We start from the raw sequence: 144,179 nt of genomic DNA on the forward strand, positions 1-144,179 counted from the left end.
AAAACACAACATTAATCCCTTACAAAATTCCCTAAGGTCTAGGAGTACCTATGTCAACGTTGTAGGGGGTATTACTGTAATCGAATCCAAAAACCGAATTAAGTAACAACTTATTTTAAAGAAATCGTTTTTTTTAATTCGATCACTCATGTCTAATTATCAGTCATGACATGGTTGAATGATACGATCTATTTCACATCTACCCATTGCCATTTTCTCACCATAAATAGCTCTTCAAACTTAGTTTTATCATTTAAATGTAACTTCCTTTTAAACAAATAATGCACTTGAGAATACGCCTAAATTCACGCAATACGCATAGCATCAGAGTGTAGGTGTTTGTGTTGAATTTTTCATATCAATCTTCCTTAATCTTTACTATCCTTATTATATTAGTATTATTATCAATAATGGGTAGAATTGGTGAATGTTAAACGTGTGTAAAGTGATCACTTAAACCAGCCCATGACGGTCGTCAGCCCCGTAAATGCCCAGACTTCCATATTCTTCTTCATCTTTGATGAGATGTCAAAAAAATAATCCTTATTATCCTACCAGCTTAAAAGACTTTGAGGATTTACTTAATAAAAAAACTAAAACATAGTTTCAAAGTAAACTTTTTTCAGATTCATCAAATTTAAACATTCATTTTTAATTTATCTTTTACGGAGTAAATAAGACGACTATTTATTTAAATCTATTGTGACACGTGTTTCGATGCATTCCGCATAATTTTCAAACACCTTGTGAAAATAATGCGGAATGCATCGAAACAAGTGTCACAATAGATTTTAATCAATAGTGGTATTTACCAAGTAAAACTTAAATTAAAAATTGATAAATATTACCGCAAAGTGACTGCCGAATCAATTAATGAAATTAAACAAATTCATCAAATGATAATTTACGGTCATTTGCTAACCAATTATTATTTTATTTTAGCCCTCCGCTTCAGGTACTTACTTACTACCTGGACCGCTCCCTGAAGCGCAGGAGTCTTGCCTTCATATAATTAACGATCAAGATAACATTGCCTCAATACGATGCAGTGCCCTATGCACCATTGTGTGCGGATAAGGGCTAGAAGAAGTAGAAGTCTTCTAACCCTTATCCAGACACAATGGTGCATAGGGCACTGCATCGTATGTATGCGGTTAGTATCTTGATCATTAACACACGAAGGAAAGGTGATCAGCCCTCCGCTTCAGGTACTAGTCCAGGGTCATATTGAATAAATATTAGAGTGAAAAAAATCACTTATATTCATTTGATCCTCCCCTGGGAATCGAACCCGGGACCTCCAGAACGGTAGCCGAGCGTGCTGACCATTACACTACGGAGGCGGACAAAAATGTAGAATCTAGAAAAATAAAATGAAAAATAAAAACACGTTTTCCTTGTTTTTTAATATCGTTTATGGACTAAAATAAAAATTATTTTAAAATAAATAAATAAATAATACAAATATTAACATAATCATTGTTTCCTGTCAGCAACAATGGCTTAATCTTATTATAGTCACAATTTTGTTATTTATTATTATCGGACCATTGTAATAACAATTTTTTAATTAAATAACAATAATACATATCGATTAAAACTTAAAATATAAATAACAAAACAGGTAATATAAACAAAACTAATTCCAAATTTGAAAATACAAGCAGTTTTACTGTGAACATTAATTTGTTTTTTTTTTCATACTATTAAAGATTTTTGTAATTTCATGAATTACAGTTAATCCTGTTCTGTATAAAACAAATGATTTTTATCTGAAGTGATTTTATCTGAAACATTTCCGTTTTACAGGTTATTTTTTGTTACAGCTGTTTCCACTTCATTTTTGCAGGAAATGTGTTGAATATCCATGCTTTTTTATGTCAAAACAACTTTTACAAGAAATCTGTTTTATAACTATTATTTTTTAAAGGCACGTTTACATTATTAGCATATTAGCAGTATTATTAGCTCTAGCTCGGCTATACACCAAACAGATATTTATAAGCTTTAGTAGCTTTTGTCCGCCTCCTTAGTGTAATGGTCAGCATGCTCGCCTACCGTTCTGGAGGTCCCGGGTTCGATTCCCAGGGGGGTTTAATAAATATAAGTGATTTTTTCACTCTAATATTTATTCAATATTACACTGGACTGGTACCTGAAGTGGAAGGCTGATCACCTTTCCTTCATGTGTAATCGATCGAGATAATACTGCGTTTATATGAAGCAGTGCCCTATGCACCATTGGGTGTGGTAAGGGATTTATTATTATTATTATTAGTATATTTATTAGCTCTAGCTTGCAACGTCTGATTAATACTTTTTCCAACCATATAGCTTCTTATTTCAACTATATATTCAAGCTGTTTTTGGGTGGCCATTTGTAATTGCATTTTTTAAGTTTCCAAAATGAACCACTTTTCCAACTATACAGCTTCTTAATACAACTATATAGCTGTTTTTCGGTGCTACTTTAGAGAACTTTTACATGGATATATGACGTATTATTCATGTTCTCAATGAGCACCACTTTTCCAAATATTTAGCATCTTTATTCGACTATATGGTTGGGATATATAGCTGTTTTTGGGTGACACTTTCAAGAACTTTTACAGGGATATATGTTGTATTTTTCAAGTTCCCGATAAGCGCCACTTTTTTAACTATATAGTTTCTTAATACAACTATATAGTCGGGATATAAAGCTGTTTTTATGTGTCACTTTTAATACCATATGGCAGAACTACATATATGTAGCATTCGGTACATTACAGATATTTTTATGAATACAGCAAATAATGAAAACGTGCTTTATAATTTAAATATTATTTCATAAGGCGAGTTGGATTATAAATTATTTTTACCCAACCTGATGTCAAATAAATAATTCTCAAAAAACATAAAAAAATTAATGTTTTTTTTTTTGAAAATGATTCACGTACATTTTTTATTCTATTTGAGCAATATTCTTAATTTGAAATTATTGTACATTCGAAAATAAAAATTTATACACGATAAGTAGGATTACAAAAAAAAATTATGTGCATATATTTTTTATAACAAAATTTAAAAAAAAAATAAAACATGGTTGATAATAATAATCGTAGAATAAAACACAAGAATTAAATAATGTTAAATATTTTTCAATAATTTTTTTTATTATATTGCTTAGGGTAATAGTAGGTAGTTATTCTAACTGAATTAAAAATATATATTATTTCTTTATTTCTGCATTTTGAAAATCTACGTTATTTAGAGCGTTATCAATATTTTTAATATTTTTTCTGAGACTTTTCAAATGACTGTTTTATTATGTTAGTATTTAGCTGAAAAAACGTCTGAAAAATAATTTTTAATATAATGACAATTTTTTTTATCATACACACTTTTTGAGCGACATTTTTTTTTTAACTTTTAAATTATTAAAATTATGACATATTTTACCACAGATTACCAAACTTTTTTGATTTAGTAACACATTGTCGAAAAAAACGTTGATTGGCAGAAATGTCCCCTTATAGCGAAATATATGTATAATTTCCGCCGTGATGTGATTTTATTTTAACCATAATTTTGGGTAACACAAATGCCCAAATCATAAATAAATTATTCCTTTTTTACCCATATAATATTAAAATTTTGACAGATTAAAAAAAATGGTTCCTAAACTTTTTTGGCTAGTAAAACGTTGTCTAACAAATTCGTCGATTGGCATTTTAGAAAAATAAAAGCATAATTTCCGTTTTGATGTCATTATTATTTTTTTAAACAGTGAATTTATACTTAAATCATATATAAATAATCATTATATATTCTCACATCGGTTGTGGTCCCGTGGTTAAAGTCGCGGAGTCTAGAGTCAGAGTTTCTGGGTTTGAACTCTACCACAATTTGATACCTATTTTTAACATAAAGCCGCTTAGGCTCACAAAAAAGTATGAAATTCTAGTATTTTTGTAAATAATAATAATAATAGATAAAACCCTTATCCGCACCCCAATGGTGCATAGGGCACTGCGTCATATAAACGCAGTGTTATCTTGATGGTTAACACATGAAGGAAAGGTGATCAGCCCTCCGCTTCAGGTACCAGTCCAGGGTAATATTGAATAAATATGACTGTGAAAAAATCACTTATATTTATTTTACCCCCCTTGGGAGTCGAACCCGGGACCTCCAGAACGGTAGCCGAGCGTGCTGACCATTACACTACGGAGGCGGACAATGTAAATAATAAAAACACAAATATTTATCTTTAAATATTACATTTCATTTGAAAAGTCTCAGTGGTTATTGACTTGTTTCATGTCGGCCTATTTTTAGTATTTTTTAATAACAATCTACTCAAACTTAACGAAAAAGACGCACCAGAGTCGGTGTCAATTTTCTTTCAAGGTGTTTCAATATAAGTTTATTTTGTAAATATTTAATTGGTATATGTTTCAATAACTATGTATGTAGGCTACAGTTGACTAGCAATTACTATAATTTCAATCTAAAATTATTTCAATCTTTTCAATTAGGCTTTGGAAAATGATCTGTGCCTGAAACGTAAGAGAGAAAAGTAAAAATAATTAAATAATTGACTGTTCCAAGCGCAGGTTCTCACACATTCGTTGGTTTGCCCCTCCGTCAAAATTTAACTTAGACTGACAGAAATCGATTTTTATATTTAAAAAAAATAAATATCGATAACACATACTAATATAAGAGTTTCTGCTTAATAAAAAGCTTCTTTACATCTCACCAATAGATGTGTCTAGTGAAGTTCTAGTGATTCATGAACAAGGTTTCTAAATTGGTTCATATATATAGAACTTCCAAGAATTTGAGTAGTGTGGTTGTCAATAATGGGTAGAATTGGTGAATGTTACACGTGTGTAAAGTGATCACTTAAACCAGCCTATGACGGTCGTGAGCCCCGTAAATGCCCAGACTTCCATATTCTTCTTCATCTTTGATGAGATGTCAAAAAATAATATGAAAATATCGATAATTCTATTTCTTTTACAGAGAAAATGTTCAAACAACAAAAAGTCGGTTATTTATATTAAAAATGTTCAAACATTCGAAAACCGTTTTATTTTAAATTTTTATTTTAAATTTAAAATGTATTTACATTAAATATCATCGATTTAATGAAGTTTAATAGAAATCATTGATTTGATCCAGATATTCATAAAATATCATCGAATATCTGCACCCAATGGTTAACAGGGCACTGCATCAGAGCGAGGTTATTGTTTTAACCGTTTATTTTTAATTATAATAGCAAAACGCAAAGTTATCAGTCAATTTTTAAAGTTTATTTAAAAAGATGATTAAAAAACTTTTTATAATACATAAAATCGCTAACGTTTAAAACATTTATACTCTAAATTAAATTAAATCAAATTGAGTATAATTTTTTTGGAAGCACAATAGAACACATGATCATTTTCCATGTTTTTTTCTATGGATAGCTAATTCGAATATATATTATTTCTGGCATACAAATATAGTACATAAATTGGTTACCATATTTCGATATAACTAAACTTTTCTCGCCTAAGGAGCTCAAATACTTTATTTTCTGTATAAATAATTCCATTATAAACATTATCGTGTTCGCTTTATAACGTGTAGCATATATATTATCAGTAACATACTCGACTAATCGGGGTTTAACCTTTAGATATCTAAATGGAAGCTAGAGGATACATTGGAGTACAAAGCATTTCAGAACCAAAGTAGTGTAACTCTGTTTTTGTAAAGCTTAAAATAACTGAGTGTTAAATTTAATAAATTAAAAATGGGATACAACATTTTGAGATAATCCAGATTTTGTGAACAAGTATTTGGACACACTCAAAGTGTTGTAAATAAATTATCTGGTCAAAGTATAAGCTTAAATAATAAAAATGAAAATGGTATTTTCTGGCGTTTCTCATGTGTGTGATTATAATCCAGGATTCGGACCTCACATACTAATATAAGAGTTTCTGCTTAGTAAAAAGCTTCTTTACATCTCACCAATAGATGTCTCTAGTGAAGTTCTAGTGATTTAAGAACAACGTTTCTAAATTGGTTCATATATACAGAACTTCCAAGAATTTGAGTAGTGTGGTTGTCAATAATGGGTAGAATTGGTGAACGTTACACGTGTGTAAAGTGATCACTTAAACCAGCCTATGACGGTCGTCAGCCCCGTAAATGCCCAGACTTCTATATTCTTCTTCATCTTTGATGAGATGTCAAAGAATAATATGAAAATAACTCCTGTAATTGGAGATAATCCAGATTTTGTGAACAAGTATTTGGACACACTCAAAATGTTGTAAAAAATGGGATATTCAATCGCTCTGTGGTGTAATTGTCAATGGTTTGCCTTTTTGCGCGAAATAATCACCCTATCGGAATATATTATAATTTTTGCAATTGGCGTTGTACGTCAATTATATTTGACATTTGTGAACAAAACGGCTTCTGTATAACTATGTTTTTAATTGTTCTTCTTATCTTAAGGCCCAGTAATCAAAAGCCCGCAACTTAGTTTTCTCCAAACGCAGGTAACATTTAGTGTGATTTATATTTTTTTCTTCAAGTACTGTTTATGTATTTTTTAAAAAATCCTACGAAATAAATATATATTTTTTAAGAAAAATGAATTATTGAAAGTAATGACTTTAAAAAAACTATTGTGGCCAATAGTTATAATCGTATTTAAACAAACTTTTAAGAATAGCACCATTAAATAATTAAAAAATTAAAAAACTAAATGTCCATTAATTGACGAAATTATTTTCAATAATAATAAAAAAATTAACTCATTAAAAATATGCCTCTAAAAATTTATAAACTTTTTAAAAAATTAGTAAGATTTGTTTTTAATTACTCGATATTTTAAGCTTTACAAAATAAATCATTTTACATTATCTTGTAAATTACAAGGTAAAAATACAACGGATTTTTTAAATACTATTTCAATGCAATTTACTTACGAATTCTTCAAAATCAGTCTTTAAATGACTTTGGTGACCTATTGCTCTTTTTTACTAAAACAAATCAATACACTTCTTTTAAATCAGAAAATTCAAGAGAAATGAAGTTTAACAAATAATTTATTTTTAATTTAACTTTGACTTTTAATATATTATTACTCGTGTTCCGACGCATTTTACTTCATTATAAATATTTTATAATGATAAAAAATTCATCGAAACACGTGTCATAAAATATTGTAATAAAAAGTTATAATGAAAATAATATTATAAAACAAATACGTGAAAAAATCATTCTATAAATTTACAAAAAAATGTACATCTTTTAACCGTCAAAAAAGTCGAGAACAATTATTTTTTCAGTAATAAATAATTTGAAATTAAATCCTATCTTTAAAAAATGTCACCAATTGAAATTATATGGAAAACAATATTTTTCAAGTTTTTCATTTTTTACATTCTTTCATTCTAATATTTATATCATAGAATGGTATTACATTTTTTATTGTAAAATAATAAAAAAAATCTTTCAAGAAATATTAAAATGTTTTTTTTTTGAGGAAAAATAATGAGTCATGTCCATACGAAAGGAAGATTTTTTTAAATATATTATTTTTAAACATTTTTAAAATTATAAGCTGTGTCGGAACTACAACGCATGTTAAATGTTATAACATTTAAAAAATGCTATTGTATTTCATTGCGTTTTAGCAAAATTTTATATTATTATTTTTAATAAAAAAAACATTAAAAAATAACTGTAATAATAAAAAAAAATATCTGTGTTTTGTCATGGTTGATGATTTAAATTTAAAAATCAAACTCTTTTATAAGACCACTGTTTTTTTTAAATTTCTTAATGTAATGTATTTTTAATTCCAATGTAACTTTGTTTCAAAATCACCTTAAATATTTTATTATAACTTAAGTATAATGTCTACCGGTTTCGAAGCTAACCGCTTCTTTATCAAGACTGATTAATACTGTCTTGATAAAAAGCGGTTAGCTTCGAAACCGGTACACATTATAATTAAGTTAAAATATTTATAGTGATTTTAAAACAATGTTACATTTTAATTATAAAATGGAAAATCACAATGTTACAGCTTCAAATATAAATTATGTAATGCATTTGAAACATACATCATTCTTCCTTTTTTATACGTAAAAAGATGGAAGTCTGAACATCTCAGAGCTTACATTGGATTTTTACATTAATAAACGTTAATAGTGGTCATAAACTATTTTTTTTAAATAATTATAAAATAACAAAAACAAGGTTTTTCCTGGCAATATTTTCATATGGACTTGGCTCACTATTTTTAAAATACATACATAAAAATTGAAATAATATTTGAATAATGTTACAATATTTCAATACTTTATTTCACTTTTTCAGAAATGATAATTTTTGCATTTTTTTCTAAGTTATTTAGTACATATTTAGCAAGATCTATTTAATTTCAAGTTATAATTCTTATCAAGTAATGTATAAATTATGGTTATATATATTGTTATTTTCTAAGGCACATTATGTTAGGCAATTTTTACAATTTATATCCATGAATAATACATTGTAAATGCTAGTTTTTATTAAATAATATTATAGATGTCAAGCCCACCTTCTCAGAGCAAGCTTTAAATAAAACATCAGGATACGAATCAAAACTATTATAACTAAACACTCTCCTTATCATTCATCGTTCACTGTGTGTAATACCAATCAAAAATTTGTATTAATTTTAATTTTTTAATGGTATTACACAAAGTGAACAAGTAATCATAAGAAAAGTGTTGTTTTACCATACCGCAAAGCTAATAATGCTTTTTGTTGTATTTTTATCATTTGAGTGGTATAACACAAAGTGAACGATGAATGATAAAGAAAGTATTGTATATTACAAAGTAAATAATACTTTGTGTTTTTTTTTTGAGTTTTATAACACATTATGTTTTACCACTCAAACAAATGATAAAGAGAGTGTTATATTACCAAACCACAATGCGATTGATTTTGTCGTATTTTTGTCTTTTGAGTGGTATTTCACAAAGTAAACTATGAATGATAAAAAGAGTGAAATTAATAATAAATTTTAGAAGTAAAAAAATATGTCTCTTACAAGGTATATAAGAGAACAAATATTATATCCTGATATTTTATATCTTGCTCTGAAAATTCGGCTAAATAATGCCAGCTATGTAGTAAGTGTTCAGTTTTCTAAAAATATATGTAGGTATCATATTATAATGTATAGTTAGTAGTAGAAACGAGGGTTTTTTTATTTAATATACTCATTTACTTGTAAAATTATATCGTGGCTAAATTTTATTGAATTTTTACAATTTTAGGACCGGTTGCTATAGTTTAATAGGGATATTTGCAAGGACAGAAAAATGGAGAAATTGACAAAAGCTGGTTCAACACTATTTAGTTTTTTAATCTTAATTTGTCTTAAAATGAATTTTGAAGACAATTGGATTTTATCTCTAGTGAAATTCTAGTGAATTTAAGACATATGTTTCGAATTTTAACAATATATAATTAAAAGTTCCAAGAATTTGAGTAGTACGGTTGTCAATCGTGGATAGAATTGGTGAATGTTACACGTGTGTAAAATGATCACTTAGACCAGCCTGTCGAAAGCCACGTAAATGTCCAGACTCATCTGTGTTGAAATGTCAAAAAAATTGACAATAGGATATATTTTAGATTTAAAAATTATGATAGTGTAAAACCAGCTTGTCTTCAAAGAAAGGTACTTTAAATATTACGGGAAAATTCAATTGTTTGGCAAAGTTTGATCGAGACTTTAATTCAATCGAAAAGGGTTTCAAGTAAAATGTTCAACGTAAAAAGCTCAAATCATTCGGCCTGTGGATTTATCAACGTAATTCGACTTGTTTTCTACCAATTTAAACCCTTAAATTCGTGTATTATGTTGGTTCAAATACTTTTTTACTAATTCGTAGTTATACATTGCTAGTAATTTCTTCTACTATATCTGAAGGCACGCAAATATACCACTACATTTAGAAACATTGAACAAAAAAACTCAAAAACGACATTTAAAGTGTCTAAAGTAATATCAATATCAATTTAAAAGATTGGATAATGATTTGAAGAATTTGGTGACATTCAATACATCTTTGAGATATTTTCTTGACTTAATATTTTCTTATAATTTATTAATTTTATTTATTTTTGTCCGCCTTTGCAGTTTAATGGTCAGCACTCTTAGCTACCATGCTGGAAGTCCCGGGTTCGATTCCCAGGGAGGGGTGAAAATAAATATTGGTGGTTTTACACTCTTTATTATTTTATTTTACTCTGGACTGTTCTCTGAGGCGCAGGAGTGATAGAATTGCCTCTATGTAAGTAACGATCAAGATAACCACTGCGGCAATACGATGCAGTGCCCTTTTGCACCATTGGGTGCGGATAAGGGTTAGAAGATTTATTTTCTTTTAATTTAGACCATTCTGCAACACATCGATTCAATTATATAAGCATTGGATATTTTTTTCACTGGCTTTAATTTATTTAATTATTTTACTACGGAAAAAATAACCGTTTTAAAGAGAGCATTTTTAAAAACTTTGATAAATTTCCAACGATTTTACAATCTGTCGATTGAATGTCACCAAGCAAAAAGGAAATAAAACCATATCTAGAGTGGTATATTTTTAAATCTACGTATAGAAAACTACGTTTCTGCCTTCGTCAAAAATGTAACAATTTGAATACATTTCAAAAGCATACTGCAGCAATCAGCGAGATCCATTTTTCCCTTTTTAATGAAGAAATATATATTGATCTTTTCAATTATGGTCTTTACGTTTTAATTAACAAAATGGAGAACAGTTTTTTTTTTGGATAAAAAAAAAATATTTATATATATATATATATATATATATATATATATATATATATATATATATATATATATATATATATAATATATATATATATATATATATATATATATATATATATATATATATATATATATATATAAATATATATATATATATATATATATATATATATATATATATAATATATATATATATATATATAAATATATATATAAACTTGACCAAGTACAACCCGAATGCCTTAGCTATTTGTGCATATTTTACTTTTCCTATATACTTTTCTTCCCATAGTTTTATCCCAGTAATATCTTTTACTTTTCATTAAATTTTAATTTAATTTATCATTTTGCTTTTAAACATGTTTCACAAAAGTTTTTTTTTTAATTCCTTTAGCGTTTAATAAATGCAATTCCAGCAATTTATAGACAGCGAGTGTAAGGCTGACTGACAGAGACAAGTGGCTGACACTACAAGGCGCTGCCTTTAGAAGATGATGATGTAAGGCTATACTTAGTCAGATATACTTCATAATGTAAAAGTGACTCGTTTTTTAAATGTTTTTTTTTTAATTGATGTGCGTTAAATATTAAAAAATACTGTCAATATTTCAAGTACTAAACTGTTATTTTGATCTGAAAGAACAGTTTTTAAATAGGTTAAAATTATATTGTTAAAAAAATGTTAAAAATACACTTTTGATAAAGTTAAGTTCAGCCTCCAATAAAAGTCTGTCCTCCATTTTTTTCTTGCAATTTCAAGCCTCTTCAGTTACCAAATCCTTTCAATACTAATTTTATTATATAATATTATATTATTCAATGGCACAATTTATGGGACACCCTACTGGTTTTCTAATTTACATTTAAACACGTTTTTCGGAAGTCAATGTCTGCTTCCTCGAAAAGAAAAGGATAATCGTATTTGAACTGAATACATCTAAAAGTTTGGCGTTCGGATTTGTCGTTTTATATAATTTTCCGAACTTTAATTCCTATACTAATTATTATGCGTACTTGTTTAAATTTGTACAAAGCTTTTCCAGAATTGGAGTATAGTTCGTTGCCTTTTCACCTAATTTGCGAACAATTGCTGATTTTAAAAGAAAAAAGGAGTAAAAATCATTGCTCTTTTCACCTAATTTGAAAATTATTGGTGATTTACAAAAAAATCTAATGTAATTCTTTGCGTTTTTACTCAATTTGAGAATTATTGTTGATTCTTAAAGAACGTTTATTGCTTTTTTCACATAATTTGAAAATCATTGCTGATTGAAATGGAAAATAGATATGTAAAAAAAGGAAGGCTTCAAATTATAAAAGAAAATTCACATATGATACAAAAAATATCTGGGTTTTTTAAAGCTTGAATCAACTCCGATTTTACAATATTTTGACTGTTGACAAATATTTATTCATAAATTCTTGATTTCCCCCACTCCGAATTTATTTATATTGATATCTCAACATAGATGAAGAAGACCATTTGATATAGAAACATGAAAATCTAAGCATTTAATAACTTTATTACTAAAAAAACTGGTCCGAAAAACAAGTTAAATGAAAATTTCAAATGATATTTTCAGGCATCTCCTAGTATGTCAACTAATTCGTAAATGAAACTTAAATACATTTCACGAATGTTTCATGTATAAAAATCTTATTCCATACATAGATGTCGCTGACAAAGCAAAATATATTTGATCTTTTTTATTAAAACATAAATACAACTTCCGAATTTTGAGAAACGTGGTTATTCATCGTAAAGATGATAGAATGCTAAAGTGATCATTTAAACCAGCCAAAGATAGGTCGTAATCTTTGTAAATATTCAGACTTCTATATTTCTTCCTCAAATAAACTTCTCCTTTACAATCTATGTTGAGATATCACTAAAAAATCAATTCAAATTCAGTCGTTCAAAGTAGGAATTTACAAAACAAGTTCTAAATATTTTAATTGTAAGCCACCATTTGCGTTAGATAGATTCGTCACCAGGTAAACATTCTTTAATTCCAATTTCAAAGTAGGAATTTACAAAACAAATTCTAAATATTGTTATTGTAATTGTAAGCCACCATTTGCGTTAGATAGATTCGTCAACAGGTAAACATTCTTTAATTCCAATTTCAAAGTTGAAATTTACAAAACAAATTCTAAATATTGTAATTGTAAGCCACCATTTGCGTTAGATAGATTCGTCAACAGGTAAACATTCTTTAATTCCAATTTCAAAGTTGAAATTTACAAAACAAATTCTAAATATTGTAATTGTAAGCCACCATTTGCGTTAGATAGATTCGTCAACAGGTAAACATTCTTTAATTCCAATTTCGAAGTAGGAATTTACAAAACAAATTCGAAATATTGTAATTGTAAGCCACTATTTGCGTTAGATAGATTCGTCAACGGGTAAACATTCTTTAATTCCAATTTCAAAGTTGAAATTTACTTCTGAATATTGTAATTATAAGCCACCATTTGCGTTAGATAGATTCGTCAACAGATAAACATACTTGTAATATAGATATTATTTTCTTTCTTGAGAACAAAACGATCTCTTAATTAATTCGTATTTTTTTCTACTTAAAAATAAATTTAACACGCCAAGCCAAGTTCCTATAATATTTACAACTATAAATCACTAAAAGGAAGGCTAGTTTTTTTCATTTTCTTAATACTAGACTACTTACACAGTATTTTGGCCACAATTTCAGTTTTGTTTTAATTTTTTTAAGAAATACATCTCAGGACCTACATTATACGCGAAAATGCACATAAAAACGCATTTTTCTCAAATATAAAACGAAACGCAGACACTTTTGAAATGAACAATTTTAAAATACCGCATTTTACTGACTATGTCCGCCTCCGTAGTGTAATGGTCAGCACGCTCGGCTACCGTTCTGGAGGTCCCGGGTTCGATTCCCAGGGGGGGGTCAAATAAATATAAGTGATTTTTTTTCACTGCAATATTTATTCAATATTACCCTGGACTGGTACCTGAAGCGGAGGGCTGATCACCTTTCCTTCATGTGTAAACGATCAAGATAACACTGCGTTTATATTAAGCAGTGCCCTATGCACCATTGGGGTGCGGATAAGGGTTTTATTATTATTATTATAAGACGCACTTCATTTTTTTAAGCATTTTTATTTAAATAACATTTTTACCAAAATGGTAACCACGGAATTTTAAGGCTCTCGTGAATGTGGGATATTTGCCTCAGGAAACATGGCAATACACAATTGTAGTGTATTATTGTGTACTACAAATGCACGTGTGGTGCTGTGTGGTGGACTACATTTTTTTTATTGTACGATTCACTTTACTATGATGTAGCCAGATAGATATTGGTTTCAGTGTTATCTTGATCGTTAATACATGGAGGAAAGGTGATCAGCCCTCCGCTTCAGGTACCAGTCCAGGGCAATATTGGATAAATCACTTATATTTATTTCACCCTACCCTGGGAATCGAACCCGGGGCCTCCAGTACGGTAGCCGAGCGTGGTGACCATTACACTATGTAAGCGGATGAATTTCTATACACAGTGGTTCTGAAAGTGCTATGAATAAATCGTAAGATAAAAAAAATCGTTTTGAGATGGTCGATTGAAAAACGAGATAAATGCTCTTTTCATTCCATTTTATATTTGGAAAAAATGCGTTTTTTTTGGGCGCGCTTTCCGTTAGAAATATTCTCACAATGTACAGTACCTATAATTTTTGTATTTCAAAATAGTATTCTTAACAACGAGAAAAACGGATTTTTTTGTAACAATATTTACAAACGAGGATCGGGGAGGTTGGTGACAACGTAACAACTAATTAATATCGTCAAATTTAATTGCACAATCACAGTTTACATATTAGCAAGCACCGATTTTTCGTTTACGTAGTTTTCGAACAATGTCTTTGAAAGATTTTTGCATCTCGCGTCAAAATACTTTCTAACAAGTCATTTTTCTAACGCGTTTCGTTTCAACGCGTCATCTTACTTTTGTTAATCTTATAATGCGTTTTAAACGCTTTTGTTGGAGGAAAATGGTATGAGCCTCGTTGACCCAAATAGTATATTCCAACGCGGAACATAATTCGTGTAATTGACCCTAAATTGACGTTTTTTTCACGACTTAAGTTTAAATCAAGTATTTTTAATTCGTGTCGTAAAACACAACCATTTTCCAGTGTCTTTGAAAACAATTTTTACCTTTTTCGATTTTAAATCCAAGAATTTTCAATTTCCATAAATTTTGTATGATCTGAAAAATCATTGTGTACATCATCCAATTTTTCACTTAGAAATCAAAAAAGTTCTTCAAATTGATTATTTTCTATTTGTTTATTATTTTTAGTTTTGCATTTGAATCAAAGTATCTTGGATTTAAATAAAATAAGGTCTTAAGGATTTTTTTTTCAATACCTAGATCTTGTGAGAGTTCTAGGTACTGAGTATGTATCACGGAGACTTGCTGCCAATCAGCATATCTGAGGGTTGCTTGTCGGAGTCCGGGGAGTCCATGTCGGTGGTCTGGTGATGCTGCATGGCAGACTGCTGGTCTCTGCAGACGAGGTGGCCGCTGGCTTCCAAGGAAACAGCCTCGCTGGTTATCACGGACGACTGGAAGAACCGATCTGCGAAGCAATATCCTGACATATTATTTTGTAATCCGATCTTATTCTTGGACGTATTTTGAGATAGCAAATGATAAGATAATGATTTTGAAATATTAAAAAGTAGAAATTGGACATAGTCATTAAGCATTGAATTCTCAGCCTGAAGCTAAGGCAAAGGTTGATCAAATACTACATATGGTCAGTGATATTATGTTGAGTTGACCTTTGTTTATATTTGTTAGTTTACTTTTTAAAAAAATCCTTGCATTTTATATTATAATCAAGGATTTTTATCATATATCCATTTTTATATCCATCAATCAAGATCCGTCGCATAGCTCATTTATTTGTCTTTTTCGTCCTGTCACATTTTCTAAATAAGGCACCACCAAAAATGTGATTTTTTGGAAACAAAATGTGGAAAAACAAATAAATATGAGAGATTTTTTCACTCATATTTCTAGGAGGGGGGTCAAATAAATATGAGTGATTTTTTTACTCATATTTTCCAGGGAGGGTCAAATAAATAAGGGTGATTTTTTCACTCTAATATATATTCAATATTACTCTGGCCTGTTACCTGAGGCGGAGGGCTGATCACCTCTCCTTCCTAAATAAACGGTCAAAATAACACTGCGTTTATATGATGTAGTGCCCTATGCACCATTGGGGTGCGGATGAGGGTTTGAAGAAGAAGAAGAGGTATATTCGACAATTTGACAGCGGAAAGTTAGGCTGGCTTTAAATCGAGAAAAAGTCCTTATTGGGTAACCGAAAAAGTATAAACTTTATATGACTATTATTTATATCAATTTTTGAGGTTCAAAATGGACACTATTTGTTCAAATTTTGATCACATTTGATCAAATTTGATTTATTTTGTGATACAACTAACTTTTCTTTATGAATTAAGAAATAAAGGGGTACAAAGCAATGATATTAAAAGGTTTTTTAGTCCTTTTTTATGGTTTGATTTTTACCTTCATCCATCAAGACCACGGAATTCGCCTCGGGGTTGTTACTTGATACGGGGTGAGTGATAATATTAAATTCCTCTTCTAGGGTTATATAAGGCGCATTCCATCTGAAAAGACAATCATTAGCTATGAAAACTCAAGTTTAGTTTGTATTTCCACCAGTTGATACGAACATCTGTAGTTCTCGAAACTAGATACAGTAAACCTATAACGTTGAGATAATTAACTCATTATCGGAGGGAATATTGTAGGGGTTAATGTTTTGAAATTGTGTTTTAATTTTAAATAACTCATTTCAGTTATTTCTACCGATTTAAATGAGTGTGTGTGTGTATTTTTTTGTACTTGTTTTATTCTTGAACGATTACTTTAAGGGTGAACTCGCAATCTTCACAATGCAATTTAGAATGCGAAGGGCTGCGCTAGAGGTCGGACGTGTTTTCACTTCCAATTTTTTTTAGAACTTGTATTGCAATTTGATTTTTTTTTAATACAGTTTAAAAAAATATTTTTTTCATTTTTCTAAACTCTTTACGAATCAATAACTCTTTTCTTTTCAAAACCATATATTTATTTCGAAGAAAAAAAAATTTAATACAAAAACGGTATTTTAAGCAAAAAATTATATTACGTCAAATGATACGTGGGTTTAAAGAAAATTAAGATGCAATTAATCGTATATTAGGTCTTAAGAACCCGATGACAAACTCCTTCATCAGCAATTTTTCTGGACTTTTTTTGGAAAATATTTTAATTTAAATTTAGTTAAAACTTCAACATCATACGCACCTTGGTACAGCAGTCCTGGTTGCGGTTCTAGGAGTCGTGATGGCCGTGGAGTAGAGACTCAAGCTAGATGGTGAAATTCCCCCCGGAGCTATGCTGCTCATGGAGCTTATAGAAGGATAGTTGAACACCTGAAAATATAACTTTATTTTGAAAAAACTATATGCAAAATATTCCAAAAATCTCAAAAAACCCCATTGAAAAAATATAACTTTATTTTGAAAATATTGATAGTATCGGTATATCCGGATGCCTCAGAAACTCGGTGTGGAAGAACAAACACATGAAAATAGAAAGTAAAATGAAAATATACAAAACATGTGTTCGACCAATGGCCACTTATGGGATTGAGGCAAGAGCAGATACTTTCAGAACAAAATCTCGACTTCGAACCTCCGAGATGGAGACTCTCCGTTCCATAACCGGAAACACATTGCGAGACTGAGTAAGAAATATCTACATCCGAAGCATGTGTAAGACGGAGGATATCGTGAGGTGGAGACGACAATGAAGGCGATACTGGAATGAACATATAAACAGAATGTCAGAAGACAGACTTCCACGTATCGCCCTTCAAGGACGGGCGCCCTGAAGGACGCAGACCCCCAGGCAGACCTCCGAAAAAATGGAAAGACAGCTGGGAGTCAACATCCCAAGAGCGACATGCGGAGGCACAAACAAATCCCTAGGACCAACAAAAAGACGAAGATGAATGTTGTATCGGCTGTTATAAACACGAAACGAGTCTTATACAATCCTTAATAGGTTGAGTGTGTTAAATTAGATATTCCTCCCGAGTAAAAATACCCTATTATCAAAATACCTGAGAAGACTGTGGATGAAAGTGGTTGAACCCTTGCGAGTATTCCCGGGGTGCGTACGCCGGCGGCTGCTGGGGAGGCGAGGCCGGCCCCATGGGGGGCGAGGACCCTCTCCTGCGGGGGCTGCCGGAGGGGGGTGGCGGCGACGGGCTGAGCCCCCGGAGCCGCTCGCCCGGAGACAGTGCGGCCGGGGGGCTCGACGAGCCAGATATTAGGTCGCCTGGAACGCACAGGAAACAGTCTGAAGATGACGGTTAATGGGCGAAAGCGGTAATTGGTCAAATAAAATAATTCTATTTTTAATTTTTTACAAAAATATGAATATATACTATGTTCCACATTGACACTATGGCTCCGAACGTTGGACGATGTATAAAACCTACTCGAGGCAACTAGAAACTGCTGAAATGCGAATGCTTAAGTGGTCAACTGGAGTGTCCCTTAGAGACGAAATAAAGAGTTTAAGCATTCGTGGAAGCTGGGTGTAACAGGCATAAATAAGGTAGAAAAAAGGCAATTGAGATGGTATGGTATGGTACATAGGATGCAGAGAACCTGATCATATTGTGAACCAGGCAATCGCCATGGATCTTCCTCGAATAAAATTTAATTAATATATTTTTTTAAATTATAATCTTTTCACCTGTTGATCTGATGATGGCCACAGGTCTCGCCATGGGTGGTAGTGGTGGAGGTGGCAACATACTACTCGTGAAATAGTGCGGCTTCGGGCTTCTAGACATTCCCCCATGGACCTACAATTTAAAAAGGTTTAGACATTCTCAAAATATTGAACGCTATGGTTGATTTGTAAAATCTACATTTCTCTTCTTTGCGTGTCATGTACGGTCCCACTGACGTCGACTATCACTTGAGAGTAATTGTCCTTGTCTTGGGCAGCTCTAAACAGAGCCTTGACGGTCCTGATCGCCATACAATCTCGTATATTCCGGAGCCAGGAGATCTGCCTTCTGCCCACACCTCGTCGATCTTCTATTTTACCTTTTATAATAAGTGCAATAGCTTGTACTTGTCTCCTCTAAGCACATGCCGCAGATAGGACACCTTTGATATCAGTCAGCAACTTTTTTCCTAATCTTGCTCTTTGGAGCACATTCATATTGCTGACGGCTGACTCATCGGTAAACTCTACACACTAGATGTCAATGAAAATATACATCACTAAATTTCATATGGGAAAAGACAAAGGTAACATATGTGGCTCAAAGAATCGCGGAACAAAACATGGACTTTGAAGCAGTTTGAACCAATTAGAGGCATTCCAAATGTGGTATGCCTCTAACTGTGTTGTACGTCGTAGAATGCTACGCATTCCATGGACCAATATGGTCAGCAACGCAAATGTGCTCCAAATAGCAAAAGTAGAAGACAGTTGCTGACTGATATCAAGGTCCGGAAGCTGTTCTATCTGGAGCATGTGCTTAGAAGAGACAAGTACAAGCTATTACACCTAATCATAAAAGGCATAATAGAAGGTGGGCGGATGTTGGCAGAAAGTAGGAATTGGGGAGGTCATGTGGCACGTATGACTGAGGATAGATGGACGAAAAAGTCCTTGACTAGAGGCCTAGAAGCGTTGGAGGCCCAGACAAGATAGTCCAATGACATTAAGAAAGTGACGGACCTGCACTGGAAGAAAGTCACGTCCAACAGACAACTGTGGAAGTCCAAGAGGGAGGTCTTTGTTCAATACTGGACACAAGAAGAAGGCTGAAGTAAGGAAGTAATGTAAATTCGATAAGTATTTCACAAAAGGCTAAAATTGTATTCCTTGATTTACCTGTAACGTCTGAGGACCATCCCCTGCGTCTTGGCAGACGAAGGTCACGAAGTCAGAGAGGGTGTCAGGGTTGGAGCCTCCGGGGGCCCCATGACTCTCCCCTCCGTACTTGCCTCCCAGACCTGAATGGTGCACCACTGATTGGGGTAGGACTTCGCCTGAAAATTCAAACACCATTTACTCCATTAAAACCGTCTGGTTGGACCATGGAGAACGCAAGATTTTATTCCACGATGATGTAACTGGATTTTATTGTTTGGTACAATTTAAAAACTGCTGTCGCTCAATCTGGCAGGCTCCCTGCGTCATCAATAAAGAATGACAGTATTAACTTTATACCACTTCATAACTACGATCAGACATATGTGCGGCAAAATTGTGGTGGTTTAAGTGATCACTTTACACGCGTGTAACGTTCACCAATTCTACCCATTATTAACAACCACACTACTCAATTTCTTGGAAGTTCTACATATATGAACCAATTTTGAAACATTGTTCTTGAATTACCAGAACTTCACTATAGACATATATTGGTGAGATGAGTTAGTTTGTTAGTCAATTAAAAATAAATGTACTAAAAATGTACGCAAACCTTTAAAAAAAATTATAACTGTGTGTGTGTGTGTGTGTGTGTGTGCGTGAGTGTGTATAGGTGAGAATGAAATGGGAATTGTTGCATATCTGACTTTTTTAGCTATACAAAATATTTATTAGAAAAAATATTGAACAATTGTGAAAATTAAAATGTAAAAAAATCTGTATCATTCTCCTCTACTTTTAGAGGCTTGTCTGCAGGTAGGATAGTGAGAATAGGCAAAGCGATGTGAAAATTTTATCACAAGCACCCATACCAATTAAAAATAAGTCTGACTCACCATTTGAATAAATTCCGGCGTGATGGTCCGCAGTTCCGCCGTGTGGCTGGTAGAAAATTGTGTTAGGTCCTACTAATGTTCCTCCAGCTTGTCCTGACGAAGTGACAAGGCTATTTGGCGTGTTGTGTGGAAGGGTGGAAACTGTATGGGAGAAAGTAATATATGTAGGGCTCAAAACTACAAAAAATGTTCGAATCGTAAAATTCTTTCTTGAACAGAAAAATAACCCCAATTAAACACATCACTCAATAAATCCCCAGTCTGACAAATTTATGGCAATCCTGTTGATTCGTGTGATTTCTAGGTAGTACCAACCCTCGAACTTTAAGTGCCATCATCGTTCATCAATTTCAATCAATCGTGGATTACTTTTTTATCTTTGTTTTTTTACTGTTGTATCAAATTAAAAATACTTCACTCAGTTTCAATGAGTACAGACAATTTTTTCTTTTTCTTTTAATTCTTTTCGCACTAAACAGTGCAAAAGGCAATGTATCATATCAATTCGGTGTTATATTGATCATGTTATTAAGTTATATTGGAGTATGATCAGTCCCGCTTGATATTAAATAATCGTTAGAGTAAAAAAATATTGTATTTATCTTAACCCCCCCTGGGAATCGAATTCAAGACATCTAGCATGGTAGCCAAATACTCTAACCATTACGCTGTGGAGGCCAAGTGCAGACTAGACTAGAAATTTATGGATATTGCTCCAAGTCATCCGACTCTTGAATTGGTGACTTGAATAAACATTCAGATTATACTTTTATTTTGTCCACCCTCATATTGTAGTAGTTATAGCGTAAGGCTACCTTGCTGGGGGTCTCGGGTTCGATTCCCAGAAGGGTTAATATAAATATTAGTGATTATTTACTCTTATTTTTTGACATCTCATCAAAGATGAAGAAGAATATGGAAGTCTGGGCATTTACGGAGCTAACGACCGTCATAGACTGGTTAAAGTGATCACTTTACATACGTGTAACATTCACCAATTCTACCCATTATTGACAACCACACTTCTCAAATTCTTGGAAGTTCTATATATATGTGAACCAATTTTGAAACATTGTTCTTGAATCACTAGAACTTCACTAGAGACATCTATTGGATACATACATCTGATTTGAAAAATCCTCCTATAATTGGAGATAATCCAGATTTGTGAACAAGTATTTGGACACACTCAAAATGTTGTAAATTGTTTACTCTAGTATCTAATATATTATATATAAATAGTCCAGGGTGTAATCCTTGGAATGACACCTGAAATTTAGGGCTGATCACGTTTCCTTCATGTATTTGACGATCATTATAAAAACTACTTCCATACGATACATTGCCCTTCGCACTTGGGTACGGGATAAGGATAACAAGAAGAAAAAAGAAACACATAATTTATTTAACCTGACTGAGATGTGGAGTTTTCAATGATAAAATAACTCAACTAAAGCGGTCGATTGTTACCTGTGGTGTTCCGCAGGGTTTTCTCTGGGTCTTTTGCTTTTTCTCAATTTTTCGTTTTATACACTTGTTGCAGCAGTTTTTTTTTAAAAGTCATATTCGAACAATGCAATAAAGCACACGACATGCATGTTACAGCGATGCAAACATTGAAACGACGGTCAGAAAACCATTTAAGAATACTTTATCACGCAAGATTCGATGCAAGTAATGAACAAGCACATAAATAAATACTAATCGAATACGGATAATGTAATAAGCTAATAACACCTAATTTAGAAAAGATATGGTATGAAATCGAACGGTACAATAGATTGATTCAACCTTCAAGTATTCGTGTGTAGTCACATTGACCACATTGTCACTCTCAGATAAGTCTAAAGTTGGTTGGTTCCTTTGAACTATTGTCCAATATAACCAAAGTAACATCATTTTCATGATAGATAGGTAGGTTGTTATAAAGCAAAATTATTCTAGTGCTCGAGTGATCAAGTTCAATACTAACACTCTCCTTATCATTCATCGTTCACTTTGTGTAATACCACTTTTATAAATATTTGACAAATAAGTGAATATTCGTTTATAAAAGTGATATTAGACAAGGTGAACGATGAATGATAAGGAGAGTGTTATATTACCATACCACAAAGTAAACAATGCTTTTAATATACAAAATATATATTAAAATTGTCTAAGAATGATTATGAGCAACAACAAAAAATGGACATTTGATATGACTGAAGAATTCAACAGCCTTAAAAGGTATAATTGTTTGGTTTTGCCTCGAGAATGGTCACGCGAATCTATGAAGGTTAAATAAAACTCAATGGAGTTCGAACTACATGGTGTTTCTAATAAAAAGGCTTTAAGATAGTAAGAAAAGTAATTGTAGATACCGCAATACTCACTGAAGCAGCCTCCAACCAGCATCGTCTGAGGGGTTGCTCTGTCTGCAGCAGAGTCGAACCCTGAGGGCGGAGCGGTTGGCTGGGGAGCTGGACTTCCATACCCCCCGCAGTAGTACCCTCCTTGCTCCAACTTGATGGAGCCCGATCCTCCACCGCTTCCACCGCCATCGTCTGCAGTCTCCTGGAGTATAGACGCTGCTGGGATACAGGCACAAGGTCAACATATTGATCCAAAAGAACATCTCAACACGGATGATGAAGAATATAAAAATCTGGGTATCTATTTAAAAGGCCTATAATATATTAATTGTAACTGCAGACAGTTGGTAGAATTCCATATTGAATTGTTGGGTAATATATCCAAAATAAAACAAGGTTTTTGTTGGATTGAATTCTACATTTATTTATGTTTATCTTAATACGTGTCGCGTTTCGTCCTCTTAGGACATTATCAAACACTGACTAATATTATTTATAAAATGTCCTTATATACTAACAATAATTGCTATTATTAGGGATGTACTCCTAGACGCGTCACGTATTAAGATATACATAAATAAATGTAGAATTCAATCCAATAAAAAATTTGTTTTATTTAGGATATATTACCCAACAAGCCCATATGATATATCACGGCTGTCCAAACTCAAAACACAGCAAAGGACATTTTTTTTGCATTTTTGGACTAAGTAGATTCTACTTAATGATAGATTTTACTTTCTGGTTAATTATTAAGATTTCAATAAAAATAACTCCTATATGACAAACCCAGATTTGCGAACTAACTCAAAATATTGCCAGTAAAATAAATTTAATAAGAATTGAAAATCATGTTTTCAGGCGTCTTCTAGTATGTAAAATATTTCGGTAAGAATCTTACATATATTTCGTAAGGGTCTCTGCTGAATAAAAAGCTTACCCAACTCAACCATAGATGGTGTCGAGAACTCACACGTGAAAGAACGTGCCAATTAAAAAATAAAAATAATAATGGAACTTCCGAAATTAAGAAGTGTGGTTGTCAATCATGAGTAGAATAGTGAATAATAATAATAATAAATTTGGATAATTTATATGTAAAATACTGGATACACGTGTATAAAGTGATCACTTAATCCAGCCTAAGATAGGTCATAACCCCTGTAAATACCCAGACGTTCATGTTCTTCTTTATCTCAAATGAGATGTCAATATAAATAATTCCTAAGGGAACAAACCCAGATTTGTTAGCAAAGATTTGGACACACTCAAAATATTGTAAACAATTTTTACTACCATTTTTGATTGGCTAAGGATGATGTTTATCTAATTTTCATAATTGCTTGCTAACATTAATTTCCGACAAGGAAAATTCGAATGAAAACTCTTAAAATCAAAAAGTGTGCGCCATACTAGAAAGAAGAGTAATGAAAAATGATGGATGTCATTTTTAGCTGATTCCTTAGTATGTCCGCCTCCTTAGTGTAATGGTCAGCACGCTCGGCTACCGTTCAGGAGGTCCCGGGTTCGATTCCCAAAGGGGGTAAAATAAATTTAAGTGATTTTTTCACTGTAATATTTATTCAGTATTACCATGGACTGGTACCTGAAGCGGAGGGCTGATCACCTTTCCTTCATGTGTAAACGATCAAGATAACACTGCGTTAATATGACACAGTGCCTTATGCACCATTGGGGTGCGGATAAGGGTTTTATTATATTTTTTTTTAGTATCTACATATATGACCCAAAAACCTTAAAAGTTTACGAAATTGTGATTCAAATCAAACGCTTTTTTTCAATAAATATGAATGTCATTTTTACTGCAGAAAAAAGTAAGAAAAAAAACGCTCCAAATTAAAATAGGTTGGTAATGAATTAATAATCAGTTAAAATTAGAAGCTAGAAGCTAGGAAAAGGATATTTTTTAGAATATAAGTGATAAAAAAATAAAGAAATGAAGAAAGTGGAAGGATATGGATTTAAATACAAGGAGAGGATTCCAGAATTTAATTTTTAAGGATTTAAAAGAATCGCTCACTCCTTTCGACAACGTCATATATCAAAAATCGACAATTTTCAGTTGTGCACGTTTTCAGAATGCCCAGAAAATGTACTATATCCCAACAAAAGCGGCATATTTTTAACTTAATATTTACCCGCTACAGAGCAGAAAGTGTTGTTTTTGCATTTTGAGGAAAAGGTATTGTTTAATTATTTGTTTGAATATACTAAATATTTTTCAAATGGAGAAAAAACCTTAAGGTTTTACCTTAAAAGATCTGTTACACTCTAAATAGTTAAATAAGTGGCTGGATATTTATTTTTAATACATTTTATTTTATTCTTTAACTTTGAAAACGATCTCCTGAAAAATCAAGTTTTTTTACAAGGCCGACTAGAGACAGGCCTGGGCGCACAAGGGTTTTTGAAATGTCACGTGATCAAATCGGTGTTCTAAAATTTGCAGTTCGAGCCAAGCGGAGTGCGTCGGTGCGTCCAGTGTTTACAAATGGCCGCGATTGTTTATGTTGATGTTCGTTGTTGCTTTATTTGTGTGTTGTTTTGATATTGAATTAAAAGCATATAAACTTCAAAGTGAGTGATTAGACAGTGAAGTGTATTTGAAAATTGAATTGGTAAGTAATTTTCGTATTTATAACACAATTTCGATGTTTATACGAGTTTAAATCTCATTTGACGTTTCAATAAATCGTTGCTACTTTTTAGCTTATATAACAATGCATACTTATTTGTATTTCATTTTTAAGTGTTTATGTAACGTGAATATTGACACGTGTTTTATTTATAACAATACTTAATATTTTCAACAAAATCATTATTTCACATTTGAGGTTATATTTCGCTTACGAATCCATGAGCTTACTCACGAGAGATGATGTCGACTCAAATTTCTGTTCGTTTTCGTTATCATATTAAATTATTGTATTAAACATACACTATTCATGTTGAGTTTATCCAAGATAACCAAACGATAACCTCGGATGACCAAACTTAGCATTCTTAAATTCCTACGCTTAATTTCTTTGTTTCATTACAGGTGGTTTACAAAACAAAATGGGGAGATGTTGCAGCGTTTTTGGATGTAAATCCAACTACCGCTCTCAAAAAGAAAATGTATCCACATTTGCTCTTCCAAAAAACGATGCTCTACGGAAAAAAATGGCTTTGTCGGATTCCTACGGATTTTTCTGGAATAAAAAATCCATATGTTTGCATCAAGCATTTCGAAGAATCCATGATTATACGAAGCGACAGATGCACAGTACGCGAGGAAGCTATAGATGTGCCTCGCAAAATTCCCAAGCTTCGTGAGGGAGCAATTCCTACAATATTTCCGAGTGCTCCCAAATATCTATCCACCGCACCCCAATCAACTAGAAGACTCGCTGATGTGGAGACATCCCGGATGGAGATCGCTCTTCAAAACAGCCTCGATGACCTAAGGAAGCTGAATGAAGCAAAATCCATAAACAGTTTAGACGATTTAACTAAGACCAATCAAATTAAACCAGAATGGGTTTTAACGGAGACAGCGTTACAAAGAGTTTTGTGTTTAATTGACTTAAATGATGCGCCTTGTGTTTTGGGCGCTATTAAAGTAGTGAGTGATTTAAAAATACATTTATATTTAGGTAATAAGTTAGTAAGTAAAAGTCGTCATCCAAGAAATGTGAGTATAATCAAAAACGTAGATGATTTAAGTGACGTGATAAATTTTATTGAATCCTCTATCCATGCATTACCATCCCCGCCATTGATTTAAATGATGTTCTAATTATGTTGCAATCACACTTCCCAGATAGTGATCAGAGAATTATGTTCATTATAGAACAAATTAAGTATGCCGCTACCCTAAAAAATCTCCGTCGATACAGCGGGAATACTTTGATATTTGCAGCGTCAATGTTTGTACACTCCTCGGCTACGTATCATATGTTATTTAATACTAATTATTTGTGCATTCCTCTTGCTACAGCATTGGTATGGTTTAGTTTGCAAACAATTTTAGATTATTGTCCTGATGTTTTTATTAGTGGCCAGAATCAACTCTATATTTTAAATAAGATAAGTGTTTCTAAATTAAATTATTATTTCTTGAATCAAGGTGATTTTTTAAATGAATGTATTTGTAATAAGACTTTGCAAATAATATTAGAAAATATTTGCCATAGAACCTGTAAAATCCTTTTAAGTAACTTAGCAAAAATCAAAAATGATGAACTTGCTGCACAAAGTTGTTCGGGATCAAGTAGAAAAGTACTAAAATTTTATTAGTTTTTTCTCATCCATAACCATCAACTATCAAACCTAATGTGTAAACTGTTTGAGTAAATTAATGTAACATGTCTTTAAATTAAATCCTTCACATAACATAAATCACATATTCTCAATTGTCAATTTAACAAAATTGAAGTATTTTGTTAAATTGAGTAGTACAAGATTAAATGCAAATGTTGTAATTGAATCTACTTATATGGTCACCAATATTAAGAAATTTACTTACATAATTATAAGCTTCTTTTCATGTCCAATTATTTTTCCATTTGATATCTTATGCTTAAAATATTTGAGTTGAATAGATTTTTTTCAATTACTGTTATATTACATGTTTTTAATGTTAAATGTGTATATGTATATACATATATATATATATATATATATATATATATATATATATATATATATATATATATATATATATATATATATATATATATATATATATATATATATATATATATATATATATATATATATATATATATATATATATATATATATATATATATATATATATATATATATATATATATATATATATATATATATATATATATATATATATATATATATATATATATATATATATATATATATATATATATATATATATATATATATATATATATACATATTTATATATATATATATATATATATATATATATATATATATATATATATATATATATATAAATATACATATTAGAAATAATTATATTCCTGATGCATGTCTTTTATGGTGAGATTATAGCTTTGTGGTAATTTCTGTCCATTTTAAATTTTAATTTTACTTGGTAAATGCAACATTTTCTTGATGTCATTATTATAATTTACTTGTATAATTTACTGTAGGTTCCATTACTATTTTTGTGTTTTTGAGTATGATATAGTATATTTTATATATATATATATATATATATATATATATATATATATATATATATATATATATATATATATATATATATATATATATATATATATATATATATATATATATATATATATATATAAATATATATATATATACATGTATATGTGTATGTGTGTGTATATAAGAAAATAAATAATGCCTTTTTATGTAATATTAATTCGTTTTATTTTTACCTTTCCTTTTTTGTATAAACTGTTATCATTTAAACATCTGGATTTTCGAAAATTGTAGGTTTAAAACTTTAAAAAATAATCCGAAATTCCACTCGCATATCGCACGCGGACAATAGCACTGACTTCGTAATTCGGCGTTTGCGCGCCCAGGCCTGTCTCTAGTAGGCCTTGTTTTTTTAGATATGACGTTGTTGAAAGGAGTAAGCGAAATATGCTTCTATTTTTTTTAACTAGTGTTCTGTCGATAAAACAGTGTGCGACATAGAATAACCAAGATGGCGACTTAACGTTAGTTTTGAAATGAACTTGATAAACTTAAGTGACGTTTCTTTGTTTTACAGAGCAACACGACTCTATTTTGAGTCTATTTTATACAACTTTTTTGATAATTTGAACATTAAAATATCTATTTTGTTATTTCAACATATAACTTGAAAATAAAAGTAAAGTATATGATAAAAAATTTTGACTAAATTTCTAAACTGCGTTCCACTTCTATAGTGTAGTGGCTACCACGGTTAGCTATTATGCTGGAGGTACCGTGTTCGATTCCTAGGTGAAGTTAAAATAAATATAAGTGTTTTTACACTGTAATATTTGTTTAATATTACCCCGGTCTGGTTCATGAAGCGCAAGACTGATCACCTTACCTTCGTACAATAAACGATCAACTTAACATTGCATCAGTTTGATGCAGTGCCCTATGCAGCATTAGGTGCGGATGAGTGAAATTTTTGAACCTGTGGTTTACGAAGATATTTTGTAACTTACGGATGTAAAATTGTTTCGGTGTGTTTTTTTACGACAAGAGTATACGTTTTGTGCATTTAAGTGCGATTATTTACGCAAAAAAGTAATATATCGAATTAGATAAAAAAGATGTTATAGGGTGTGAAAAAGAGAATTTTTTTGTTATGACTTTTTGAAAGTAACTCATCATCAGGCCTGATATTTATTCACTTTTAATTTCTTTGTGGTTTTTCGGTTGAAAATCGGGTTTAGCGTGTAATTTGAGTCTAAGAAATAAGTAAAAGTTGCCATATCGATCACCTTTAGATATTTTCCACAGCTCCCTTGAAGAAAAGACACCAGTTGCCATGATGATGTCGTTACAGATGACGCCATTGTACGGATTGTGGCTGAAACCTGCAACAAGTTACGAGAAACTTCTAAAAAATATTAACACGCCGTGTTTACGGGTTGGACGGGGAGAAGAGGAAGAGGAGGGACCATTAATCAGCCGAAAAAACGGTATCGATACTCGATAAACGAAAACTGAACACATAGTTAAAAGACACAAAGACGATAAACACTTCTAAACACGGTCTGTGTGGTGAATTTCTAAACACAATTTGTGTGATGTCTCTACACAATGGTGGTCAGAAAAAGCTAGATAACGGACAGCTAGGTTTATAAAAGCGTCTGAATTTTAAAATAAAGCAAGTGTTTACAGGTTTTTCACATCAAATTGGATGCATTTCAAGTCAAATCGGACATTTGACTGAACAAATTGGATGTTTTACAAAACAAATTTGACAATATATTGTATTTAATACAAAAGCTGGTAAGGTTTTTCTAAAAATATATTCATTTTTGCACTACATATACCGTCAGTGTATATGTAGTACTATACTGTAGTCATACCTGTCCACATCTTTTATCCTTAAGACTAGCGAGTGCGTTAGTCGTCAAGTTGTCAAACCTGCGCGGCGCGCTGTCATAGTCTGTGCGCGCGACGTGTACTCAAGTTTTCAGACAAGATTTTCAATACTGCTTTGAATCATGAGTACACGGCTGTCCGAACTCAAAACACAGTAAGAGACATTTTTTTGTAGTAGGTTTTTTTTGCATTTTTGGAGTAAGTAGATTCTACTTAAAAGCGTACTACAAAAAAATGTCCCTTCCTGTGTTTTAAGTTTGGACAGCCTTTGAATGTATTTTTAAAACTTCATTTTTTTTATAAAATACAATATGACGTCCAATTTTTTGTAGGGCATCCAATTTGGTTTGTAAAATGTCGAATTTGAAGGGAAAAACCTGTATCAACAATTATTTACCACCTATTATTTCAAATGGACAAAGGGGTATTCTGACTTTGTACAATGTGAAAGTTTTTTTTTTAAATGGATGATTACAAAATGAAAACTGGTCGTATTGTTTTCTAGCCACGTCTCGCGGGGTGTATGATTGCCTTAAACCTAGTGAACAACAAAACAACAAAAAAACACATTTAGATATAAAAACACAAACAAAATGAACAACACAGCGAGTCGTGCAAACAACAACATCGATCACATCAAAACACAAACATGCTCCAAGACTAAACACAGTTGATGCTGGTATACTTTGAGAAGGTGCAAAATAGTTAGAATGAGTCGTAAAGATTAACACCAAGAAACACTCAAATATCTCCATGCCACGATAGCTGTTTACCTTTGTTCTTGCCATCATTATCGTGGTCTTTGTTTTTAGACTGTGACTGGTAGTTAGTCCCACTAAGGATATCTGAAAACAACGCATTTCAAAATGAAAACTTTTCCGTCCAGTTTATCACATCTCTCTGTATGCAAAAGATGAACCGAAAATTAGAGTTCTGCCTTATTTTATACTGACACGATTATACTCTTCTAAAATGTGTCCCTCATTTTTTAATTATTCTTAATAATAATATTATAATTATAAAGAGGCCTTCAAAATATAATAAATGAGTAGTCCACTTGCAAAACACGTTATGTTAAAAAAAATTAAACGGCTCCAATCGGTAGAAAATAAAAAATATTAACGTCCACATTTAACATAATACGGTGTTTGAAAATAATGCAAAATGCATCGAAACACGTGTCACAATAGATTTTTTAAAAATTGGTATTTACCCAGTGAAATTTAAATTTAAAATGGAGATAAAGTGGCTGCAAAATCAGGGAAATTTTAAAAAATCTGTACGTTTTACAGAACCCAGCTGAGATTAACTGAGATTGACTGCGCTTAGATAAGATAATGAATTTATAGAGTAGAACAAATTTTGGCTTTCAATTGTTGGATTTATGCTACATAAATGATCTGATATGATAGTAAACTGAGAGTAGAACAATTTTTAGCTAGTGATTGTTGGGTTTATGCTACATCTGATATGATAGTGAACTGAGAGAGTAGAGCAAGGTTTTTGGCTGTTGATTGTCGTATTTATGCTACATCTGATATGATAGTAAACTGAAAGAGTAGAGAAAAGTTCTTAGCTGGTGGTTGTTGGGTTTATGCTGCATCTGATATGATAGGAAACTGAGAGAGTAGAGCAAATTTTTTGCCGACAATTATTGGGTTTATGCTACATCTGATATGATAGTGAACTGAGAGAGTAGAGCAAGGTTTTTGGATGACAATTGTTTGGTTTATGCTACATCTACTCATTTCTAGGCAAAATATCAAAAGGGATCGACCGATGGGTATGCGATAGTCTTCACCATAGCTGTTGATGAAGTTGGCAAGGTAGAGGTCCAGCTCTCGCACGGAGACGTTGATGTGATAGGGGTTGACACACAGCCCTGGCTGGGTGCATTCGGGGTTTTTCTCCAGGCGTTCTCCGTCTGTACTTTCAAGGGGAATCGCTTTGAAGAGAATCACCATCACCAAATCCAACCGCCAGACCTAAAAGCAAATACAGCCGCATGAATAAGGATCTAAGGATGTAATAGTAATTTGGGGAGTATGGAAGATTGATAAAGATATTGAAAGGAGAGTGAATGCTGGGAACAGAGTGAATGTCAATCAATTAAATCTGTTAAAGCAAAAAAAACCCTAATAGCGAGAAAATTTGCCTACATTCGCCCTATTTGTTTTACTGTTTTTTTTTCACTTATTCGTTGTTACACTTGCCCAAACCATCTCAACATACCATTCTTAAGTATTTGGAATGCTTGTTCTTGCCAAGTTTTCTCGGTCTTCCCCTTTTTTTCATTACATATCGCTCACTCCTTTCAAGAACGTCATAAATCAAAAATCGTCAATTTTCAGTTGTGCATGTTTTCGGAATGCCCAGAAAGTGTACTATATCCCAGAAATACAGGCATATTTTTAACTTGATATTTACCCGCTACAGGGCAGAAAGTGTTGTTTTTGCATTTTGAAGAAAAGGTATTGTTTAATTATTTTTTTAAATAAACTAAATATTTTTCAAATGGAGAATAAATCTTCAGGTTTTACCTAAAAAGATCTGTTGCGTAGTAAAAAGTTCAATAAATGGCTAGATATTTATTTTTAAAACATTGTATTATATTTTTAAACTTTAAAAACGGTCTCCTGAAAAATCAAGTTTTCTGATTTATGACGTTCTTGAAAGGAGTGGGCGATATGTGATATGATGTTACATATCACATTCGCCATATAAATTTCTTTTATGGTTCTTTTTTCATTAGTTTGTTACACATGCCCAAACCACCTCAACACACTTTTTCTTACAACATTTTGAGTGTCCAAATACTTGTTCACAAATCTGGATTATCTCCGATTATAGGAGTTAATTTTCAAAATATTTTTTGTCATCTCATCAAAGATGATGAAGAATATGGAAGTCTGGGCATTTACATTTATACCTTTTCTTATTTTATCGACCTTATTTACCACTATTTTACACCCAGATCTACATTCATTTCTTTAACAACCATGACCTTGGATTTGTCAACATTCATCAACACAAAATTCATTTTTTTCATACATTATACACCTCTATTACTACAAGTCTTGTCATATATCAGCAAAAAGCACAGCATCGCCAGCATACAAAAGGCAATAGACAGTCAAATTGATTATTTCCATTAATTCCAATTTGAAACATTTCAGTTCTTTCATTCAATTATCTTTATATGGATAACAAAGCCACGGTGCCATTACACATCCCTGTTTAACACCTTTAAACATACTAAACTATGATGAAAATAAACCCCTTACCCTTATGCATGCAGAGCTAACACAACGCATTTAAATAATATATTAACCTTGTGGTGTTTTCTTTATGTTATAAAAATACAAAAACTGATTTTTACAACTGCTTATTATAATATACTTCAATTTCCCGACGAAGCTTATAAAAGAGCTATATCGTTACCTGCGGTAAAATAATAATAAAACAAAATTTGAACAATATGCCCCGTTTCTAAAATATCAAGGTAGGTACCAATTTTTATTAGATTGGCAATTATTTCATATAATAGAACACGCATGCGCAGTATACGTAATAACTACGGCGCGTGCGCAATTCATATTTAAAATTTGACAGCCTAACCAGTGCTGCCATTTTTACAGATTTATCTGTATTGATACAGATTTTAGGCTTTTATTACTTTTAGGTAGTACTTTTTAGAAACAAGTAAAGGATGAAGAATATGCATACTGTGAGTTCTGTTCAACAGATCGTGCTATTTGTATAAAAATTTCAAAGCAGTGGCAAATAGGCACCTATACAGATTTTGGGTTATTGATTCTATACAGATTTTATACAGATTTCTAGACTGTTTGATTCAGATTTTTTGGTTAGACATATGACAACACTGGGCCTAACCTCGTACAAGGCTACGATACCTATCACACGTCCCTGTTTAGCACCAAATTATTTTATATTGTGGGTTTACCTTGTCTGCTTGTCTGAGACAGTCTATCCTTCTCATCTTTCCCTTTTGGTCGGGATTAGAGAGTACACACACTGCTGGCCTCTTCCCGGTTATAGACAATACAAAATCCTCCCTACAATCTTGTGTTATGTCTTTTCTTAGCTTGCCCAACAGACGAGAGGCCCATTTTTGTTTCACTTCCGCTTTTTCATTCTGAAAACACAGAAAATAATCAAAACCATCCATTATACATATCGTAGTCCTACAGGATAAAGTGACCAACTATCAAAACGTAAAATGTTCAGGAGGGCCATTTCGCCAAGTCACCTTTGCTTGGCAAGAAAATAAACACCAATGCAGTTAGTCATTTTTAACAAGTCAATATATTAAACTTCCAAGTTTAAAATCCTTTGGGATTTTTTCAGGGCAATATTAAGCTAGTAAGATATCAAATAGTCAATCATCACGTTTTTGTAAAACAATGCACTTGGTCACTTTCTCCTGTATGACTACGATATATGGAGATCAATTCCAAACCAAACGTCAACCCTCTCTTACATTTTTTCATTAAAAAAATAAAATTTAATTATTCATTGACAAAAATTTTACGAGTCATGGAGCATTTCGAGAATACCTCTTCCGTTTTAAGATAAGACAAAACTATACTTTTGTGAATGTGATGAGACGTCATCACAAGATGTCCCTGTGTGGACCATATGAAATCCACGAACTGTCTCCAGGCTCTTCTGTCGGCCGCTAGCCCCCTTGCATCATCCCAAATCTGTTCCACGTCCCGAAGTTCAGACGAGAACTGCCAACGAATTGTCAGCAGTGCGAACCTGATGCCTTGTAAAAGAGGCAAGCTTGATGGCAGCTCTCGGGAGGCATGCGGAGTACATGGCCAAGCCAACTGAATCGCCTTTTCTTGACGACAGTTGTGACCAAGATTTACTGCGTTCTACGCTTTATCTCTTCATCCTCACAAAGTCAAACCACAGTATACCTAAAATTCTTCGCAGACACCTGTTCTCAAAGCTGCCTGGGCCCTTGTAAGGTGCCATGTTTCACAACCATACAAGAGAACAGAAGCAATGTTGACTTTGTATGTATTAATAAATCAATAAATAAAAGTTATACCTGTAGTTCATATTTAGTGTGGCGCTCCTCCTCGAGTGACATTCGTTTCTCATGTTTTTTGAAGTATTTTCTCTTGGCTGCTTGTAAGTTGAACCAAGTATATGAGAAGGACTTAACAAAGGGCATCAAAGCCTCGATGAATGGATGGAATTCATCCTGAAAGCAAAAACCCAATCCCTTCGTCTTAATAGAACACCACAGTGGTTAGACCAACCAAAAATAAGCTGGTTCGATCGGCACCCACACCACACTTCAACCAAGCATAGCAAGCAGCTTGAAATTAAGTACAAATAGCCCCTTTTCCAACCAGAACCCAACAAAGCCGTATTCCAACTGGCCCGTTACGTGCTTGAAATGTTGTAAAATATTGTGATTTATGGTGGAACACTTATAGTGCCCTACACCACATTTCATCACATGTTATTTTCAACTAAGAATCACAAATAAAGCTTTCAGAATTATATTTTGTCTTGGGTTCATTCAACCAGAACCCAACAAAATAGTATTGTAACTGGTAAGATAGTAACATCTTCCTGTATTGAATTATTGTACGTGTGTTTATAATATTGGAATACTCACAATACCTTATTTCAATCTTATTTCTGACCAAGAAACCAGAAATAAAACTTTAAATTTCTGAGTAAAATATTTTGCCTTGAGTTCAAAATATTAAACTTGTTTTATTAATATTGGAATACTTACAACGCTTTTCAACATATATCGATTTTATTTCCCACCAATAAGCCAAAAATAAAGCTTTCAATTTCAGAGCACGATTGGGTTCAACCAGAACTCAACAAAAATTGTTTCCCAACCAGTAGCTTGTGAAATATGTACGTACAAGCATTGCTATACTTTTGGTTGACAGTGGGTGCTTACAATGGTCCAACCAGAACCCAACAAAACACTGATACATCCATTATATACACCAAAATATAATAAATCAACATTCAAACATCGATACTAACATCAAACTACGTTTCTAAAAGATGCAACATCCATAAAATATGTGCTGTATTGTCATAAACTTGTTATTTCAAATTTATCTTAGTGTAAATTTTCATTGTTTTAATTTATACGTATTCAAAATTATTTCATCGTTTACCTAATACATACTTGTATTTCCTATTTTAATATTTCTGTCATATCGCTCACTCCTTTCAACAACGTCATATATCAAAAAACTTGATTGATTTTTCAGGATATCGTTTTTAATGTTTAAGAATGTAATAAAATGTATTAAAAATAAATATCAAGTCACTTATTGAACTTTTACTGTACAACAGATCTTTTTAGGTAAAACCTGAAGGTTTTTCTCAATTTGAAAAATATTAAGTATATTTTTAAAAAATAATCAAACAATACCTTTTCTTCAAAATGCAAAAACCAACGGGCCCTGCCCTGTAGCGGGTAAATATTACGTTAAAAATATGCCGCTTTTGCTGGGATATAGTACATTTTCTGGGCATTCTGAAAACATGCACAACTGAAAATTGACGATTTTTGATATATGACGTTGTTGAAAGGAGTGAGCGATATGTTCAACCTCTATTTCAAATTTATCTCAGTTAATTTTAATTTTTATTGTCACAAACCTAATTTTTCGAATTTATCTTACTATACATATTCCTATTCTACGTATTATTTCGACGGCCTCTACATAAAGTACTCTATCTGCAAATCTGTTACTTTACAGGAGAGAGCTTGGAAGATTTTTTCAACGTATTTTTTTTATTTTTTAACAGTTTTATCTGAAATTCTAAACTAGTATAATACATTAAAAAACACTATGAAATAATGTATTAAATCGTTTCAAACTTTATGCTTTGTCAAAATTAAGTTGTAAGCGTTTTAGGAGTTCAGTTCATTTCGAAAATTCGATGCAGATAGCGTTTTATATGCCTGAAAACTAGGCGTAATTTATTTAATATATATTTTTCGTTTGTTTATATTTTTGTTTGTCAGCCTCCGTAGTATAATGGTCAGCACGCTCGGCTACCGTTCTGGAGGACCCGGGTTCGATTCCCAGGGGGGGGTAAGAATAAATATGAGTGATTTTTCACTGTAATATTTATTCAATACTACCCTGGACTGGTACTTGAAGCGGAGGGCTTATCACCTTTCCTTCATGTGTAAACGATCAAGATAACACTGCGTTAACACAAGATGACGCAGTGCCCTATGCACCATTGGGGTGCGTATAAGAGTTTTATTATATTATTATTTTTATATTTGTAGATAACGGTCAGTTGATAACGTACACCAAATATCTCAAAATTGACAAAAATGTAGTTAGAGCACTTTACGTAAGACACGTCGATTTTTCTTTGTGTAATACATACATACTTGTATTTACTTTTTGAATTTTTCTGTGATGGGTGAATCTTTTTTTCAAATTTATCCTATTGTACGTATCTCTTCCTTACAACATTTTGAGTGTGTCCAAATAGTTGTTCACAAAATCTGGATTATCTCCAATTACAGGAGTTATTTTCATATTATTTTTTGACATCTCGTCAAAGATGAAGAAGAATATGGAAGTCTGGGCATTTACGGGGCTGACGACCGTCATCGGCTGGTTTAAGTGGCCACTTAAGAATTTGAGTAGTGTGGTTGTCAATAATGGGTAGAATCGGTGAATGTTACACGTGTGTAAAGTGGCCACTTAAACCAGCCGATGACGGTCGTCAGCCCCGTAAATGCCCAGACTTCCATATTCTTCTTCATCTTTGATGAGATGTCAAAAAATAATATCTCTTACTTTATTTTTCATCGTCTTTAACCAATTTTATTTCATTTACCTCATCGTACATGTTCCTTATTTTAATTTTTACTGCCATTAACCTATTTTTTAAATTTATCTTACTGAGCGTATTTCTTCTTTTTAATTTTACTGTCACATACCTATTTTTTCAATTTATCGCATTGTACGCTTCCGTAGTGTAATGGTCAGCACGCTCGGCTACCGTTCTGGAGGTCCCGGGTTCGATTCCCAGGGGGGTCAAATAAATAAAAGTGATTTTTTCACTCTAATATTTATTTAATAATACCCTGGACTGGTACCTGAAGCGGAGGGCTGATCACCTTTCCTTCATATGTAAACGATCAAGATAACACTGCGTTTATATGAAGCAGTGCCCTTTGCACCATTGGGGTGCGGATAAGGGTTTATTTATATTATTATTATATTAATTTTTACTGTCGTAAACCTATTTTTATCAAATTTATCTCATTGTAGGTATTATCTCAAGTGATCAATTAAACCAGCCTATGACGGTCGTAAGCCCCGTAAATGCCCAGACTCCCATATTATTTTTTAAATAAATGTTTTACTTAGAAAATACCACTTTTTCTTAAATTCTACCGTGACACGTGTTTTGATGCATTCCGCATCATTTTCAAACACTGTATGATGCGGAATACATCAAAACACGTGTCACAGTAGATTTTAAGAAATAGTGGTATTTACTTAGTAAAACTTTTATTAAAAATGGGTAGATTTTACCACAAAGTGACTGCCGAATCACTAATGAAATTATGAAATATCTGTTTCAAATTGTTTTTTTTTTACTTGGTAAATACCACGATTCCTTAAATTCTATTGTGACACGTGTTTCGATGATTATGGTGTGTTGCATCTTACGGTATTTGAAAATGATGTGGAATACATCGAAACGCGTGTCAAAATAGATTTTAAGAAATAGTGGTATTTACGATGTAAAACATTAATTAAAAAAGGATAGATTTTACCACAAAGTGACTGCCGAATCAATTAATTCCATATTCTTCTTCGTCTATGTTGAGATGTCAACAAAAATATAGATTATTTACTTTGTCTAATATATTTCTTGTCATTTCAATGGCCGCGAATTGTGACTCGAAGATTATTTTATTTTAAATATCTTTTTATTTACATTCAAAATTAGTCGATGAAAATCGACGAATTTTTGTGATTTTGCCAAAAACATAATGTATGTAGGAATAAAAATAAATTTATTAAGAATTAGGATCGTCTTAATTTAGTTGATCAGTAACTAATCGTGTCGAAATTTTCAAGGTTTACTTTTTGCTTTCACAATATTTTTATATATATTTTTTTTTTCCTTTAGAAAACTTTATGATTATTTTATTTAAATTTTATTTAGTACATACCACTTTTTCTATACTAGTGGTATTTACTAAGTAAAACCACAATGTGACTGCCGAATCAATAAATGAAAACTTTATTATATTGTAATGTCCGCCTCCGTAGTGTAATGGTCAGCACGCTCGGCTACCGTTCTGGAGGTCCCGGGTTCGATTCCCAGGGGGGGGGGGGTCAAATAAATGTAAGTGATTTTTTCACTGTAATATTTATTCAATATTACCCTGGACTGGTACCTGAAGCGGAGGGCTGATCACCTTTCCTTCATGTGTAAACGATCAAGATAACACTGCGTTTATATGAAGCAGTGCCCTATGCACCATTGGGGTACGGATAAGGGTTTTATTATTATTATTATTAATATTTAAATAACAATGGAATAAAGGAAATTTCGAAAACTTTCTATCTTCTATCTTTAAAACACATAAAAATGGTCCATTATGCGGAAATACAATCGATTCTGCAGTATGGAGTTATAGGCTGGGCAGGAGCTTATAGGACAAATTTAAAATCACTCAATTATTTAAAAAAAATCAAATTCAAACGGATCCACGTCATCATTCTATTATATATTCAGCTGATTGGGATAATAACTTATCATACCCATATCGGTGCAACAGGCACTGCATCGTGTAGGATTTGAGAAGTGTGATTGTCAATAATGGGTAGAATTGGTGAATGTTACACGTGTGTGAAGTAATCACTTAAACCAGCCTATGACAGTCGTCAGCCCCGTAAATGCCCAGACTTTCATATCCTTCTTCATCTTTGATGAGATGTCAAAAAATAATATAAGTTAGATAAGGTTAGATACCACCTCAAGTCGAGACACCTATAACGTCTGAAAAATACGTGGGAATTCCCCAACTCAATGCACACCAAAATGACGGTTGGGTTAGATTAGGTTAGACACGAAAATACCACCTCAAGTCGAGACACCTATAACGTCTAAGAAATACGTGGATATTCCCTCAGCTCGGTGGACACCAACATGACAATTAGGTTAGGTTAGGTTAGGTTAGGTTAATTCATGTGTTTGATTTAAAATTAATACATAAATTAAAATGGAGTTCTACAAATTAAACGCCAAATCAATCAATAAATGAATAAATATCGTCCCAGTTTGTCATTTTCTGGTACCTTTAAATGTCAACCCATCGCGCCAGTTGGGATAGAAATGACGTTTTATTTTTGAAATTGATGTCACACGCTGTATCCACGTATTTTTTATCTAACCTGAACCTAACCTAGGTTAGGTTAGATAAGAAATACGTGGATATTCCCCCTGCTCGGTGGACACCAAAATGACGTTTGGGTTAGATTAGGTTAGACATGAAAATACCACCTAATGTTAAGAACACCTATGGCATCTAAGAAATACGTGGGAATTCCACCAACTCGCTGGACACCAAGATGACAGTTAGGTTAGGTTAGGTTAGATACGATAATACCACATCAAGTCGAGACACCTATTACGTCTAAGAAATAGGTTGATATTCCCCCAGCTCGATGGACACCAAGATGACAGTTAGATTAGGTTAGGTTAGATACGATAATACCATATCAAGTTAAGAACACCTATGGCATCTAAGAAATACGTGGGAATCCCCCCAACTCGCTGGACACCAAGATGACGGCTGGCGTTGTTGATTTTCCCCGATATTATGGCATGGGCCGGCGCCCTTGACCCTGCCCGAGCGCTGTCATTCACCCGCCGGATGAGAATAGTCCTGGCAAGACGTCCGCCGGTGACATTGCCAAACTGATATGGTTCCAAAATTTCCCCTCGCTTCCTGGATCTCTGACAATTTTTCCGCCCAGCAACTAGAAGCGCGTGTCCGCGTGGCAGTAGCCACAGGTTGGTCACAGAGTTACACATAATTTACTATTTGACATTAATTTTACTATTTTTTTTCTGTATTTTAAATTCTTTTGCATTTCGCAATATATTTTAATTACAAGTACATAAAAATATATACTATTAAAACAAAAAAAGATCCCACAAAGGCATGGCCTGTGTGTGGGTATACATTTTATTATAGGTTTTAATAAAGAGCACTGGCAAGACTACAATAAATATCCGAAATAAAATTAGATTAAAAATGCTAATATAAACTAACTTTTGTCCGCCTCCGTAGTGTAATGGTCAGCACGCTCGGCTACCGTTCTGGAGGTCCCGGGTTCGATTCCCAAGGGGGGTAAAATAAATATTAGTGATTTTTTCACTGTCATATTAATATTACCCTGGACTGGTACCTGAAGCGGAGGGCTGATCACCTTTCTTTCATGTGTAAACGATCAAGATAACACTGCGTTTATATGACGCAGTGCCCTATGCACCATTGGGGTGCGGATAAGAGTTTTTTAAAATATAAACTAAAACAAATTTATGAGGCGAATGTAAGTGGAAAAAAGAGCAGAGGACGACCGAGAAAAACATGGCACGATCAGGTATGCTAAATACTTGAAAGTGGTCAGGTTAGGAGTCGTAACAATCGGCGGGTATGTATGAGTAGATGCATGAACGTGGAAGAGGCAAAGAATGTTTGCAAAGACAGAGTGGTGTGGCGTTCTATTCTCTCTGCCTACCCCTGCGGGGAAGCGGCGTGATGGTTAGTTAGTTAGTTTTTTATATAAACAACAAATATTTGATTGTAACAGAAAACAAAACGAAAAATTTAAAAGTTAGCAAATATGTAGGTATTATATGAGTTATACGTTTAAAAGGAGAAGAATATTGATTATCTTTATTTCATTTTCCTACTTTAGGATAAAAAATTAACAGCTTTTTTAGTTTACATTTTACATTTAGAGATCTAACAATAAATACTCCGTTACTTTAATGAAATACATTGAATTTTGAAAATGAACAACGTCATAAATAAAAAATCGTCAATTTTCAGGTGTGCATGTTTTCAAAATGCCCAGAAAACGTACTATATCCCAGCGAAAGCGGCATATTTTTAACTTAACTTTTACCCGCTACAGGGCAAAAAGTGTTGTTTTTGCATTTTGAAGAAAAGGTATTGTTTATTTTTTTTAATATACTATATATTTTTCAAATGGAGAAAAAGCCTTCAGGTTTCACCTAAAAAATAAAATTTTGAAGAAAAGGTTTGTTTAATAATTTTTTGAAATATACTAAATAGTTTTCAAATGGAGAAAATACATTCAGGTTTTACCTAAAAAGATCTGTTGCACAGTAAAAAATTCAGTAAGTGGCTTGATATTTATTTTTAATGCATAACATTATATTTTTAAATTTAAAAACGATCTCCTGAAAAATTAAGTTTTTTTTATATATGACGTTGTTGAAAGGAGTAAGCGATATGCGTGTTGGGTGGTAGAATTAAGATTTTTAAGGACTGGGAAATTCTCGCGTGTTACGTCAGGAATTAGCCGGTGTTTGTAATGTCAAGGACGACACGTTTCCCAAAACAATATTCGCTGCCAATATAACGCAGTGCCCAAATCAGTGTGGATTCTGTGGAATTCCCACGTCGATCCCAGAACCACGTGTTTCGAGGAATCCTTCGCCAACGAGGCACAAAATTACTTTTAAAATTCGTGAAATTTAAAAAAAGATAATCAAAGCACCGTCATTAAAATTTGCACAGAAAAAATGATACATCTTACGATATAATTTTTTTTAAATCTTTTACATATATCGCTCACTCCTTTCAATAAAAAATCGACAATTTTCAGTTGTGTATGTTTTCGGAATGCCAAGAAAATGTACTATATCCCAGCAAAATAGGCATATTTTTAACTTAATATTCACCCGCTACAGGGCAGAAAGTGTTGTTTTTGCATTTTGAAGAAAATGTATTGTTTAATTATTTTATGAAATATATTAAGTATTTTTAAAATGGAGAAAAAACCTTCAGGTTTTACCTAAAAAGATCTGTTGCACATTAAAAATTTCAAAAAGTGGCTTGATATTTATTTTTAATACATTGTATTATATTTTTAAACTTTAAAAACGTTCTCCTGAAAAATCAAGTTTTTTGATTTATGACGATTTTGAAAGGAGTGAGCGATATATCTTTTATATTTTAATACAAATACCATATTGCAATATTCAACGAGGTAAAAGCTTCTTAGAATAACATGATTAATTCAATATAATAATAAAACATAATTTATGTTATTAATCAGTCTTGATAAAGAAGCGGTTAGCTTCGAAACCGGTAGACATTATAATTAAGTTATAATTAAATATTTATAGTGATTTTAAAATAAAGTAACATTTAATTATAATAACAAAACACTTGTATTAGACCACTATTGAATTTAACAAAGTAAATACAACCAGTTTCGAGAACATCTGTAGGTCTTGAAACTAGTCGTTTTTATATTAACTTACTCAAAAGTGGACTCACTCAATTTTTATGTTTTAAACATAATATCAGACACACGAAGATTCCCGAGTAAAGTTATGCTTTTAGTTTAGTTCTGACTTATTTTGTAAAACAACAAATATATAGCTTTTTTCTATTTTAATTTGTTTGATCAATTTGTACAAAATTGCAATGTGGTATCCCGCTCAAACGACGTGAAAATGATGCTGGATGCATCGAAACACATGTCACAAGAGATTTCAGAAAATAGTGGTATTTGCTCTGGAAAACATTTATTAAATATGGATACATTCTACCACAAAATGACTGCCGAATCAATTACGGAAACAATAGACTTTGTTTACGTCTATTAACGCGAAGATAAGACGGGTAATAGTTATAAAATTGGCAAGGCTACCGGTCATCGATTAAATTACTATTTTCTCGCATAGTTTTCTCGACGTGGCCGCCATATTGGCATATTTACGCCCGTCACACTATAAACATTGCACTTTTCCCCGTTTTTACGCTTGGCAACACCGAGGCGCAGTCCTGCCAACTGTGACAAGATGGCCGCGCGTGGAGTGCGTGCGGCGGGTGAATGGAAACGGCCGACCACCATTCATCATTGATTGCTGACTCCACGCCAAATATTCCAGAAGGGGGCAGTTTTGGCATGGCCTGCCTATGATTACGATTTTTTATGTGTTTTATTATTTGGCCGATCTGCGGGAAAGTGCAGGATCGCTGGATGTGTCACTTGGCCGAGGTGCCAGACAGGCCGTCTGCGATCGAGAGGAAAATAGATCGATTGGCACGTGCCAATGTTTATTAAATAACCGAATCCGCGGCTGGCACTATTCGATATCTCGCCGTGTTTTTAATCCGGGAAAATTCAATTATCTCGCTACCAACAGGTGAGCGCGGTCGTGTGAGTGGGTTCTGTGCCGAAAATCCATCTTTATTGACACATTCTTTGTGTTTCACATATTTGTGCGTTTCCGAAACTTTATTACGCAGTTATGTGCACATGTTTGTGCGTTTCAGAAACCCTAATATGCAGTTCCGTGCACATTTTTGTGCGTTTCAGAGACCTTATATTACGACGGTTTAAACATACGAGCATTTGTGCGTTTCAGAAACCATATGTTGCCGTGGTGTCGCATATTCGTGCGTTTAAGAAACTTTATTAGAAATCTTATGTTTCGGTGCTGTGCACATATTTGAAGGATTAAGAAACCGCATGTGGCGGCGGTGTGCGCATATTTATGCGTTTCAGAAGCCTTTAATGGCGGCAGTGTGAGCGTGTTTATGTGTTTCAGAAACTTAACCGTGCAGTTCTGTACACATGTTTGTGCGTTTCAGAGACCTTATGTAACAGCGGTGTGCACATTTTTGTGCATTTCAGAAACCTTATTATGCAGTACTGTGCACATATTTGTGCGTTTCAGAAACCTTATATGGCGGTGGTGTGCGCATATTTATGCAATTCAGAAACCTTATTATGTGAAGCTGTGCACATATTTGTGCATTTCAAAAACTTAACTATGCTGAGTTGTGCACATATGTGTGCGTTTCAGAAACTTTATTATGCAGTACTGTGCACATATCTGTGTGTTTCAGAAACCTTAGATTACGGTGGTTCGCACATAATTGTGCATTTCAGAAGCCTTATATGGCGGCGGCGTGCGCATATTTGTGCATTCCAAAAACCTTATGTGGCGGGGGTGTGTACATATTTGTGCATTTCGGAAACCTTATGTAATCGAAACATGGTTTCCAAAAAGCACAAATATGTGGACACCACTACAGCATAAGGTTTCTGCAAAGCACAAATAGTGGTTCATTTTTTTTTAATGTTAAAAAAATACCACCATGTGACACCGAATAAAATTATGTAAAAAAGTAAGTTTTATGTAATTTTAACGTATTTTTTATAGTAATAGCTTAATACGATTACGTCAAATTTGAGTTGCCATACGTTATGTTTATATGGAGCTGTCATCGAATTTCACTGCTTAGTACCGTATTACTATTTGTCTCTTTTACTCCCTTAACTATAAATGAGATAGCGAGCGGCGCCACACATCTTTTAGCCAGTCTCACTATATAATAAAATATGACGAAAAAAATAAAGACTGTGAAATACAATTTATTGTATTCAATTTGATGTTGTATATTTAAAATAAAAATAAACTTTTTGAAGAAAATAAAGAATAATCAGAGGGCATGAAAAATTAAATGTATGAAAGTTTTATTTTTATTTTTTATTATTTGTTTGACAGTCACCCAGTGAAAGGATGTTTCTGACAGTGTCAAGTGTTTTTTTTTATTTACAAAATAATAATAGAAAATAATAATAACAATTAATACAAAATTTCATTGTCCGCCTCCGTAGGTCAGTACGCTCGGCTACCGTTCTGGAAGTCCCGGGTTCGATTCCCAGAGGGGAGGTCGAATAAATAAAAGTGATTTTTTCACTGTGATATTTATTCAATATTACCCTGGACTGGTACCTGAAGCCGAGGGCTGATCACCTTTCCTTCATGTGTAAACGATCAAGATAACACTGCGTTTATATGAAGCAGTGCCCTATGCACCATTGGGGTGCGGATAAGGGTTTTATTAATACAAAATTTCATAGTTTAAATGCGTTTAGCATTATCATTTTAGAAATTATGCCCGCGATTCTAGAATTAGGTTAAAAAAGAAGGGTGAATACTTGGGTGGGGAGTGTATGAAAGTTGAGGAAGCTATAAGTGTCAGTTGTGGCATTCCATCCTCTCAATCTACCCCTGCGGGCTATATTGTGAATTAAAAAAATGATTAAATTATAAGCTACATAAAAAGTTTTTTGGTTCATGTTTTTAGGCGTTTCTCAGTATGTAAAAATAATCCGGAGTTCGTATCTTGTACACGTCTAAATAAAATGGTGTCTGCTAAATAAAAGCTTTTTCAATCCAACATAGATGGTTGCTGTGAACTCATTTGTACTGGGTCATGAGATTATATAATAACAATATATCTGGGAGTTCCCAAAATTTAGTAGTGTGGTTGTCAATCATTGGTATTGTAGAATGGTGAATGTCGCACGTGTGTAAAGTGATCACTTGACCAGCCAATGACCATAAGCTCTGTAAATACAGACTTCTACATTCTTCTTCTAATAATAATAATGTAATAATTTTTGCAAATGACGCCGTACGTCGATCCTATTTGACATTTGTGAACTAGACAGCTGCAGTATATAAACAGATTGATAAAACGGGCACAAATGTTGATCAACATTGGCGGCAGCCACTTGACGTATATCATCTTTTGACTAACTAACTAACCATCACGCCGCTTCCCCGCAGGGGTTGGCAGAGAGAATCGAACGCCACACCACTCTGTCTTTGCAAACATTCTTTGCCTCTTCTACATTCATGCATCTCCTCATACATACCCGACGATTATTACTATTATTATTATTATTATTAGGGATGGAAAGATTGATAAAGACATAGAAAGGAGAATGAATGCTGAGGACAGAGTGAATGGTGCACTAAAATCAGTTTTAGCAAATAAAAATCTATCAGCGGAAGCTAAACTGGCAGTACACAATGGAGTTCTGGTTCCAACCCTTATGTATGGAAACAAAGCATGGAGTTGACAAAAGGATGAAAGCGAACTGAATGCAGTCGAAATGCGATCCCTCAGACGAATGTGTGGCAAAACGATGTTTGATAGATGTTCGAATGATGAAATAAGGAAAGAATGTAAGGCTGAGATAAGCATTATCGATAAAATTAAGAAAGGTGTGTGAGATGGTTTGGACATGTGGAGCGTGTGAGTGAAGAAAGAACGGTTAAACAAATTTATGAGGCGAATGTAGTTGGAAAAAGAAGCAGAGGACGACCGAGGAAAACTTGGCACAATCAGGTATGTCAAATACTTGAAAGCGGCCGGGTCAGGAGTCGTAATAATCGTCGGGTATATCATCTTCTTCTTTTTTAAAAAATAATAAAGGTCCAAATAAAGATTTCTATCCATTTTTAATAATTGTAAAATTTTAATGTTAAAAAAAAACATTTTAAATATAAGTTTATATGAATTATTAACATTTTCATTAATTGATTCGGCAGTCACTTTGTGGTAAAATCTATCCATTTTTAATTAATGTTCTACTTAGTAAATATCACTTTTTCTTAAAACCTACTATGACACGTGTTTCGATGCATTCCGCATCATTTTCATCGAAACACGTGTCGTACTAGATTTTAAGAAATAGTGGTATTTACTAAGTAAAACATTAGTTAATAATTAAAAATGGATAGGTTTTACCACAAAGTGACCGTCGAATCAATTGATGAAAAGATTTCTATTTCTCGAAATAATTATTTTTTTAATTTAGTTATTCATAAACAAAATTGGATAAGTAATTTTGCGCCATCATATACTGCAGCTGTCTAGTCCACCTATTTCAAATATGATAAACGTACATTTGCTAAAAATATAACATCTTCCGAGAGGGTGATTCATTTTGCGCCACCCAGTATATTGAGATGACAAAATGTGAAAATAACTCCTAAGTAAAGAAAGTTCTGTCCGCCTCCGTAGCGTAATGGTCAGCACGCTCGGCTACCGTTCTGGAGGTCCCGGGTTCGATTCCCAGGGGGGTCAAATAAATATAAGTGATCTCTTCACTCTTATATTTATTCAATATTACCCTGGACTGGTACCGGAAGCGGAGGGCTGATCACCTTTCCTTCATGTGTTAACGATCGAGATAACACTGCGTTTATTAGATGAAGTGCCCTATGCACCATTGGGGTGCGGATAAGGGTTTGAATGAAAGTAAAGAAAACTCAAATTTGTGAACATGTATTTGGACACACTCAAATGTTGTGTATAAAATAGTAGCAGTTGCGAGAGCACAATTTCCATTTGAATTTTCGCTCGATTTTCTTGTGAACGATTAATCTGAAGGAAGCTTACGTTTTATTGTTTTATCTGCACTGCAGTTACTCGCTTCCTCGTATGAATTTAGCAGAACGGCGGACTTAGTTGCGACATGACAATTATTTGAGAAAAATATTATTTTGTCACAAAATAATGATATATTAAATGTTTGGAATGATTTTGAGCGTGTCAAAATGTTGTAAATAAATTAACTGGTCAAATTATAAGCCAAAAAATAATTCATTCAAACCCTTATCCCCACCCCAATGGTGCATAGGGCACTGCATCATATAAACGCAGTGTTATCTTGATCGTTAAAACACGAAGGAAAGGTGATCAGCCCTCCGCTTCAGGTACCAGTCCAGGGTAATATTGAATAAATATTAGAGTGAAATAATCACTTATATTTATTGGAACCCCCTCTGGGAATCGAAACCGGGACCTCCAGAATGGTAGCCGAGCGCGCTGACCATTACACTACGGAGGCGGACCATAAGCCAAAAAATAATAAAAATTAAAATGATATTTTCTGGCGTTTCTCATGTATGTGATTAAAATCCAGGATTTGGACCTCAAATACTGATAAAGGAGTTTCTGCACAATAAAAAGCTTATTTTCATCTCTCCAATAGATGTCTCTAGCGAAATTCTAGCGATTCATGAACAATGTTTCGAAATTGGATCATATATATAGAACTTCCAAGAATTTGAGTAGTGTGGTTGTCAATCATGGGTAGAATTGGTTAATGTTACACGTGTGTAAAGTGATCCCTTAAAACAGCCTACGACGGTCATAAGCCGTCGTAGATCGTTTTCTAAGTGAGTTAACAGCTTAGAAAACCTTACGTAGAATACACAATATTGGAAGTGGTTTCGACGAAACAGCCCCAATGCACCTAAATATCTGGCTGAAAATTTTATATACTTCTCAGATCATGGTCTTTCACTTCGTTCTTCCCAAGAAATGACACTTTCCATTCCTCGCCATAACACATCATTCTTCAGTAATTCCTTCTCTGTCCAAGCGGCCAGACTATGGAACGAATTACCTCTCCGCGTAAAAAATGCACCTTCTCTAATAACTTTAAAGAAACGTCTGAGATATTACTATTCATCATTAGAATCCTAACTGTCCATCAAACCTCCTCCCTAAGTTTTTCCCTCTAACTCCTCCCTAAACTGTATTTTTCCTTTGCCCTCCTTATTATCATCTTTTGTTATTTATGTTTTTTAAATGTCAAATTTTAATTTATGTTTTTTTAAATGTTCAGGTACTATCTACCCTCTGATTGCAAATAGCTTTACAGTATATGGTATCAAACGTTACGACCAATATCACTAGTCTGTTTATTGTTTCGGCATTAACTTTGTGGTAAGACATGTCACAATGATTAAAGAAAACACTTCGTTTTAAAATTTAGAAATTCAAAAAAACCTGAATTCTAATAATAATTTATTAAATAATATATTGTTTCAAAATTCTTCACCATTGCTTTCCATTTTTCCTTTTTTTTCAAACTCCGTCCCTTGACTAACCCCTTCCCCTTACTTTCCCCTCTCCTTATTTATAGAACAATTTTATATTTTATATTTTAGTTATTATACAGACCTAAATGATGGAAGTTTAACTTCTGAAACATGTAGTCTATAATAAAACTCAAGTGGTAAAAAACGAAGTGTTTTCTTTAATCATCACTAGTCTGTATTTGGTTGGTTGGAAAATATTACTTTATAAAATGTACTTATTTATTTTCTGTACATGAAGTTTAAGTAAATAAACAGTGGCGACAATTCGACCTTCAATCATTGTGTTTGGAGCCGTTATATGCAAATGCATTTATTTTATTCCCGCTAAGCAAAGAGTGCATTGTACTTAGCAATGCTTTGTTTATGACTGTCGATGCAATCCCATGGCATATTGCACTCCTTTAAATTCCTTCAAAGGTCGTTTGGAATTCATCGACCTGAACACTATTCGAAGATGGTTCTGCATGCTAATCGCTGCACTGCGGTCATCAAAAGCTACTTCTTTATAACACTCACTTCCCTCGTTTACGAGTGATTTTCTCTCTTACAAACAAAATACATTGTAACGATATTTTTATATATTTTTTTAATGTTTTTTGCAGATACTTTGAGGCACATTTTATAAACAACATTTTGAGTGTGTCCAAATACTTGTTTACAAAATCTGGATTATCTCCAATTACAGGAGTTATTTTCATATAATTTTTTGACATCTCATCAAAGATGAAGAATAATATGGAAATCTGGGTATTTACAGGGCTTACGGTCATCCATTGACTTGATTTAGTGATCACTGTACACACGTGTAACATTCACCAATTCGACACATGATTGACAACCACACTACTCAATTTTTTCGAACTTCTTTATATGTATATATGAGGAGATGCATGAATGTGGAAGATGCGAAGATTGCTTAAAACACAGATTGGGGTGGCGTTCTATTTTCTATGCCTACCCCTGCGGAAAGTGACGTGATTGATACTCAAAATATTGTTGACTAAGGGCGTTTGTGCACTACACGGAATAACACGGAATTTTACCGTCCGGCACGTCAGTTAGCATTTTAAAACGATTATTGAGCTTGTGTCCATCTTTCTTCGGATCGGTGCGTAAACACGCGTAGTGCACAAACGCCCTAAGGGCGATTGTCCACTACCCGGAATTTGACCGTCCGGCAGTCCGGTTCTGAAAATGAAAGCGACTACGACAGTTTAGCGTGATCGAATTTACGCGCAACGTGTTCACGCACCGATCCGAAGAAAGATGGACAAAAGCATAAGCCAATCCAAGCCAATCGTAATTTTAAAACGCTAACTGACGTGCCGGACAGTAACATTATACGGAATTCCGGGTAGTGGAGAAGCGCCCTAAGGATATTATTTCGTCCAATAAATCTTTATACCCGAATCTTTAATATTTTCCAATCAATTTTCTTGTTTCACTTAAATTTTATTACCCAGGGGTAAATATTTACAAACCCGGCTAAATCCAGCGTCAATGTTGTTGTTAAATTAACCGCAAGTTAACGCAGCTTTGTATCTGTATGTTTATAGTGAACCTCGTTAGAATTAAATATTTGTGTTAACGAGTGCTTAGTGTTTCCGAATTGTACTATTTTTCGCATTAACGACTTAAGTTTCCTGTATAATATACATAATTTCGAGATATCATGATTCAGAAAGTGGGAATGCTGTCACCAGTTTAATTTTAAAAATGTAACAATTGTTTAAGACGACTTTTTTGAAAACTACAGATTTTCGATATTAATGTAACACGACTAGTTTTGAGAATCACAGATGTTCATATCAACGTGAAAATACAAACTGGTTTGTATTTTCACGTTGATGTGAACTTTTATTTTATGATAATATATATAATATATATATATATATATATATATATATATATATATATATATATATATATATATATATATATATATATATATATATATATATATATATATATATATATATATATATATATATATATATATATATATATATATATATATATATATATATATATATATATATATATATATATATATATATATATATATATATATATATATATACATATGTATATACATATGTATATATATATGTATAAATATATATATATATATATATATATATATATATATATATATATATATATATATATATATATATATATATATATTATATATATATATATATATATATATATATATATATATATATATATATATATATATATATATATATATACATACACAATTAATTCATCATTACACCCATGTTATTTACGATTTGAGGTAATTCTATTATATACATATGTACTGAGAATCATTATTACTTTACTCCATTGATATGCAATAGATGTCTACCATTACACGAATGCATTACTGCAACATAAAATGCAGTGATGCATTTTGCGGTATTCCCAGGAAGGAATTAATATCCGAATCACGTATTCGCAAGTTGAATCTTTACTGAATTGATATATCTGATTCGGAGATATCCGTGGTCCATTGTACGCTCGACCCATCAATCAGTTAGTGCGTAGGATGACAGAAAGTCCACAAAATTGCCGATCGTAAATTCGATTTCAATTCAATTAATTTATTTTCAATTAACATACACATTAAAAATTAGGAAGAGTTCTTTGCGGTGGTATGGACATGTGGAGCGAATGGATAACGAGAGAATGACTAAGAAAATATATGTGGCGAATGTGAGAGACTTGGCACGATCAGATCAATCAGAACCTAAAATCTGGCGGTGTCAAAAGTCTGCATAATCGGAGGGCATGTATGACTAGATGTATTGATGTGAAGGAGGCGAGGAGTGTATGTCAGGACAGAAGAGTGTGGCGTTCCATCCTCTCTGCCTACCCCTTCGGGGAAACGGAGTGATGGTAGTAGTAGTAGTAGTAACGTATACATTACAAACTAAAAAAAATTAATACATTAAAATCGAAAATATGCAAGAACTATTGTTAAAGGTGTAGAAGAACCCCGATTCGGAAAACTCCTTAAGACACACGGAACAGATCAATATCCATTAATATTTTGTTCAACATAGCGGTAGCTCTTCCTACAGGCATAACCATCGGGAGGTTGGTCCTGTGTATAGGAATGTGAAACAATCTATGCCGACGCTGTCTTAGGTAACTATCGGGAACATACGGACCAATGCTCCGGATAATTTCAGGATTATCGATCATACCGCGCAACAATGGATAAAAATGCGTAATCAAATACACATTCCTTCTAGTCTCTAGACTATTGTAGCCAAGCATACCCTGGAGAAACTCAGTCGGGTAGAGTAAATTGAAGTTTCAAAATTTTCCGAAAAACAAAATTTCCTTCCATTATGAAATCTCAGAATTTGCATATATGATTTTTTTGTTGACAAAATTCATGAGGCAATGGGGCATAAGGATCTATCGGTGGTATTTAGTGGTGTCTTATTTGGAAAATGTGACAAGACGAAAAAGACAAATAAATGACCTGTATGACGGATCTTGATTGATGGTCATAAACTAAGTATGATATAAATCCTTGTACATTGTGCAATGATTAAAAACAATAAAAAATGTATGTAAAAATAACTCCACCGACAAGACACACAAGGTGACTTGGTGGGTCTCTGCAATTTTTTTAAAAATATGTTAAAAAAAAATTTGTAATATATGTATACAATTTATATTTTATTTATTGTTTCGGCATTAACTTTGTGGTAAGACATGTTACAATGATTAAAGAAAACATTTCGTTTTTTACCACTTGAGTTGTATTATAGACTACATGTTTTATTATACAGACCTGAATGATGGAAGTTTAACTTCTGAAACATGTAGTCTATAATAAAACTCAAGTGGTAAAAAACGAAGTGTTTTCTTTAATCATTATACAATTTATGTTTATAAAAAATAATAAAAAATATAAAAAAACAAAGCAGTCATAGAAAATACACCTAACAAATAAATTATAATAATACAAAACATACATGATGAAAGTCTTCGTATTAACAAAACTTATGACCCGTCTATAATACGCTGTCCATAGGCTAGTTTAAGTGATCACTTTACACACAAATAAAAACTAAAGTTTTAGTATCATTGAGGCTAAATTTATTTAGAAAAATAGTGTCTCGTTTTTTACAACATTTTGTGTGTCCAAATGGGTTTCTCCACTTACATTTTTGACGTCTCAACATAGGTGAAGAAGAATATAAAAAATCTAGGCATTTACACAGGGTTTACGACCGTCATACGCTTGTTTAAGTGATCACTTTACACACGTGTAACATCTACCAATTGTACCCATTATCATATTGCGTATTTGCGAGTACACTTTCAATGTTTCAATATAAAAATGCATGGTATTTAGATGCAGTTCGCTGCATTTTTAGGAATGTCTCCCGAAGGAGACATTCCTAAAAATGTGCAAGGTTGTAGCTCCTGCATTCGCCTACTTGTTAGGCAAATCATTGCTAGAGGTGCATTCTGCATACGAACGCATTAACACAGATTCGTTGCAATTTACATCTTCCTGACGAGAATAGAGAATCATTTCCGCGTTCATTTAACGAATTTATTGATGTAGATAGTAAAATATAGATGATAAAAAACATGATACTTTTTTTAATGTGACATATTTCACTCACTCCTTTCAACAACGTCATATATCAGAAATCGTCAATTTTCGGTAATGCATGTTTTCAGAATGCCCAGAAAATGTACAATATCCCAGCAAAAGCGACATATTTTTAACTCAATTTTTACCCGCTACAGAGCAGAAAGTGTTGTTTTTTCATTTTGAAGAAAAGTTTAATTATTTTTTTAAATATACTAAATATTTTTCAAATGTAGAAATAACCTTCAGATTTTACCTTAAAAGATCTGTTGCACAGTAAAAAGTTCAATGACCTGCTTGATATTTATTTTTTTTTACATTTTATTATATATTTAAACTTTAAAAACGTTCTCCTGAAAAATCAAGTTTTTTTTTATTTATGACGTTCTTGAAAGGAGTGAGCAAAATGTTCAACCACTAAGTAACATTCTGCCTCCGTGGTGTAATGGTTAGCGTATTTAGCTACCATGATGGAGGTCACGGGTTCGATTCCCAGATGCATTTTTAGGCCTACACCAAGAAGAAGAAGAAGAAGGAGGCATAAAATAAGGAAAAATTTATCGTATACAAGTAAATAAATTTAAACCACGATATTGAGGAAGAATTTCCAAGATATCGGGAGAACTTTGCGTAAAGCTGTATAATTCTTCAGCCATTGACCCGTTTGTGTGAAAAATCTCATGAATTTCGTTAAGGTGGGATAATCGAAAGACCGCAAATTTATTTTCATTAAACCCAGCTAACATTTATCGTAATTGGATATGTAAATATGTAATTAAACTTCCTTGTCTTTGTTCAAATATCAATTTAAAAATCTTCGTATCTAAATAGACTATATATAACGTAATTATATTGATAATTCCTATAAACTTATGATTTTATGTTTTTTTTTAAACATTTTTACATGATAAACCAAGAACTAGTTTAAAAATGCTCTTAAATGATGATATACTCGTATCTGTTTTTAAATTAAGTTTACTTGGTAAATACCACTATTTCTTAAAATCTATTGTGACACGTGTTTCGATGCATTCCGCATCGTACGGAATTTGAAAATAATGTGGAATACATCCAAACGCGTATCACAGTAGATTTTAAGAAATAGTGGTATTTACGATATAAAACATAAATTAAACATAGATAGATATTACCACAGCGTGACTGCCAAATCATTAATAAAATTATGAAAAATCTGTTTCAAATTATTGTTTTTTTTGGTGGAATTGTACTAACGGTTATTTTTTTCGTGTAAATAAGGATTCAAAATAAACACTGTATGCGTGTTTATACATTTTCTAGGCCATGTGCATTTCGTACCAGCTGCACAGTACCAAAAGAGCGCAACTACGCGGTTTTGTATTGGCATCGAACCACAATACGCGAATCCTCGTACGGAGAGAAAGTTTGGCCAATATTTGCGTTAATGAAAGAGATTCAGCGTCACGGCTCTAGAGCGAGACCTGTGCCAGCATTCGGGAGATGGCCAAACAAAAAAAAAACAACAGGAAGGTTGCCAAGCGGTATATTTACACAAAAAATCCACGCACGGCAGCGTGCGTAAGGAAATTTGCCGCTAATCCGGGGGAATTTGACGTTTATCAGCTGTTCCGCGGCGGCCATCTTGTCGAGTGACGAGGCTCGATCGCCGAATGAGCCGAGGTGTTGCCAGAGGGAAAAATTAATATCGCGATGGCAATTTATGGACGCGTTGTGACGTCATGCGTAGGTAATTGGGTACTATAGTTTAGGTAGGCACCTACAGCTTGAGCTGATCATATTTATAGAAAATTATGAGATGCTATTTTGAAGGTTACGCTGTGTTCTAATGACATGTCATCGAAGGAGAAACAAGAACGATAGATTAGCGACTACGTCTTGTAGAGTTTTGTAATAACTGGCGTAATAATAAATAATTCACGAAATAGTATAACTTTTACGACATAACTTGGTGTTTTCAATAAATAATTGTTCCTTTTGAAATATTCTGCGATTTTTTACACGCTTTTTTTAGATGGGAGTTAAATTTGTTTTTTAACCTTGTTTATTATGTACAACGTTTATACAAAGATCAATTTGAGGGATTTTATTTTCTTCTAGCTAAGAACATGTTTTAATTTAATCTGTGTTGGGATACACATAAGATGAAAATAATATATGATATACGCGATTTTTTAAAAACATCCTCTAAGTATTATTTTTAACTGACTAACTAATCGTCATGCCGTTTCCCCAGTTGGTGTAGGCAGATATAATAGAACGCCACACCAATCTGCCTCTGTATAGATCATCGTTTCTTCCACATTCATGCTGCTACTCATAAATCTTCTTTTTCAAACCCTTATCCGAACCCCAATGGTGCATAGGGCACTGCATCATATAAACGCAGTGTTATCTTGATCGTTAACACATGAAGGAAAGGTGATCAACCCTCCGCTTTTAGGTATCAGTCCAGGGTAATATTGAATAAATATTAGAGTGAAAAATCACTTATATTTATTTGACCCCCCCCCCCTGGGAATCGAACTCGGGACCTCCGAGCGCGCTGACCATCGCACTATGGAGGCGGACTCATAAATATTTGCCGATTATTCCGACTCCTGACCACTATTGAATATTATAAAAATACTTAATCGTGACAAATTTTTCTCTGTTTTCCTCTGCTTATATTTCCAACTAGAGAAACTCTTATACTTGTATGTGAGGTCCAAACCTGGATTTTAATCACATACATGAGAAACGCCAGAAAATATCCTTTTTATTTTGTTATTTTAGCTTATAATTTGACCAGATAATTTATTAACAACAGTTTGAGTGTGTCCAAATACTTGTTCACAAATCTGGATATCTCCAACTAAAGATTATTTTTTGAATTATTTTTTGAAATCCCAACATATGTCGCTCACTCCTTTCAAGAACGTCATAAATCAAAAATCTAGACAGGAGAACGTTTTTAAAATTTTAAAATATAATACAATGTATTCAAAATAAATATCAAGCCACTTATTGAACTTTTTACTATGCAACAGAACTTTTTAGGTTAAACCTGAAGGTTTTTTCTCCATTTGAAAAAAATCGAGTTTATTTAAAAAAAATAATTAAACAATACCTTTTCTCCAAAATGCAAAAACAACACTTTCTGTCCTGTAGCGGGTAAATATTAAGTCGAAAATATATATTTGCTGGGATAGTACATTTTCTGGGCATTTCGAAAACATGCACAACTAAAAATTGACGATTTTTGTTTTATAACGTTCTTGAAAGGAGTGAGCGATGTATATAAAGAAGTATATGGATATTCCATATTCTTCTTCATCTATGTTGAGATGTCAAAAAATAATATGAAAAATAGCTCCTATAATTGAAGATCCCATAATTGTTCGCCTCCGTGGTGTAATGGTTAGCGCGTTTAGCTACCGTGCTGGAGGTCCCGGGTTCGATTCCCAGGGGGGGTCGAATAAAAATAAGTGATTTTTTTACTCTAATACTTATTTAATATTTCCTTGGACTGGTACCTAAAGTGGTGGGCTGATCACCTTTCCTTCGTGTGTTAAGGATCAAGATAACACTGCATTTGTGTGATGCAGTGCCCTATGCACCATCGGGTGCGAATGAGGGTTTGAAGAATAATTGAAGATAATAATTGAAGTATTTGGGCTCAAAATATTGTTAAATTAATGTAAATTAAAAATTGGCTCAGTTTCTAAACCGTTTTGCTACTCAAGTTTGGTTCTTTAGGTCCAAGAGGTTGCCGACTCCTGGTCTAGTTGAAAAGCCAGCGGGTTTTCGCAGAGCAGACTTTATTGGTTGTACGTGTCGATATTACACGTGTTATGCAATCAAAACATGAAGCTAGCTATTATATTTCGGGTTTATTTGAGCTGTGCGCGATTTGCAAGTAGGTCGAAAGAGTGCTAGGTCCGCCTGTGAGAGAAGAAGGGCGGTGTGACGTAACGCACGACTTGTCTAAATCCGTCTCAAGACTATACCAGCCTCTCAATCTCTCTCCGAGAACACTATCCAAACTGCAGATAAATATATATCGGTATGTTCATCACGGAAATACGTATCGTCATGTGTGGTATTTTGGGGAAAAATTCAATAAATAGATTTTTTAAATCCTCTTCTTGGTATACAGAATATGATCGTACACTGCATTGGGAGTTTCTAATTCTAAAATTTATTTATTCCATTTAATTTGTTCGGGAATTGTACAGCTTTACATGAAAAAAACAAAATAAAATAAAAAGTTACAGTAACAATAATAAAAAAAAATTAAAAATGTTACGTTAATAATAATAAAGCCAATTTAACAATTCCACATTTCGCTCACTCCTTTCAACAACGTCATATATCAAAAAACTTGATTTTTCAGGAGATCGTTTTTAAAGTTTAAGAATATAATGAAATGTATTAAAAATAAATTTCAAGCCACTTATTGAATTTTTTACTGTGCAACTGATCTTTTTAGGTAAAACCTAAAGGTTTCTTCTCCATTTCAAAAATATTAAGTATATTTAAAAAAAGAATTAAACACTACCTTTTCTTCAAAATGCAAAAACAACATTTTCTGCCCTATAGCGGGTAAATATTAAGTTAAAAAATGCCTCTTTTACTGGGATATAGTACATTTTCTGGGCATTCCGAATACATGCACAACTGAAAATTGACGATCTTTGATTTATGACGTTCTTGAAAGGAGTGAGCGATATGGGATGGATGATGTAAAATTTAACATAAAATTAGTATATCACCCTAATTTGAACCGAAAATTTTAACTATCTTCTTATGATAGTTAAAGTACGTTTTAGGATTGTTGTTTAAGCTTGTTATCACAAATCATACATACGAAAATAGGGTGGGACATGAACATGTAAACTTTCACCTAAAATTAGTCCAGCATCCAATTTTGAACCGAAAACTGTAGCTATCCCCTTATGGTAGTTTAAAGGCGTCATGTGATGTTTACATGAATATAAGGTGGGACATGGTGATATAAAATTTAACCTCGTCTAGTACCTCGATTTGCAACGAAATTTTTTACTATCCTCTTATGATAGTTTATGTATCTCATGTGATGTTTATATGAATATGTTTAATGTTTATATGGTGGGACATGGTGATGTAAAATATAACCTTAACCCTAACTATCTTATGGTACTTTAAATACATCATGTGATGTCTACATGAATATAAGGCGGGACATGGACATGAATGATGTAAAATTTAACTTAAAACTAGTATATGACCCTAATCTAACCGAAAATTGTAACTATCCCCTTATTATAGTTTAAGTACGTCATGTGATGTTTACATGAATATAAGGTGGGACCTTTTGATGTAAAATTTAACCTTAAATTAGTCCATCTCCCAATTTTCAACCGAAAATTGTAACTATCCTCTTATGAAAGCTTAAATACGTCATGTGGTGTTTTTTCCGCTTATTGTCACAAAACATATACAAGAAAATGAGGTGGGACATGGTACGGATGATGTAAATCAATATATAAACATGTCAGCTGTTTTAGCAAACATGGAAAGAAGGAAAAAATATCGAAAATATTATTTTTTCGCTCTGAGGGTGGTTTTTCTCTACCCTATATATTATTTTCGCGTCATAAATTTCCGATTCTCTAGCGATTTCGACAACGGAACTCAAATCGTATATCACTTGATAATATATTAATAATAGTGTAATATACGTTAACGTTATTTGAAGATGTTTCACGTCATCTTAGCATTTGCGAAAAAAACAGTGGCGATCTAATTTATACAGAAAAAAATTCTTACTGGTAAACAAAATGCTTGGCTTAAAAATGATTCTTTAGTTTTTATTTTGTAAGCACGTTTTTTTAAACCTAGTACTTTAAGTATCCGTAATTTTAACGTTTTAAAAATACGTATGTTTTTTTTTTTTTACAAATTAAATCTGTAATTAAAATCTAACTTTTTAAATCACATTATAATTAATAAATCCCTTACCGCACCCCAATGGTGCATAGGGCACTGCTTCATATAAACGCAGTGTTATCTCAATCGATTACACATGAAGAAAAGGTGATCAGCCCTCCACTTCAGGTACCAGTCCAGTCTAATATTAAATAAATATCAGAGTGAAAAAATCACTTATATTTATTAAACCCCCCTAGGAATCTAACCCGGGACCTCCAGAACGGTAGCCGAGCATGATGACTATTACACTACGGAGGCGGACACTTTATAGTGATTTTAAAACAAAGTTACATTTCAATTATAAAATGGAAAATCACATAGTTAGTGCTTCAATTATAAATTATAAATTTAATTTGTTTTAAGCTTATAATTTGACCAAATAATTTATTTACAACATTTTGAGTGTGTCCAAAGACCTAATATAAGAGTTTCTGCTTAATAAAAAGCTTCTTTACATCTCACCAACAGTTGTCTCTAGTGAAGTTCTAGTGATTCAAGAACAAGGTTTCGATAGTGACATTGTGCTATGTTTAATAAACAATTCATTTTAAAGTATTTAAAATAATTCAGTATAATGTGAATTTTGTATATGTATGTATATGTATATATGTATGTATGTATGTATGTATGTATGTATGTATATATATATATATATATATATATATATATATATATATATATATATATATATATATATATATATATATATATATATATATATATATATATATATATATATATATATATATATATATATATATATATATATATATATTGTCCGCCTCCGTAGTGTAATGGTCAGCACGCTCGGCTACCGTTCTGGAGGTCCTGGGTTCGATTCCCAAGGGGGGTAAAATAAATATAAGTGATTTTTTCACTGTAATATTTATTCAATATTACCATGGACTGGTATCTCAAGGGTAGGGCTGATCACCTTTCCTTCATGTGTTAACGATCAAGATAACACTGCGTTTATATGATGCAGTGCCCTATGCACCATTGGAGTTTTGAAAAAGAGAATGGTATGATAATATATAATTCTCTCCTTATCATTCATCGTTCACTTTGTGTAATACCAAAAAATATTTTGAAAGTATGATCGATTGATCTTTTTTTAATTGATTTTTTTTATCAATATTCTATCAAAAATATAATTTTTTCCTCTTAATACAGCGAACATTATCAGCCATCATGGTAATACGAAAATCATACTTTACAGCTGCTGTTAGGTAAATGTCGAATAGCGGAACGAAGATGCGTTTGAAAGAATTTCGTTTTTTTTATATCAAGTTTGAGAAATTACCTAATAATGGGTCAATATTCTTCATAAATAGATTTAAATGGCGACCTGCGTTTACGAGTATTAAAAAATTTATACTATATTATTACGTTTTTAATATTATTTATATTTTAGTATGAACTAATCTTTGATCCCTTATGAGATTCGTTTTTTTTCTTCCTAACAAATAAAAATAACAACCTATTAAAAGAAAACCTATTCCTTAAAAAATAGAAACCGTTTACTTTAAATTATTTAAATTTCTTGTAATTTTCTCTATCAATTTGTGACGTTGCTGAAAACAGTTTAAATTAAGCTAAAAATGACATAAAATTTATTCTAGCCATAGATAATAAATTTATCAAAATATGTTTTATAGTAACTGTTTATATTTTTATGTCAGAATCGATTTAAAGAGTTAGATTATTTTATATGTACATATATTTTTTTATAAATTATCTTTGGCAAAAATTACTCGTAATACGTAAAAAATCATTTTATTACGGCTTCTAAAATAGCTGAAATATGATTTTTAAACATGGATCTTAACAAATACCACACATAGAGAAAAAAAACATACAAACCATAACCAAAAAATAGCATACCATAGACATTAAAAAGTGATTATCATAGACATTTATAAATAAATAGACACTTAGAGGAGACATTCAGTGAAAAGTGCGATGGCAAAAATATTATTTTCAGGCATACGTTAAAATGTAAAAATTAGTGCATTTTTAAAATGCTTTGAAAATTAGTGCATTTTTAAAATGCTCTGAAAATTAGTCCATTTTTAAAATGCTCTGAAAATTAGTGCATTTTTAAAATGCTTTGATAATTAGTGCATTTCATTGATTAAGGAAAAATAACCCATATTTTTAGATTACATAGAATCTATAAATATGTTTTATAAAACCTACAAGAGAGATTAATACTAAATGAATGAGAGTTGGATTTTTTTTTACATAAATTTAAAATGTGTTTCAACATATTTTGAGTGTGTTCAAAACCTTGCTCACAAAATTGTGTTTCTCCACTTTGGAGTAATGTTTATATTTACATCTTAATATCGATGAAGAATATTATAAAAATCTGGGTATTTGCAGGGCCTGCAATCTATCGTAGGCTGGTTTAAGTGATAAACTTAAATTGTATCAATCATAAGTAAAACGGTGAATGTTGCACGTATAACGTGAACAATCAAACCGGCCTATGACAGATCGTAATCCCTGTAAATATTCAGACTTACATTTTCGTCTTCATCTGTGTTGTTATAATAATAAAACCCTTATCCGCACCCCAATGGTGCATAGGGCACTGTGTCATATTAACGCAGTGTTATCTTAATCGTTTACACATGAAGGAAAGGTGATCAGCCCTCCGCTTCAGGTACCAGTCCAGGGTGATATTGAATAAATATTACAGTGAAAATATCACTTATATTTATTTTACCCCCCTTGGGAATCGAACCCGGGACCTCCAGAACGGTAGCCGAGCGTGCTGACCATTACACTACGGAGGCGGACTCATCTGTGTTGAGATGTCAAAAATTATATATTGGTATTGGGTATGAAACCCTTGTTCAAAATAGTATACTTGTATAGAGCTAAGTCACTATTTAAATTATAAATACATTTTTCCAATACAATATTTCAATTTGAGATTGGAATGAAATGTATTTGAGAATAGTGCATATTTTTCCGCTCTCACTAATTAAGTATTTTTCTCACTTTGTACTGTTAAGTAGTGTTTTGGTTAAAGGATTAAAGAATATTAGAGAAAATACACATGCCATTGCTAACATCGAACATTTAGAGGGATATAGAAAGAGTAATAGAGAGAAAGGTTTAAGTGTAACTTGCGATTAAGTGGAAGGTTAAGTGGAAACGCAGCTTAAAAAAATATACAGAAAAAAATGTATAGCTTTGCCAAGTTATAGAATTTTTTCCAAAACTGAACTGAACAGTTTAATAATTATGTTAATTTAAATTTAAAGAAGTTCACGAAATATATATATTTTTAATTTTTCTCTTTTTAAAAAATTGTATTTTTAAAAACCTATTCTGACAAGTCGGCTGTTCAAATTTAAAACACAGTAAGGGACATTTTTGTAGTAGGTTTTTTTGCATTTATGGACTAAGTAGACTCTACTTAGTCCAAAAATGCAAAAAAAAACCTACTACAAAAAAAATGTCCCTTACTGTGTTTTAAATTTGGACAGCCGAAGTGTTTCGGTGCAATTAGCATCATTTTAAATTCCGTATGTGAAGCTATGTCTAAATTTTAGGTATTTATAATTCTAATGAAAAATGGATTGATTTTACCATAAAATGACTGCTGAATTAATTATTGTTAACATGTTTTGTACATATAAAAATGTATTACTGTTTCCTTACCTAAAAAAAACTTTTTTTTTGCAAAATTAGTTCAATTAATAAATTTTTTAAAGTACAAAAAAATAATGTAAAATATGTATGTTTATGCATAAAAATTGATTACTTTTCATTGGTTTCCATTTAACTTAATCTAAGTTTCTGTATAAAAGTATGTAAAAACTCAAGTATCTGTTCGAAATCCGCATTGAAACTAAAAATGTATATCTGTCTTTATTATCCCTTGAATTTGGAAGAACGCAGTTCAGTTTTGGAGTATTGATTACGGAAATGGCGATGCACCTATGCATATCTCAAAACACAGCAAACTCAAATAATAGCACACTTTAACACATATGTACATTTACACTCTCAAGTTCCAATTCAAATTTACAATAAGAATAAAAATGTAATGTTCGATTATTATAATTGAGAACTAATTTCTAGAGTAGCATTTGTTCTCATTTTCAAATTAAACCAATCACAGAAAGGAAATTGTGTTCGATTGCGAATATTTAAATTTGAATTTAGATCTTTTTATTTAAGTCTTATTAGAGAAGTTGAATTGGAAATTATTTGAGAGTTATATTTACATTTTAAAGTGTGGATTATTTTTACATTTACAATTTAAGTTTTTTTTAAGCTGCTTTTCCACATGCACACCGAAGGAGGGGCATACACACAAACATTAACACACACAGAGGTACAACATTATGTTAATTGCTTTTTGTTAATTACATCTCTCAATTTATTTGCCAAAACAAACTATCGGGAGGATTCCCGCTGCCCGGGTTATTTTTTTTTTAATAAGGCTGTTTTGCTGTTTATTTTTGCACCTGTCCTGATGACGGAGTTTGGAGGTATGTCGAAACGTCTGGCTCGATCATGCAGCTGCGTAGGGAATCTGGTATAAACATTCCTAGGCTCAAAGGCCGTGAGGAAGAGATGACGGCAGCATTTCCGTCCGGACTACCACTCTCGTCTTCCCTGGTCCATTCCTCGTCACCCAGAATCAACGATTCTTTCAACAATTTCTCCTCTTTCACTTTTTCTCCGATTTTCTCAAAATTTCACCAAATCACTTGTTTCCTTTTCGTTTTTGAATCACAGATATGAACCCCCTTTTTTTAAATTATACGGAAGACGTTTTTTTTAAATATATTTAAGCTCTAATAAAACAGTGCGTTTGCGTAGTATTTTCCCTACGAAACTTTGGACGAATCTTTTTTTTCAATATTTACCTTTTTAGCGAAAGGTTTATGTAATTTTGATCATTATTCTGTTTTTTTGGTGACGTACGAACTTGTTACTTTTTCCGTTTTATCCGAGATCTTTTTCTCTCGTTCGTGGTGTCTGAAGAGACTCACTCACGATCGATTCCGGGGGTATTTCGAGACGTATTTTATCTTCCTCTGTGACCAACAGCAAAATCGCTGCGTTGTATAATTCTGGTTCGGAACCGTCCCAAAATAGCGTTAAGCTAACGCCGAGCAGCGAACAAACTATGAATAGAATAAATGCGACTCGGCTCGTACGGGAGACCGAAGATCTCCTACAAAACACTCGATGAATATTTCTATCACACGAAGCACAAAATCAAAGGCGGACGAAAAATCGCTGGTGGTTTTCACGGAGCGCATAAACGCGGAGTGCATGCGTTGGGAATATTCGATACTTGCATCGCACACGCGACGAACGCGAATCGAAGCCGATTGAAAATCGCACCGAGAATCAGACTGGCTTATTTATATCCGAAACGCACTACTAACTCGCCATCCCGTAAACAAGAGAGGGTTGCGGAAAAAACAAAAATCAAAGGCCAAATCAAAAATATCCGTCCGACTTTTGAGGGGTTGGGAGTACGTTTTTTTGGATTTTGGACGGTTTTTTTAACGCGGCTGGGCGAAACGATTTTTGGTGGGTTTTGGGGGGAAATAATAATGTGAGTGGGGGGGAATTGAAATAGAAACGTCTGGAAGGAGAATGTTGGGTTGTCGGCGCGCCCGCCCAGTGACGACTACTGGCGCAAACTCCTCCACTGGGGCCAGTCGGCTCCTACAGGGTGGTCGGAGTTCAACAAGCTTTAGCGACTTCACTTTAGAGGTTCCACTTTAATGACAACTACACTTTAGCGACACCGCTTTGGAGACTCCATTTTAGAAATTCCTCTTTAGCGACTCCACTTTAGAGACTATTCTTTAGAAACTCGACTTTAGTGACTCCACTTTTGCGACTCCATTTTAGTGACTTCACTTTAGAGACTATACTTAGAAACTCTACTTTAGTAACTCCACTTTAGTGACTCCATTTTAGTGACTTCACTTTAGAGACTTTACTTTAGAAACTCTACTTTAGTGACTCCACTTTAGCGAGTCCACTTTAGCGATTCCACTCTGGCGACTCCACTTTAAAGATTCCACTTTAGCGACTCCACTTTGCAGACTTCAATGTTTAACTGCCTTGTACCGGGCAACGTCGATTCGAAATCAGATCTAGCTGATTAACTGAACTTTAGAGACTCTTATTCAGTGACTTATCTTTATAGACTCTACTTTAGAAACTGTACTTTAGCGACTCCATTCTGACGACTTCACTTTAGAGACTCCCCTTTAGTGACACCAGTTTAGAGACTCCTTATTTATAAAAGGCTCCTTTGAAGAAAAAATAAATAAAATTTGCTAATAAATTATAAAGTTAATAAACTGTTGTTGATACAGAATATAAAGAACTAAAAAAAGTGGTGTAGTAAAAACTAGCTATTACTAAAATATACATATTGTGTAAAGTTTATTTTTGTATAATTTAAATTTCATGAAGCTGTGCTCGATTTTCTGACCACCGTGTGTTTTCAGATCCACCAATCGGCGCGCAGCGTCTGCCGTCACAAGCACTGCACTCCTACTGGTGAGGAGGGGAGGAGGGAGCGCTGCGGGAGGGGGGAGGGGAGGACGGAAAGCTCCGAGCGGCGATCGGTAAGCTTTCGGAACTTTTCGACCATTTTCCGCGGCTATAGTGCGTTCGTTTGATGCCTTGATTTGTCTTTTTTTTTAAATTATGAAATGTATTTTATTTATTCTATATATGTATTTTTTTATACTGATTACTAACACATTTATTGAGCATTTAAGGCGTATTTAAGCGTACTTACAGTCTTATTCGCAACTAAACAATACGCGTCCGGCTGCGTGGAGAGCCGATTACCACCTCTCGCCCGTTTTTTAATAGGATTTTTTTTGTTTTTTAGCACATGCATTGAAAAAATATATAATTGAAATGTTACTTTGTTTTAAAATCACTATTTATAGTTATTTTAAAACAAAGCTGCATTTTAATTACAAAATGGAAAATCACTAATTTAGTGTTTCTTTTAACTCCTTAGCTTGCAAGAACTCTTTTCTTTCCATAACCGTATATTTATTTCGAAAAAAAAAGAAAAACTTATTTTATCAAAACAAAAACGGCGTTTTAAGAAAAAATCATTTACGTCAAATGTTACCTGGATTAAAAAAAATTAAGTTGCGAATTTTAACGTATGTTAGGTCTTAATGTCATAGAACATAGAAATTCACGATTTTTGAAAACCCAGAACATTCTTCAATCAAATTCTTCTTTCTACATATTTGAACATAATATATAAGTGAATGAGTATAATATTCCATCGTGTTTTTAAATTAAACGAATCCTAAATGATTACATTTTTATGAAAAAAATTGTTTACTTTACGAATTATATTTGTAACATTTATATGTGTGAACAACCCTTTCTATAAGTATATCATAAAAAAATAAAATAAAATACTATTACTTACTACTGACATACTGACATATCGCTCACTCCTTTCAAGAACGTCATAAATCAAAAATCGTCAATTTTCAGTTGTGCATGTTTTCGGAATGCCCAGAAAATGTACTATATCCCAGCAAAAGAGGCATATTTTTAACTTAATATTTACCCGCTACTAGGCAGAAAGTGTTGTTTTTGCATTTTGAAGAAAAGGTATTGTTTAAGTATTTTTTTTAATATACTAAATATTTTTCAAATGGAGAAAAAACCTTCAGGTTTTACCTAAAAAGATCTGTTGCACAGTAAAAAGTTAAATAAGTGACTTGATATTTACTTTTAATAATTTGTATTATATTTTTAAACATTAAAAACATTCTCCTGAATAATCAAGTTTTTTGATTTATGACGTTCTTGAAAGGAGTGAGCGATATGTATTGTAAGCTTTCAAATCTAAAATACGCTTCAGTTTATACGTTTTGTTACACTAAATAACTTTCGTCAACTTTTGATGCAACGCTGTCATATTTAAATATGTATGACTTATAAAGACGACATGAACACGACTCCCGTGTTCAACGCGTGTCTGCCATATTTATGGACATTGTAGCCGTGTTTAACGCACAGGACGTGTTAACTTTTCGCATATATAGGTACAGTAAACTTTTCAATAATTTTTTTTTAAATTATTAAAATGATTTCTGTACCTGTATTGCTACTCGAGCAATGTACAATAATATACGATTGAAATGTAAAAATATTGCAACTAATGTACATAAATGTATAAACGTACCTTAAAACAGTCATATAGTACTTTTTATCATTATTATAGCATAGGACTGCGCGTACAACATAACTTCTGTAATGTAAAGTACTATGTATGTATGTAGGTACTGTACTACAATTTTTTCGGCTTATCCTGACTTTTACAAATCCGAACAGGCCACAGCGCCAATAAGTTCGGATTTCCAGTATATATGTCGCTCACTCCTTTCAAGAACGTCATAAATCAAAAAACTTGATTTTTCAGGAGAACGTTTTTAAAGTTTAAAAATATAATACAATGTATTAAAAATAAATAACAAGCCACTTGTTGAACTTTTTTCTGCGCAACAGATCCTTTTAGGTAAAACCTGAAGGTTTTTATTAAATTTGAAAAATATTAAGTATATTTAAAAAAAATATTAAACAATACCTTTTCTTCAAAATGCAAAAACAACACTTTCTGCCCTGTAGCGGGTAAATATTAAGTTAAAAATATGCCTCTTTTGCTGGGATATAGTACATTTTCCGGGCATTCCGAAAACATGCACAACTGAAAATTGACAATTTTTGATTTATGACGTTCTTGAAAGGAGTGAGCGATGTGTGTGTGTGTGTGTAAATACATTTTTTAAAATAAAAATACGTCGCATTTTCACATCGGACGAACTACAACAATTACTTCTGCAAAATTTTCAAAGATGGCCGCGCCGCTTTTTCCGACATTCCTCTTCACGGATATAATTTTCTCGACGAGTAAGCAAAGCGCAGACAACGGCAACATAAAAACTAAACTATTCGCATTTTAGTGTAGCTTTTATACCCGCCATGTTTACAGACTCTAAAAATGGCGAATAACTTTCCCGAAGGCCGTTAATTTAAAGTCCATTTCGCGGAACGAAAATTCCGTGTTTCGTTTTTATCATTTTTCAACCCTCTCACATGTCGCTCACTCCTTTCAAGAACGTCATAAATCAAAAAACTTGATTTTTCAGGAGAACGTTTTTAAAGTTTGAAAATATAATACAATGTATTAAAAATAAATATCAAGCCACTTATTAAACTTTTTACTGTGCAACAGATCTGTTTAGGTAAAACCTGAAGGTTTTTTCTCCATTTGAAAAATATTTAGTAAATTCAAAAAAATAATTAAACAATACATTTTCTTCAAAATGCAAAAACAACCCATTCTGCCCTGTAGCGGGTAAATATTAAGTTAAAAATATGCCTCTTTTGCTGGGATATAGTACATTTTCTGGGCATTCCGAAAACATACACAACAAAAAATTGGCGATTTTTGATTTATGACGTTCTTGAAAGGAGTGAGCGATGTGTCACACATCCGGGGATACGTAGTCTAGTGCTTGAGACGCCTGACTTCATACACGCATTGAGTATAAAAAATCAACTTGGTACGCAGTGCTGCTGTTTAAATTTGGCGTTTTTTAAAATTATTTATTGATTTGGCGTTTAATTAATTGAACTCCATTTTAATTTTTGTGTTGATTGTTAAATCAAACACAGATTTTTTGAGTCTACTAAGTTGTATTTTACTGTTAAAAAAACACGTAAAATTAATATTGTGACAATTGTTTCGCCTAGTTACGATATTTTCAAACGAATGTGAAGATAAAATGGACCGACGGTCCTTATATACCCTTATATAGTCTTATATAGTTTTTTTGAATTACGTAACGTCCAAGTGACTCTGAAATCCAGCTACGGCTTATGCAACACCGCTTATCGGGACCCTGCTTAGGCTTCAACTTTTTAAATGTTATAGCCTATCCCTACTCGTGAGTGGATTTACTCTTTTTGTTTAAAGTTACTATAATTTCATTTAGTACATGAGTGAAAATTCTAGGCAAAAATTTTTGGCTTTGTTAAATTCTTACAAAAAAATATATACTTGGGAGTTCTCGCTCCTAGAATCCTTCATAGTGCAGCACTGACTATAAAAAAATTAACTGACTCGGTATTCAGTATTGCTGTTTAAATTTGGCCTTGTTAAATCCATACAAAAAAGATATTTAGAAGTCCTCACCCCGAGAACTTGACTCATTTTCAAGTTCTTGAAACGCTTGATAATGTCAAGTTTTCCTCGGTCTTATCTGCTTCTATTACCAAACACATTTGCACCATAAATTTCTTTTATTTTTCTATCTTCACTCATTCCATTCGCACACCCAAACCATATCGACAGTACTTTCTTAATTTTATCGATAATGCTTTGCCCAAGTATTTAACATTTTTGATGATGCCAAGTTTTCGTCGGTCTTCCTCCTCTTCTATTACCAACCACGCTCGCCTCGTAAATCAGTTTAACTGTTCATTCTTCACTCATTCGATTCACGTGCCCAAACCATCTCAACACACCTTTCATAATTTTATCGATAATGCTTATCTCAGCATGCATTATTTCCTTATATTATTCGAACATATATCGTACATCGTTCTACCGCACATTCGTCTGACAGATCGCATTTCTATTTCGTAAAAATACAGATTTATTTTATTTATTGTTTCGGCATTTACTTTGTGGTAAGACATGTTACAATGATTAAGGAAACACTTGTTTTTATACCACTTGAGTTTATTAATGACTAAATAATAAAATAATTGATACAAATCACTCATTCCACTCTCATAAATTAAAATTATTACACCTTGTACCATATAAAGGCCAAATTATGAATTGTTTAGAAAATTTAGAAATACAAAAAACCCAAATTCTAATAATAATTTATGAAATAATATATTGTTTCAAAATTCTTCACCTTTACTTTCCATTTTTCCTTTATTTTCAAACTCCGCCCCTTGACTAACCCCCTCCCCCTAACTTTCTCCTCTCCTTATTTATAGAACAGTTTTTTATTTTATATTTTAGTTATTATTCCGTAGTGTAATGGTCAGCGTGCTAAGCTACCGTGCTGGAAGTCCCGGGTTCGATTCCCAGGGGGGTTGAAAATAAATATTAGTGATTTTACACTAATATTTATGTAATGTTACCCTGGACTGGTTCCTGAAGCGCAAGAGTGATCACCTTGCCTTCATATAAGTTATGATCAAGATAACACTGCGTCAATTCTATGAAGTGCCCTATGCGTCATTGGGTGCGGATAAGGGTTATAAGTAAGTAAAGTAAGTAAGTTATTATTCAGACCTGACGATGGAAGTTTAGCTTCCGAAACTAGAAGTCATTAATAAACTCAAGTGGTATAAAAACATGTGTTTTCTTAATCATTTTAAACATACATAATAATAAATAATAATAAAACCCTTATCCGCACCCCAATGGTGCATAGGGCACTGTGTCATATAAACGCAGTGTTATCTTGATCGTTTACACATGAAGGAAAGGTGATCAGCCCTAAACATACATTCATAATTTTTTCAAATATAAATTTGGACCTAATATAATCTAATCTGTTTCAAAAAAAATCCAGGTCTAAAAGGATTAAAATAGTCGTTAAAATGTTACTAGTAATAAAATTGTAAATCATAAATACGGGATTTTTTTTCTGAAGTTTTTAGGGCTAAAAATATGTTTTTATTACCTAAATTGGCCATAAAAGATTGTGTTTTGTTAATATTATATTACTTATTTACTTTTTCAAGGATATTAAGTTTTCCGCTTTTCCTTTTACCCCTATCCGCACCCTTATTGTGATAAGGCCAAGCAGATAGGACAACTAGACTTAGCGATCGAATTAAAAAACCGAATGAAAGAACGAATTCTTTATTTCATTCGGTTTTTGGATCCAATCATTTAAAACAAATTTGGTTGTACATTGCGTATTGTTAACTCCTTGAATATATCGCTCACTCCTTTCAAGAACATCATAAATCAAAAAACTTGATTTTTCTGGAGATCGTTTTTAAAATTTGAAAATATAATGCAATGTATTAAAAATAAATATCAAGCCACTTACTGAACTTTTTACTGTGCAACAGATCTTTTTAGGTGAAACCTGAAGGTTTTTTCTCCATTTCAAAAATATTAAGTATATTTAAAAAAAATAATTAAACAATACCTTTTCTTCAAAATGCAAAAAACAACACTTTTTGCCCTGTAGCGGGTAAATATTAAGTGAAAAATATGCCGCTTTTGCTGAGATATAGTACATTTTCTGGGCATTCCGAAAACATGCACAACTGAAAATTGACGGTTTTTGATTTATGACGTTCTAGAAAGGAGTGAGCTATATTTGACGTTTATCTTTAAAAAAATTAAGATGGAAAAAATATACACCAATAAAATTAACGTATTTATTTAGGTGTGTGTGTTTACATAAATATTAATAGGTAATGAATATTACCGTTTGAATTTTTTTTAGATTTGTATATTTTACAAAATTGGATATTATAAAAAACCATTCTTATAATTACACTTCGGGGCAAATGCGGAGATTTATTTCTCACGAAAACAACGTTGTATAAAATGACCAATAAATTAGTAAATTTGAGTGGAAGATTCGAGGAATTTGTGGGTGGGATTTGGGGCATTTGAGAGGGAGATTTGTGAAGTTTGAGGGGGTTTAGAATTTTTTAAGGAAGATAATCGATACTATAGGTGTCTCAACTTGATATAAACACCTATTATTCTTTTATATGAAAGAAAATGGAATTCTAAGCATCCCAGGGCTTACGACCTGGCATTTGGCTGGCTTAAGCGATCACTTTATACACTTGTTATACCAGGTCGTAAGCCCTTGGTTGCTTAAAATTCCATCTTCTTTCACATACTTACTTGTAAAAACCATAGATGTTTCATATCAAGTTTATAGACACCTATAATATTTACAACATTTTGAGTGTGTCTAAATAGTTGTTCACAAAATCTGGATTATCTCCAATTACAGGAGTTATTTTCATATTTGGCATTATTTGGATGCACCCAAAATGTTGTAAATAATTTATCTGGTCAAAATATAAGCTTGAATAATAAAAATGAAAATGATATTTTCTGGCGTTTCTCACGTGTGTGATTATAATCCAGGATTCGGACCTCACATACTAATAAAAGAGTTTCTGCTCATTAAAAATCTTCTTTTAAAAAATTTATTTATTTAATTTATTAATTAAAATTTTCTTTATCAAGACTGAATAATACTATTAATTAGTCTTGATAAAGAAGCGGTTAGCTTCGAAACCGGTAGACATTATAATTAAGTTATAATAAAATATTTATAGTGATTTTAAAACAAAGTTACATTTCAATTGTAAAATGGAAAATCACAAAGTTAGCGCTTCAAATATAAATTATATATTATCACTGTACAAATTTAGAAACATTCGATTAATAGTATTAATCAGTCTTGATAAAGAAGCGGTTAGTTCGAAACCGGTAGACATTATAATAAAGTTATAATAAAATATTTATAGTGATTTTAAAACAAAGTTACATTTCAATTGTAAAATGGAAAATCACAAAGTTAGTGCTTCAAGTATAAATTTTATATTATTACTGTACAAATTTAGAAACTTTCGATTAATAGTATTAATCAGTCTTGATAATGAAGCGGTTAGCTTCGAAACCGGTAGACATTATAATTAAGTTATAATAAAATATTTACAGTGATTTTAAAACAAAGATACATTTTAATTGTAAAATGGAAAATCACAAAGTTAGCGCTTCAAATACAAATCATATATTATTACTTTAAAAATTTAGAAACTTTCGAATTGAGACCGGACTTAGGCGCGTTTGACGTATACCGGCAGAGCTTCCGATCGCTGCCTTAGGTGTTGTTACAGATCAATATCCGGAAGGAAGCGTAATTCCGCTGGAAAACATTTCCGATTCCTCGCATCGGCTATTTCCATGCATTGTCTCCATCCACGGACTGCATGCTCCCCTCGAGAGCGTTGCCAAATATTCTCGACATCATCTGTGACGTAATGAGCACGTATGTCTGAGGGGAAATCCAGGACGAAGCGTCGGCAATTTTCACCCACTGACGGAAAAGAAACATAAATGATTTAAAACATCTACAAAAAGCCTAGAATTAAAATTCTTATATTCAACGTTCTTGTTTGGCACACAACAATGAATTTAGCTATTTACAACATTTTGAGTGTGTCCAAATACTTGTTCACAAAATCTGGATTATCTCCAATTACAGGAGTTATTTTCATATTATTTTTTGATATCTCATCAAAGATGAAGAAGAATATGGAATAAGAATATATAAGAGTTTCTGCTTAATAAAAAGCTTCTTTACATCTCACCAATAGATGTCTCTAGTGAAGTTCTAGTGATTCATGAACAAGGTTTCTAAATTGGTTCATATATATAGAACTTCCAAGAATTTGAGTAGTGTGGTTGTCAATAATGGGTAGAATTGGTGAATGTTACACGTGTGTAAAGTGATCACTTAAACCAGCCTATGACGGTCGTAAGCCCCGTAAATGCCCAGACTTCCATATTCTTCTTCATCTTTGATGAGATGTCAAAAAATAATATGAATTTAGCTATATTGATTTCACAAACACTAAACTATCTACACTAAAAAATATAGTAAAGACACATCCATAGACTTAACTTCTCCCTTAAATAATAACTTCCACTCCCTATTCCTATTCCTTTCCCTCTCCTTCATAAAAAATTAAAATAAAATAATTTAAATAAACAATTGTATGTAATATATTATATATTTAATTTTCTGTTTTTGTTACTGTTAACGCTCATTCTGCGAAAATCTGTAATTGGAGCTTTTTTCAATAATTAAGATATGTACTTATATGTTATTGTTCTCTGTTGGTTTTCCAAATAAAATTAAAAATAAAAATCTCAGCTCTTATACAATCAAAATATACGTAAAGCGCTTCCGCTTTACACGGAATTTTACCATCCGGCAGTCCGGTATTTCAAATAAAAGCGACTACGACAGCTTAGCGCACCGTGATCACGCACCGGTCGAGCGTACCGCTCCGGAAAAAGACGAACAAGTGCACAAGCCAATCATCCGTTTTCTCATGCTAACCGGACGCCGGACAGTAAAATTCCGTGTAGTGCACAAGCGCTCATAGAGAACAGTCCCAATTTTTTGAATGTACGTTTTAAAAAAATATAACAGGTATAATCGATTTCATGATTATTTTTTTATTTATTTGGGAATTAATATGTTTTAAGCAGTCTTGAAAAAGAAACGGTTAGCTTCGAAACCGGTAGACATCATAATTAAGTTCAAATAAAATATTTATATTGATTTTATAACAAAATTATATTTTAATTATAAAACGTAAAAACAAAGTTCAAATATAAATTTAAAATACTTATATATTCCTTTAAAGTTTTTTTCATTAAACACGACTAGTTTCATTAAGTGTTTTATTAAGTGGTTTAATACAAGTGTTTTTTTTTTAAACCAACATGTCATTCTACAAAGTTAATGCCGAATCAATAAATAGTATATTGAACTTTATTTAATAAAAACATTTTCAATTTATTATGATGATTATGATTATAATAATAAATCCCTTACCGCACCCCAATGGTGCATAGGGCACTGCTTCATATGATTATAGGCCTATGTATTAAATAAACATGTTAGATTGTTCTTAAAATTTTGACACGGAACCTCACCTCATATCGTCCACTGTATTTGGGCGCTTGTCCACTAACCGGAATTTCACCATCCGGCAGTCCGGTTTTGAAAAATGAAAGCAACTACGACAGCTTAGCGTGGTCGATTTTACGCGTAACGTATTCACGCACCTATCCGAAGAAAGATGGACAAAAGCACATACTAATCCTAGCCAATCGTCATTTTAAAACGCTAACTGACGTGCCGGACGGTAAAATTCCGTGTAGTGGACAAACGCCCTAAGGGAAAGATAAAAACTATGCTCATGCATACCTACTTGCTTAGTAAGACGCACGTGTTGACATCGTGACACGACATAAGACCACACCTAAGTCTGAATAAAATAATTATTTTTATATTGCAACAAATAATATTTTTTAAATAAATATATTCCACTCATGTATTCAAGAGTCTGAAGGACTAAAATGATGAGTACCTTGACTTCATTCAATTGGCAATCAAGATAACACTGCATCAATTAAATGAGGTGCCCTACACACCATCTGGGTGCGGTTAGGGGAAAGAGAATAAAAAGTAGTCAATTTTTTTTATCCTCACTCAATGGTGCATAGGGAACTGCATCGTGTTGACGCGGTGTTATCTTGATCGTTTTCAAGGACATCACTCCTGCGCTTCAGGGGCCAGTCCAGGGTAGTATTAAATATTGTCTAAAATCACTGATATTTATTTTCACCCACATCTGGGAATCGAACCCGTGACCTCCAGCACGGTAGCTAAACACGCTAACCATTACACCACGGCAGAATGTTACTAAGGGGTTAAACATATTATATATTAGCTGGGTGGTTTTAAAATGGCTATTGCAGCATTCCTAAATTTTAAAATCTAATATGAGACGAAAATATATTTACGTAATATACGACGGCACTTTTATGAAATTTATTTTAAAATTTCGAGGTTACACTGACTTATTTGTTAGTTGTGTATTTTACCAATCAGCGCTTTCTCCCAAATGTGTGCATCTTCAAATTTGTAAAATATGCATAAATAAGGCAATAAAATGAAAATAAGTTTTGTACTGATATTTCTTGGCGGAAGTGCATTTTATATAATAAAATAACAACTATGTACATATATAGTTTTTTCCACATATCTCTCACTCCTTTCAAGAACGTCATAAATCAAAAATCGACAATTTTCACTTGTTCATGTTTTCGGAATGCCCAGAAAATGTACTATTGTATATCCCAGCACAAGCGGCATATTTTTAATTTAATATTTACCCGCTACAGGGAAGAAAGTGTTGTTTTTGCATTTTAAAGAAAAGGTATTGTGTTATTATTTTTTTTAAATACACTCAATATTTTTCAAATGGAGAAAAAACCTTAAGGTTATACCTAAAAAGATCTGTTGCACGTTAAAAAGTTCAATAAGTGGCTTGATATTTATTTTTAATACATTTTATTATATTCATATATATATAAATAAATAAAACCCTTATCTGCACCCCAATGGTGCATAGGGCACTGCTTCATATAAACGCAGTGTTATTTTGATCGTTTACATATGAAGGAAAGGTGATCAGCCCTCCGCTTCAGGTACCAGTCCAGGGTATTATTAAATAAATATTAGAGTGAAAAATTCACTTATATTTATTTTACCCCCCCCTGGGAATCGAACCCGGGACCTCCAGAACGGTAGCCGAGCGTGCTGACAATTACACTATGAAGGCGGACGAATTATTATATTCTTAAACTTTGAAAACGATCTCCTGAAAAATCAGTTTTTTTTTATATATGACGTTGTTGAAAGGAGTGAGCGATTTGTCATGACTTATTTGAAGTCCCATCCCAGTAAAAAAAAGACGATGTGGAGTAAGTACGTGCATTGTTTTAGCGTTTGAGTTCTTGTATTATTCTTATGGCTAAATTGATTATTCCTTTCAAATACTAGATCTAATGGAAGTATATTTTGACCTCCGTCGAACCCGGGAGACTGATTTACCGAACCCCTGAGGTTCGATTGAACCCAGGTTATTATTACTAGATTATCCCTCCTGTTCCCAACACAGATTCAAATAAAAACATATTTAATTAGCTAGAAGAAACAAAAATCCACTAAATGATCTATAAACCTTGTACATAATAACCAAGGTTTCCCACTTTAAAAACCCCAGGTTATTAAGATTTATCGCTTTTAAGATATACCTACGAGTATATTGTATTATTTGTCCGCCTCCGTAGTGTAATGGTCAGCACGCTCGCCTACCGTTCTGGAGGTCCTGGGTTCGATTCCCAGGGGGGGTAAAATAAATATAAGTGATTTTTTCACTGTAATATTTATTTAATACTACCCTGGACTGGTACCTGAAGCAGAGGGCTGATCACCTTTCCTTCATGAGTAAATGATCAAGATAACACTGCGTTTATATGAAGCAGTGCCCTATGCACCATTTGGTGCGGATAAGGGTTTTTATATTTTATTTTATTAAATTGTATTATTATTATAAATCTCAACAAAAAATTGTAAATTCTAACTGTTGTATTAAATTCAATAAAATGTCAAATTTGTTTTGTAAATGGTTCAGTTTAATTGAAAACCCTGTAAACCAAGAAAACCAAAAAAAAACAATAAAAATAACATTTGGGAGTTTTTAAATCATATTTTTAAATCATATTTTCATATGGTGTACGGAGTGTGTGGAAGTTTTTGGTGAGGGAATGTAATTAACTATGAGTATTTTACTGTTTTAAATGTTTTAGAATTTGATAAACCCTGATGATGACAAGGTTCTTGTCGAAACCGGTTGACTAAAAAGTAAGCATGATAAAAAAGTTGTTAAAACAAAGTTGTTAAATTTTATAAAGTTTGTAAAATGTGCCACAAAATATTTGCGAAAAACATTCAAGAAAACAAGAAAAACTTGTTAAAACTAAAAATGGATAGATACTTTTCACCATAAAGTGACTGCCGAATCAATTAATAAATTTCACATTCTTCTTCATCTATGTTGAGATGTCTAATTATATACATTTGTTATGTATACGAAGGCTTTGTATAAAACGGGGATGCATCAATGATAATATACTTGCATTGAGATGCATCAATGATAATATACTTGCATTGAGATGCATTTTGCATAAATACTAATGTATGCAGTTATCTGTAAATTCTGATATAGCACAGAGTACAGCGATCCGTATTACAAGATATTATTACATTAATCTAGGCACTCGCATCCTAGGGGTGTGCGCGGAGGGAGAAATAGCAACCCCTACTTTTGGAAAATGTGTTTTCGCAATATAAATTATTAAGAATTTCCCTTTGCTAATTGCACCCTGTTTGAGAAAGATTTGCCGTTTGTAAAGTTTGGAAACATCAATTATGTACTACTACTACTATTATACACGCCGTTTCTCTGTAGGGGTAGACAGAAAGGTTATAACGCCATAATCATCTGTCCTGACACACTCCTAGCTTCTTTCGCATCCGTACATCTAGTCATACATGTCCGCCGATCACATAGACTTTTGACACCACCAGATTTTAGTATCTGATTTAGATCTTATTCGGCTGTCCTCGTTCTGTTCTCTCGCTCACATTCGCCAAATATCATTCTCTCTTCATCCATTCGCTCCATTGTCAATTATGTACGAGTCGAACATTTCACGTAAACTAGCCTATTAAGGTCGTAAGCCCTGTAAATACCCAGACTTCCATATTCTTCTTCATCTATGTTGAGATGTCAAATAATAATATAAAAAGGAAAAATAATAATGAATTTAGCTGTTTAATGCAAAGAAACGTAGAATTCATAATTTAACTATGATTTTTTTTTAAATTTTATTGGAAGGAAGAACAACAGTTACAATATATGATACATACAGAATACAAAAAATAAAATCATGAGAACCAATTATAGTTCTTCACAACTATACATAAGAGAGGTCAATATAAAGGAAGAGACATGAGACAAGGATGGGATAAAGAGAAAAGAAGATGGCAGTGATAGGAAAAGAAGAAAAGGAAAGGACAATAAGGGAATAGAATTACTTTTTTGGTATTATTGTAAATATTATTATTATTATTAATTATTTTGTTTTAGTTTCTAATTTAAGTTGGTACATACTTGGTTTATACATACACGTATTTCTTAAAGTCCATTGTGACACGTGTTTTGATGCATTCTGCATCATTTTCGGACACCGTAAAACTCAAATTAAAAATCGATCAAAGTGACATGGAAGTCATGATCAGTCTTTGTAGTAATATCTATCCATTTTTAATAAATTTTTTTGGTAAATAGCTCCACTTCCTAAAATCTATTGTGACATGTATTTCGATGCATTCCACATCATTGCGATTTTTAAAAATGATGCGGAATCCACCAAAACACGTGTTACAATAGATAAGGAAATATCGTTATTTACCAAGTAAAATTTAAATAAATAAGATTGAATTTTTTTTGTTCATACATTTTTACTATCTTATTCTTACATATAAATTTTTATTTACTATATACATAGTTATTTAGTATTTCAAATATATAAATTTTAATGTTAAAAAAACATTCAATTTAAAAATAATCCTTAAAAATGATCATTAAATTATTTTATGACATCTCAACATAAACGCATGTAAAGTGATCACTTAAACAAGCCTTTGAAGGTCGTAAGCCCTGTAAATGCCCAGACTTATTCTTACATATTCTTCTTCATCAATGTTGAGATGTCAAAATAAATGAAAATAACTCCTAATTGGAGATAATCCAGATTTTTTAAAGAATGTTGTAAATAATAATTATTTTTTCCGGTCAATATTAAATAATAAAATAAAATAATAATCAAATAATAAAATGAAATAATAATGAAATAAATAATTAAATGATAAAACGCAGCCCTGGGTGTATGTAGATAGAAGCATAAATAAATAAATTAAGCTACTATCAGCCCTAGGCTTGCTCCATAGCCTAGCTTGATTCCTAATGCAGCCACAGCTATCTCAAGGCATTTGCCATTCACCAGGGCTGACACATTCCCATTTTTTATCATTTTTATTTTACTTAATGCTACAATATATTTTTTAAACCTGTAATATTCCATATAATACAGACTGTAAGACGTTACGGACATTGATACCTTAATTTTTTAGCATTTTTTAAAATAACATTTAAAAAATGCTTAAAATTAACATGCACTAGTGCATGTAAGACCTCGGACTTTAGTGCATGTTGTTCTGCAATCCTTAGTGCATGTTGGTCCTTGGGACGATCAAAATCGCATTGATCAACATTTTATCTAGCAATGAGTGTGTGAATATGGCTAATGTAGGGACATGCAAAAGGTGTTTTTTGTGTAGCTAATGAATTTAAATTTTAATATTTATTGTAACTTTATTTTTTCGAACCCTTATCCGCACCCCAATGGTGCATAGGATACTGCATCATATAAACGCAGTGTTATCTTGATCGTTAACACATGAAGGAAAGGTGATCAGCCCTCCGCTTCAGGTACCAGTCCAAGGTAATATTGAATAAATATTACAGTGAAAAAATCACTTTTATTTATTTTACCCCCCCTGGGAATCGAACCCGGGACCTCCAGAACGGTAGCCGAGCGTGCTGACCATTACACTACGGAGGTGGACGATATATAATATAAGATATATGATATAATCTAATAATTAAACAAATAAAAAAATATATAAAAATTGTATTAACATGTTAGTATTCGGCTCAACACAGGCCATGCCTAAAGAGCCGTAATACATATCGCTCACTCCTTTCAAGAACGTCATAAATAAATAAAAAACTTGATTTTTCAGGAGAACGTTTTTAAAGTTTAGAAATATAATACAATGTATTAAAAATAAAATCAAGCCACTTTTTGAAGTTTTTACTGTGCAACAAACTTTTTAGGTAAAACCTGACTGTTTTTTCTTCATTTGAAAAATATTTAGTATATTTAAAAAAATAATTGAACAATTAGGGTTCGTGGATGCAGATGCGCAATACAATGTAACTATACAAGTTGTGTACATACTAGCCTCTCTGCATCAACTCCACTCCCACCTACCCGTGGTGAACCCTGTTAAACCTAGCAACCCAGGAAGAGATTGCGGTAACCAACCCCTTTGGAAGCCTGGGTAGGTGAACAGACGGGAGACGGGGGTCTGGAGGGCTCACATCAGTACTGAACTGGCGAAGAGCTCCCTGGATGGTCCCGGTGCAGGCCGTGTACCTAAGGATGGTGGCTGCCAGGAAACTGGACAGCCGGCATCCACAGCCCGAGTTAGCTGGGCTACTGCACTGATGGAGGGCAGCAGTACCCATCAGAACTGGAAGCGAGCGGAGGCAATGGATGCCAGAACGGTTGCCCAACAGATTACTCCAGGCGCAGCTGCAACAGCCTCAACGACTGGAGTACTGCGGTGCAGAAGGCAACGGGAAACCACTGCACTACTTTCCCAAGACAACCCAATGAAAGCAAGCAAACAAATAGGAAGGCCGTCGAGCGATCCGGTTGACACCCGGCGCCTCTGGGGGTCCGGGCCCCAAGGTGGGAAATCGGTGACCGGGCACATCGGTGTGACGCACCAGGCACCATGTGGGAAATGTGCGACTGGTGAAGCTAATTCCAATACAAGAATATCCGTGCGTAATACACACAGAGTTGGCACCTGGAATGTCAGAGGATTACGCCTGCCAGGAAAGACGGATATTCTAGAAAAAGAAATGACCAACCATAACATACACATATTAGGAGTCTCAGAAACACATTGGACCGAAAATGGACACTTAACAACAGCAAACGGTAATACAATATACTTCTCAGGCAATGCAAATGCAACATTTAGTGGGGTAGCGGTAATTTTAACATCTCAGTTAAGTAAGTCTGTCATTGGATATAACCCCATTAATGACAGAATGATCCACATCAAACTGAACACTCAACCCTGCAAAATGAATATTGTACAAGTGTATGCACCGACTGCCGATGCTCCAGATGAAGTTATTGATCTTTTCTATTCTGCTCTCAAAGAAACGCTGGCTCAAATACCCAATAAAGAAATAACAATGGTTATTGGTGATCTCAATGCAAAAGTTGGATCAAACAGTTACCTCGAAGGTGCAGTTGGCCATTATGGAATTGGCACCCAAAATGATAGAGGTGAACGTTTGATCCAATTTGCCATTGAAGAAAAAATGACAATCATGAATACTTGGTTCAAACAGCACATCAGACGCCTATACGCATGGATATCACCGGGTGATAGATGTCGCAACCAGATTGATTACATCATGATAAATAGCCGCTGGAGGTCATCGGTAAGTAATGTTAAAACTTATCCTGGTGCAGATTGCGGCTCTGATCATAATCTGCTGATTGCACAAATCAGAGCCAAGTTCAAAATTATAAAAAGGGATAAGTTTAAAACTTTAAACCTCAATGAGCCAGCAATTAAATGTTTTGGCACAGATATCAGGAAACAAGACGCTGATTTCAACGTAAACTCCTCAGAAAATGTCGAACAGCGTTGGAACAGTCTCAAAGAGAAAATTGTCAAGACTGCAATGAAATATCAGGAGCCGAGAAATGAAAAGAGGAAATCTTGGATATCAGACCCCACATGGGATATGATATCAAAGCGAAAAGCGATGAGAGTAAAAGGAACCTCATCTGCAGAAGCGAAACAAGAATACTCTAGGCTCAATAAAGATATACAAAGACATTGCCGACGAGACAAAAATAAACAAATTTCGGATATCTGTGCTGAGATAGAAGATAAAGCGAATAGCGTCACTACAAAGGATCTTTTCCAAACTAAAAACTAAACTCTTAACCCGTGCCTTCAAACCTCAGACATGGGCAATAGAGGACCAAAATGGAAGCGTTCTGACGGACATTGGCAGCGTCTTGGAGAGATGGCGAGGTTACTGCTCCGGACTATATGCCAGGAAGTCCTTCCTTTGAGAATCAAACCATGGAACCCGACATTTTGGAAGAAGAGATTCGAAATGCACTGAAAAAACTAAAATGCAACAAGTCCCCCGGCAATGACTGCATACAGGCCGAGCTTCTAAAAGAACTAGGGGATAAGGGCATAAAAACAGTGCTGGATCTCTGCAACCTCATATGGAGAACGGGAACATGGCCTCAGGAATGGGCTGAATCTGTTTTCATTCCTCTTCACAAAAAAGGCTCATCCAAAAAGTGTGAAAACTATAGGACAATAGCACTTATCTCTCACACCAGCAAGATAATGCTATATGTTCTAAAAGCACGATTACACAGTTACATTGGATGGCAAATACCAAAGGAACAAGCTGGTTTTGTGAAAGGAAGAGGAACAAGAGAGCAGATCCTCAACATCCGCCAAGTGATCGAAAAAAGCCGAGAGTTCCTGACGCCAACAGTTTTATGCTTTATCGATTACAAAAAAGCTTTCGACTGCGTGAAGTGGGAACATCTGTGGAAAGTACTCATGGAGATGGGAGTCCCATCCCATTTGATAAAACTCATCCATGGACTTTATGCCCAAAGTAAGGCAATCGTAAGAATCAATGGCATAAACACTGCAAGCTTCCCCACTGAGAAAGGTGTAAGACAGGGATGCATACTCTCCCCTGACCTGTTTAACATCTATGGGGAATACATCATGCGCAGGGCTCTCTACGAATGGAATGGAGGAGTGTCCATTGGTGGCGTAAAGCTGTCCAATATACGATATGCGGACGACACAACACTTCTGGCCAAAGACCCAAAAGAGATGGTAGATCTCCTTAAACGAGTAGAGATTGAGAGCAAGGCACTGGGACTAGAGATTAACCAAAGCAAGACCAAGATCATGATCATAGATCGATCTAAGAAGTTTGGTGATCTCGGGAACTCACTGGAAGGTTTAGAGATAATAAACGAGTTCCAGTTCCTTGGATCTCAAATCAGCAATGAAGGAACTTGTGAAGGAGAGATTAGACGTCGTATCGCCATCGCCAAAAGTGCCATGTCTAAGCTAGACAAAATTTGGAAAGACCGGGGTGTGAGTAACAACACCAAGATGAAGCTTGTCAGGAGCTTGGTCCACTCCATTTTTCTCTATGCTGCTGAAACATGGACTATAAAAGCAGCAGAAAGGAGAAAAATTGATGCCTTCGAAATGTGGTGTTGGAGGCGCATGCTCCGAATTCCATGGACAGCTAGACGCACCAATGAGTCCATTCGCCAGGAACTACGCTTGGATGGCTTGTCTCTGGCCAATATCTGTACCCGACGGATTCTCCAGTTCTTTGGACACGTTGCGCGTGGCAACGAGGATAGCCTGGAACGCCTAGTTGTGATCGGTAGCCTGGAGGGAAAGAGAGGGAGAGGAAGATCCCCACACGATGGACCGATCAAATTAAGGCAGCAGCAGGCACCTCAGTGGTTGGAGCGCTACGTGCAGCGCAGTCAAGGGATAACTGGAGAAGAGTCATTGCTTCTGCAAGGGTCACAACCCTCAGCAATGAGGATTAAGACGGAGAAGAAGAATTGAACAATACCTTTTCTTCAAAATGCAAAAACAACACTTTCTGCCCTGTAGCGGGTAAATATTAAGTTAAAAATATGCCGCTTTTGCTGGGATTTAGTAGTTTTTCTGGGCATTCTGAAAACATGCATAAGTGAAAATTGACGATTTTTGATTTATGACGTTCTTGAAAGGAGTGGTAAATGTATTTTTATATTTAAATGAAAAGTTTCCTTTGCTTTATTTATTCCAAGACGTTGTTCATCCCTGCGGGGGTAGTTTTAGTCGCTTACTACCGAACTCAGTTTAGGGGTCGTAATTCAGGATTGTTTTTGTCACAATTCAAGCGGAATGTCTATTGTCTATGGCCTATAACTACGTATAAAGTATGTTACATATCCCTACAGACTAGCTTACATGTAACGTAATGCAATTCGGTGTTCTTGTTCAAAATTTGACCTTGCAAACAAAAAGTCCATACAAAAAATAAAGGAATTAACTAAATTGACACCATTTTTAATTAATGTTTTTCTTATATTATTTATTGATTCGGCATTAACTTTGTGGAATGACATGATTATTTTAATTAAATTAAACACTTGAATAATCCACTGAATTGAGTTTTATTTTTATTTACGACTAGTTTCGAAAACGACAATTGTTTTCATCTTCTGGTACAAATTAAAACTAACGAATAAAAATATATTAAGGTGTATATATAGGTTAATAAATATAGATAGGGGGGTTAAGGAACAAGATTTTTTGTAAAAGGAAACATTGATAATAATGGTGACGTATTTTGAAACAGTATATTATTAATTATTGTTTTATCTGAATTTATATTTTTATGTATTTCTAAATTTTCTAAACTATTCATGACTTGACCTTTATTTGTAACAGAGTGTTATAATTTAAGTGTATGAGAGTGGTTAGTTAAGAAGATGAAAACAATTGTCGTTTTCGAAACTAGTCGTAAATAAAAACAAAACTCAATGCAGTGGATTATTCAAATGTTTAATTTAATTCAAATAATGTTTACTTAGTAAATACCAGTAATTCTTAAAATTCAAACACCGGATGATGCGGAATGCATCGAAACACGTGTCACAGTAAATTTTAAGAAATAGTGGTATTTACTAAATAAAACATTAATTTAAAATGGATAGATTTTACCACTAAGTGACTGCCGAATCAATTAATGAAATAAATTGACACCCTCTGTATCTTAGATTCATGATATCGGTAATGACGCCACCCGGTCGCTGTTTTTTTATTTATTTATTTTTTGTAATTACCTAACGCCCAAGAGACTCTTTTTCAAGAGAAATTTAGCTACGGCTTATGCAACACCGTTTATCATGACCCTACTCAGGCTTCAAATTTTTAAGTTTTATAGCCTATGCCTACTCGTGAGTGAATTTACTCTTTTTGTTTAAAGTTACTATAATTTCATGTAATTCATGGGTGAAAATTCTAGGTAAAAACACTCGCATAATAAAAGTGGAAAAATCTATTTATACTACTATTACTACTACCGTTACGCCGTTTCTCCGCAGGGGTAGGCAGAGAGGATGGAACGCCACACTCTTCTGTCCTAACACACACTCCTCGCTTCCTACACATCCATACATCTAGTTATACATGCCCTCCGATTACGCACAATTTTAAAACCGACAGATTTTAGATTCTGATTGATCTGATCGTGCCAAGTCTTTTTCGGCCGTCCTCGTTCTGTTCTCCCGAGATTATCAATTCTACGAGCTATTTGTTGCATTTATTGTACCCATATACAATATTTTGAGTGTGTCCAAATAACGGTTCACAAATCTAGATTATCTCCAATTAGGGGTGATTTTTTTTACATTTTTGACATCTCAACATAGATGAAGGAGAATATGAAAGTCTGGGCATTTACAGGCCTTACCACCCGTCATAGGCTGGTTTAAGTGATCACTTTACACACCTGTAACATTCACAAATTCTACCCATGATTGATAACAACTTAACTCTTATATTATTTATTGATTCGGCATTAACTTTGTGGAATGACATGATTATTTTATTAAAATGAAACACTTATACCACTTTAATGAGTTTTATTTTTATTTACGACTAGTTTCGAAAACGACTGATGTAGATTATATATATAAAACCCTTACCGCACCCCAACGGTGCATAGGGCACTGCATCATATAAACGCAGTGTTATCTTGATCGTTAACACATGAAGGAAAGGTGATCAGCCCTCCGCTTCAGGTACCAGTCCAGTGCAATATTGAATAAATATTAGAGTGAAAAAATCACTTATATTTATTGGACCCCCCTGGGAATCGAACCCGGGACCTCCAGAACGGTAGCCGAGCATGCTGACCATTACACTACGGAGGCGGACTAAATTATATATACACCTAAATATATATTTGTTCGTTAGTTTCAATTTGTACCAGAAGATGAAAACATCTGTCGTTTTCGAAACTAGTCGTAAATAAAAATAAAACTCATTATAGTGGTATATTAAAGTGTTAAATTTTAATAAAATAACTATTTATTTTTGTGAATACAGTCCAGGATTCGGACCTCGCATACAGATAAAAAGAGTATCTTCTTTAAAAAAATCGTTCCTTATTCCAACATAGATGACTGTTTTGAACTCACACGTACTGTGTCAGGAGATTGATCAATGTATCTAGGAGTTCATTTTCATCTTCAAAATATTTTTAATTTATTTGCAGAAACCTTCCTGAAATGTATGGAAGGATTATTAAGTGTTCAATTTATTCCACAAAGAGTATATTGTTGGAAATTAATTACCTTAGTTTGTTTCGATTCAAAATTTTGTTTAAATTATTTAATAAAAAAAACAGATCTAGGTTCCTTTTTTTTAAACGTATTGTGGTTTCTAGTTGAATACCACTTTAATTTATCAGAAGGGAAGCAAGATGAAAGCGGATTACTTTTAACACAAATTTATTCAGTTCTATAAAATTACAATCAAGAAAATACTTAAGAATAATCGCGTGATTCTAATATGAGAACAGTTGAAATACGTGTCGATCTGAGGACGGGCGGCGGCGAAGTGTAACGGGCTCGTTTCCGTTCGTTGCGGGCTTCGTGTAGGGTGTTCGTTATTTCACTCGATTTGGGTTGCCATGGTAGAGTGGGTTGCCACAGTATAACTCATATAGTACTTTTTTTAATTTATTCATTTAATATATTTACATTTTTATTTATAACATAATACATTTGAATCATTTATACATATGGAGAACTTTTATATTTCGATTCGCTGTGCCTCTCCATAAAAGAGACTGTGCTCTTGTGCTTGGAAAGGGACTTACATTCGTGGTTTAATGTTATATAATAAAAGATATAATAGTTTTTTTTAGAATTAAATGTATAGAGCTTTAATTTTTTCTTAAGGATTTTTATATCATCTATTTTTTTTATTTCTTTAGGGAGTTTTTTGAAATGTTTGATTGCCAAATATTTGAAGTTTTGCTGAAATTGCTTGGTGTTGCATTTGATAGCGTTTGATAACATACTATTTGATAACGTTTTTCATTTTTTTGTTTTTTTGTTTTCTGTCAAAATCAAATATTTGTAGTTTATATTGGCACTTTTAATCTAATTTTATTTCTGATAATTTCTATTGTATTCTTGCCAGCGCCCTATATAATGTATACCCACACACAGGCCATGCCTTTGTGGGATCTTTTTTTGAAATTATATTATACTTATATATATATATATATATATATATATATATATATATATATATATATATATATATATATATATATATATATATATATATATATATATATATATATATATATATATATATATATATATATATATATATATATATATATATATATATATATATATATATATATATATATATATATATATATATATATATATATATATATATATATATATATATATATATATATATATATATATATATATATATATATATATATATATATATATATATATATATATATATATATATATATATATATATATATATATATATATATATATATATATATATATATATATATATATATATATATATATATATATATATATATATATATATATATATATATATATATATATATATATATATATATATATATATATATATATATATATATATATATATATATATATATATATATATATATATATATATATATATATATATATATATATATATATATATATATATATATATATATATATATATATATATATATATATATATATATATATATATATATATATATATATATATATATATATATATATATATATATATATATATATATATATATATTTTGTTCTTCGATTTATATTATATAGTGAAATCCAAAAGAATTTAAAATAAAGAAAGAAAAAAATTAAAGATGTGTTTATATATAGAGTATTGTCTAATACCCCCCCCCCCCCCGAAGTCATCGATCTAAGATTACACGGATAGCTCACTTAATCTTTTCATGCATAAACTGAAAACTGATACTTGAACGTAATGGTCTATTCCGCTTTTTGTCTATGGTGCCGTAATGATGTTTTAATGGCGCCACCAGCAGAAAGGCGGGAAAAAGCTCGTTTTTCTACTTTCAAATGTGGCAGACGCGCCTTCCGAGAAACTTGTGAATTTTTATTGCGAAATATTTTCAAGTAATTTGATTTCATCATTGCTTTCTGTGACACACTTGTCTGTCCTGACATACAATCCCAGCTTCCTTCACATCCACACATCTAGTCGCTCATGGCCTCCGGTTCCGTAGACTTTTAACACCAGCAGATTTTAAGTTACGATTGATCTAGTCGTGCCAAGTCTTTTTCGGCCGTCCTCGTTTGCTTCCTTCACTTCCATACATTTAGCCATACTTGCTTAAAATCTAAAATTATGTCTTACATGAAAATATGGATAAAACCAATACAAGAAAAAACCTTATAAATACTTAAATAATTGTCCACAACACTTTGAGAGTATTCAAATACTTGTTCTTAAATCTGGGTTTAAGTGATTTCCTAACTCTTTGACTGCCAGTGTCAGCCACCGGTGGTTCCAGTGATGATGAAGATGATGTACCAAGTGTTTGACGTCGAGTGAATATCGATCAACCTGATGTACATACCTCCTTCACGATTTCCATTTATTGGTAATACTGGTTACACTTTTGATTTACAAAACGATCATGATGTACTGTAGTATCTTTATTTAATTTTTCTTTCTTTTTTAAAATTCTTTAGCATTAGACAAACATGACATAAATTCAAATAGAAAAAAATATGAATAAAATATAATTATAAAAAAAGATCCCACAAAGGCATGGCCTGTGTGTGGGTAAACAATATAATTTAGGTAATAGTAAAGCATACTGGTAAGAATACGATAGGTATTATAAGTAGAACTAGAATAATATTGTTAATATAAAATACGAAAAATACAAAATACTTGACTATCAGAAAACAAAAAGTTTTTTTTTTCAATTAAAATTAAAAACTTAAAAACATTGATGATAAATTGTTGTTGGTTTTTATTTTGTGATAGTTATTTGCATTCACAAGTCATTATTACATAATTATGAATTCCTTTTATTTCTTGACGCACATTATCCACCATAATATCAACTTTCAGGCCCATTTTTGCCCCGAAATGGCTTTTATAGAGGATATTTAAGTCAGTAAAAATAAATCATTTGAAAAACGTTTTAGTTTTAATGATTACTTAAGGGGTTAATGCAACTAGCAATTTTTTACTGATAACCTGAACCCACAGTTGTTTGTCCAGGTACTCGACCAGTTGGAACTCGTATTCACAACATAATTTAAGAACTTGGTTGAAGAAGATGGTTGCTTTGCATTGGAAGGGACAAGGTAGAAAGGGATTTAATTAAAGTCCGGGTGTAATTATTTTATTGTAAAAACCTCTATACTGTAAATTATTATTGTATCTCTTGTATGTAATGTATATAATCTAATGATAAAAAAAAAAAACAAACCAACAAATAATAATAAAAAATAAAATAAAAAAATTGTATTAACATGTTAGTATTTCGGCTCAACACAGGCCATGCCTAAAGAACCGTAATACATATAGTAAATGTATCTATGAAATAAATATGTGTCTGTGAATGTATCTATGTATCTTTGAAATAAATAAATAAAATAAAATAAATAAAAATAAATGAAAAAATATATATTTTGACTGAAGTTTGCCAGTTGGCCAGACTGCCCCCGCATATAGGCGGCGTATCACATTAGCCCGGGGAAATATTCCAGCCTTTTATTATCTGGCTACACCCACAAGATGAGAATTATATCCCACACATTATTGGAGTTACGGCGTTTCTATTTAACCCCGCCATCCGGTGCAGCGAGGGTCGCGGTCGGGTCGAGCAGCCCGGAAAATCAAAACGCCGTAAACAAAAAAAAACCACGTAATGAATTTTTTTAAATCATTATTTTGTATTTTTTTTAACATCTCAACAAGAAGAATATGGAAGTGTGGATATTTACGGGGCTTACGACCGTCATAGGTTGGTTTAAGTGATCACTTTACACACGTGTAACATTCACCAATTCTACCCATGATATGATTGACAACCACACTACTTAAATTCTTGGAATTCTATATATCCTTTCAAGAACGTCATAAATCATAAATCGACAATTTTCAGTTATGCATGTTTTCGGAATGCCCAGAAAATGTACTATATCCCAGCGGCATATTTTTAACTCAATATTTACCCGCTACAGGGCAGAAAGTGTTGTTTTTGCATTTTGAAGAAAAGGTATTGGTTAATTATTTTTTTAAATAAACTAAATATTTTTTAAAGAGAAAAAAAGGTTTTAGCTAAAAAGATCTGTTGCACAGTAAAAAGTTCAATAAGTGGCTTGATATTTATTTGTAATACATTGTATTATATTTTTAAACTTTGAAAACGATCTCCTGAAAAATCTAGTTTTTTTTATTTATGACGTTCTTGAGAGGAGTGAGCGATATATGTATGACTTCCAAAAAAAATATTCGTTTGGTGTTAATCATGGGTATAATGATGAAGTGATCACTTTACCAGCCAATGACAGATCGTAAGCCCTGTAAAAACCCAGACTTTTATATTCTCCTTCATCTATGTTGAGATGTCAAAATGTAAAATAATTCCTTGTGGAAAAACCCAGATTTGTGAACAAGTATTTGGACACACTCAGATTGTTCTTCTTCAAACTTCTAACATTTCTATCCCATCGCGAGTCATCCGTTTATAATCAAAATAACATAATAAATTTAATTCCGAAGGCAGAAGCGAATTGGAATGAAATAAGTAAGATAAAATTTAAAATCATATCTTAGGTCTCCCAATATGTAAAATAATTCGGAAAATAATCGTCAATTCAATTAGATTTATTCAATAATTAATATATACATTACAAACTAACATTTAATATATACATTAAAAAAAAAAAAACAAATTAAAAAGTAAGTAAGAAGACTCTTGTTAAATGTGTAGAAGAATCCCGCTTCCGAAGACTCCTTCGAACACATGGAACAGATCAATATCCAATGTGATATTGTTCGACACAGTATATCTTAAGTATATCATGTCCACCTCCGTAGCGTAATGGTCAGTACGCTCGGCCACCGTTCTGGAGGTCCCGGGTTCGATTCCCAGGAGTCAAATAAATATTAAGTGATTTTCACTCTCATATTTATTCAATGTTACCCTGGACTGGTACCTGAAGCGGAGGGCTGATCACCATTCCTTCACGTGTCAATAATAAGGATAACACTGCTTTTATATGATGCAGTGCCCTATGCACCATTGGGGTGCGGATAAGGGTTTGAAGAATGAAGAAGACATTTCATGAAGGTTTATGCTATTAATTTGAACCATAGCTGTTGCAGCCAAAATTTTTGTCGAAAAATACAAATAATGTTTTCAATTGAAGCACATATATACATATTTTTAAATTTTAGGAATATGGTTGTTTGTCAATCATGGGTTTAATGGTGAATGTCACATAGTTTTTAATCACTTAAACAAACCAATGACAGGTCGTAAGCGTTATAAATTCCCAGAATTCCATGATGATGTAGCACATTATATACATATTTTTAAAATTGAGGAATGTGGTCGTCAAAAGGTTCATAGAATAATTAATAAACCTTTAATTTTACAAATTTCAACCTTATACTTTACAACTCAATACATAATATAATACTTTACAACTCGATGTACTTTATTAAAATGTATATGTGAAGTATATCACATTGTTATATTTTATTATAATTTTTATGCAGTGAAAAAATCTTTTTAAGATGGGAATATGCTTTTAAACATATTTTGTCTTAGGCCCTCGATGAGCAAGTATCGAAAATCAACTAAATACAAACAGTGGTCTTTTTTACGACCGCTATATCGTACGAATTTGGTGATCGTCTGTCCTATCTGACACTGTAATCCTTCTCGGTAATGGTTGGCTCTCAATGGCCAGATATCGAAAATCAACCAAACATAATATTGGTCTTCTTTACGACCGCTTTATCATAGGGATGTGGTGGTCCTTTTTAAGGCTTACGACATCGTCTGTCCTAATCTAACCGTGTAAGGGAGGAAATGTTTGGCTCTCGATGAGCGGGTATCGAAAATCAACTAAATACAAACATTGGTCCTTTTACGGCCGCCATATCGTAAGGATTTGGTGGTCCTTTTTAGGGCCTATGACATCGTGTGTCTTAATCTGACCCTGTAAGTGAGGGAATGGTTATTAATACTATTATTATTTATCATTTATTTTTTACAATACTTTATGCAAAACTTAAATAGAAAAATTTACAATATTATATTTTTTGATGAACGCCACACTAAGCGTAGCCCGTGACGAGACATTATTTATTTTTTTTAAATATAAGAGAATATATCGAGATAATATAAGTAATACAACCCAAAACAAAGTAAATTGATATAAACAAAACGGCTCTCGATGAGCAGATATCGAAAATCAACTAAATGCAAACAGTGGTCCTTTTAACGCCCTTTGATTTGGTGGTCCTTTTTGGGGCCTACGACATCGTGTGTCCTAATCTGGCACTGCAAGGGAGGGATGCACAGCGAGATTAGACAGGGTGGGACGTGGAATGGGAGAACGCACTATACAGAAGATTTATCTGTCTGGAATTTTGTGTAGTAGTTTCGTGCTCGTATCCTCGTATGTACATTACATGTTGTGTAAACTGGGGTGGAGTGTACTTGCGGTATCTATTAATATTTACGAAATGGCGTTCACAAATATGCAGTCAGGTATTTGAACGCGTTTGGATATTAGACTACTTAGTTAACTACGTTAGTCGACTTATCATTAATATTCTCCTTAACCCTAATCCGCACCCAATGGTGCATAGGGAACTGCATCATATAGAAACTGTGTTATCTATATTGTTAAATATATGCAAGAAAGGTGATCGGCCTTGCGCCTCAGGTGCCAGTCCAGGGTGATGTTAAGTAAATATTAGACTGAAAAATCACTAATATTTATATTGACCCTCTTGGGAATCGAACCCGGGACCTCCAGCATGGTAGCCTAGCGCGCCAACCACTACATGGAGGCGGATATTTTAATATTCAGAGAGAGATATCGCTTTTGTACATTTTCCTGGGAGCAGGAACTATTTGCAGTAAGACGGTTATGACAGATATAATATTGGTGAGATTCAAATTTTCAAGAATCGGTTCGCTCTTTAGCTACTACCTCTACCGCCCCCCCTCCTTAAAAAAATAGTTTTTAGATTTATTCATTTATTTGTTTTTTACTCTGCACATAAACAGAACATTCACATAACATAGTTATGTATGAGGAGATGCATGAACGTGGAAGAGGCGAAGAATGTTTGCAAGGACAGAGTGGCGTGGCGCTCTATTCTCTCTGCCTAACCCTGCGGGGAAGCGGCGGATGGTTAGTTAGTTGGTTAGTTAGTTAACTTAACTGAATTTTTCCACTATATTTTTTTATCTTTACAATATTTTGTTCTCTTCGTGAGGTTTAAATATTTTTACAACGTGGCGGCGGACCAAGTAAACCGAGCGTGCTCCGATACATGATCTAAATCAGAATATTGTGTGACAACAAAGGGTTAAGGACCGGTTCGGAGAACTATAAAAAAATTAGGCACCGGTTCTAGCGAACCGGTGCGAACCGGCTGAATCCCGCCACTGGTTTATCGACGTAATCATATTTTAGCTCCTTTCTTGACGTGGCTCCATGCTATAATGTGTCGTTCTTGAAATAGTCTTCATTCCTTGCCCTATGCATAATATTTCAATCTCAATGATGTGCATAAGGTAAGGAAGGGAGTGTCCGAACGATTGGTACGTGTGTGTGATTATAAAGGTGATGTTTTAACTATTTTGTTTTTGGCAACACTGATTTTGACAGCTCACGAACGTTTCGTGTTGTGTCCATGTCAAACATATTTACTTTGGTCTATAATTCAACCATGAATCGTCTTACAAACGAACAAAGCTTGCAAATCATTGAATTTTATTCTCAAAATGCGTGCTCTGTTAAAAAAATTCATCGCGCGCTTCTTCCATTTTATGGTCAGTTTAATTGACCCACTGAAGCGGCTATTCGGGCTATAGTGACTAAATTTTGCACCAAATTTACATTGTTGGACATTAAACAACCAACACGCTTTTTTGTGGGGCTATGTTAAGGCTCATGTCCATACTAACAAGCCCGCTTCGATTGACGCATTGGAAGATGGCATTGAAGCATTTACTCTTGAGATATCGGATGAAATGTTGGAAAAATGTATGCCAAAATTGGACTAAGCGGATGGACCATTTCAGGCGCAGCCGCGGTCAACATTAGAATGAAATAATCTTCAAACGTTAAATTATATAGACCGTACTATCGATTCAAATAAAGATTTTATGCATTTTCCTGCTGTTTATGTGTTATTTTTAATATTTTATTTCAGATAGCTATTAAAAAATCACCCATTAGTATGTGAAAACAGCGTCATAGCCAAGAATGACACATTCTAGCATAGAACCACGTCAAGATAGGAGCTGAAATTTGAGTCCTGTCTTGTTACAATAAAACCCCCTATAACACTGTATGTGCCGTGGCGTAGTTGGGCAGACACTCGACTGCCAAACTGGTGTCGCGGGTTCAATCTCCGCCAGTTGAAAAATGAATTCAAGAAAGGTTTATTTCCAATTGGTTTGGGGTATATTCACATTTACCTTACTATCCTACCTGCAGACAAGCATCTAAAATAGTCGCTTTGTGGGTTATTCCTTTAAAAAAAAGCGTTGAAATACATAGTTACTGCATTTTAAGTTGGAATGGTGTACTAGCATAATTTTTTAAATTGTATTTTTACATTTAAACCGGCAGAATAGACTGAAATGAGTCATTTAAAATTAAAATACAATTTAAAAACATTAACCCCCTACAACGTTCCCATTGATAAACGTGGTACCTATCTCAACGTTATATATAGGTTTACTGTATTAAGGGTCATATCGAATATATTTAACTGCAAAAATTTACTCATATTTATTTTGACACTCCCTGAAAATTTGATGAGAGGCGAAAATAAATACGCTATGGAGGCGGATATAAAATTTTACCTACTAATATTTTTTTATTGTTACACTTCGTTAACTTTAGAATTGAAAACATTATTTAAGTACCGTAATTTAAAACTAACTAACTAACTAACCATCACACCGCTTCCACGCAGGGGTAGGCAAAGAGAATAGAGCGCCACACCACTCTGTCCTTGCAAACATTCTTCGCCTCTTCCACGTTCATGCATCTCCTCATACATACCCGCCGATTGTTACGACTCCTAACCTGACCACTTAATTATTACTACCGTAATTTATTTACTTCGCATTCTTAGAACCTTTTCAAATATAATTTCAAAATGTTGTGAAATAATTACTACAATTAGGTAACTCCAAATTTATGTTGATGAGTAAGCCATACAAATTTATTTCATAACGCATTGAAATCACGCATTAACCTAATAATGTTTTTATTAGGTTATAAAAATACGTAAACATATAACAACTGCTTCTTCTCCGTCTTATTCCTCATTGCTGAGGGTTGTGACCCTTGCAGAAGCAATGACTCTTCTCCAATTATCCCTTGACTGCGCTGCACGTAGCGCTCCAACCACTGAGGTGCCTGCTGCTGCCTTAATATATATATCCAATTTCCGATAAAGATTAGTTAAGAGCTAAACAGGTTTTGTAATTACCTGCGATGTATAATAATAATAATAATAATAATATAATAATAATATAATAATAATAATATAATAATAATGATAAATTATAAAATGTTAACAAATTACCCCATTTTTACAATATCAAGGTAAGTACTAATTTTTATTTGACTGGCAATCATTTATGTAATGGAACACGCATGCGCAGTATACATAATAGCTCCGGCGCGTGCGCAATCCATATTTGAAATTTGACAAGAGTCTTCGCATGTTTTAAAAAGCGGTATAAACGCGCTCTCTTTTTAATAGTTTTAAATGCTTAGCGTTCATTATTTATATTAAACTAATTATTTTGTATGTAGAAAACCTGACTTAAGAATTATGTTTTTTTTAGGCGCTTAGCCTAGTTAGTTGAATTATTTGGGAACTAGTGATTCTTTAAGAACCTTTCTTTTGCCACTCATTTTGGTTTCTTATTCTCGTTCAGCCTTGTTTGCTTCAAATTTTATTTTATTTTTCAAAACGTATCACATATATATAAGTCATATATATAATATTCTATGCTAGAATGTAGTTCTAATCGATTCTATGCTAGAATACCCTAATTAGTGCCGTATACTAACCACAAGTAACCGCAAACCCAATTTCGATCTGTATGTACAATATTTTTTGGCGTCTCTCACGCTCTACCAAAAGTAAACAAATGGAATGCTTGTATGCGTCTCCCGCTCTCTACCAACAGCACGTTAAAGACGCTCTTAAGCGTTTCCCGCAAACAATGAGTTAACATTCAACATATGACGCACAGCCCTATGCACTATTGGGTCTGGATATGAGTCAGAAAGAAGAAGAAAGGGATATAAATAGCGAGTGTTTTTGCCTAGAATTTTCACTCATGAATTACATGAAATTATAGTAACTTTAAACATAAAGAGTAAATCCACTCACGAGTAGGCATAGGCTATGAAACTTATAAAGTTGAAGCCTGAGTAGGGACATGATAAACGGTGTTGCATAACCGTAGCTAGATTTCAGAGTCACTTGGACGTTAGGTAATTCAAAAAAAAAAAAAAAAAAAGGGATATAAATGGACGATACAAAGAAAAACACGTAAAATAAAACAAAACACATTTTGTCAAGTAGTTTTTATTAATTTAAAAATCAAGATATTTTCCAATTCTAAAGCATTTGTTTTTTAATATTTACTACAATTATCATAAAGTTTGAAGTCTTTCCACGTACAATTGATTGAAGACGGATTCCTTAAATAAATATCTGATACTCTGAACACTTTCTAAGGGAGATGAATATTTTACTTTGTGATATGTACTCCCTCTAGTCTAGTGGAGATGGTTCACTTATACTCGGCTCTAGGTACAGTTTTAATTTGGTAAAAGATAATGATTTCGTCCGCCTCTGTAGTGCAATGGTCAGCGCGCTCGGCTACCGTACTGGAGGTCCCGAGTTGGATTCCCAGGGGGGGGTTCAAATGAATATATTGGTGATTTTTTCACTCTAATATTTATTCAATTGTACTACCCTGGACGGTGGGCTGATCACCTTTTCTTCGTGTGTTAATGATCAAGACAACATTTTGTTTATAAGATGCAGTGCCCTATGCACCATCGGGTGCGGGTGAGAGTTAGAAGAAAAAATAATGTTATAGTGGATGATAAAATAACTGTTAGTTGCTTTGCAAAGATGCTTGTAAATTCATTCCATAAAAATTGTTTGTTATTATTATAGAACGCAAAGTTTGCCATATAACTAACTAAGAAGATGAACTGCAATTATATTTTTTACTAACACACTTTGGACCGGTGCTTTTTTACGCCTGCGGAAGCCAATTTCATTTACATATGAATAAAAATATTATTTTACATCTATATTTTGAATCCGCCTCCGTAGTGTAATGGTCAGCACGCTCGGCTACCGTTCTGTAGGTCCCGGGTTCGATTCCCGGGGGGGTTCAAATACATATAAGTGATTTTCCACTGTAATATTTATTCAATATTACCCTGGACTGGTACCTGAAGCGGAGGGCTGATCACCTTTTCTTCGTGTGTAAAAACGATCAAGATAACACTGCGTTATATGACGCAGTGCCCTATGCACCATTTGGGTGCGGGTAAGGGTTTTATTTATATTCATTATTATTATTTTTCAAAAAAAATCATTTATATTTACCTAAATAAAAACTGTACCTAAAGGTGAAAGTGAAATATTGAAAAACTAATGTATTTATTGAATTCCACAATTCTATATTTCTTATTCCATTTCTCGATTCGACTCCAATATCTATTCAATTCATTCTCCTTATTTTAAACCTTTATACAAGTTATTTTATATAAATGATTGTTACACGTGCCATTTTGTGAGAAATAAATATTAATTTATTTTCTCGTATTTTTTTCCAATAAATAATTAATAAAACAAAAAAAATGACGAAAAAAAAAAGCATTTGGTACAATTTAGTTAGATTATTAGAAACGAAACATTTAAATATACATAAATATACATATTTGATTAGATGATTTTGTAATACGAATAGCACACTCCTTATTTTTCAAAAATATTTTTTAAATTAAAATTTTGCAAGTTTTTAGCATAAAAAGTCGATAATTGTTACTTTAGATAAAGTAAAGTTTAAAATTCACACAGCAATACATTTGACTGATGTAATAAGAATCTATTTAAGTATAGTGGTATTTACCAAATAAAATAAAAATAAAAAATTATATAAAAATTATAAACCTGTTTAAAAAAATTAAAAAAGTGTAAATGTTAAAAAATCTATTTAAAAATATTTTAAATTAAAAATATTTAAAAATTATGTAATCTTGTATGCCTCTATAGTGTAGTGGTTAGCACGTTTGGCTACCGTACAAGAGGTTTTGAATCCCAGGGTCCAGGAGTTAGAATAAAATATAAGTGATTTTTCACTGTGATAAATATTTAATATCACCCTGGACTGGTACCTGAAGCGCAGGCTGATGACCTTGCCTTCACGTAAATAACGATCTAGATAACACTGCATCAATGAGATGCTGTGCCCTATGCACCATTGGGTACCGATAAGGGTTACAATAAAATAATGAAAATGTGTATGTCCAATTTTCCTATTTTTATAAATTTGACAGATACTTTTTTAACAAATAAACTTTTTCATTTTGCTAAAAATTGCTACAAAAATGCATATTTTTAAAAATTCGGAGACATGCTCGTATACAATAAACAGTTAAAAATATTTCTCGATGTACATACATACATACATATGAAGTAGTATTAAATTATATAACAGTGCGGCCAGTTCAACAACAGCCACGAATCGTAATCCAATGAAAACGCACGGAATAAGATGTCCAATTTCTTAAGAAACGTGGTCGTTTTCAAACCGAGCGCACTTTATTTCAACAGCAAACAATGGTGACGTTAACAGGGAAGTCTTCTATGTAATTGATTACATATCGTATAAAATTCCAGAACTATGGATTGGAAATAATCTTACATATTTTTAACGTATACAATAAAAATAAAAAACAGTATTTTTTCCTTAAAATGAAAAATGTACAAATCCCGTATTATATAAATATATAATTCCACTAAATGTCTTATAATCAAGGGATCACTATTCATGTACAGCGAAACCTCTATCTATCGTTTTGCTAGGGACCTATTGAAAAAAAAACTATGAATGCGGGATTAAGAGGTCAATACACAAGGAGATACCATCCAGTAAAGATACCATCCACCCAATCTGCATAACCATTGGTAGGTTAAAATTCTATGAAGAATAAAAGATTTAGATGTAAATAAATGTATTTATTATAAAAAGATACTAAGCTGTATAGAAACAAAAAAAATATTGAAGTTTATTGCATTGTAAATAATCTTCTTCAAACCCTTATCCGCACCCCAATGGTGCATAGGGCACTGCATCATATTATATAAACGCAGTGTTATCTTGATCGTTAACACATGAAGGAAAGGTGATCAGCCCTCCGCTTCAGGTACCAGTCCGGGGTGATATTTAATAAATATTAGAGTGAAAAAATCACTTATATTTATTTGACCCCCCCCCCTGGGAATCGAACACGGGACCTCCAGAATGATAGTCGAGCGTGCTGACCATTACACTACGGAGGCGGACTACACTATATCAAATATGCAGTGAAATTCAAACAATGAATGCGGTAAAATAGTGGATAGAAACAATTGATGCTATGTATTTTTATATTTTTGTCCGCCTCCGTAGTGTAATGGTCAAAAACCTCGACTACCGTACTGGAGGTCCCGGGTTCGATTTCCAGGAGGGGTCAAATAAATAAAAGTGATTTTTTCACTCTTATATTTATTCAATATTACCTTGGACTGGTACCTGAGGCGGAGGGCTGATCACCTTTCCTTCATGTGTTAACGATCAAGATAACACTGCGTTTATATGATGCAGTGCCCTATGCACCATTGGGGTGCGGATAAGAGTTTGAATGAAAAAAAAATTTGTATGCGATGAATTTGCGGTAGTCGAAAAAAACGACACATCGGGGAAAACGATTATTCGAGAAACGATAGATGGAGGTTTCGCTGTATGTTATTGGGCTCCTAAATTGTCGAGATAAAAATCTCAACCTTCCATATTTACAATGTAATAATATCTATATATCCTTCTTTTATTATAGTTATATGTGTAGCTGTTACGATTGAGCATGGCTGCGTTTAAAAAACAATTGGCAACAATGAAAAAATAATTCAGTGTTGTCAGTTGTTCGATAAAACCCTTCCATTAATAATATTACAAATTAAGTGACTTTTAGACTGCTAGCAACACAATTTACAAATCTTTTCAAATTTACAATCCGAACGGCTTTGATCTTATTTGAAGATTGCTAAACACTTATTTAAACTCCAAAATGATGAATTTAACAATTCTATAATCTATTGTAGTGGTAAGCGCGTTAGGCTTACCATACTAAAGGTCCCAGGTTCGATTCTCAGGAGGGTTAAGATAAATAATTAATATTTTTTAATAATTATATTATTACTCCGGGCTGACCACATTTCCTTCATTTATTTAACGATCAAGATAACACTGCTTCCACATGATGCCTTATGCACCATTGTGTGGGAATAAGGGTAAGAAGAAGTTGTGATAAGCAAAGGTAACGCTTATAAGCATCTCCCGTTCTCTACCAACAGTATGTAAAAGACGCAAACAATGCGTTGATAGTATGGAGTTCAAATAAATTTTGTAACCTTCAAATAGTACCAAGCCGTCTTTTTTACTGAATCGCACGCCAGGGTGACAATTATTTACAAAATTACTATGGCAAATATACTTTTTTACTCGCTAAAAAATTATTAATTCTCATCGCTATATACGTATGTTTATATTTACAAAAAAATATATATGTTTAAATGGACCTAGAGATTCCTAAGTTTCCGATCTAATTAGGTATTTAACAGTTTGTACACTAATCGTAACTTAGATCTACTTTCTAATTTAAATGGCTACTTATATCGTTAAATTAAATTTATATTGTTACATAATGTCAAGTCACTTTTATTTATATTCCTATGAGACACTGATTGTACATACGTAACAATAAAATCACTCTCAAATGTCACATTTACATATCCTCTGTATACATAATGCGTTCATACGACTCAATTCTATTTCCTCAAATAATTTAAAACCTTTCTCATTATCAAATGACCTTTGTTCGGATACATTTAAAATACAAACTGTGAAAATATGACTAAAATATTACATTTAATAAAATAAAAATATCACAATCAAATAACGCTTAAAAATTCTACGTATTTTTATATAATAATTGTATGTCGATAGCTGCGATCGATTGTTAAAATCTCCCGTCACTATGGTTAAAATAAATTAGTCAATTGCGTAGAACTGTCTATTGTAACGTCCGCCTAGTTGCGAAGATCGATATCGAAGATTTAAATTTAAACACCGCTTTAAAAAACGAGATATCTTTCGGCGAAACGTTTCATCATAACGGCTTTGGTTTTTTGTCAAAACATTACTTATTTACTTTTTATTTGCGATTGTTATTTCGCGTTGAAATATCTCGTTTCGTACGCTTAGTTCTATGCGACTACCGAAATCTTTATTGCACTATTTCTTCGATATTTCTTCTGTTTTTTGTCTGTGTTTAGCAATCACTGTACGGCGGCAAAACTCGAGAATGCGGCGAGTGGCCGTGGCATAAAACTTTGCTGGTCACGTCGTTGTCGGCTTTCAGAACGGCGGCTAGCGTTCGCATGTTGCTGGGGTCTTGAGGATGGTACGCGTACATGGAACGGTCCGCGTGTCGCTCCAGACTATCCCCCCAACGCCCCGTGTTGTATTTTCCATGCGGGACTTGGTGGTCAAGGGCTACCGGTGAACGATCGTAGCGATGTCTCTCTCCGGGGCTATACGAAATAAGCGGGCGGTGATCACCGTAGAATTTAGCGGGGTGTCCTAGCTGTTCGACAGGTCTGACGAATCCGTCACCGTGCCCGGAATTATCGTCCGAGATATCCGACATAAAAGTCTCATTCCTCTCGATCTCTTCGTAGACCGGGTCGTCGTGAATCTCTCTGAACTCTTGCTCCGAGCCGCGGCGGTAGCCGACTCGCCCTATTTCCGAGTATGTGTGCGAGTGCGGGTGATAGTGGTGCTGGCGCTGGTGAGCCGAGTGCGGCTGGCGCAGAGAGTCGTTGTTGTGGTGGCGTTCGCGGGTTCTGGTCGGGTCGGCGCGGCGGGGGTGGTCGGAGTGCTGTAGCGTACCGGTGGACGTCATCATGACTTGGGGTTGATGCTTAGAAGAAGTGCTCTGTAAATTTAACAAAACAAATTCATGAATCTTTGCAATTGTGTTAAAACCATAATAATTTTGATTGGAACAGGTTACAATATTAGCGGATAGCATCAATGACAAAAGAAAAGAAGGAGCATCAATGATGACACCCTTTCCGTAGATTTGTGCTACTCGCTACTATATAAGGTATTAGGATATCAAAGCCCTTTTCCTAGCAAAATATTGTCCAAGCACACTCAAAAGATCACTTAAAGGATATATTTTATTCTAGATCAAACATACGTTTATTTTCCATATTCACAACAAAGTAATCTTTCCTAACCATCAGTAATCAACAATATTCTGCTGAGACAGGGTAGATTTATCCTTATACCTTCAATCGATAAATCATATTAAAATTAAATCAAATTCAAATTAAAAATCAGTGTTTGTTCAATAAACGATTATAAAATGTACAGATTAGATCATTTCACATTTCACAAGCATGCCTGAAAAAATTATTAAAAGTCAATAAAAATGCTGCAAAAAATATCAAATAAATAAATACATTTCTAAACTATATTATTTACAATTTTGTTAGACTAGACTACATTTTTTTTTAAATATGTTACTTGAAAAAAGTATATACACTATAGATGAACGTAAAAGTTTAGTACATATTCATGATTTTTTTATAGAAAACACCAAAATAAAATAGGTCGGAAAAAAGCCAGTCAGTAATTACTATTTTTTTTTTTAATTAAAGAAAAATATTTGTGTTTTTATTATAATACACAAATATTTCAATTTCATACTATTTCTGTGAGCCTAAGCGGCTCATTATTAGAAATAGGTATCAAATTGTGGTAGAGCGGGTTCGAACCGAGAAACTCTGACTTAAGAGTCCGCGACACTAGACGGGACCACAACCCGACACTTTTTTTTACACTTTTTAAGCAGAATTTTTATTTTTATTACTATCTTAAAAAAAAAGGTTCTGCATAGTATTTTTCTTATAAATGATTCATTTTACAAAATTTGACTTATTTTTCTGGTGTCCACATATATAGTATTAGATTATCGTCACACACATACAACTCTTTATTTGAACAAATTATATGTCATAATTTTATTAAATACGCAATATATATCCGCCTCCGTAGTGTAATGGTCAGCACGCTCGGCTACCGCTCTGGAGGTCCCGGGTTCGATTCCCAGGGGGTCAAATAAATATAAGTGATTTTTTTCACTGTAATATTTATTCAATATTACCCTGGACTGGTACCTGAAGCGGAGGGCTGATCACCTTTCCTTCATGTGTTAACGATCGTGATAACACTGCGTTCATATGAAGCAGTGCCCTATGCACCATTGGGGTGCGGATAAGGGTTTTATTATTATTATATATTCATGTAACATTCCTTCAAGAATAAGCATTATCGAAGATCATAGCTGGATGTGTGAGATTCTATTTAAAATGAAAGTGTTGTTAGTAAAATACAGCAAAAAAATAATGATACAAGCCTTAAACTTAAAACTATTTGATGCATTTATGTATCTGAAAATAAAACATGAATTAAAACATAAGTTAACACTATTTTCAAAACATAAGTGATGACTTTTCGCTGTACTATTTTAAAGCACCTACATGTGTCGACTAATCTAAATACAGCGTAATTTATTAACACATATTTTTCTAGACATCAGTTTGTTGACTTTGCTAAACATAAGTGTTGCCTAATTGATTTTTCTATACATAAGTGATGATTTTCTAAACATTAGCTAAAGATAAACATAAAATTTTTATACAATTAAAACATCATGACTTATTTTCAGTGTACTTTGACTAATCTAAACAAATCTAAAATCTAAAAAATTATACAAAAATAATATTACGATGTCACTTTTGTACAGGTGTCAATGTGTGTGTGTAATAAAATGCGTTTTTTTCATAATCAGTTTGAAATAATTGTACTGTAGGATTAAAATCTAAAATTTGAAAAATTATTACGAATCACTTTTGTACAGGCGTCAATTTGCATATAATGAAATGCGTATATTTATATTAAGGTTAAAATACACTAGTAGTAGTGTAGAACGAAAATCTAAAACCTTTAAAAAAAAATTAAAAAGTTATACACAAAAATACTAGTAGTTGAAGTCACTTTAATACGAAGTCACTTTTGTACAGGCTTCATTGTGCATGTAAAAAATTCCTTTTTTTTTCTAATCGGGTTAAAATATGTGTAATGTAGAATGAAAATCTAAAACCTAAAAAATCATTACGAAGTCACTTTAGTGCAGGCGTCAGTGTGCGCGTGACAAAATGCATTTTTTGCATCGGGTAAAAATACTGTTGAATTAAAATCGAAAACCTAAACACAAAAATTATTAAGAAGTCACTTTTGTACGGGCGTCAGTGTGCGTGTGACAAATGCGTTTTTTCTAATCGTGCTGCGTGCGTTCACACAAAGCGCATTCCCCTCACCTTCCACGTCCCTGTCATGGCGGCGGCGGAGAGCGGGTTCTGCACCACGCCCCACCCCTGCTCGTTGACGGCCATCTTGACGGAGAAGCACGACGGGGACCTGGACCGCGAGTTGTTGCACTCGTAGTCCACGGGGTATTCAATAGGCACGGGAGTGCACACCCGGTTGGAGTTGGACACCCCGCTGGCGCTGTTGCTCATTTGGTTGTTGATGGAGGGCATGCTGAGCGAGTGGGGGGTCGGGCAGTCGGGGTGGGAGTAGGGGGGGGCCGAGGGCCTGGCTGCCGTGTTCCAGGAGCGCGGGGATTCCAGCTGCTGCTGCAGACGATCCGACTGCTGCTGCTGCTGCTGCTGGTGCAGCTGGTGTAGCTTCTCTTGGTGACGGAGCGTGTAGCGCTGCCGTGAAAAGGCGTCGTTAATTACCAAGTACCCAACCACCTCGTGCAAAATACCCTCAGTCCAATTTCACAAGACAATTATTTATTGTTTATCGTAACTGCAGACAGTTAGTAGAATTCCATATTGAATTGTTGGGTAATATATCCAAAATTAAACAAGGTTAATTTGGTAGAATTCTACAATTATTTATGTATATGTTAATATGTGACGCACTTCGTCTTCTTAGGACATTATCAAACACTTATAGTAAACAAACATTATCAAACACTAAAAGTGTTTGATAATGTCCTAAGAAGACGAAACGCGTCACGTATTAACATATACATAAATAAATGTAGAATTCAACCAAATAAACCTTGTTTAATTTTGGATATATTACCCAACAATTATTTATTGTTCTAATAAATATTTTCTTCCGTTTCAACACCAATAGACTAATCCCTTCTTCTCCGTCTTAGTCCTCATTACTGAGGGTTGTAACCCTTGTGGAAACAACGACTGTTCTCCAGCTATCCCTTCATTACCTTACTTGATATTTAGACTAATTCCACAGACTAAAGATCTCTCTGTATTTGTGGAGGTCTTCATTGAAAAGTTATATTTCCAATATTGCACTTAAATCCTTTAAATACAAATCTGTTCTGTTCACTGTATTCTTTCGAAATCTTAATTAAGGTTGTGACAAAATGTGACCAAATCCAGTGTTAAACCAATATGAAATCGCACCAAAATGTAACAATTTTACAAGCTAGAATTCCTGATAACTTAAAATTATTTATGATGGAAAGTAACGTTTTGGTGAGGACGTCCACAAATACAGATAGATTTTAAATCTGTGCAATTAGTCTAAATATCAATTAATGTAATCAAGGGATGACTGGAGAACAATCATTGCTTCGACACAAGAGTCACAACCCTCAGTTATGAAGAATAAGAGCGCAAGAGACGCCAAAATACATTGTACAGATGGAAATCGGGTTTGCGGTTACTTGTGGTTAGTACACGACCCTAATTAGTATACCAATTAGGGTCTGGCTTGATGAAAAAACCACCCGACAACAATGTGTTGACAAAACATATTTTGTATGCATATTTTCATTGCTTACATCTAACATACACAATCAATCAACATATGAAGAATATCATAGCATAAACATATTTATTTTAACACCATATCCAAATTAGGCCCCCATTTCTGTAAAAAATTGCTGTTGGATTAGTAATTGTATGATATTTGTATCTGAAAATGTAAAAATACATAGAAAAAGAAGAGGAAAGTAGACCAGACTATAATTTGCAGCAAGGTTAGGTTAGATGTCACAAAATACTTCGAAATAAGTGTTATAATTCCGGTATTGCGTCAAGGGCAGTTGTAGGTGATAGATATCATATAAAACAATACTAAATGCCACATTTCACTCATTATGAGGATAAATGTACTTATGATGTCCATGACTATAATAGATGTACTTATGATGTATTACGTCCGCGATTATAATAGATGTACATATGTCATTACAAGATTTTGTCCGGGGTTACAATAGATGTACGTATGTCATTATAAGATTATGTCCGCGGTTACAATAGATGTACTTATAATGTCATTAAGAGATTATGTCCATTGTTACAAAAGATGTACTTATGAAGACATTATGTCCGATTATAATAGATGTACTCATGATGTCATTATAAAATTATGCCTGTGGTTTCAATAGATGTACTTAAGTCATTACAAGATTACGTCCACGGTTATAACAGATGTACTTCCGCGGTTATAATAAATGTACTTAAAATTTCATTACAAGATTATGTCCGCGGCTGCAATATATGTCATTAGGAAATTATGTCCACGGTTATAATAATACATATATCGCTCACTCCTTTCAAGAACATCATAAATCAAAAATCGTCAATTTTCAGTTGTGCGTGTTTTCGGAATACCCAGAAAATGTATTATATCCCAGCAAAAGCGGCATATTTTAAACTTAATATTTACCCTGCTACAGGGCAGAAAGTGTTGTTTTTGCATTTTGAAGAAAAGGTATTGTTTAATTATTTTTTTAAATAAACTAAATATTTTTTAAATGGAGAAAAAACCGTCAGGTTTTACTTAAAAATATCTTTTGCACAGTAAAAAGTTCAATAAGTGGCTTGATATTTATTTTTAATACATTGTATTATATTTTTAAACTTTAAAAACGTTCTCCTGAAAAATCTAGTTTTTTGATTTATGCCGTTCTTGAAAGGAGTGAGCGATATACATTATGTCATAACAAAATAGACACTTCAACATTCAGACTCTTTCCAATACTACCGTGTACTACAGTGTAGCTACTGAAGCACAGTAAGAGCGCGCAAAAAGCTCAATTGAATTTGTATATGCTAATTTAAGATTAAAATAAAATAATTTAATGGACTAAAAGAACACTTTTGCCACTATTGACGTCCTTATGCAATGGTATCATAAGTACATCTATTGTCATTATCCGGTTTTCGAGGGTTAAATAATATCAAATCAAATAAGTAACATGGTGCGTAGGGCGCTCCATAGGATGTTAAAAATTACACAAAGGCACATTGATCATGTCCTGTGCTTCAGCTATCTTTTCGTGGTAACCCTAATTCAACTACTGTACTCATTTTCAAGTTGACATAGGCAGGAATCAAACCTGAGACCTCTTATATGATAGTCAAAAGAGCTTACCACTATGATAAAGACGAAGTTTACTGTCTTTCTTCAATAGTGTTTTTTTTTTAATGAATGATGTCAAAATTTCTACATCGTGAATTGCATTGATGCAGTGTTATCTTTCATGTAAATAAAAAGAGGTATTATGATAAGTCGTACACTAAAAAAATTCAATTAACCGAGTTGAAAATATATATTTTAGACATGTATTGAAAAATCTGCATCAGAATGCAATTTTAAGTTGATTGTTTATTATATGAAGGCAATGTGAACAGTCCTGCGCTTTAGGTACCACTCCGGGGTAACACTTGTATTTAAATTAATATGAAAGTGAAAAATCTATTTGTTTTATTTTTTATCCAACTGGGAATCGAACCCAAGGCCTCCAGCACGATAGAGAGTTGAGCTAACCACAACACTATGGAGGTGAAAAAACAGACTTAAAAATTTTACGTAATTCAATATTATTTTCATAGTTGTTGAAAATAGGAATCAAGTTGTGGCAGAGTGGAATCGAACCACACACCTCCAACTCGGAAGTACAATAAAAATTCCAAAGAAGAGCCAATTTCACACGACCTTGACACATTCTTATGAATAAAAAATTACTGTTTTATTTTAAAACATTATTTATTATATCACATTTTTAATTAAAGTCTTACTTGTTAAATACCACTATTTCTTAAAATCCACTGTGACACGTGTTTCGATGCATTCCGCATCATTTTCAAACACCGTATGTCCGAACCTAAACATACGGTGTTTGAAAATGATGCTGCGGAATGTGTCGAAACACGTGTCACAGTGGATTTTAAGAAATAGTGGTATTTACTGAGTAAAACATCGATTAAAAATGGATAGATTTTACCACAAAGTGAGCCGAATCAATTAATGAAATTATTATATCAGACACTGGATTATTCACCCCGCGGATGATATGTCAATGTGATCGCTCAAACCAGCCAAATTAGAAGCCCTGGGGTGCTCAGACTTTCATCTTCTTTCATATAAAAAGAACAATGGATGTTTCATATCAAGTTGAGATGACTATAATATAAATACAGCATTGTTAGAATCAAATTAGCAGGATGATTCTGCCATCTGTTGACAATTTTGTAAACTAAATAGCTTTGCCACTAAGCTTCAATGAACTGACAATGTGACATATAATTTTATTTTAACCTTTTAATTGCGTTCACTTTGTTCCTGAGAGACGCCCGTGCGCGGCGGTGCCGTTTTTTAAATGATTACTTTTATCATGTATTTAGTTAAGAAACGATTTATTTTCCTAAACAAAAACGTTCAATGGGATTCATTGTGCCTTTTTGGTACTCTATAATACACTCGTGTCACATTATTATTGAAATATATCGTAATATAAACAAATAAGATCGTAACATAAATAAATCAAAGCACGCATCGTGTGTCACTCTTACCTACTGGCGATGCGTAGCGTCGAGAGTGAGACAGATATAGGCTATGATTATGGCGCAAACTAATTACCGACCGCAAGAAAAATCAGGGATCTGTTCTTTTATTTATCCTTGTGATGTTACAAATCATTAGTCAGATATTTCAACAGATGTCATAAGGCCAAGGATTGACGTATTATTTTATCCAAAGTTCCACACCATGAAAAAATCCCTCCAAGTTGAACTGAGGTTCGAAACTTGGAGCAAAGTAAAAACACAAACGGTTATTGTCAGCCGCGTACAGGGAATGTTTTGTGAAAACACATACGGTTATGCGAGCCGCGTGGATCCGGTTAAAAAATCACATACAACTGCCTTATTGACGCAATATATATTTATATAAAAGAAAGACTACTTAAAATTTGGGAAAGCCACTTTTGGTCTTGTTAAATGTGTTTTTAAAGTATACAAATTCGATATATTACAGTTCGAGGAATGTACTAAGTAAAGCTGAAGGAAAAAAAACACCAATCGTTAGTAAGCAAACAGCATTTGTCTGTTAGGAAGGGTTAATTTTTGCAATAGTCACGATTAAACTTTCCGCATGTAAACTAAACATAGCCAAAATTATTTAAGTATTCTCGTGATACATATAAAAAAAATATATTTATATATTTTTTATTTTTTTTATTTTTAAACCCTTATCCGCACCCAATGGTGCATAGGGCACTGCATTATACAAACGCAGTATTATCTTGATCGTTAACACACGAAGGAAAGGTGATCAGCCCTCCGCTTCAGGTACCAGTCCAGGGTAATATTGAATAAATATTGGAGTGAAAAACCACTGATATTTTGCACTTATTTATTTGACCACCCCTGGGAATCGAACCCGGGACCTCCAGAACGGTAGCCGAGCGTGCTGACCATTACACTACGGAGGCGGACGTATAAATACTTTACTATAACATCAAATAGGTTTCGTAAGTAGATTTATTTTATTAAATATTTGAAAAGCTATTTCGAAATTAGTGATTTTGCACTGTAATATTTATTTAATATTACCCTGGACCGGTTCCTGAAGCGCAAGAGTGATCACCTTGCCTTCGTGTAAGACATGATCAAGATAACACTGCGTCAATTCGATGCAGTGCCCTATGCACCACTGGGTGCGGATAAGGATTATAAGTAAGTAAATTTAGAAATGTTCAAACCAAAATTACAAAGACTGACTTTACCTTTTCGTAATAATTAATATTGTAAGTTAAAAAATAAACTTTTTCTTCTAGTAATAAATTAATATTTTATTGTTTATTATTGAAATGCTTTTTTTAATTTTTTTTATTATATATTATTCTGACTCCCGACTTGTCCATACCGGAATATTTGAAACGCAAATATTAATTGGATGAAATAATATCTATTGTAACTGCAGACAGTTGGTAGAATTCCATATTGAATTGTTGGGTAATATATCCTAAATAAAACAAGGTTTTGTTGGATTGAATTCTACATTTAATTATGTATATCTTAATACGTGACGCGTTTTGTCTTCTTAGGACATTATCAAACACTCTATTTGATAAATTCAAACACTCTATTTGATACTCTGTTTGATAATGTCCTAAGAAGACGAAACGCGGCACGTATTAAGATATACATAATTAAATGTAGAATTCAATCCAACAAAAACCTTGTTTTATTTTGGATATATTACCCAACAATTAAATAATATCGTTAATTCACAATATTTTGAGTAACCATCACGCCGCTTCTCGCAAGGTAGGCTGAGAGAATAGGACGCCATACTAATCTGCTTTCGCAAACAATCTTCGCCTCTTCTGCATTCACGCATCTCCTTATACATACATATTCGCCGATTATCTCGACTTATGACCTGACCACGCCCGAATATTTGAAGCACTTCATCGTGCCTAGTTTTCCTCGGTCTTCTGTGCTTCTATTTCCAAGTACGTTTGCTTCATATATTTGTTTTACCGTTCTTTCATCGCTCATTTGTTCCACATGTCCAAACCATCTCAACGCACATGCCTTAATTTTACCAATTGTGCTTTTCTCAGCCAAGCGTTCATTCCTTATTTCGCCATTTGAACGTCTGTCATCCATCGATTCGCCAGACATTTGTCTGAGTGATCGCATTTCGACTGTATTTAGTCTTCTTTTATCCCACCAACTTTTTTTTGCCAACTTATATCCGTGCATCATGGTTGAAACCTTGATAATACATTGTATTAAAAATAAATATCAAGCCACTTATTGAACATTTTAATGTCCAACAGATCTTTTTAGGTAAAACCTGAAGGTTTTTTCTCCATTTGAAAATTTTTTAGCATATTTAAAAAAATAATTAAACAATACCTTTTCTTCAAAATGCAAAAACAACACTTTCTGCCCTGTAGCGGGTAAATATTAAATTAAAAATATGTGTTTTTTCCCGGGATATAGTAAATTTTCTGGGCATTCCGAAAACATGCACAACTGAAAATTGACGATTTTTGATTTATGACGTTCTTGGAAGGAGTGAGCGATCTCCTCATACATACTCGCCAATTATTCTGACTCCTGACCCGACCACTTTAAGTATTTGAAATACTTGATCATGCCAATCTTTCCTCAGTCTTTTCTACTTCGATTACCAACCACATTCGCATCATAAATTTGTTTTACTATCATTTCTTCACTCATTCGATTCACATGCCCAAACCGTCTCAATACACCTTTCTTAATTTTAAAGATATGCTTAAGTTAAGACTAGTTTGAATTGAAGACTTTTTACATTTTTTATTGCATGTTTTTTTAAGCGGGATAGCGCTTAAAATATGTAAACTCTTTAAATAAAAAATTAAATAAATATATATTTTTAGTTGAGTGGTTAAATATGTCCGGCACAGAATTGTTAGTCATGAAAAAATGTTATTATACCCAAGGCGAGAGAAAGATAGAAAGAAGAAGAAGAGTGTTAACAAGGACCTGCTTGAATGTAAAAAAATTAATGATCTTAACTTACCGTATTTTTTTTTAAATAAATAATTCACCAATGAATTATTTTTAAAAAAATAAAACAAAATATTGTTAAAACAAGAAAACAAATGAATACACAAAAGAAATGAACAAACACTGATTTAAAATTAGAAAAAAAACACAAAACTGTAAATTAATAATAAATAAAAGCAAATAAAAATATGTGTGCACAACTAAAAGGATGCAATTTTTAATTATTTATTTATCGTTGTTAATTTTGAATTCGTAAAAAAAAACCGGCAGGCCAGAAATAGTGACTTTCACAAATTTGAATTTTGAAAATTTTGAATCTTTTTAATCGATTAAAAATAATAATTTATATAGCGCCATTTTCGTAAAATTACTACCTCAAGGGCGCTTATATATGGATTATTATGTGACTGTTTGGACATCGTAACCTATACGCGTGAATCGCCGCGCATTCGGGTATACCTTGCTGCAAATTGTGTCTGTATCCGGGCGGAAGTCTGGAAGATCCCGTGTTGAGCGGGTTCCGGAGATGGGACATGGGCTGCTCGCTGCTCCCCGGAGAGTTGAAGTACGCCGCGCTCTGATTGGCCGGCTCGCCCGGAGAGTTGTTGTACTGGGAGGAGTTTCTCCGGTTCCGGTGCTGGTGGTAGCTGTGCGCGGCCGCGGCGGCCGCCAGCGAGGCGACCGTCGCGTTGTTTATGACGTGGTTGTTGTTGTGGTTGTTGTTGTTGACGACCACGTTGAGATTGTTGATCACCAGGTTGTTGGTCGTTGACGCCGCCACCGATGAACTGTGGCCCTGTTACGGATTGTTGAATCGAAAATATCAATAAGAGGTATTTTATTTATTGTTTCGGCATTATCCAATCAGCAAATCCAAAATTGTGGTGTTTGAAAGAGAAGAATGCAGATCTGAATGTGAAATATTGGTAAACGGAGAGATTTTGGAACAGGTAGATGATTTCGTGTATTTGGGTAGTATGTTTTCTAGGGATGGAAAGATTGATAAAGACATAGAAAGGAGAGTGAATGCTGGGAACAAAGTGAGTGGTGCACTGAAATCAGTTATAGCAAATAAAATTCTATCAGCGGATGCTAAACTGGCAGTGCACAAAGGAGTCCTGGTTCCAACTCTAATGTATGGAAGTGAAACGTGGAGTTGGCAAAAGAAGGATGAAAGTAGACTGAATGCAGTGAATGAATTCTTGGAAGTTCTATATATATGTATATGAACCAATTTTGAAACATTATTCTTGAATCACTAGAACTTCACTAGAGACATCTATTGGTGAAATGAAAAGAAGCTTTTTATTGAGCAGAAACTCTTTTATTAAGTATGTGAGGTATGTTTTATTTGCATTGCCTTATTTCACCATTGGAACATCTGTCATGCATGGTTTCGCCGCACAGAGAGATCGCATGCCGACTGCATTCAGGATACTTTCATCCTTCTTTTGCAGACTCTGTGCTTTACTTCCAAACATTAAGGGTTACTAATAACTCCATCGTGTACTGCCAGTTTAGCTTTCGCTGCTAGACTTTCATTAGCTATAAATTGGTTTCAGGGCACCATACACTTATGCCAACTCTCCTCAGTCTTTATCGGCTTCTTCATCCAACTAGTCGCCTCTTACATTCATTCTGCTGGTGTGCAATTCATGGACCTTCTCATACATATCCCCCATTTACTCCGACTCCTGACCTGACCACACTCCAGTATTTGACATACTTGATAATGACGGTTTTATTTATTGATTTGGCGTTTAATTTGTAGAACTCCATTTTAATTTATGTATTAATTTTAAATCAAACACAGATTTTTCAGACAGAGTCTACTAAGTTGTTCAACAGATGTACTCAAAAAATCTGTGTTTGATTTAAAATCAATACATAAATGTCGGTCTTTATCGACTTCTACTTCAATTACAGAAAAATTAATGATGCTGCACAGCTTCTCAGGAACTACTGCCCTTGACTTTAGTATATCCATGATTCCTGTCACAAAATGAAGGAGGGTTAAACATAATAGTCTTATAAAAAGCATAATTTAAAAACTCATCCTGTTTGTATTTCAGATTTAATATAACCACTTTCTTCCACTTCTAATATAAACTGAAATGGCAGTGGGCAGGACATATTGCAAGACAGGACCCCGCAAGATGGACCCCAAGGATTCTACCATGGAGACCTTGGGAGAACAAAACAGGTGTCGGAAGACCCCAATAGAGATGGTCCGACGACACAGTTGCTGTGGGGGGTAAGAACTGTCTGCAAGCAGCAACCGACCGGAGGGCCTATATCTAGCAGTGGAGGTCAGAGGGCTCATAAAGAAGAAAAGAAGGTAGGTAACCACATTCAAATTGCTTGATACACGTTCTTTGCAGTATAAACTCGTGACCAAGAAACGCACCGAATGGATCTGTCACATGTTGCGACAGGAGGGCTTCCTGCAACCGATAGTAGAAGGAACAATCCAGGGAACAAACGCCAGAAAACGCCCATACCGCCAACATCTTTGCAACTTATACGAGGACATGGGCGGTTGGACATATGAAGAGCTGAAGTGGGTGGAGCATAATAGACCGGAGTAACGAAGAAGGAATCACTTGTTGCTGCAGACCAATCCACAGGTATGAGACCTTCTTCTCCGTCTGATTCCTCATTACTGAGCATTGTGACCCTTGTGGAAGCAATGACTCTTCTCCAGTTATCCCTTGACTGCGCTGCACGTAGTGCTCCAACAATCGACTTCATTCGTCCATCTTGTGGGGATCTTCCTCTCCCTCTCTTCCCCTACAGGCTATTGATCACAATCAGTCGTTACAGGCTATCCTCATTGCCACGCGCAACGTGTCCAAAGAATTGAAGAATCCGTCGTGTACAGACATTGGCCAGAGTCAAGCCATTTATCGAGTCAAGTCAGGATTGAGACCACAGAAGAAGAAAAAACAAGGATAATTGAAAAGAATCATTCTGTTTGTATTCAAGATCTGATAATCATAACACTTGGATGACTTGACTCTGGCCAATGTCTGTACCCGACGGATTCTTCAATTCTTTGGACATGTTGCGCGTGGCAATGAGGATAGCCTGTAACGACTGATTGTGATCGGTAGCCTGCAGGAGAAGAGAGGGAGAGGAAGATCCCCACACGATGGACCGATCAAGTTAAGACAGCAGCAGGCACCTCAGTGGTTGGAACGCTACGTGCAGCGCAGTCAAGGGATAACTGGAGAAGGGTCATTGCATGGACAAGGGTCACAACCCTCAGTAATGAGGACTTTGATAGAGAAGAAGAAGAATAATAACCAAGTTGTTTTCAGAATTAACTCCTGGCCAATATCTCTCCCATAATGGGGAGACTGACGGGGGCCATTTAGAGGAGTTGTTCCGGATAGCGCAGGACCATCAAACCTTTACCAAAGTGATCACCAACGTTGGTGAGACCTGACAAGACACAAGAAGAAGAAACTAGACCTACCGACTGGTGTCCATCGAGCCCATCCTCTAGCCTGGGCTCGTCGTGGGAGCGGCGGCCCTTGGCGGGGCCCGCGGGGCCCAGGGGCCCGGCGGGGGCGCCGGAGGGCGGCGGTGAGGAGGAGGCCCCCGTGGCGGCCGTGGCTGGCGCCGCGGCGGGGGCCAGCCACGCGCAGCAGGCCAGCCAGCGGTGCCGGCGGCCCAGGCGCCCGCACTCCTTCTGGAACTGAGGAGACACGGAACTCGTGAAATGCTGCATTGCGACAGACATATCTGTGGTGCATATCGTAATGAATTTAAGTGAAGGTCCGTGTTTGATAAAGATCCTGAAACCACTGCAACTTATATATCTGTGGTGACGCAGAAGAGGGGCACAAGTCCTATAGTAACTGTTAGAGAGACTTGTGCCCCTCTTCTGCGTCACCACAGATATATAAGTCGCAGTGGTTTCAGGAGCTTTATTAAACACGGACCCTCACTTAAATTCATCACGAAATGCATCCATTTTATTTAGATAGATACAGAGATACATTTATTATATTATACCTAGCTTATTTATTATATACAAGGTTTATAAATCATTAAATGGATTTCTGGCAACAACAAAAAAAGCTGTTTTATTTTAATCTGTGTTGGGAACAGAAGGGATAATCTAGTGTGGGTCAATCAGGAACATCTCAGCATTTGCCCATTTAGCTGAGAGGAAACCATGTAAAGCTCCTCAGGAGAAGGCGGACTGTTGACTTTCATCAACAGGCCTTCCATTCCACTAGAAGAGGGAAATGCATCCAAAGAAAACTTGGTATGATCAAGTATTTCGAATACTTGAATGTAGTCCGGTAAGGAGTCGGAATAATCGGCGTGTATGTATGACAACATGTTTGAATGTGGAAGGGGCGAAGACTGTTTGCAAAGACAGATTGGTGCTGTATTCTCTCTGCCTACCCCTGCGGAGAAGCAGCGTGATGGTTACTTAGCTAGTTTTAATTTAAATAATTGCCTAGTTGACTGACTAACCATCGCGCTGCTTTTCCACAAGGGTAGACAGAGAGAATACAACAGCACCAACTGTCTTTGCAAACAGTCTTTGCCTCTTTCACATTTATCCATCTCATACATACCCGCCGATAATTCCGACTCCTGATCTGACCATGCCCAAGTATTTGACATACTTGATCATGCCCCCAAGTTATCCTCGGTCTTCCTATGCTGCTGAGTCCTGATTCCAATCCTTAATGTGTGGAAGCGAACACGGTTATTGGATTGAATTCTACTTTATTTATGTATATATGATAATAGTGACGTGTTTCGTCTTATTAAGACATTATCAAACACTGATTATCGATTCAATGTTTGATAATGTCTAAATAAGAGGAAACGGTCACATATTATATATATATATATATATATATATATATATATATATATATATATATATATATATATATATATATATATATATATATATATATATATATATATATATATATATATATATATGTAAATAAAAGTAGAATTCAATCCAATAACCGTGTTTAATTTGGATATATTACGCAAAAATTCAAAATGGAATTCTACCAACTGTCTGCAGTTACAATAAATTTAGCTGTCAGGCTTTCATTAGCTATAACTGGTTTCAACGCACCATTCACTCTGTTCCCAGCATTCAAAATACAAAAATATGGTGTGGGTTGTCTTACCGCTTCGTTCAGCAAACAGTGGAAGATGAAGATCAGCACTCCCTGAAGGGAGTTGAATATGGTGAAGAGATACGCAAACACCACTGTCTCCTCGCTCAGGTACAAGAGGCCAAACGTCCAGGTCAGCCCCAGCAGCACAGACAGCAGCAAGGCACTCCGCAGCCAGACCCTTGAAGGAAAGAAATCATTTATCTTCTTTTTCCATAATAAAACAACTACAAGCTTTATGTGGTATTGCAGGCGCATGCTCCGGATCCCATGGACAGCTAGACGCACCAACGAGTCCGTTTGTCAGGAGTCACACTTGGATGGCTTGCCTCTGGCCAGTGTCTGCACACGAAAGATTCTTCAGTTTAGTTCAATCTTTGTTTTTAACTACATACTTTAGTTAAAGAAAAACACTTCTTTCAGTTTATATTTAGACCTAAAAATGGAAGCATAGCTTCCGAAACTATTCGTTATAATAAAACAAATATAATTCAAGTGGAATAAAACAAATGTTTTTCATTTACAATTTCATCATGTTTTAACACAATGTGAATGCCGAAACAATAAATAATTTAGCCACTGTTATTTTTATTTCCTTCACCTTTTCATCTTCAGGGATGGATATGTACATATCCGAAAATGCATTTCTATAATAAAATTGATGTATTATGGTCAAGACCCTCCGAAATGAGGAAATTGACGCAGAATAAGAAGATGAAACGGAACTCACTTGATCTTGGATAGTTTGTTGTTTTCCTTGGCCTTGATGGACACGTTGGAGTGATGACACATCATGTATATCACCATGGACAGGCACACCCAGTTAGCCTGTAATAGAAACATACCGCATTAAATATATATGTACCAACATGAATCAAAACTCCTGAGCCAACAAACAGCACTAGGTATAAAGTCTAAAGAGAAATTGTACTACATATAAAGATAGTATAAAAAAATTGTATGACCGCTATAATCAATGTATCGCCCTTGAAGACAACTAAAATATAATTTTACCAAAAAAATGTGTTTTACTATGTTAGCCTATGGCCTTCGTCCGCCTCCGTGCTGTAATGGTAAGCGTGTTTAGCTACCGTGCTGGAGGTCCCGGGTTTGATTCCCAGGGGGGGTGAAAACAAATACAAGTGATTTTACACTGTAATAATATTAATAATAAAACCCTTATCCGCACCCCAATGGTGTCATATAAACGCAGTGTTATCTTGATCGTTGATACATGAAGGAAAGGTGATCAGCCCTCCGCTTCAGGTACCAGTCCATGGTAATTTTGAATAAATATTACAGTGAAAAAATCACTTATATTTATTTTACCCCCCTTGGGAATCGAACCCGGGACCTCCAGAATGGTAGCCGAGCGTGCTGACCATTACACTACGGAGGCGGACTCTGTAATATGTATTTAATATTACCCTGGACTGGTTCAGTAGCTCAAGAGTGATCACCTTGCCTTCATGCAAGTAATGATCAAGATAACACTGCGTCGATTCGATGCAGTGCCCTATGCACCATTGGGTGCGGATAAGGGTTATGAGTGAGTGAGCCTATGAACTTTTCAGCCCGATTGTAAAAGTAAACACTTTGTAAAACGACTCGCAAACGAGTTGAGTGTTATAAAATAATCACACTTACCAGTAGTACAAAGGCGACGGGGAGCACGGAGCCTAGTATGAAGTAGTTGTCAAGTTGTATGTAAGAGCCAAAATGACTCGCAAACGAGTTGAGTGTTATAAAATAATCACACTTACCAGTAGTACAAAGGCTACGGGCAGCACGGAGTTTAGTATGAAATAGTTGTCAAGTTGTATGTAAGAGCCAAAATGACTCGCAAATGAGTGGAGTGTTATAAAATAATCACACTTACCAGTAGTACAAAGGCGACGGACAGCACGGAGCTTAGTATGAAGTAGTTGTCAAGTTGTATGTAAGAGCCAAAATGACTCGCAAACGAGTGGAGTGTTATAAAATAATCACACTTACCAGTAGTACGAAGGCGACGGGCAGCACGAAGCCGAGTATGAAGTAGTTGTCGGCGCGCAGCCAGCAGTGCTGGGCGGTCCCATAGCTGGTGTAGTCCACGGCGCCGCAGATGACCACTATCAGGAAGGGCACCATGTAGGCGGCCGGGTAGTACCAGCGGGCGCGCGCGCGCTCCGGCTCAAACACCTCCACCAGCATCGCGTACAGCTGGAAGCCTGGTGACGGAGAGAGACAAACATTGATTTGGCTTGTTCATTTTACATTGTGTGGTGACTCAGGTAGGTCCCTGACACCTCCAACAGCATCGCGTACAGCTGGAAGCAACTGTCCCTTCTCTTGCTCTTTGGAGCACATTTGCGCTGCTGACCATATCGGTCCATGGAATGCTTAGATATAGTCACATTTAAAATGCCTCCAAACTATTAGTAAGGGTACAGGTTAGTTAGGTTGAGTTATCTATTATATCATCAAAGCGATGGAATTAGTTACCTTCGAGGAACATCCAGGCGAAGGCAGCCAGGAAGAAGTAGTGAAGCAGGGCGGCGATGGCCCCGCAGACCATCCTGTTGGCAGTCTTCTCCACTCCGAACATGAAGATCACCTCCGCGATCAGCAGACAGAAGCACAGGTTCTTGTGGATAGTGATCCTATCCGACTGGAAATACAAACATATGTAAAAATTAAAATTGGATTTAAACAGATTTTCTTCTTCATTTGTACGTGTCATACCAGGTCCATATGCCATATGATAGATACATAGCGCTCACTCCTTTCAAGAACGTCATAAATAAAAAAAAATGATTTTTCAGGAGAATGTTTTTAAAGTTTCAAAATATAGTACAATTTATTAAAAATAAATATCAAGCCACTTATTGAACTTTTTACTGTGCAACAGATCTTTTTAGGTAAAACCTAAAGGTTTTTTCTCCATTTGAAAAATATTTAGTACATTTAAAAAAAATAATTAAACAATACCTTTTCTTCAAAATGCAAAAACAACACTTTCTGCTCTGTAGCGGGTAAATACTAAGTTAAAAATATGCCTCTTTTGCTGGGATATAGTACATTTTATGGGCATTCTGAAAACATGCACAACTGAAAATTTACGATTTTTGATATTTGACGTTGTTGAAAGGAGTGAGCGATATGATAGATACATATGCCATTCATCTTATAAGATCTTCTTCTGTTCATGTCATGACAGGTGTCCCTGATGTCGACTTTCACTTGAGAGTAATTATCCTTGTCTTGGGCAGCTCTAAACAGCATCCTGATCCCCGTCCAATCTCATATATTCCGGAGCCAGGAGATGTCTTCTGCCCATACCTTGTTGAACCTCTATTTTGCCTTTTATGACTAGGTGCAATACCTCATATTCTCTTTTCTCAGCGCATGCCCCAGATAGGACACCTTCCGGACCTTGATATCAGTCAGCAACTGTCTCCCTACTCTTGCTATTTGGAGCACATTTGCGTTGCTGACCATATCGGTCCATGTAATGCGTAGCATTCTACGATGTAGCCACATTACCAATGCCACTAGTCGGTTCATAGTACTGACTTTGAGGGTCCACGACTCCTGATCTGGCCATTTCAAGTATTTGAAATACCAAGTACATATTAACGTATTTAAAATACGCTTATACTTGGGCATTTAGTGGTCTTGCGGTATGTATTATATATTGGCAAAGAAAGAGGAACGTTAAACGAAAAAAAAATTGCTTTGATTGGCGCGAAAGTTCCGGCTCACAAGTGAATGTCGTGAAAGAAGAAAATGCCCTTCCTTTGTAACTCGTTATAAGAAATGTTTTTCGCTAAGGGAGCAACTTTTTTTTAACATTTTTTTGTTCGTTATGCGAATCACTCTTCTTCTTCTTTTTAATGGCTTAGTTTTATTAGTAATGTTAGTTTGTTTAGTGACTTATCATACACCTTTGAAAATTCATACAATTAATTTTAAGATATTTACAAATTATTTTATACACAAGTTTGTTAGGGGATATTAATAAGGTTAACACACTATCTGCGAGAAGGGTAATTTTACCGTTTCACTTGACTGGTGTTGGGCGGGAAGGGTAATTTTACCTTATCACTCGACTCATCGTAAATTGCATGGAAGTTATTTTTACGCATGACTTTTGCGGCATCTTTTGATCTCATATCGATGCATACAGTATGGTTAAATATTATCGCTTCTTTTCAGAGATGTTTATCTCTATTATGAGCGCCAATCCTTAAGATGTTAGTGGGAAATAGAACGTTTATGCTGGAGAGGTCTGAAAGGAAGCTCAGGTAGCCGTCGTTCAACGGGCACCCAAAGAACATCTGGATCACATGTTCTTTGGATGTGAATTACTCGTTCGAGAGGTTCCACTGTATTTTCATTACTGATTTTCGGCAACATAACACTACATTCAACCATGTTCTACTGGCGTCTTCAACAATGCGACAGGCATACCTTCATCCCCCTAAAGCTGTGGAACACGACGAAGGCGGCCAGCAGGGCGAAGGCGCTCAGGCCGCAGCCGACCAGCGTGATGAGGTGGAGCGCCAGGCGGTGCGCGGGCGGCAGCGGCACGCCGCGCACGTCCATGAGCAGCGCGAAGTTGGTCAGGTGCACGCACTGGCAGCCCGTGTGCGTCGCGTTGGTCCACTCCACGCGGCAACCCTCCGCTGACCAGACGCTGCGGAGAGACAATATCTTATTAGTATAGAAATCGGGTTGTGGTCCCGTGGTTAGTGTCGCGGACTCTTGAATCAGAGTTTCTCGGTTCGAAGCCACTCTACCACAATTTGACACCTTTTTTTTATATAAATTTATTTATATCACACCTTGTGTGTCTTGTCGGTGAAGTTTTTTTTTAATTCATTTTTTTTTAAATTAATTTTAATTTCACCTATTTCTAATAATGAGCCGCTCAGGCTCACAGAAATAGTATGAAATTTAAGTATTTTTGTAAATAATAAAAACACAAATATTTCCATTTTTACAATTCATCGATTCGGCATTGACTTTGTGGAATGAAATGTTGAATTTATTGAAAAAATTAAACACTTGTTTAATACCACTTTTTGAGTTTTATTTCATAACACACGACTGATTAAAACAACTTGTATAAAAATTAGTTGTTTTCATCGACGGGTGATAAGTAAAACTTTTTTTTTTCAAAACTTGATCCGAGTATGATGGTGCATAGGGCACTGCATCATATAAACGCACTGTTATCTTGATCGCCAACGCATGAAGGAAAGGTGATCAGCCCTCAGCTTCAGGTACCAGTCCAGGGTAGTATTGAATAAATTTTAGAGTGTAAAAATCACTTATATTTATTTGACTATAATTGGAGATAATCCAGATTTGTGAACTAGTATTTGGACACACTCAAAATGTTGTAAAAACTCTTATTACAGTAATAAGTTATCATTTATCAATAAATTTTCGGTTCATGTAAGCCACCAGCATTGATTTTTTTATCTTTTCTGTAGCTGCTTGAATCTGGCGAGTAAACACAGTACGGCATAACTCCTAGTCAGCATCCTAGCAAAAAAAGCAATCCAAGAGTTATCTCGTAGATTACGTTCTTTGCAGTCAACGTGTTAAAATACTAAATAATAATTAAATGTAAAAATAAAGATATGGTTTCATTAAACTCACTTGACGGTGTAGTCCCAGAAGACGCAGGTGGGATTGGTGACGTTCTCAATGCGTAGATGACGCAGCGTCAATCTTACCGGCTGGGACAGCTGAATGTGGCGTCCCTTGCCGAGGCTGGCCGATATAACCTGCAAAAAAAATAAACTTTAACTAACCGCATTTATAATAAACAAGTCATAACGTTAAGCTTTAAAAGAAGGGCGGCCAACCCGAGGCCCGCGAAGCAAATCACACATTTTTTTCCTTTAGTGTACACAAAACCACCAAAAGAACATTCCATCGCGCGTAGTTCGTATCATATTCCATATATGGGAGTATTTCACTATCCTGGCAATTTCAAGATCCATAATGGCGTCAAGTAGTACAGACGTTGGACTAAAGAAGAGAAGAGTAACAGAAGAACTGACAAGTTTTTAAGACAGATGGATTATAAACTATTTTTTCGTGGAATTTAAAACAAAGCCAACATGCCTGATATGCAATGATTCTGTTTCTTTCATGAAAAAGTATAACATTAAACGGAATTACAAGGCTTAACATGCTAAAAAGGTTGAAAAGTAACTTATAATATATATGTATATGTATTTGCTTTGAATAATAAAATAAATTTTGTTTTACGGCCCGGTAGGAAATCTCACTTCTAAAATCTGGCCCGGCTACTGAAAATGTTGGCCAGCCATGCTTTAAAACATCTTGAATAATTGGTAATAAACACTAATATCTTCTTCTTCATCTTGTTGTAGGCCCTGTGGCCTGTTTTTAAGAGGGATTAGCCTCCTGCGGTGTCAATTCCCAGCCTAATCTCTTTGGTGGTCTGCCCGAGAGTCGTCTACCATGAGGTTGGCCGTGCAGTGCGATGTGGGGGAGTCTGGATGGTTCCATTCGCCTAACACGCGTATACCATTGTCTCCTTCGTTGCCTTCCCCACCTAACGACATCTTCGATCTCGCATATTTCCCTGATCCTGGCGTTTCTTATTCTATCTCGAAGATTCTAGCCTGATATGCTTCTTAGAGTCTTCACTTCTGACACTCTAAGCGCGTTTTTTGTGGCAACGGTGTCCGCTCTACTTTGGATTCCATACGTCATGATGGGTCGGACACAAGTTTTGTAAATCTTGATTTTGCTGCTGATCTTCATCTCAGGGTTTTTCCATATGGCATTTTTCAGGCATCCTGAGATGGCTGCAGCCTTGTTCACTAATATCTAAATAAGATAAATATGCGAGATCGAAGATGTCGTTAGATGGGGAACGCAACGAAAGAATTGCAACTATCATAAATGCAGAAAAACGCTCTTACCTTGGAATTGATAACTCTCGTAACGTTATCTCTGTCTTTGTTGATCTGAGCATGTTCCGCAGAAGTGCCGGCCGGAGGTTCTTCGACATATGGCATCGGGGGAGCTGATGGAGGCTGCAAGATCTCTTCAAGACGGTCAAAGGCGACAAATACAATCCGAACTAGTCCGCCTTCCGAGTTATCTGCAAAAAGATTAATCAAATGATTTAAGGTTGGAGATATTAACAAGGCCTTCAGTCCGCCTCCGTAGTTTAATGTCAGCACGCTTGGCTACCGTTCTGGAGGTCCCGGGTTCGATTCCCAGAGGGGGGTCTACTAAATGTAAGTGATTTTTTCACTCTAATATTTATAATATATTACCCTGGACTGGTACCTGAAGCGGAGGGCTGATCACCTTTCCTTCGTGTGTTAACGATTAAGATAACACTGCGTTTATATGATGCACTATTGGGGTGCGGATAAGGGTTATGATAAGAGAAGAATGGATCTTTGTCAGACGGGAAGAATATCTAATTTAACATACTCAACCTGTAAAGGATTGTATTGGACTCGTTTTGTGTCTATAACAGCTGATATAACTAAAATTTTCATTCATCATCTTTTGGAAAATTCGCCTTCGAAAAAACGTTATTTTCGTAAGTTGGCAATGAATGACGTCACAGAAACGATGGAGTTATTTTAATGTTGGTGTCATTGCTAAATTATTGGCGGCTCTATGTCTATGGTCCACCCTCCCACCCCCCCGTCCCCCTCATTTTTGTATAACACAAATGGTAGTGTAGTAGTAAACAAAAAATTCATACTATGTACAACTATTACAGCTCTTTACACCATAGATATAAATATAAGTGATTTTCCACAGTAATATTTATTCAATATTACCCTGGACTGGTACCTGAAGCGGAGGGCTGATCACCTTTCCTTCATGTGTAAAAACGATCAAGATAACACTGCGTTATATGACGCAGTGCCCTATGCACCATTTGGGTGCGGATAAGGGATTTTTTTTATTATTATTATAAACCATAGATAATAAACCATATGACGTCATAAAACGTTCGATGACGGAAATTTGATGACGTATGCGAACGCACGTTTTTTGTTTTATTCATAAATTTAAAATTTAAACCTTAATATCTCCCTTAGTTCTCTACAGATTTCAATAAGAATGCTACGGATAGTCTTGTGATTTTTCATATTACTTTATTAGCCAATAATCCAACATCGTGACAAAAGCCTATTGAACAACCTCGCATCATCATATATTTTTTTTGCATTTTGACAGTATTTACAATTTTACCCATGATTGACAACCACAGTAATTAAATTTCCGAAACTCGTAGATAAATTGATCAATCTCACGACACAGTACATATGAGTTCACAACAGCCATCTTTGTTGAATTGATAAAAGCTTTTATTTAGCAGAGACCCTTTAATTTTTCTCTTCTTCTTCTGCTTGGTGTAGGCCTTGCGGCCTGCTTTTAAGAGGGATCAGCCTCCTGCGATGTCGATTCCCAGCTGTCGATCCATCTCTTTGGTGGTCTGCCTGGGAGTCGTCTAGCTTAGAGTTGGCCTTACAGTGTAATGTAGGGGAGTCAAGATGGTTCTATCCTCATACTATTGTCTCCTTTGCTACCTTCCCCACCCTTTTATTATGATCAATATATATATATATATATATGAGTTACGAAAATTTGAGTAGTGTGGTTGTCAATCATGGGTAGGATGATGAATGTCGTATGTAAAGTGATTACATAACTAGCCTATGACAGGTCTTAAACTCTGTAAATACCAAGACTTCCATATTCTTCCTGATTCATGTTGAGATGATGAAAACGCAGATTCGTCAACAAGTATTGGGCTAGTATTAGCAGATATTAGCAGATGTCCGCCTCCGTAGTGTAATGGTCAGCACGCTCGGCTACCGTACTGGAGGTCCCGGGTTCGATTCCCAAGGAGGGTCAAATAAATAAAAGTGATTTTTTCACTCTAATATTTATTCAATACTACCCTGGACTGGTATCTGAAGCGGAGGGCTGATCACCTTTCCTTCATGTTAATGATCAAGATAACACTGCGTTTATATGATGTAGTGCCCTTTGCACCATTGGGGTGCGGATAAGGGTTTGAGTAACATATGAATTAGCAGATATTATTTTATTTATAAAAACAACTGGAAAGCTAGAAAGAAATATAATCTGAGAAAAATTAATGAAAACCGTAACAATCGTACGGGAAAAAGTAACAGATTCCCATTAGTCACATCTCTATTGTAAAGATTTAAGTGAATTTGAGGGCTTACCTATGAGAGCTCCCCTCGGCAGATATATAGAGTCGTGACTGGCGGTCCACTGCTCCCGGGCAATCGCCGACGGGAACTCCTCAGTCTCCACATTCCTGGCCTCCAAGACCCTCACGGAAAGCACTAGAAAGGGAAGATGAAAAAAACATAAAAAAACATGAAAAAAAATGGACAGCCAATAGTCCTAGAAGCAACAAATAGTTACAATACGCTTGTCCGCCTCCGTAGCGTAATGGTCAGCACGCTTGGCTGCCGTTCTGGAGGTCCCGGGTTCGATTCCCAGGGGGGGTAAAATAAATATATGTGATTTTTTCACTGTAATATTTATTCAATATTACCCTGGACTGGTACCTGAAGCGGAGGGCTGATCACCTTTCCTTCATGTGTTAACGATCAAGATAACACTACGTTTATATGACATAGTGCCCTATGCACCATTGGGGTGCGGATAAGGGTTTTATTATTATTATTATATGAAAAAGAGTTTTGTTTTATAAATTTGTGTATTTTACATTCATATTTCAATTTTGTGAGATAAAAAAAAAAACAAAAAAATGTTTATTCATGTTATGAATTGATCATTTTAATGTAAAACTATGAAATTTTCTAATAAATATAATATAACCTTTTGTTCAAAAGATATGGCTATTTTGATCAAATAATTGCCTGCGTTATTTTGAAATTTGGTGAAAAAATTCTTCAATAAAATTATGTTAAAATATAAAGGATGGTCATCTTCAAAAATGGAGGACACATCATCCCAAGACCTCTGCAAGCGTCCAACGTATGGTATAATTCACTTACATATATTTTTGACTTGTTGAACGATGGTTTTCTCTCTCAGGATGGCTTCAGCCAATAGGAAGGCGTTCTCTTCTAGGCCAATCAGAAGCGACGTCGCGACTCTCATCTGCGCCGGGTGACTCAAGTCCTTCCATGAAGCTTGCTGCGAGGCGTCGAGCAAATTTGAACCTAAAACAAGTATGGAATAAGGCATATTTTTAAAAAAATATGGAGTACATTTTGGATTTAGATATCTTTCAAAGAGTTCCAAAAATTTGATTAATAAAGTGAGCTTCCCAAGAAAGGAAACTTTCCATTCCTCACCATAACACATCATTCTTCAGTAATTCCTTCTCTGTCCAAGCGGCCAGACTACGGAATGAATTACCTCTCCTTGTAAAAAAAAATTCATTTCTCTAAAATAACTTTTAAGAATCGTCTGAGCCATTACTATCTATCATTAGAATCCTAACTGTCCATCAAACCTCCTCCCTTAGTTTTTCCCTCTACCTCCTTCCCTAAACTCCCATTTTCCTTTGCCTTGCTCATTATCATCAATTTGTAATTAATAGTTTTTTTAATGTTCAAGTACTATCTACCCTCTGATTGCAAACAGCTATATATGGTATCAAACATTTTGACCAATATTACTAGTCTGTTTTTGGTTGGGTGGAAGATATTGCTTTTTTGCAATAAACCCGCCAATGTACTCATTTCTTTTCTGTACATGAAGTTTATATAATTAAATAATCTTCAAAATAATGATGAATTCTCACCTGTTTTGACGGCTCCGAGGAGTAGATCAGTGACAATAGCTTCCTTCTGCCTCGAGTCAGCGAAGGTCTTGATGTTCTGGGACATACGGGTCGATAATTTCTTCATGATGTTGGTAGTCGTCATCATGTCTCCGCCGTACAGTGTCTTCGAAGACGTCACCTGTGGAAGAACAAAGAAATCATACAACTTCCACGTGCACCGGTGATATGTATTTTGTACACCATATGAAAATGTGGTTTAAAAATGGGAAAAATGTGAATATTCCTAAGTTTTGCTTTTATTGATCATAGTTAAAGTTGATGTGTATCAATTTTGTAATGTAAGCTCTGATAAGCACCTAAAAAAGAGAAAAAAAAATACATCGCAAGTAGCCGCAATAGCTAGTGTAGCAGCACGACCACCCTGAACGACGACTTGTGCGCAACTAAAATGAGATCGTCGGAAACAGTATGAGCCGCGTGCGCGTGTACGTAAAGTGCGGCACACACGCATACACAGAAACGTTTATATATTGGTGATTTTATTCCCGATTTTTTCACAAATTATTTATTTGCACCGCTGGAGATGAACAACTTCATATTATAATTTTTTTTTTTTTTTTTTAAAACCCTTATCCGCACCCCAATGGTGCATAGGGCACTGTGTCATATTAACGCAGTTTTATCTTGATCGTTTACACATGAAGGAAAGGTGATCAGCCCTCCGCTTCAGGTACCAGTCCAGGGTAATATATTATAAATATTAGAGTGAAAAAATCACTTATATTTATTTTACCCCCCTTGGGAATCGAACCCGGGACCTCCAGAACGGTAGCCGAGCGTGCTGACCATTACACTACGGAGGCGGACATATTATAATACTTTCGTGTAACACATAATTATATTACGGAGGAATACAAAAATTCTGAGCCTGTATCTATAATATTTTATATTGATATTCTCATTTTTTATGTCAAGTTGTAGTGAATACATATCGCCGGGAGGGGAAGGTTGAAGTTCTCCTAGGTCATATGGCTCTTTGACCTTTTAAGTGTTGTTCCGGCACAAATATCCGCAGGAAGGCTCTCCGACTCTACGTATCCATGCGAACAATCTTTTTGATTCATGAACCTTATTAAAAGCAAACTGAGAAATCGTCTTATTGACAGGAACCTGGAAACGTGCTAAAAATGACAATATACAAACCGGACTTGATCAGACTTTCAAAGGAGATGCAAGGAGATTATTCGCAACAAGTAGTGTTCTCATGGATACCTTACTTTCAAAAGATTTTTGTCAATGAATAAAATCCTTATTAAAACATTGTTTGCGGAAAACGCTTAAAAGCTTCCTTTATATACTATTGGTAGAGAGCGGGAGACGCTTATAAGCGTTCTATTTGCTTGCTTTTGGTAGAGTGTGATGTATACGACCATGATTTAAAAAATTTAAAAATAAAAATCATCAGAATCGACACTAAAATCACTGTCATCAGATTCGGCAGAGACGGCAACTCGAGGATTATTGGACAACCATGAGCGCCATTAGTTGTTCCGATGACAAAGCTCTCTTCAATTCACGTTTAAAGTGGTAAAAACAAATTCTGTTTCGATTCTAAGTATGCAAAGATATTCTCAATAGATGTCACTATGCGTTCAATATATTTATATATTTTAAATAATTGATTTTCTTTAGTAAAAGCCCATTTAAAACAGCGCGTCGTTAAGACATCATTTTTGAATAAGCGGCGCTCCATTCACAAAAAATTATGCGTCTTAAGACGCTTTTAGCATATAACCGGCTAAGCCAAATAACCTACCTGTGACAGATCATTGCTGATGCTGAGCAAAGATTCCCCCTCTTTGACTCTGGTCTCCAGACTATTGAGCCAAACGGATCTGCACTCGGACAAATCGGGACTCTCCGATATCCAGACTGCTTTTCCCTGACTCTCAGCATCTGAAAAAACGGATCAAATGTAAAAAACAGATCATATTCAATAACCAAATTATGAAGATGTAAAAACAGATCATATTCAATAACCAAATTATGAAGATGTAAAAAAACATATAATTTTATTTATTTATACATTTGGCGTATAATTTGTAGAACTCCATTTTAACACGTTGTCGGCGGGACACGGCATTTGCCGTTTTTCGCGGACTGTCGGTCAACTGCGGGACACGGCAAATGCCGTTTTTGTCGACTGTCGGTTATCGGCGGGAAACGGCAATATACGGGTTTGTTATCAGCGTGAAATAAAACGCGTTGAAGGGTAATCTGCTACCTGGGTGCTAGGCGATAGTCTGCTGACGTTATTTGAGATGTCTTGTCCGGATTGGCTAGTGTGTCGCTTGTAAAGGCATCCCCAGAAATCTAGAGTTTTTATGCGATCTCAATCTCAAGTTTAGTTTGAGCCATTTCACGTATTGGACTATTTTTCATACCGCTCGCACTGTTTTGTTTACTGTTTGGTATGTTATTATTTGTATATATTAGCATTGTATAGGGAATGATACCTCGGAGGGGAAGACTATTTTATATAGTTTACAATGCTTCTTCTAATATTGTTAAATACGGAATACTTAATTAAAAATTATGATTATAATTTATTTTTGATGATCAAATGTCATATATGATTTCTTTGAAAATTTCAATCGAAAATATTATTTGGTTTAGAAATTGTGTCAATTTTAAGAAAGCGATATATTTTTGCACTAATCGCGAAAAACACCCGCTATAGGCTAGAGTCTATTGTTCCGCGCCCGACTACAATGTGTTAATTTATGTATTAAAAGTTAAATCAAACACCGTTTTTTTTGAGTCTACTAAGTTGTATTTTATCGTTAAAAAAACACATAAAAATCAATTTTGTCACAATTGTTTCGCCTAGTTATGGCATTTTTATACAAATGTAATTCAGAAAACATTTATATGAAAATACCATAACTGGGCGAAACAACTGTCACAAAATTGATTTTTATGTGTTTTTTTCAACAATAAAATACAACTTAGATTACCATTTTTTTTTCAATTCAAACCCTTATCCGCACCCCAATGGTGCATAGGGCACTGCATTATACAAACACAGTGTTATCTTGATCGTTAACACACGAAGGAAAGGTGATCAGCCCTCCGCTTCAGGTACCAGTCCAGGGTAATATTGAATAAATATTAGAGTGAAAAAATCACTAATATTTATTTGACCCCCCCAGGAATCGAACCCGGGACCTCCAGAACGGTAGCCAAGCGTGCTGACCATTACACTACGGAGGCGGACTATAGTATACCATAGAACGGGGCTACTTGAACTTTGATGTGTTACTTGAGCCTAGTACAAAAAAAATATTTAGATCGTCGTATGGATCGAAGTATCGTGACAATAAGTGTCACCTGTCAGGGAAACAATGAATCATGTCGATATGGTCATTATTGTAGACCAAATACAGATTTAAATATTTTGTTTTGTACTGGGCTCTAGTAACACATCAAAGTTCAAGTAGCCCCGTTCTAAGGTACTCAAAAAAAAATCAGTGTTTGAATTAACATTCAATACATAAAATACAACTGTTTTTTACATCTTCAATAACCAAATGATGAAGATGTAAAAAAACAGATCATCTTCAATAGCCAAATTGATTGTAGAATTATTTTTCTTCTCACCGAAAGGCTTCTGCACTGTCAGGGAGTTCCCTGTGTCGAAGTGGTCACCGGAAGCCAGGGGATCCGGCAACATGAGGTTGTCCATATCTTGACGGAAATCTGTCATATCCTGGATTTGTTCCACATCGCGGCCTGTGAATTTCAAAAGTATGTTAGTTCAGAAGTGGCAATCAGTTCAGGATCCATAGAAATCCAGAAAAAAATGGTAGGCTAATAGTGGAAATAGCTTGGACGAATGGAGATAGATACATATGCCATTCATCTTCTAAGATTTTTTTGTGTTTGTGTCAGGTCTCCTTGACGTGGACTATCTACTGAGAGTAATGGATCTTTGTCAGACGGGAGGAATATCTAATTTAACATACTCAACCTTTAAAGGACTGTATTAGGCTCGTGAAGTGTTTATATCAGCCGATATAGTTAACACTTTCATCCATCACATTCTTTTGGAAAATTCGCCTTCGAAAAAACCTTATTTTCGTAAGTTGGCAATGAATGACGTCACAGAAACGATTGAGTTATTTAAATATTGGTAATATTGCTAAACAATTGGCGGCTCTATCTGTTGATGTCTAAGGTTTTGATGAAAGGTTCCCAAGATATTCCAGTCAGTATAATGGAGCTAGGTGGGGAAAGCAATGAAGAAGACAATGGGATGCGCATGTGAGGAGAATGGAACCATCCAGACTACCCCACATTGCACTGTACGGCCAACTCCAAGGTAGATGATGAGATAGATGACTCCCGGGTAGATCACCAAAGAGATGGATTGACAGCTGGGAATCGACATCCCAAGGAGCAGTCACTGTTTAAATTATCCAATACTATTCTTATTACCATATAAATGATCAGCGTTCAATATTGTGGAATAAAAAAAATCAGCCAAGGACTTGCATACTACCTTATGGCTTTAGTTCTTCCCTAGTTACAGTAGAATCCTTAAAACAGTCATCCCTCTTTAAAACAAGCCACAAGGCCTACACCAAGAATCAGAGTCTATAATGAAGTAATAATAGTGCACAACACCCAATGGTTGATACAATACCAAAAAAATATTTGTAATTACCAGTTAGCAGGGTATCAGCTCCGAGGGTATCCAGAAGAATGGGAGTTCTGGAAGAATGCCCTGACGAGGTCTCTCTGCTAGGAGCACCGAGTCTCTTCTGCTGCTGAAGATGGATAAGTCGATGTGCCGTGCTGACGCATCTAAAAAGAAAAAGCATTGAATGAATGAAGGGTGTAATTCTTTTTTTTCCATGTTTGCTCCAGCATATGGCCAGCACAAAACGTTTCCAAGTCACTCTGTCATGCCCCGTCTTCTTGGCTTCCTCCCAGGTCAGTCTGGCAACTCGAAGTTCCGCTAAGTATAGTCGATGAATGGTCGTCAGCGGCCTTCCAGGGCGCCGGAATCCTCGGGGTTGAAAGAAGAGACATGAGGGGTTGATGCTCTCAGGTGGCATTCTAAGGACATGTCCCAACCATGTCCACCTTCTCCTCTTCAGGGCTTCCAGTATGAGGGACTGTTGGGTTTTTCTCCCCAGATAACAAAGTCACACCATTTTACACCCAGTATTTGCCTCAGACACCTCTAATTAAATTTGAAAAAGAAAATCGGCTCAACACGGCTGAAAGCATTTATATAACTGGCCTCTATCATATACCGAGATATTCATTATCCAAATACGTAGCCGCAAAATTTTATGAATTTGATACATGTTTTGGCGAAAAGCATCATTTTTAGCAAGTTAACTTTAAACTCGATAATGCTTATCTCAGCCTTACATTCTTTCCTTATTTCATCATTCGAACATCTATCAAACATCGTTTTGCCACACATTCGTCTGAGGGATCGCATTTCGACTGCATTCAGTCTGCTTTCATCCTTCTTTTGCCAACTCCATGCTTCACTTCCATACATTAGGGTTGGAACCAGAACTCCATTGTGTACTGCCAGTTTAGCTTCCGCTGATAGATTTTTATTTGCTAAAACTGATTTTAGTGCACCATTCACTCTGTTCCCAGCATTCACTCTCCTTTCTATGTCTTTATCAATCTTTCCATCCCTAGAAAACATACTACCCAAATATGTGAAATCATCTACCTGTTCCAAAATCTCCCCATTTACCAATATTTCACACTCAGATCTACATTCATCTCTTTCAAAAACCATGATTTTGGATTTGCTAACATTCATCAATAAATCACTTTCCTTGCACACATTATACACTTTTGTCACCAACGATAAGCTTTATCGATAAAATTAAGAAAGGTGTGTTGAGATGGTTTGGACATGTGGAGCGTATGAGTGAAGAAAGAACGGTTAAACAAATTTATGGGGCGAATGTAGTTGGAAAAAGAAGCAGAGGACGACCGAGGAAAACTTGGCACAATCAGGTATGTCGAATACTTGAAAGCGGCCGGGTCAGGAGTCGTAATAATCGTCGGGTATGTATGAGGAGATGCATGAATGTAGAAGAGGCAAAGAATGTTTGCAAAGACAGAGTGGTGTGGCGTTCGATTCTCTCTGCCTACCCCTGCGGGGAAACGGCGTGATGGTTAGGTAGTTAGTTAGTTAGTTTAACTTTAAACTCATTTATCTCAAAACTACTGTTTTTAACTTGCGGCTATTTGCCTTAGCACATTAGACTTATTTACAAAACATGAAAAAGTTTTTTTGTTGTTGTCAATCTAATAACCAAAAATGATCTTCCGAAAGAAATGTGTTTTTTTTATCCTTACCTCCATCTTGCAAGACCCGTGGCACCTCCTGGACACGGCTGGACAGCAACTTCTCCAACCGATGTCCAGTTCCAATGGAGACTCCTGGCGGTAGTCGGGGGACAGTGTCTCCAGAGTGGCAAAACTGGTGCTGGAATGAAGAGAGTTAGAGCAATCATCTTCTTTAACCCCCTATCTTCACTCAGACAGACTTGATCATGTCAATCATCACAATTCTTGAATAAGAAAGGACGTAAATATAATTTTACATAGTAAAAACTGAATGCAAGCTATGTGCCATATCTACATATTGCTCAATCCTTTCAACGTCATATATCAAAAAACTAATTATAGAAGTAGTTGATAATCAAAAAGAAACATGAAGGATTCTGTATTTTTGTGCGTTTTTGGAAATTTTCATGTTCTATTGATTCACGTTTCAGATAAAGGAAGTGAAGGAGGTCAGGTTGAGAATAGCAGGATTGGCTAGAACTGGGTTTGTGTAACTTATACACCGCTATTTTGTATAACTTATACACTTGGGGTAGTGTGACTTATAACCGCTATTTTGTGTAACTTATACACTTGGGGTAGTGTAACTTATACACCGTTATTTTGTGTAACTTATACACTTGGGGTAGTGTAACTTATACACCGCTATTTTGTGTAACTTACACACTTGGGGTAGTGTAACTTATACACCGCAATTTTGTGCAACTTATACACTTGGGGTGATGTAAGTTATACACCGCTATATTGTGTAACATATACACTTGGGATAATGTAAGTTATACACCGCTATTTTGTGTAACTTATACACATGGGGTAGTGTAACTTATACACCGCTATTTTGTACAAGTCTTTCGAGACCAATGAAATTGGGTTAAAATGGGTGTAGATCACAAATGAGTGGTCCAGCTTACCTGATGGGTCAGAACTGTCATGATGGTTATGATGATGGTGTCTTCTACCACTGTCGCCTTCTCCGGACTGTACATGATCTCTATCCTTATCTCTTTCTCTCTCATGGGGTGGAGAGATGACAGCAGTCTCCCTGTCCCTGTCTCGCTCTCCGGATAAATCGTCGCCTTTCTTCGATATCTCCGTGAAACCTAAAATGAAAAATGTGACAATTTTGAGTGAACCGAAGATGGTAGAAATATTGGATGCGTCACATCTTTGTGCCAACTATGCTTCAAATATGCTTTTTCCCTTTTTGGCAACTAACCATAATGTAGGTACAGTAAAACCTCGATATAATGGACTATTTTAGGGGGAAGGGGTGTTCGTTAAAGCCGAAAGTATGTTATATACAAATAAGTTTAAAATAAAACAAAAACATTTTTTTTGAAAATTGAAACACTGTATTAAGACAACATTTTGAGTGTGTCCAAATACTTGTTCACAAAATCTGGATTATCTCCAATTACAGGAGTTATTTTCATATTATTTTTTGACATCTCATCAAAGATGAAGAAGAATATGGAAGTCTGGGCATTTACGGGGCTGACAACCGTCATAAGCTGGTTTAAGTGATCACTTTACACACGTGTAACATTCACCAATTCTACCCATTATTGACAACCACACTACTCAAATTCTTGGAAGTTCTATATATATGAACCAATTTAGAAACCTTGTTCTTGAATCACTAGAACTTCACTAGAGACATCTATTGGTGAGATGTAAAGAAACTTTTTATTAAGCAGATTTTGTGAACAAGTATTTGGACACACTCAAAATGTTGTAAATAAATTATCTGGTCAAATTATAAGCTTAATAATAAAAATGAAAATTGTATTTTCTGGCGTTTCTCATGTGTGTGATTATAATCCAGGATTCGGACCTCACATACTAATATAAGAGTTTTTGCTTAGTAAAAAGCTTCTTTACATCTCACCAATAGATGTCTCTAGTGAAGTTCTAGTGATTCAAGAACAAGGTTTCTAAATTGGTTCATATATATAGAACTTCCAAGAATTTGAGTAGTGTGGTTGTCAATAATGGGTAGAATTGGTAAATGTTACACGTGTGTAAAGTGATCACTTAAACCAGCCTATGACGGTCGTCCGCCCCGTAAATGCCCAGACTTCCATATTCTTCTTCATCTTTGATGAGATGTCAAAAAAACTGTATTAAGACTGTAGAGTGAAGTAAACAAAACAAAACAAAAACAAAATTCTATTTATCATCTTTTTTTTTTAGTATTAACGGCCGTAGCCGATTTGTGCGTAATATCGTAGTCGTACAGGAGAAAGTGACCAACTAATAAAACGTAAAATGTTCAGGAGGGCCATTTAAGTCACTTTTGCTTGGCAACAAAATAAACATCAATGCAGTTAGTCATTTTTAACAAGACATTATATTTTACTTCCAAGTTTAAAATCCTTTGGGATCTGTTTCAGGGCAATATTAAGCTAGTAAGACATAAAATAGTCAATGATCACGTTTTTGTAAAAAATGCACTTGGTCACTTTCTCCTGTATGACAACGATATATTCCATTCTAAAATAACTAAAGTCAAAACCTTCTATCTCCCTTATTTATCAACAGATTTCAATAAAAATAATACCGATGGTCTTGTGATTTTTCATATTAATTTAAAGCCAATAAAACATTATGAGAAATCCCTATTGAAAATTGGCAAGGTGAAATGATACATACCTTCTCTCCCGTCTTCTTTGGGCTTGTTTGTGACCTCATCGCTGGGATCCGATTCGATGAGCAGACCATCGTCAGTCGCCACGGGAACTAGGACATCCAGGGGAGACACCTTCAGCGAGGGCTTCCCGGCCATTTCTGGTGAATGTCCATCGTTCTTCACCTGAAAATGGAATAATTGTTCATTTGTGTATTGTTACTGCTAACGGTACTGGAACACTTGTGACGAGGAAGACGGAAACGCGCAAATGGAGACAATTATTTATTTTATTTATTGTTTCGGCATTAACTTTGTGGTAAGACATGTTACAATGATCAAAGAAAACACTTCGTTTTTTACCACTTGAGTTTTATTATAGACTACATGTTTCATACAGTTATTATACAGACCTGAATGATGGAAGTTTAACTTCTGAAACATGTAGTCTATAATAAAACTCAAGTGGTAAAAAACGAAGTGTTTTCTTTAATCATTGACAATTATTTATTTATCAAAAAATCACAGAGTGAAAAGAACAATGTGACAACAATATATCAAAAATTACAAAACACAAGGGCGGGAAGTACAAAGCGACGCCATTAGAAACAGAGCGAGCGCGGCGTATACACGTTTTGAATATTATTTAATCTGAGCACACAAAAATTTGTCCGCCACCCCTTTTTACGATTTTAAAGGAGTTACATGTGGTGGGGACAATATTATAAACAAAATATAAGTCGATGAACTGCGTCTCTTTGTTCTCCTCGCGTACATATATGAATACTATTTTAATACAAGCATCTGGTTCCAACTCTAATGTATGGAAGTGAAACATGGAGTTGGCAAAAGAAGGATGAAAGCAGACTGAATGCAGTCGAAATGCGATCTCTCAGAAGAATGTGCGACAAATCGATGTATGATAGATGTACGAATAGTGAAATAAGGAAGGAATGCAAAGCTGAGATAAGCATTATGGATAAAATTAAGAAAGGTGTGTTGAGATGGTTTGGACATGTAGAACGAATGAGTGAGGAAAGAACGGTAAAACAAATTTATGAGGCGAATGTTAGCGGGAAAAGAAGCAGAGGAAGACCGAGAAAAACATGGCACGATCAGGTATGCCAAATACTTGAAAGTGGTCAGGTTAGGAGTCGTAACAATCGGCGGGTATGTATGAGGAGATGCATGAACGTGGAAGAGGCGAAGAATGTTTGCAAGGACAGAGTGGTGTGGCGCTCTATTCTCTCTGCCTACCCCTGCGGTGAAGCGGCGTGATGGTTAGTTAGTTAGTTAGTTAGTTTTTGATACATAAACTATTCTGAAAAATACACAGAATTTGGCCATGTATTAAATGTTAAATAAAACAACGATTTTTTGAGTCTACTAAGTTGTATTTTATTTACAACATTTTGAGTGTGTCCAAATACTTGTTCACAAAATCTGGATTATCTCCGATTACAGGAGTTATTTTCATATTATTTTTTGACATCTTATTTTCTGGCGTTTCTCATGTGTGTGATTATAATCCGGGATTCAGACCTCACATACTAAAGAGTTTCTGCTTAATAAACAGCTTCTTTTCATCTCACCAATAGATGTCTCTAGTGAAGTTCTAGTGATTCAAGAATAATGTTTCAAAATTGGTTCATATATATAGAACTTCCAAGAATTTGAGTAGTGCGGTTGTCAATGATGGGTAGAACTGTTGAATGTTACACGTGTGTAAGTGATATTCTTCTTCATCTTTGATGAGATGTCAAAAAAAATATATATATATATTTTTGCGTAATATAATATTATGGCGAGTTCTTGACGCATTGTGCGATTTATGACAGTGATGCATTCTAAGATATTGAGAATTAATGTAGAAATATTTCATTTATTGTTTCGGCATTAACTTTGTGGTAAGACATGTTACAATAATTAAAGAAAACACTTCGTTTTTTACCACTTGAGTTTAATTATAGACTACATGTTTCAGAAGCTAAACTTCCATCATTCAGGTCTGTATAATAACTAAAATATAAAATATAAAATTGTTCTATAAATAAGGATAGGGGGAAAGTAAGGGGAAGGGGTTAGTCAAGGAACGGAGTTTGAAAACAAAGGAAAAATTGAAAATTCTTCGCCATTGCTTTCAATTTTTCCTTTGTTTTCAAACTCCGTTCCTTGACTAACCCCTTCCCCTTACTTTCCCCCTATCCTTATTTATAGAACAATTTTATATTTTATATTTTAGTTATTATACAGACCTGAATGATGGAAGTTTAGCTTCTGAAACATGTAGTCTATAATTAAACTCAAGTGGTAAAAAACGAAGTGTTTTCTTTAATTATTAGAAATATTTCTGGGTAAAGCGCCCAAAATTGAGTCACACATAACATTCAACCATACACGCAAGGATGTTTTTGTAAAGTGACCGGTCACTCTCACCTTGATGACTCCCGGGCGCAGGTCCGGCGGCATGGTGATGTGCGGCCGGAAGGTGGGCGGGGCGAGGTGGTGCGCGCCGCCGCCGCCGGCCGCCGCGGGCCGCGCGCCGGAGCCGGGGGGGTCGGCCGCGCCGCCGCCGCCCGCCGGAGCGCCGCCCGGCGACGTGGACAGCCACACGGACGGCTGCGAGGTGATCAGCCAGGGCGGCGAGGGCCGGAAGGTGCTGCTGGTCGTGGCGGCTGCGGAGAAGAGGGTCGACAGACGTATTGACGTGATTCAGAAGAGACCGGCCGCGCTAGCGGCGAGACGTGTTTCCACGCACATTATTTTTTTTAGAATACTTCATCTAGCCCTTATCCACACCCAATGGTGCATAGGGCACTGCATCACATTGACGCAGTGTAATAATTAATTAATTAATTATTGCACTAAAGCATATGGAGTCCACAAACTGTCTCCAGGCTTTTCTGTCGGCTACCAGCTTCCTTGCATCCTCCCAAGTCAATGACGCAGTGTAATGTTGATCGTTATTTACATGAAGGCAAGGTGATCACTCCTGCGCTTCAAGGACCAGTCAAGGGTAATATTTTTTTTTTGTTATTAAAAAAGGTATAAATATTTGTGTTTTTATTATTTACGCAAATATTTCAATTCCATACTATTTCTGTGAGCCTAAGCAGCTCATTATTAGAAATAGGTATCAAATTGTGGTAGAGTGGGTTCGAACCGAGAAACTCCGACTCAAGAGTCCGCGACTCTAACCACGGGACCACAACCCGATATAAATTAGAGATCCCCCTGGGAATCGAACCCGGGACCCCCAGCACGGTAGCTAAACACGCCAACCATTACGTGAAATATTACATGAGTTTAAAGAAAATTAAGCTGCGATTTATCGTATATTGGACCTTAAAGTATATTCAAGCAGAAAATTTAAATACGTATATGAAATACATATTGGTGTGGCATTTTATTCTCTCTGCCTACCCCTGCGGGGAAACGGCGTGATGGTTAGTTAGAAGAAATATTATTAATAACGTCCAATCAGCAAAAAAATATGAATCATTGCAACTTATCTTATGAAATAGACTGGAAAGGTTATCATATATGCAGAGGTTATCTCAAACATACTCTGTTACGTTATAATTTCTGAACAAACAAATAGCTTCTGGAAATTGTCATTATGAACGATAACTCACGATATAAGCGAAAATCCTAGGCGCTATCGAATAATGCAAGAAATTGTAAAAGAAAAACACATCGCTCACTCCTTTCAAAAACGTATTACATCAAAAATCGTCAATTTTCAGTTGTGCATGTTTTCGGAATGCTCAGAAAATGCACTTTATCCCAGCAAAAGCGGCATATTTTTAACTTAATATTTACCCGCTACAGGGCAGAAAGTGTTGTTTTATGCATTTTGAAGAAAATATATTGTTTAATTATTTTTTTTAAAATACTAAATATTTTTCAAATTGAGAAAAAACATTCACGTTTTACCTAAAAAGACCTGTTGCACAGTAAAAAGTGTTCAATAAGTGGCTTGATATTTATTTTTAATACATTGTATTATATAATTTATATATGAAGCACTAATTTTGTGATTTTCCACTTTACAATTAAAATGTTAGTTTGTTTTAAAATGACTATAAATATTTTATTATAACTTAATTATAATGTCTACCGGTT

The 144,179-nt window shown here is 34.3% G+C and overlaps 2 protein-coding genes across 15 annotated transcripts in view; both read right to left on the minus strand.

The window, feature by feature from the left end:
* Window positions 1-14,619: 14,619 nt before the first annotated feature.
* On the minus strand, window positions 14,620-66,437 carry NfI (Nuclear factor I). Of its 14 annotated transcripts, none has more exons than XM_088267369.1 (14): window positions 65,255-66,437; window positions 35,241-35,396; window positions 34,125-34,316; window positions 31,962-32,145; window positions 30,934-31,005; window positions 29,551-29,646; window positions 23,108-23,302; window positions 20,733-20,873; window positions 19,855-20,012; window positions 18,697-18,808; window positions 18,056-18,273; window positions 17,236-17,363; window positions 16,450-16,553; window positions 14,620-15,487 (listed from the first exon to the last, which is right to left on the minus strand). In XM_088267369.1, the coding sequence occupies exons 1-14, from the start codon at window positions 65,333-65,335 to the stop codon at window positions 15,312-15,314; spliced, it is 2,013 nt and encodes a 670-aa protein (XP_088123495.1). In that variant the 5' UTR covers window positions 65,336-66,437; the 3' UTR covers window positions 14,620-15,311. The 14 variants fall into 14 exon arrangements, with proteins under 14 accessions (XP_088123495.1, XP_088123487.1, XP_088123486.1 ...); XM_088267361.1 differs by having other exon boundaries at window positions 14,620-15,502; window positions 23,096-23,302; XM_088267360.1 differs by having other exon boundaries at window positions 14,620-15,502; window positions 23,096-23,305; window positions 65,255-66,430.
* Window positions 66,438-102,404: 35,967 nt separating this feature from the next.
* Window positions 102,405-144,179, minus strand: part of Cirl (Calcium-independent receptor for alpha-latrotoxin) — a 46,457-nt gene continuing 4,682 nt past the window's right edge. The window contains exons 3-22 of the mRNA XM_088267378.1: window positions 142,491-142,729; window positions 140,081-140,240; window positions 138,340-138,528; window positions 137,438-137,567; window positions 135,765-135,904; window positions 134,699-134,830; window positions 132,855-132,994; window positions 131,057-131,216; window positions 130,302-130,469; window positions 129,498-129,620; window positions 127,194-127,375; window positions 125,893-126,020; window positions 124,696-124,921; window positions 122,728-122,893; window positions 122,239-122,453; window positions 120,974-121,071; window positions 120,256-120,424; window positions 118,560-118,781; window positions 107,567-107,962; window positions 102,405-105,114 (exon numbers count right to left, since the gene is read on the minus strand). Coding sequence (XP_088123504.1) covers window positions 104,449-105,114; window positions 107,567-107,962; window positions 118,560-118,781; window positions 120,256-120,424; window positions 120,974-121,071; window positions 122,239-122,453; window positions 122,728-122,893; window positions 124,696-124,921; window positions 125,893-126,020; window positions 127,194-127,375; window positions 129,498-129,620; window positions 130,302-130,469; window positions 131,057-131,216; window positions 132,855-132,994; window positions 134,699-134,830; window positions 135,765-135,904; window positions 137,438-137,567; window positions 138,340-138,528; window positions 140,081-140,240; window positions 142,491-142,729 — 4,049 coding nt within the window. The 3' untranslated portion in view covers window positions 102,405-104,448. The remainder of the gene's footprint in view (window positions 105,115-107,566; window positions 107,963-118,559; window positions 118,782-120,255; window positions 120,425-120,973; window positions 121,072-122,238; window positions 122,454-122,727; window positions 122,894-124,695; window positions 124,922-125,892; window positions 126,021-127,193; window positions 127,376-129,497; window positions 129,621-130,301; window positions 130,470-131,056; window positions 131,217-132,854; window positions 132,995-134,698; window positions 134,831-135,764; window positions 135,905-137,437; window positions 137,568-138,339; window positions 138,529-140,080; window positions 140,241-142,490; window positions 142,730-144,179) is intronic.

Source organism: Brachycentrus maculatus, unplaced genomic scaffold (assembly GCF_059751285.1).
Source record: "Brachycentrus maculatus isolate JH-2025_06_01 unplaced genomic scaffold, ASM5975128v1 h1tg000293l, whole genome shotgun sequence".
Lineage (NCBI taxonomy): Eukaryota > Metazoa > Arthropoda > Insecta > Trichoptera > Brachycentridae > Brachycentrus > Brachycentrus maculatus.

Coding starts and splice junctions, on each gene's coding strand:
- NfI (XM_088267355.1), bottom strand. CDS start 65,335: ATGTTTATACCAGATTCCCTACGCAGCTGCATGATCGAGCCAGACGTT. Junction 23,306..29,550: donor GCTGTGGAAAATATCTAAAG/GTGATCGATATG, acceptor CCTGTATCCCAG/CAGCGTCTATACTCCAGGAG. Junction 18,274..18,696: donor GGCCATCATCAGATCAACAG/GTGAAAAGATTA, acceptor TGTGCGTTCCAG/GCGACCTAATATCTGGCTCG.